The sequence below is a fragment of the Aedes aegypti genome, chromosome 3 (genome assembly GCF_002204515.2).
Source record: "Aedes aegypti strain LVP_AGWG chromosome 3, AaegL5.0 Primary Assembly, whole genome shotgun sequence".
Lineage (NCBI taxonomy): Eukaryota > Metazoa > Arthropoda > Insecta > Diptera > Culicidae > Aedes > Aedes aegypti.
In genome coordinates this window covers 133,299,786-133,443,964 of record NC_035109.1, presented here as the reverse complement: position 1 = coordinate 133,443,964, position 144,179 = coordinate 133,299,786, and the positions used below count along the sequence as shown (strand labels likewise).

The 144,179-nt window shown below is 34.4% G+C and overlaps 6 protein-coding genes and 1 long non-coding RNA gene across 21 annotated transcripts; 3 read left to right on the top strand and 4 right to left on the bottom strand.

Moving 5' to 3' along the window:
* Window positions 1-53,293: 53,293 nt before the first annotated feature.
* Window positions 53,294-62,769, bottom strand: LOC5571059 (UPF0183 protein CG7083). The gene is made up of 5 exons (XM_001659445.2): window positions 62,566-62,769; window positions 55,120-55,202; window positions 54,449-55,056; window positions 54,153-54,386; window positions 53,294-54,023 (listed from the first exon to the last, which is right to left on the bottom strand). The coding sequence occupies exons 1-5, from the start codon at window positions 62,627-62,629 to the stop codon at window positions 53,678-53,680; spliced, it is 1,335 nt and encodes a 444-aa protein (XP_001659495.1). The 5' UTR covers window positions 62,630-62,769; the 3' UTR covers window positions 53,294-53,677.
* Window positions 58,326-79,478, top strand: LOC5571061. Of its 5 annotated transcripts, XR_002502641.1 has the most exons (6): window positions 62,890-63,090; window positions 64,479-64,548; window positions 64,604-64,668; window positions 64,745-64,913; window positions 78,845-79,125; window positions 79,181-79,478. XR_002502641.1 is itself a non-coding variant. In XM_021854880.1 (5 exons), exons 4-5 carry the CDS (start codon window positions 78,849-78,851, stop codon window positions 79,408-79,410), a joined length of 507 nt encoding a protein of 168 aa, XP_021710572.1. In that variant the 5' UTR covers window positions 62,891-63,090; window positions 64,479-64,548; window positions 64,604-64,668; window positions 78,845-78,848; the 3' UTR covers window positions 79,411-79,478. The 5 variants fall into 5 exon arrangements, 4 of the variants coding, with proteins under 4 accessions (XP_021710574.1, XP_021710572.1, XP_021710571.1 ...); XM_021854880.1 differs by lacking the exon at window positions 64,745-64,913 and having other exon boundaries at window positions 62,891-63,090; XM_021854879.1 differs by lacking the exons at window positions 64,479-64,548; window positions 64,604-64,668; window positions 64,745-64,913 and having other exon boundaries at window positions 62,901-62,926; window positions 63,022-63,090.
* On the top strand, window positions 64,920-67,785 carry LOC110679611. Its single transcript, XM_021854878.1, has 2 exons — window positions 64,920-65,948; window positions 66,013-67,785. The coding sequence occupies exon 2, from the start codon at window positions 66,115-66,117 to the stop codon at window positions 67,291-67,293; it is 1,179 nt and encodes a 392-aa protein (XP_021710570.1). The 5' UTR covers window positions 64,920-65,948; window positions 66,013-66,114; the 3' UTR covers window positions 67,294-67,785.
* LOC110679612 lies at window positions 72,312-73,708 on the bottom strand. Its single transcript, XR_002502642.1, has 2 exons — window positions 73,353-73,708; window positions 72,312-72,713 (listed from the first exon to the last, which is right to left on the bottom strand). It is a non-coding gene; the product is annotated as an uncharacterized LOC110679612 (long non-coding RNA).
* LOC5571057 (NADH dehydrogenase [ubiquinone] 1 alpha subcomplex assembly factor 3) lies at window positions 79,412-80,265 on the bottom strand. The gene is made up of 2 exons (XM_001659447.2): window positions 80,060-80,265; window positions 79,412-79,994 (listed from the first exon to the last, which is right to left on the bottom strand). Exons 1-2 carry the CDS (start codon window positions 80,116-80,118, stop codon window positions 79,484-79,486), a joined length of 570 nt encoding a protein of 189 aa, XP_001659497.1. The 5' UTR covers window positions 80,119-80,265; the 3' UTR covers window positions 79,412-79,483.
* Window positions 80,266-84,608: 4,343 nt separating this feature from the next.
* On the top strand, window positions 84,609-127,241 carry LOC5571056 (USP6 N-terminal-like protein). 11 transcript variants are annotated; one of them, XM_021852822.1, is made up of 12 exons: window positions 84,609-84,676; window positions 95,190-95,535; window positions 114,250-114,667; window positions 114,733-114,865; window positions 114,926-115,071; window positions 115,140-115,289; window positions 115,377-115,547; window positions 115,603-115,667; window positions 115,728-115,810; window positions 117,020-117,227; window positions 117,542-117,601; window positions 124,680-127,241. In XM_021852822.1, exons 2-12 carry the CDS (start codon window positions 95,393-95,395, stop codon window positions 126,445-126,447), a joined length of 3,345 nt encoding a protein of 1,114 aa, XP_021708514.1. In that variant the 5' UTR covers window positions 84,609-84,676; window positions 95,190-95,392; the 3' UTR covers window positions 126,448-127,241. The 11 variants fall into 11 exon arrangements, with proteins under 11 accessions (XP_021708514.1, XP_021708511.1, XP_021708517.1 ...); XM_021852819.1 differs by lacking the exon at window positions 84,609-84,676 and adding an exon at window positions 84,683-84,767; XM_021852825.1 differs by lacking the exon at window positions 84,609-84,676 and adding an exon at window positions 84,690-85,106 and having other exon boundaries at window positions 117,525-117,601; window positions 124,680-124,829.
* A 4,300-nt stretch (window positions 127,242-131,541) lies between these two features.
* Window positions 131,542-142,829, bottom strand: LOC5571058 (IQ domain-containing protein G). The gene is made up of 6 exons (XM_001659450.2): window positions 142,517-142,829; window positions 141,995-142,456; window positions 140,645-140,918; window positions 140,132-140,384; window positions 132,913-133,084; window positions 131,542-132,847 (listed from the first exon to the last, which is right to left on the bottom strand). Exons 2-6 carry the CDS (start codon window positions 142,068-142,070, stop codon window positions 132,477-132,479), a joined length of 1,146 nt encoding a protein of 381 aa, XP_001659500.2. The 5' UTR covers window positions 142,071-142,456; window positions 142,517-142,829; the 3' UTR covers window positions 131,542-132,476.
* Between the last annotated feature and the right edge of the window lie 1,350 nt (window positions 142,830-144,179).

Sequence of the window (144,179 nt, the reverse complement as noted above, 5' to 3'; positions counted from 1 at the left end):
AACACCCATATATAGAGGTTTCAGCCAAAATTGTTTAAGTACGTTGCATAATTCTTACTTAAATGTACTTAAGTCACCTGAAAATCATTTATAGGTTTGTAAACTACATTCCCACTGTACTCACATTGAACGTACCTCGATATATTTCATATTTTATAAATAATTTGTATGCATATGAAGAAACACCCATATATAGAGGTTTCAGCCAAAATTGTTTAAGTACGTTGCATAATTCTTACTTAAATGTACTTAAGTCACCTGAAAATCATTTATAGGATTGTAAACTACATTCCCACTGTACTCACATTGAACGTACCTCGATATATTTCATATTTTATAAATAATTTGTATGCATATGAAGAAACACCCATATATAGAGGTTTCAGCCAAAATTGTTTAAGTACGTTGCATAATTCTTACTTAAATGTACTTAAGTCACCTGAAAATCATTTATAGGTTTGTAAACTACATTCCCACTGTACTCACATTCAACGTACCTCGATATATTTCATATTTTATAAATAATTTGTATGCATATGAAGAAACACCCATATATAGAGGTTTCAGCCAAAATTGTTTAAGTACGTTGCATAATTCTTACTTAAATGTACTTAAGTCACCTGAAAATCATTTATAGGTTTGTAAACTACATTCCCACTGTACTCACATTGAACGTACCTCGATATATTTCATATTTTATAAATAATTTGTATGCATATGAAGAAACACCCATATATAGAGGTTTCAGCCAAAATTGTTTAAGTACGTTGCATAATTCTTACTTAAATGTACTTAAGTCACCTGAAAATCATTATAGGTTTGTAAACTACATTCCCACTGTACTCACATTGAACGTACCTCGATATATTTCATATTTTATAAATAATTTGTATGCATATGAAGAAACACCCATATATAGAGGTTTCAGCCAAAATTGTTTAAGTACGTTGCATAATTCTTACTTAAATGTACTTAAGTCACCTGAAAATCATTTATAGGTTTGTAAACTACATTCCCACTGTACTCACATTGAACGTACCTCGATATATTTCATATTTTATAAATAATTTGTATGCATATGAAGAAACACCCATATATAGAGGTTTCAGCCAAAATTGTTTAAGTACGTTGCATAATTCTTACTTAAATGTACTTAAGTCACCTGAAAATCATTTATAGGTTTGTAAACTACATTCCCACTGTACTCACATTCAACGTACCTCGATATATTTCATATTTTATAAATAATTTGTATGCATATGAAGAAACACCCATATATAGAGGTTTCAGCCAAAATTGTTTAAGTACGTTGCATAATTCTTACTTAAATGTACTTAAGTCACCTGAAAATCATTTATAGGTTGTAAACTACATTCCCACTGTACTCACATTGAACGTACCTCGATATATTTCATATTTTATAAATAATTTGTATGCATATGAAGAAACACCCATATATAGAGGTTTCAGCCAAAATTGTTTAAGTACGTTGCATAATTCTTACTTAAATGTACTTAAGTCACCTGAAAATCATTTATAGGTTTGTAAACTACATTCCCACTGTACTCACATTCAACGTACCTCGATATATTTCATATTTTATAAATAATTTGTATGCATATGAAGAAACACCCATATATAGAGGTTTCAGCCAAAATTGTTTAAGTACGTTGCATAATTCTTACTTAAATGTACTTAAGTCACCTGAAAATCATTTATAGGTTTGTAAACTACATTCCCACTGTACTCACATTCAACGTACCTCGATATATTTCATATTTTATAAATAATTTGTATGCATATGAAGAAACACCCATATATAGAGGTTTCAGCCAAAATTGTTTAAGTACGTTGCATAATTCTTACTTAAATGTACTTAAGTCACCTGAAAATCATTTATAGGTTTGTAAACTACATTCCCACTGTACTCACATTCAACGTACCTCGGTATATTTCATATTTTATAAATAATTTGTATGCATATGAAGAAACACCCATATATAGAGGTTTCAGCCAAAATTGTTTAAGTACGTTGCATAATTCTTACTTAAATGTACTTAAGTCACCTGAAAATCATTTATAGGTTTGTAAACTACATTCCCACTGTACTCACATTCAACGTACCTCGTATATTTCATATTTTATAAATAATTTGTATGCATATGAAGAAACACCCATATATAGAGGTTTCAGCCAAAATTGTTTAAGTACGTTGCATAATTCTTACTTAAATGTACTTAAGTCACCTGAAAATCATTTATAGGATTGTAAACTACATTCCCACTGTACTCACATTCAACGTACCTCGATATATTTCATATTTTATAAATAATTTGTATGCATATGAAGAAACACCCATATATAGAGGTTTCAGCCAAAATTGTTTAAGTACGTTGCATAATTCTTACTTAAATGTACTTAAGTCACCTGAAAATCATTTATAGGTTGTAAACTACATTCCCACTGTACTCACATTGAACGTACCTCGATATATTTCATATTTTATAAATAATTTGTATGCATATGAAGAAACACCCATATATAGAGGTTTCAGCCAAAATTGTTTAAGTACGTTGCATAATTCTTACTTAAATGTACTTAAGTCACCTGAAAATCATTTATAGGATTGTAAACTACATTCCCACTGTACTCACATTCAACGTACCTCGGTATATTTCATATTTTATAAATAATTTGTATGCATATGAAGAAACACCCATATATAGAGGTTTCAGCCAAAATTGTTTAAGTACGTTGCATAATTCTTACTTAAATGTACTTAAGTCACCTGAAAATCATTTATAGGTTTGTAAACTACATTCCCACTGTACTCACATTCAACGTACCTCGATATATTTCATATTTTATAAATAATTTGTATGCATATGAAGAAACACCCATATATAGAGGTTTCAGCCAAAATTGTTTAAGTACGTTGCATAATTCTTACTTAAATGTACTTAAGTCACCTGAAAATCATTTATAGGATTGTAAACTACATTCCCACTGTACTCACATTCAACGTACCTCGGTATATTTCATATTTTATAAATAATTTGTATGCATATGAAGAAACACCCATATATAGAGGTTTCAGCCAAAATTGTTTAAGTACGTTGCATAATTCTTACTTAAATGTACTTAAGTCACCTGAAAATCATTTATAGGTTTGTAAACTACATTCCCACTGTACTCACATTCAACGTACCTCGATATATTTCATATTTTATAAATAATTTGTATGTATATGAAGAAACACCCATATATAGAGGTTTCAGCCAAAATTGTTTAAGTACGTTGCATAATTCTTACTTAAATGTACTTAAGTCACCTGAAAATCATTTATAGGATTGTAAACTACATTCCCACTGTACTCACATTCAACGTACCTCGGTATATTTCATATTTTATAAATAATTTGTATGCATATGAAGAAACACCCATATATAGAGGTTTCAGCCAAAATTGTTTAAGTACGTTGCATAATTCTTACTTAAATGTACTTAAGTCACCTGAAAATCATTTATAGGTTTGTAAACTACATTCCCACTGTACTCACATTCAACGTACCTCGATATATTTCATATTTTATAAATAATTTGTATGCATATGAAGAAACACCCATATATAGAGGTTTCAGCCAAAATTGTTTAAGTACGTTGCATAATTCTTACTTAAATGTACTTAAGTCACCTGAAAATCATTTATAGGATTGTAAACTACATTCCCACTGTACTCACATTCAACGTACCTCGGTATATTTCATATTTTATAAATAATTTGTATGCATATGAAGAAACACCCATATATAGAGGTTTCAGCCAAAATTGTTTAAGTACGTTGCATAATTCTTACTTAAATGTACTTAAGTCACCTGAAAATCATTTATAGGATTGTAAACTACATTCCCACTGTACTCACATTCAACGTACCTCGATATATTTCATATTTTATAAATAATTTGTATGCATATGAAGAAACACCCATATATAGAGGTTTCAGCCAAAATTGTTTAAGTACGTTGCATAATTCTTACTTAAATGTACTTAAGTCACCTGAAAATCATTTATAGGTTTGTAAACTACATTCCCACTGTACTCACATTCAACGTACCTCGGTATATTTCATATTTTATAAATAATTTGTATGCATATGAAGAAACACCCATATATAGAGGTTTCAGCCAAAATTGTTTAAGTACGTTGCATAATTCTTACTTAAATGTACTTAAGTCACCTGAAAATCATTTATAGGATTGTAAACTACATTCCCACTGTACTCACATTCAACGTACCTCGGTATATTTCATATTTTATAAATAATTTGTATGCATATGAAGAAACACCCATATATAGAGGTTTCAGCCAAAATTGTTTAAGTACGTTGCATAATTCTTACTTAAATGTACTTAAGTCACCTGAAAATCATTTATAGGTTTGTAAACTACATTCCCACTGTACTCACATTCAACGTACCTCGGTATATTTCATATTTTATAAATAATTTGTATGCATATGAAGAAACACCCATATATAGAGGTTTCAGCCAAAATTGTTTAAGTACGTTGCATAATTCTTACTTAAATGTACTTAAGTCACCTGAAAATCATTTATAGGATTGTAAACTACATTCCCACTGTACTCACATTCAACGTACCTCGGTATATTTCATATTTTATAAATAATTTGTATGCATATGAAGAAACACCCATATATAGAGGTTTCAGCCAAAATTGTTTAAGTACGTTGCATAATTCTTACTTAAATGTACTTAAGTCACCTGAAAATCATTTATAGGATTGTAAACTACATTCCCACTGTACTCACATTCAACGTACCTCGGTATATTTCATATTTTATAAATAATTTGTATGCATATGAAGAAACACCCATATATAGAGGTTTCAGCCAAAATTGTTTAAGTACGTTGCATAATTCTTACTTAAATGTACTTAAGTCACCTGAAAATCATTTATAGGATTGTAAACTACATTCCCACTGTACTCACATTCAACGTACCTCGGTATATTTCATATTTTATAAATAATTTGTATGCATATGAAGAAACACCCATATATAGAGGTTTCAGCCAAAATTGTTTAAGTACGTTGCATAATTCTTACTTAAATGTACTTAAGTCACCTGAAAATCATTTATAGGATTGTAAACTACATTCCCACTGTACTCACATTCAACGTACCTCGGTATATTTCATATTTTATAAATAATTTGTATGCATATGAAGAAACACCCATATATAGAGGTTTCAGCCAAAATTGTTTAAGTACGTTGCATAATTCTTACTTAAATGTACTTAAGTCACCTGAAAATCATTTATAGGATTGTAAACTACATTCCCACTGTACTCACATTCAACGTACCTCGGTATATTTCATATTTTATAAATAATTTGTATGCATATGAAGAAACACCCATATATAGAGGTTTCAGCCAAAATTGTTTAAGTACGTTGCATAATTCTTACTTAAATGTACTTAAGTCACCTGAAAATCATTTATAGGTTTGTAAACTACATTCCCACTGTACTCACATTCAACGTACCTCGGTATATTTCATATTTTATAAATAATTTGTATGCATATGAAGAAACACCCATATATAGAGGTTTCAGCCAAAATTGTTTAAGTACGTTGCATAATTCTTACTTAAATGTACTTAAGTCACCTGAAAATCATTTATAGGTTTGTAAACTACATTCCCACTGTACTCACATTCAACGTACCTCGGTATATTTCATATTTTATAAATAATTTGTATGCATATGAAGAAACACCCATATATAGAGGTTTCAGCCAAAATTGTTTAAGTACGTTGCATAATTCTTACTTAAATGTACTTAAGTCACCTGAAAATCATTTATAGGATTGTAAACTACATTCCCACTGTACTCACATTCAACGTACCTCGGTATATTTCATATTTTATAAATAATTTGTATGCATATGAAGAAACACCCATATATAGAGGTTTCAGCCAAAATTGTTTAAGTACGTTGCATAATTCTTACTTAAATGTACTTAAGTCACCTGAAAATCATTTATAGGATTGTAAACTACATTCCCACTGTACTCACATTCAACGTACCTCGGTATATTTCATATTTTATAAATAATTTGTATGCATATGAAGAAACACCCATATATAGAGGTTTCAGCCAAAATTGTTTAAGTACGTTGCATAATTCTTACTTAAATGTACTTAAGTCACCTGAAAATCATTTATAGGTTGTAAACTACATTCCCACTGTACTCACATTCAACGTACCTCGGTATATTTCATATTTTATAAATAATTTGTATGCATATGAAGAAACACCCATATATAGAGGTTTCAGCCAAAATTGTTTAAGTACGTTGCATAATTCTTACTTAAATGTACTTAAGTCACCTGAAAATCATTTATAGGATTGTAAACTACATTCCCACTGTACTCACATTCAACGTACCTCGGTATATTTCATATTTTATAAATAATTTGTATGCATATGAAGAAACACCCATATATAGAGGTTTCAGCCAAAATTGTTTAAGTACGTTGCATAATTCTTACTTAAATGTACTTAAGTCACCTGAAAATCATTTATAGGTTTGTAAACTACATTCCCACTGTACTCACATTCAACGTACCTCGGTATATTTCATATTTTATAAATAATTTGTATGCATATGAAGAAACACCCATATATAGAGGTTTCAGCCAAAATTGTTTAAGTACGTTGCATAATTCTTACTTAAATGTACTTAAGTCACCTGAAAATCATTTATAGGATTGTAAACTACATTCCCACTGTACTCACATTCAACGTACCTCGGTATATTTCATATTTTATAAATAATTTGTATGCATATGAAGAAACACCCATATATAGAGGTTTCAGCCAAAATTGTTTAAGTACGTTGCATAATTCTTACTTAAATGTACTTAAGTCACCTGAAAATCATTTATAGGATTGTAAACTACATTCCCACTGTACTCACATTCAACGTACCTCGGTATATTTCATATTTTATAAATAATTTGTATGCATATGAAGAAACACCCATATATAGAGGTTTCAGCCAAAATTGTTTAAGTACGTTGCATAATTCTTACTTAAATGTACTTAAGTCACCTGAAAATCATTTATAGGATTGTAAACTACATTCCCACTGTACTCACATTCAACGTACCTCGGTATATTTCATATTTTATAAATAATTTGTATGCATATGAAGAAACACCCATATATAGAGGTTTCAGCCAAAATTGTTTAAGTACGTTGCATAATTCTTACTTAAATGTACTTAAGTCACCTGAAAATCATTTATAGGATTGTAAACTACATTCCCACTGTACTCACATTCAACGTACCTCGGTATATTTCATATTTTATAAATAATTTGTATGCATATGAAGAAACACCCATATATAGAGGTTTCAGCCAAAATTGTTTAAGTACGTTGCATAATTCTTACTTAAATGTACTTAAGTCACCTGAAAATCATTTATAGGTTGTAAACTACATTCCCACTGTACTCACATTCAACGTACCTCGGTATATTTCATATTTTATAAATAATTTGTATGCATATGAAGAAACACCCATATATAGAGGTTTCAGCCAAAATTGTTTAAGTACGTTGCATAATTCTTACTTAAATGTACTTAAGTCACCTGAAAATCATTTATAGGATTGTAAACTACATTCCCACTGTACTCACATTCAACGTACCTCGGTATATTTCATATTTTATAAATAATTTGTATGCATATGAAGAAACACCCATATATAGAGGTTTCAGCCAAAATTGTTTAAGTACGTTGCATAATTCTTACTTAAATGTACTTAAGTCACCTGAAAATCATTTATAGGATTGTAAACTACATTCCCACTGTACTCACATTCAACGTACCTCGGTATATTTCATATTTTATAAATAATTTGTATGCATATGAAGAAACACCCATATATAGAGGTTTCAGCCAAAATTGTTTAAGTACGTTGCATAATTCTTACTTAAATGTACTTAAGTCACCTGAAAATCATTTATAGGATTGTAAACTACATTCCCACTGTACTCACATTCAACGTACCTCGGTATATTTCATATTTTATAAATAATTTGTATGCATATGAAGAAACACCCATATATAGAGGTTTCAGCCAAAATTGTTTAAGTACGTTGCATAATTCTTACTTAAATGTACTTAAGTCACCTGAAAATCATTTATAGGATTGTAAACTACATTCCCACTGTACTCACATTCAACGTACCTCGGTATATTTCATATTTTATAAATAATTTGTATGCATATGAAGAAACACCCATATATAGAGGTTTCAGCCAAAATTGTTTAAGTACGTTGCATAATTCTTACTTAAATGTACTTAAGTCACCTGAAAATCATTTATAGGATTGTAAACTACATTCCCACTGTACTCACATTGAACGTACCTCGGTATATTTCATATTTTATAAATAATTTGTATGCATATGAAGAAACACCCATATATAGAGGTTTCAGCCAAAATTGTTTAAGTACGTTGCATAATTCTTACTTAAATGTACTTAAGTCACCTGAAAATCATTTATAGGATTGTAAACTACATTCCCACTGTACTCACATTCAACGTACCTCGGTATATTTCATATTTTATAAATAATTTGTATGCATATGAAGAAACACCCATATATAGAGGTTTCAGCCAAAATTGTTTAAGTACGTTGCATAATTCTTACTTAAATGTACTTAAGTCACCTGAAAATCATTTATAGGATTGTAAACTACATTCCCACTGTACTCACATTCAACGTACCTCGGTATATTTCATATTTTATAAATAATTTGTATGCATATGAAGAAACACCCATATATAGAGGTTTCAGCCAAAATTGTTTAAGTACGTTGCATAATTCTTACTTAAATGTACTTAAGTCACCTGAAAATCATTTATAGGATTGTAAACTACATTCCCACTGTACTCACATTCAACGTACCTCGGTATATTTCATATTTTATAAATAATTTGTATGCATATGAAGAAACACCCATATATAGAGGTTTCAGCCAAAATTGTTTAAGTACGTTGCATAATTCTTACTTAAATGTACTTAAGTCACCTGAAAATCATTTATAGGATTGTAAACTACATTCCCACTGTACTCACATTCAACGTACCTCGGTATATTTCATATTTTATAAATAATTTGTATGCATATGAAGAAACACCCATATATAGAGGTTTCAGCCAAAATTGTTTAAGTACGTTGCATAATTCTTACTTAAATGTACTTAAGTCACCTGAAAATCATTTATAGGATTGTAAACTACATTCCCACTGTACTCACATTCAACGTACCTCGGTATATTTCATATTTTATAAATAATTTGTATGCATATGAAGAAACACCCATATATAGAGGTTTCAGCCAAAATTGTTTAAGTACGTTGCATAATTCTTACTTAAATGTACTTAAGTCACCTGAAAATCATTTATAGGATTGTAAACTACATTCCCACTGTACTCACATTCAACGTACCTCGGTATATTTCATATTTTATAAATAATTTGTATGCATATGAAGAAACACCCATATATAGAGGTTTCAGCCAAAATTGTTTAAGTACGTTGCATAATTCTTACTTAAATGTACTTAAGTCACCTGAAAATCATTTATAGGATTGTAAACTACATTCCCACTGTACTCACATTCAACGTACCTCGGTATATTTCATATTTTATAAATAATTTGTATGCATATGAAGAAACACCCATATATAGAGGTTTCAGCCAAAATTGTTTAAGTACGTTGCATAATTCTTACTTAAATGTACTTAAGTCACCTGAAAATCATTTATAGGATTGTAAACTACATTCCCACTGTACTCACATTCAACGTACCTCGGTATATTTCATATTTTATAAATAATTTGTATGCATATGAAGAAACACCCATATATAGAGGTTTCAGCCAAAATTGTTTAAGTACGTTGCATAATTCTTACTTAAATGTACTTAAGTCACCTGAAAATCATTTATAGGATTGTAAACTACATTCCCACTGTACTCACATTCAACGTACCTCGGTATATTTCATATTTTATAAATAATTTGTATGCATATGAAGAAACACCCATATATAGAGGTTTCAGCCAAAATTGTTTAAGTACGTTGCATAATTCTTACTTAAATGTACTTAAGTCACCTGAAAATCATTTATAGGATTGTAAACTACATTCCCACTGTACTCACATTCAACGTACCTCGGTATATTTCATATTTTATAAATAATTTGTATGCATATGAAGAAACACCCATATATAGAGGTTTCAGCCAAAATTGTTTAAGTACGTTGCATAATTCTTACTTAAATGTACTTAAGTCACCTGAAAATCATTTATAGGATTGTAAACTACATTCCCACTGTACTCACATTCAACGTACCTCGGTATATTTCATATTTTATAAATAATTTGTATGCATATGAAGAAACACCCATATATAGAGGTTTCAGCCAAAATTGTTTAAGTACGTTGCATAATTCTTACTTAAATGTACTTAAGTCACCTGAAAATCATTTATAGGATTGTAAACTACATTCCCACTGTACTCACATTCAACGTACCTCGGTATATTTCATATTTTATAAATAATTTGTATGCATATGAAGAAACACCCATATATAGAGGTTTCAGCCAAAATTGTTTAAGTACGTTGCATAATTCTTACTTAAATGTACTTAAGTCACCTGAAAATCATTTATAGGATTGTAAACTACATTCCCACTGTACTCACATTCAACGTACCTCGGTATATTTCATATTTTATAAATAATTTGTATGCATATGAAGAAACACCCATATATAGAGGTTTCAGCCAAAATTGTTTAAGTACGTTGCATAATTCTTACTTAAATGTACTTAAGTCACCTGAAAATCATTTATAGGATTGTAAACTACATTCCCACTGTACTCACATTCAACGTACCTCGGTATATTTCATATTTTATAAATAATTTGTATGCATATGAAGAAACACCCATATATAGAGGTTTCAGCCAAAATTGTTTAAGTACGTTGCATAATTCTTACTTAAATGTACTTAAGTCACCTGAAAATCATTTATAGGATTGTAAACTACATTCCCACTGTACTCACATTCAACGTACCTCGGTATATTTCATATTTTATAAATAATTTGTATGCATATGAAGAAACACCCATATATAGAGGTTTCAGCCAAAATTGTTTAAGTACGTTGCATAATTCTTACTTAAATGTACTTAAGTCACCTGAAAATCATTTATAGGATTGTAAACTACATTCCCACTGTACTCACATTCAACGTACCTCGGTATATTTCATATTTTATAAATAATTTGTATGCATATGAAGAAACACCCATATATAGAGGTTTCAGCCAAAATTGTTTAAGTACGTTGCATAATTCTTACTTAAATGTACTTAAGTCACCTGAAAATCATTTATAGGATTGTAAACTACATTCCCACTGTACTCACATTCAACGTACCTCGGTATATTTCATATTTTATAAATAATTTGTATGCATATGAAGAAACACCCATATATAGAGGTTTCAGCCAAAATTGTTTAAGTACGTTGCATAATTCTTACTTAAATGTACTTAAGTCACCTGAAAATCATTTATAGGATTGTAAACTACATTCCCACTGTACTCACATTCAACGTACCTCGGTATATTTCATATTTTATAAATAATTTGTATGCATATGAAGAAACACCCATATATAGAGGTTTCAGCCAAAATTGTTTAAGTACGTTGCATAATTCTTACTTAAATGTACTTAAGTCACCTGAAAATCATTTATAGGATTGTAAACTACATTCCCACTGTACTCACATTCAACGTACCTCGGTATATTTCATATTTTATAAATAATTTGTATGCATATGAAGAAACACCCATATATAGAGGTTTCAGCCAAAATTGTTTAAGTACGTTGCATAATTCTTACTTAAATGTACTTAAGTCACCTGAAAATCATTTATAGGATTGTAAACTACATTCCCACTGTACTCACATTCAACGTACCTCGGTATATTTCATATTTTATAAATAATTTGTATGCATATGAAGAAACACCCATATATAGAGGTTTCAGCCAAAATTGTTTAAGTACGTTGCATAATTCTTACTTAAATGTACTTAAGTCACCTGAAAATCATTTATAGGATTGTAAACTACATTCCCACTGTACTCACATTCAACGTACCTCGGTATATTTCATATTTTATAAATAATTTGTATGCATATGAAGAAACACCCATATATAGAGGTTTCAGCCAAAATTGTTTAAGTACGTTGCATAATTCTTACTTAAATGTACTTAAGTCACCTGAAAATCATTTATAGGATTGTAAACTACATTCCCACTGTACTCACATTCAACGTACCTCGGTATATTTCATATTTTATAAATAATTTGTATGCATATGAAGAAACACCCATATATAGAGGTTTCAGCCAAAATTGTTTAAGTACGTTGCATAATTCTTACTTAAATGTACTTAAGTCACCTGAAAATCATTTATAGGATTGTAAACTACATTCCCACTGTACTCACATTCAACGTACCTCGGTATATTTCATATTTTATAAATAATTTGTATGCATATGAAGAAACACCCATATATAGAGGTTTCAGCCAAAATTGTTTAAGTACGTTGCATAATTCTTACTTAAATGTACTTAAGTCACCTGAAAATCATTTATAGGTTTGTAAACTACATTCCCACTGTACTCACATTCAACGTACCTCGGTATATTTCATATTTTATAAATAATTTGTATGCATATGAAGAAACACCCATATATAGAGGTTTCAGCCAAAATTGTTTAAGTACGTTGCATAATTCTTACTTAAATGTACTTAAGTCACCTGAAAATCATTTATAGGATTGTAAACTACATTCCCACTGTACTCACATTCAACGTACCTCGGTATATTTCATATTTTATAAATAATTTGTATGCATATGAAGAAACACCCATATATAGAGGTTTCAGCCAAAATTGTTTAAGTACGTTGCATAATTCTTACTTAAATGTACTTAAGTCACCTGAAAATCATTTATAGGTTTGTAAACTACATTCCCACTGTACTCACATTCAACGTACCTCGGTATATTTCATATTTTATAAATAATTTGTATGCATATGAAGAAACACCCATATATAGAGGTTTCAGCCAAAATTGTTTAAGTACGTTGCATAATTCTTACTTAAATGTACTTAAGTCACCTGAAAATCATTTATAGGATTGTAAACTACATTCCCACTGTACTCACATTCAACGTACCTCGGTATATTTCATATTTTATAAATAATTTGTATGCATATGAAGAAACACCCATATATAGAGGTTTCAGCCAAAATTGTTTAAGTACGTTGCATAATTCTTACTTAAATGTACTTAAGTCACCTGAAAATCATTTATAGGTTTGTAAACTACATTCCCACTGTACTCACATTCAACGTACCTCGATATATTTCATATTTTATAAATAATTTGTATGCATATGAAGAAACACCCATATATAGAGGTTTCAGCCAAAATTGTTTAAGTACGTTGCATAATTCTTACTTAAATGTACTTAAGTCACCTGAAAATCATTTATAGGATTGTAAACTACATTCCCACTGTACTCACATTCAACGTACCTCGGTATATTTCATATTTTATAAATAATTTGTATGCATATGAAGAAACACCCATATATAGAGGTTTCAGCCAAAATTGTTTAAGTACGTTGCATAATTCTTACTTAAATGTACTTAAGTCACCTGAAAATCATTTATAGGTTTGTAAACTACATTCCCACTGTACTCACATTCAACGTACCTCGATATATTTCATATTTTATAAATAATTTGTATGCATATGAAGAAACACCCATATATAGAGGTTTCAGCCAAAATTGTTTAAGTACGTTGCATAATTCTTACTTAAATGTACTTAAGTCACCTGAAAATCATTTATAGGATTGTAAACTACATTCCCACTGTACTCACATTCAACGTACCTCGGTATATTTCATATTTTATAAATAATTTGTATGCATATGAAGAAACACCCATATATAGAGGTTTCAGCCAAAATTGTTTAAGTACGTTGCATAATTCTTACTTAAATGTACTTAAGTCACCTGAAAATCATTTAATAGGTTTGTAAACTACATTCCCACTGTACTCACATTCAACGTACCTCGATATATTTCATATTTTATAAATAATTTGTATGTATATGAAGAAACACCCATATATAGAGGTTTCAGCCAAAATTGTTTAAGTACGTTGCATAATTCTTACTTAAATGTACTTAAGTCACCTGAAAATCATTTATAGGATTGTAAACTACATTCCCACTGTACTCACATTCAACGTACCTCGGTATATTTCATATTTTATAAATAATTTGTATGCATATGAAGAAACACCCATATATAGAGGTTTCAGCCAAAATTGTTTAAGTACGTTGCATAATTCTTACTTAAATGTACTTAAGTCACCTGAAAATCATTCTAGGTTTGTAAACTACATTCCCACTGTACTCACATTGAACGTACCTCGATATATTTCATATTTTATAAATAATTTGTATGCATATGAAGAAACACCCATATATAGAGGTTTCAGCCAAAATTGTTTAAGTACGTTGCATAATTCTTACTTAAATGTACTTAAGTCACCTGAAAATCATTAATAGGTTTGTAAACTACATTCCCACTGTACTCACATTCAACGTACCTCGGTATATTTCATATTTTATAAATAATTTGTATGCATATGAAGAAACACCCATATATAGAGGTTTCAGCCAAAATTGTTTAAGTACGTTGCATAATTCTTACTTAAATGTACTTAAGTCACCTGAAAATCATTCTAAGGTTTGTAAACTACATTCCCACTGTACTCACATTGAACGTACCTCGATATATTTCATATTTTATAAATAATTTGTATGCATATGAAGAAACACCCATATATAGAGGTTTCAGCCAAAATTGTTTAAGTACGTTGCATAATTCTTACTTAAATGTACTTAAGTCACCTGAAAATCATTTATAGGATTGTAAACTACATTCCCACTGTACTCACATTGAACGTACCTCGGTATATTTCATATTTTATAAATAATTTGTATGCATATGAAGAAACACCCATATATAGAGGTTTCAGCCAAAATTGTTTAAGTACGTTGCATAATTCTTACTTAAATGTACTTAAGTCACCTGAAAATCATTTATAGGATTGTAAACTACATTCCCACTGTACTCACATTCAACGTACCTCGATATATTTCATATTTTATAAATAATTTGTATGCATATGAAGAAACACCCATATATAGAGGTTTCAGCCAAAATTGTTTAAGTACGTTGCATAATTCTTACTTAAATGTACTTAAGTCACCTGAAAATCATTTATAGGATTTGTAAACTACATTCCCACTGTACTCACATTCAACGTACCTCGGTATATTTCATATTTTATAAATAATTTGTATGCATATGAAGAAACACCCATATATAGAGGTTTCAGCCAAAATTGTTTAAGTACGTTGCATAATTCTTACTTAAATGTACTTAAGTCACCTGAAAATCATTTAAGGTTTGTAAACTACATTCCCACTGTACTCACATTGAACGTACCTCGATATATTTCATATTTTATAAATAATTTGTATGCATATGAAGAAACACCCATATATAGAGGTTTCAGCCAAAATTGTTTAAGTACGTTGCATAATTCTTACTTAAATGTACTTAAGTCACCTGAAAATCATTTATAGGATTGTAAACTACATTCCCACTGTACTCACATTCAACGTACCTCGTATATTTCATATTTTATAAATAATTTGTATGCATATGAAGAAACACCCATATATAGAGGTTTCAGCCAAAATTGTTTAAGTACGTTGCATAATTCTTACTTAAATGTACTTAAGTCACCTGAAAATCATTTATAGGTTTGTAAACTACATTCCCACTGTACTCACATTGAACGTACCTCGATATATTTCATATTTTATAAATAATTTGTATGCATATGAAGAAACACCCATATATAGAGGTTTCAGCCAAAATTGTTTAAGTACGTTGCATAATTCTTACTTAAATGTACTTAAGTCACCTGAAAATCATTTATAGGATTGTAAACTACATTCCCACTGTACTCACATTCAACGTACCTCGGTATATTTCATATTTTATAAATAATTTGTATGCATATGAAGAAACACCCATATATAGAGGTTTCAGCCAAAATTGTTTAAGTACGTTGCATAATTCTTACTTAAATGTACTTAAGTCACCTGAAAATCATTTATAGGTTTGTAAACTACATTCCCACTGTACTCACATTCAACGTACCTCGATATATTTCATATTTTATAAATAATTTGTATGCATATGAAGAAACACCCATATATAGAGGTTTCAGCCAAAATTGTTTAAGTACGTTGCATAATTCTTACTTAAATGTACTTAAGTCACCTGAAAATCATTTATAGGTTTGTAAACTACATTCCCACTGTACTCACATTCAACGTACCTCGGTATATTTCATATTTTATAAATAATTTGTATGCATATGAAGAAACACCCATATATAGAGGTTTCAGCCAAAATTGTTTAAGTACGTTGCATAATTCTTACTTAAATGTACTTAAGTCACCTGAAAATCATTTAAGGTTTGTAAACTACATTCCCACTGTACTCACATTGAACGTACCTCGATATATTTCATATTTTATAAATAATTTGTATGCATATGAAGAAACACCCATATATAGAGGTTTCAGCCAAAATTGTTTAAGTACGTTGCATAATTCTTACTTAAATGTACTTAAGTCACCTGAAAATCATTTATAGGATTGTAAACTACATTCCCACTGTACTCACATTCAACGTACCTCGATATATTTCATATTTTATAAATAATTTGTATGCATATGAAGAAACACCCATATATAGAGGTTTCAGCCAAAATTGTTTAAGTACGTTGCATAATTCTTACTTAAATGTACTTAAGTCACCTGAAAATCATTTAAGGTTTGTAAACTACATTCCCACTGTACTCACATTCAACGTACCTCGGTATATTTCATATTTTATAAATAATTTGTATGCATATGAAGAAACACCCATATATAGAGGTTTCAGCCAAAATTGTTTAAGTACGTTGCATAATTCTTACTTAAATGTACTTAAGTCACCTGAAAATCATTTATAGGATTGTAAACTACATTCCCACTGTACTCACATTCAACGTACCTCGGTATATTTCATATTTTATAAATAATTTGTATGCATATGAAGAAACACCCATATATAGAGGTTTCAGCCAAAATTGTTTAAGTACGTTGCATAATTCTTACTTAAATGTACTTAAGTCACCTGAAAATCATTTATAGGTTTGTAAACTACATTCCCACTGTACTCACATTGAACGTACCTCGATATATTTCATATTTTATAAATAATTTGTATGCATATGAAGAAACACCCATATATAGAGGTTTCAGCCAAAATTGTTTAAGTACGTTGCATAATTCTTACTTAAATGTACTTAAGTCACCTGAAAATCATTTATAGGATTGTAAACTACATTCCCACTGTACTCACATTCAACGTACCTCGGTATATTTCATATTTTATAAATAATTTGTATGCATATGAAGAAACACCCATATATAGAGGTTTCAGCCAAAATTGTTTAAGTACGTTGCATAATTCTTACTTAAATGTACTTAAGTCACCTGAAAATCATTTATAGGTTTGTAAACTACATTCCCACTGTACTCACATTGAACGTACCTCGATATATTTCATATTTTATAAATAATTTGTATGCATATGAAGAAACACCCATATATAGAGGTTTCAGCCAAAATTGTTTAAGTACGTTGCATAATTCTTACTTAAATGTACTTAAGTCACCTGAAAATCATTTATAGGATTGTAAACTACATTCCACTGTACTCACATTCAACGTACCTCGGTATATTTCATATTTTATAAATAATTTGTATGCATATGAAGAAACACCCATATATAGAGGTTTCAGCCAAAATTGTTTAAGTACGTTGCATAATTCTTACTTAAATGTACTTAAGTCACCTGAAAATCATTTAAGGTTTGTAAACTACATTCCCACTGTACTCACATTGAACGTACCTCGATATATTTCATATTTTATAAATAATTTGTATGCATATGAAGAAACACCCATATATAGAGGTTTCAGCCAAAATTGTTTAAGTACGTTGCATAATTCTTACTTAAATGTACTTAAGTCACCTGAAATCATTTAAGGTTTGTAAACTACATTCCCACTGTACTCACATTGAACGTACCTCGATATATTTCATATTTTATAAATAATTTGTATGCATATGAAGAAACACCCATATATAGAGGTTTCAGCCAAAATTGTTTAAGTACGTTGCATAATTCTTACTTAAATGTACTTAAGTCACCTGAAAATCATTTAAAGGTTTGTAAACTACATTCCCACTGTACTCACATTCAACGTACCTCGTATATTTCATATTTTATAAATAATTTGTATGCATATGAAGAAACACCCATATATAGAGGTTTCAGCCAAAATTGTTTAAGTACGTTGCATAATTCTTACTTAAATGTACTTAAGTCACCTGAAAATCATTATAGGTTTGTAAACTACATTCCCACTGTACTCACATTGAACGTACCTCGATATATTTCATATTTTATAAATAATTTGTATGCATATGAAGAAACACCCATATATAGAGGTTTCAGCCAAAATTGTTTAAGTACGTTGCATAATTCTTACTTAAATGTACTTAAGTCACCTGAAAATCATTTATAGGTTTGTAAACTACATTCCCACTGTACTCACATTCAACGTACCTCGATATATTTCATATTTTATAAATAATTTGTATGCATATGAAGAAACACCCATATATAGAGGTTTCAGCCAAAATTGTTTAAGTACGTTGCATAATTCTTACTTAAATGTACTTAAGTCACCTGAAAATCATTTAAAGGTTTGTAAACTACATTCCCACTGTACTCACATTGAACGTACCTCGATATATTTCATATTTTATAAATAATTTGTATGCATATGAAGAAACACCCATATATAGAGGTTTCAGCCAAAATTGTTTAAGTACGTTGCATAATTCTTACTTAAATGTACTTAAGTCACCTGAAAATCATTTATAGGTTGTAAACTACATTCCCACTGTACTCACATTGAACGTACCTCGATATATTTCATATTTTATAAATAATTTGTATGCATATGAAGAAACACCCATATATAGAGGTTTCAGCCAAAATTGTTTAAGTACGTTGCATAATTCTTACTTAAATGTACTTAAGTCACCTGAAAATCATTTATAGGTTTGTAAACTACATTCCCACTGTACTCACATTGAACGTACCTCGATATATTTCATATTTTATAAATAATTTGTATGCATATGAAGAAACACCCATATATAGAGGTTTCAGCCAAAATTGTTTAAGTACGTTGCATAATTCTTACTTAAATGTACTTAAGTCACCTGAAAATCATTTATAGGTTTGTAAACTACATTCCCACTGTACTCACATTCAACGTACCTCGATATATTTCATATTTTATAAATAATTTGTATGCATATGAAGAAACACCCATATATAGAGGTTTCAGCCAAAATTGTTTAAGTACGTTGCATAATTCTTACTTAAATGTACTTAAGTCACCTGAAAATCATTTATAGGTTTGTAAACTACATTCCCACTGTACTCACATTGAACGTACCTCGATATATTTCATATTTTATAAATAATTTGTATGCATATGAAGAAACACCCATATATAGAGGTTTCAGCCAAAATTGTTTAAGTACGTTGCATAATTCTTACTTAAATGTACTTAAGTCACCTGAAAATCATTTAAGGTTTGTAAACTACATTCCCACTGTACTCACATTGAACGTACCTCGATATATTTCATATTTTATAAATAATTTGTATGCATATGAAGAAACACCCATATATAGAGGTTTCAGCCAAAATTGTTTAAGTACGTTGCATAATTCTTACTTAAATGTACTTAAGTCACCTGAAAATCATTTATAGGATTGTAAAACTACATTCCCACTGTACTCACATTCAACGTACCTCGATATATTTCATATTTTATAAATAATTTGTATGCATATGAAGAAACACCCATATATAGAGGTTTCAGCCAAAATTGTTTAAGTACGTTGCATAATTCTTACTTAAATGTACTTAAGTCACCTGAAAATCATTATAGGTTTGTAAACTACATTCCCACTGTACTCACATTGAACGTACCTCGATATATTTCATATTTTATGAATAATTTGTATGCATATGAAGAAACACCCATATATAGAGGTTTCAGCCAAAATTGTTTAAGTACGTTGCATAATTCTTACTTAATGTACTTAAGTCACCTGAAAATCATTTCTAGGTTTGTAAACTACATTCCCACTGTACTCACATTGAACGTACCTCGATATATTTCATATTTTATAAATAATTTGTATGCATATGAAGAAACACCCATATATAGAGGTTTCAGCCAAAATTGTTTAAGTACGTTGCATAATTTCTTACTTAAATGTACTTAAGTCACCTGAAAATCATTTAAAGGTTTGTAAACTACATTCCCACTGTACTCACATTGAACGTACCTCGATATATTTCATATTTTATAAATAATTGTATGCATATGAAGAAACACCCATATATAGAGGTTTCAGCCAAAATTGTTTAAGTACGTTGCATAATTCTTACTTAAATGTACTTAAGTCACCTGAAAATCATTATAGGTTTGTAAACTACATTCCCACTGTACTCACATTGAACGTACCTCGATATATTTCATATTTTATAAATAATTTGTATGCATATGAAGAAACACCCATATATAGAGGTTTCAGCCAAAATTGTTAAGTACGTTGCATAATTCTTACTTAAATGTACTTAAGTCACCTGAAAATCATTATAAGGTTTGTAAACTACATTCCCACTGTACTCACATTGAACGTACCTCGATATATTTCATATTTTATAAATAATTTGTATGCATATGAAGAAACACCCATATATAGAGGTTTCAGCCAAAATTGTTTAAGTACGTTGCATAATTCTTACTTAAATGTACTTAAGTCACCTGAAAATCATTTATAGGTTTGTAAACTACATTCCCACTGTACTCACATTGAACGTACCTCGATATATTTCATATTTTATAAATAATTTGTATGCATATGAAGAAACACCCATATATAGAGGTTTCAGCCAAAATTGTTTAAGTACGTTGCATAATTCTTACTTAAATGTACTTAAGTCACCTGAAAATCATTAATAGGTTTGTAAACTACATTCCCACTGTACTCACATTGAACGTACCTCGATATATTTCATATTTTATGAAATAATTTGTATGCATATGAAGAAACACCCATATATAGAGGTTTCAGCCAAAATTGTTTAAGTACGTTGCATAATTCTTACTTAAATGTACTTAAGTCACCTGAAAATCATTCCTAAGGTTTGTAAACTACATTCCCACTGTACTCACATTGAACGTACCTCGATATATTTCATATTTTATAAATAATTTGTATGCATATGAAGAAACACCCATATATAGAGGTTTCAGCCAAAATTGTTTAAGTACGTTGCATAATTCTTACTTAAATGTACTTAAGTCACCTGAAAATCATTATAGGTTTGTAAACTACATTCCCACTGTACTCACATTGAACGTACCTCGATATATTTCATATTTTATAAATAATTTGTATGCATATGAAGAAACACCCATATATAGAGGTTTCAGCCAAAATTGTTTAAGTACGTTGCATAATTCTTACTTAAATGTACTTAAGTCACCTGAAAATCATTCTAGGTTTGTAAACTACATTCCCACTGTACTCACATTGAACGTACCTCGATATATTTCATATTTTATAAATAATTTGTATGTATATGAAGAAACACCCATATATAGAGGTTTCAGCCAAAATTGTTTAAGTACGTTGCATAATTCTTACTTAAATGTACTTAAGTCACCTGAAAATCATTTATAGGATTGTAAACTACATTCCCACTGTACTCACATTGAACGTACCTCGATATATTTCATATTTTATGAATAATTTGTATGCATATGAAGAAACACCCATATATAGAGGTTTCAGCCAAAATTGTTTAAGTACGTTGCATAATTCTTACTTAAATGTACTTAAGTCACCTGAAAATCATTCCTAGGTTTGTAAACTACATTCCCACTGTACTCACATTGAACGTACCTCGATATATTTCATATTTTATGAATAATTTGTATGCATATGAAGAAACACCCATATATAGAGGTTTCAGCCAAAATTGTTTAAGTACGTTGCATAATTCTTACTTAAATGTACTTAAGTCACCTGAAAATCATTATAGGTTTGTAAACTACATTCCCACTGTACTCACATTGAACGTACCTCGATATATTTCATATTTTATAAATAATTTGTATGCATATGAAGAAACACCCATATATAGAGGTTTCAGCCAAAATTGTTTAAGTACGTTGCATAATTCTTACTTAAATGTACTTAAGTCACCTGAAAATCATTCCAAGGTTTGTAAACTACATTCCCACTGTACTCACATTGAACGTACCTCGATATATTTCATATTTTATAAATAATTTGTATGTATATGAAGAAACACCCATATATAGAGGTTTCAGCCAAAATTATTTAAGTACGTTGCATAATTCTTACTTAAATGTACTTAAGTCACCTGAAAATCATTATAGGTTTGTAAACTACATTCCCACTGTACTCACATTGAACGTACCTCGATATATTTCATATTTTATAAATAATTTGTATGCATATGAAGAAACACCCATATATAGAGGTTTCAGCCAAAATTGTTTAAGTACGTTGCATAATTCTTACTTAAATGTACTTAAGTCACCTGAAAATCATTCTAGGTTTGTAAACTACATTCCCACTGTACTCACATTGAACGTACCTCGATATATTTCATATTTTATAAATAATTTGTATGTATATGAAGAAACACCCATATATAGAGGTTTCAGCCAAAATTGTTTAAGTACGTTGCATAATTCTTACTTAAATGTACTTAAGTCACCTGAAAATCATTCATAGGTTTGTAAACTACATTCCCACTGTACTCACATTGAACGTACCTCGATATATTTCATATTTTATAATAATTTGTATGCATATGAAGAAACACCCATATATAGAGGTTTCAGCCAAAATTATTTAAGTACGTTGCATAATTCTTACTTAAATGTACTTAAGTCACCTGAAAATCATTTCCAAGGTTTGTAAACTACATTCCCACTGTACTCACATTGAACGTACCTCGATATATTTCATATTTTATAAATAATTTGTATGCATATGAAGAAACACCCATATATAGAGGTTTCAGCCAAAATTGTTTAAGTACGTTGCATAATTCTTACTTAAATGTACTTAAGTCACCTGAAAATCATTTATAGGTTTGTAAACTACATTCCCACTGTACTCACATTGAACGTACCTCGATATATTTCATATTTTATAAATAATTTGTATGCATATGAAGAAACACCCATATATAGAGGTTTCAGCCAAAATTATTTAAGTACGTTGCATAATTCTTACTTAAATGTACTTAAGTCACCTGAAAATCATTCCTAAGGTTTGTAAACTACATTCCCACTGTACTCACATTGAACGTACCTCGATATATTTCATATTTTATAAATAATTTGTATGCATATGAAGAAACACCCATATATAGAGGTTTCAGCCAAAATTATTTAAGTACGTTGCATAATTCTTACTTAAATGTACTTAAGTCACCTGAAATCATTCTAGGATTGTAAACTACATTCCCACTGTACTCACATTGAACGTACCTCGATATATTTCATATTTTATAAATAATTTGTATGCATATGAAGAAACACCCATATATAGAGGTTTCAGCCAAAATTGTTTAAGTACGTTGCATAATTCTTACTTAAATGTACTTAAGTCACCTGAAAATCATTAAAGGTTTGTAAACTACATTCCCACTGTACTCACATTGAACGTACCTCGATATATTTCATATTTTATAATAATTTGTATGCATATGAAGAAACACCCATATATAGAGGTTTCAGCCAAAATTGTTATAAGTACGTTGCATAATTCTTACTTAAATGTACTTAAGTCACCTGAAAATCATTCCTAGGTTTGTAAACTACATTCCCACTGTACTCACATTGAACGTACCTCGATATATTTCATATTTTATAAATAATTTGTATGCATATGAAGAAACACCCATATATAGAGGTTTCAGCCAAAATTATTTAAGTACGTTGCATAATTCTTACTTAAATGTACTTAAGTCACCTGAAAATCATTTAAGGTTTGTAAACTACATTCCCACTGTACTCACATTGAACGTACCTCGATATATTTCATATTTTATAATAATTTGTATGCATATGAAGAAACACCCATATATAGAGGTTTCAGCCAAAATTGTTTAAGTACGTTGCATAATTCTTACTTAAATGTACTTAAGTCACCTGAAAATCATTCCTAAGGTTTGTAAACTACATTCCCACTGTACTCACATTGAACGTACCTCGATATATTTCATATTTTATAAATAATTTGTATGCATATGAAGAAACACCCATATATAGAGGTTTCAGCCAAATTATATAAGTACGTTGCATAATTCTTACTTAAATGTACTTAAGTCACCTGAAAATCATTCCTAGGTTTGTAAACTACATTCCCACTGTACTCACATTGAACGTACCTCGATATATTTCATATTTTATAAATAATTTGTATGTATATGAAGAAACACCCATATATAGAGGTTTCAGCCAAAATTGTTTAAGTACGTTGCATAATTCTTACTTAAATGTACTTAAGTCACCTGAAATCATTCATAGGTTTGTAAACTACATTCCCACTGTACTCACATTGAACGTACCTCGATATATTTCATATTTTATAAATAATTTGTATGCATATGAAGAAACACCCATATATAGAGGTTTCAGCCAAAATTGTTTAAGTACGTTGCATAATTCTTACTTAAATGTACTTAAGTCACCTGAAAATCATTCTAGGTTTGTAAACTACATTCCCACTGTACTCACATTGAACGTACCTCGATATATTTCATATTTTATAATAATTTGTATGCATATGAAGAAACACCCATATATAGAGGTTTCAGCCAAAATTATATAAGTACGTTGCATAATTCTTACTTAAATGTACTTAAGTCACCTGAAAATCATTCTAAGGTTTGTAAACTACATTCCCACTGTACTCACATTGAACGTACCTCGATATATTTCATATTTTATAAATAATTTGTATGCATATGAAGAAACACCCATATATAGAGGTTTCAGCCAAAATTGTATAAGTACGTTGCATAATTCTTACTTAAATGTACTTAAGTCACCTGAAAATCATTCATAGGTTTGTAAACTACATTCCCACTGTACTCACATTGAACGTACCTCGATATATTTCATATTTTATAAATAATTTGTATGCATATGAAGAAACACCCATATATAGAGGTTTCAGCCAAAATTGTTTAAGTACGTTGCATAATTCTTACTTAAATGTACTTAAGTCACCTGAAAATCATTCAAGGTTTGTAAACTACATTCCCACTGTACTCACATTGAACGTACCTCGATATATTTCAATTTTATGAATAATTTGTATGCATATGAAGAAACACCCATATATAGAGGTTTCAGCCAAAATTATTTAAGTACGTTGCATAATTCTTACTTAAATGTACTTAAGTCACCTGAAAATCATTCCTAGGTTTGTAAACTACATTCCCACTGTACTCACATTGAACGTACCTCGATATATTTCATATTTTATGAATAATTTGTATGCATATGAAGAAACACCCATATATAGAGGTTTCAGCCAAAATTATTTAAGTACGTTGCATAATTCTTACTTAAATGTACTTAAGTCACCTGAAAATCATTCCTAAGGTTTGTAAACTACATTCCCACTGTACTCACATTGAACGTACCTCGATATATTTCAATATTTTATGAAATAATTTGTATGCATATGAAGAAACACCCATATATAGAGGTTTCAGCCAAAATTGTTTAAGTACGTTGCATAATTCTTACTTAAATGTACTTAAGTCACCTGAAAATCATTCCATAGGTTTGTAAACTACATTCCCACTGTACTCACATTGAACGTACCTCGATATATTTCATATTTTATAAATAATTTGTATGTATATGAAGAAACACCCATATATAGAGGTTTCAGCCAAAATTATTTAAGTACGTTGCATAATTCTTACTTAAATGTACTTAAGTCACCTGAAAATCATTTAAGGTTTGTAAACTACATTCCCACTGTACTCACATTGAACGTACCTCGATATATTTCATATTTTATGAATAATTTGTATGCATATGAAGAAACACCCATATATAGAGGTTTCAGCCAAAATTATATAAGTACGTTGCATAATTCTTACTTAAATGTACTTAAGTCACCTGAAAATCATTCCTAGGTTTGTAAACTACATTCCCACTGTACTCACATTGAACGTACCTCGATATATTTCATATTTTATAAATAATTTGTATGCATATGAAGAAACACCCATATATAGAGGTTTCAGCCAAAATTATTTAAGTACGTTGCATAATTCTTACTTAAATGTACTTAAGTCACCTGAAAATCATTCCTAGGTTTGTAAACTACATTCCCACTGTACTCACATTGAACGTACCTCGATATATTTCATATTTTATAAATAATTTGTATGCATATGAAGAAACACCCATATATAGAGGTTTCAGCCAAAATTATATAAGTACGTTGCATAATTCTTACTTAAATGTACTTAAGTCACCTGAAAATCATTCCTAGGTTTGTAAACTACATTCCCACTGTACTCACATTGAACGTACCTCGATATATTTCATATTTTGTAAATAATTTGTATGCATATGAAGAAACACCCATATATAGAGGTTTCAGCCAAAATTGTATTAAGTACGTTGCATAATTCTTACTTAAATGTACTTAAGTCACCTGAAAATCATTCCTAGGTTTGTAAACTACATTCCCACTGTACTCACATTGAACGTACCTCGATATATTTCATATTTTATGAATAATTTGTATGCATATGAAGAAACACCCATATATAGAGGTTTCAGCCAAAATTATTTAAGTACGTTGCATAATTCTTACTTAAATGTACTTAAGTCACCTGAAAATCATTCCTAGGTTTGTAAACTACATTCCCACTGTACTCACATTGAACGTACCTCGATATATTTCAATATTTTATAAATAATTTGTATGCATATGAAGAAACACCCATATATAGAGGTTTCAGCCAAAATTATATAAGTACGTTGCATAATTCTTACTTAAATGTACTTAAGTCACCTGAAAATCATTCCTAGGTTTGTAAACTACATTCCCACTGTACTCACATTGAACGTACCTCGATATATTTCATATTTTATAAATAATTTGTATGTATATGAAGAAACACCCATATATAGAGGTTTCAGCCAAAATTATTTAAGTACGTTGCATATTTCTTACTTAAATGTACTTAAGTCACCTGAAAATCATTCTAGGTTTGTAAACTACATTCCCACTGTACTCACATTGAACGTACCTCGATATATTTCATATTTTATAAATAATTTGTATGCATATGAAGAAACACCCATATATAGAGGTTTCAGCCAAAATTGTTTAAGTACGTTGCATAATTCTTACTTAAATGTACTTAAGTCACCTGAAAATCATTCCTAGGTTTGTAAACTACATTCCCACTGTACTCACATTGAACGTACCTCGATATATTTCATATTTTATAAATAATTTGTATGCATATGAAGAAACACCCATATATAGAGGTTTCAGCCAAAATTATATAAGTACGTTGCATAATTCTTACTTAAATGTACTTAAGTCACCTGAAAATCATTCCTAGGTTTGTAAACTACATTCCCACTGTACTCACATTGAACGTACCTCGATATATTTCATATTTTATAAATAATTTGTATGCATATGAAGAAACACCCATATATAGAGGTTTCAGCCAAAATTATATAAGTACGTTGCATATTCTTACTTAAATGTACTTAAGTCACCTGAAAATCATTCCTAGGTTTGTAAACTACATTCCCACTGTACTCACATTGAACGTACCTCGATATATTTCATATTTTATAAATAATTTGTATGCATATGAAGAAACACCCATATATAGAGGTTTCAGCCAAAATTATTTAAGTACGTTGCATAATTCTTACTTAAATGTACTTAAGTCACCTGAAAATCATTCCTAGGTTTGTAAACTACATTCCCACTGTACTCACATTGAACGTACCTCGATATATTTCATATTTTATAAATAATTTGTATGCATATGAAGAAACACCCATATATAGAGGTTTCAGCCAAAATTATATAAGTACGTTGCATAATTCTTACTTAAATGTACTTAAGTCACCTGAAAATCATTCCTAGGTTTGTAAACTACATTCCCACTGTACTCACATTGAACGTACCTCGATATATTTCATATTTTATAAATAATTTGTATGCATATGAAGAAACACCCATATATAGAGGTTTCAGCCAAAATTATATAAGTACGTTGCATAATTCTTACTTAAATGTACTTAAGTCACCTGAAAATCATTCCTAGGTTTGTAAACTACATTCCCACTGTACTCACATTGAACGTACCTCGATATATTTCAAATTTATGAATAATTTGTATGCATATGAAGAAACACCCATATATAGAGGTTTCAGCCAAAATTATTAAGTACGTTGCATAATTCTTACTTAAATGTACTTAAGTCACCTGAAAATCATTCCTAGGTTTGTAAACTACATTCCCACTGTACTCACATTGAACGTACCTCGATATATTTCATATTTTATAAATAATTTGTATGCATATGAAGAAACACCCATATATAGAGGTTTCAGCCAAAATTATATAAGTACGTTGCATAATTCTTACTTAAATGTACTTAAGTCACCTGAAAATCATTCCTAGGTTTGTAAACTACATTCCCACTGTACTCACATTGAACGTACCTCGATATATTTCATATTTTATAAATAATTTGTATGCATATGAAGAAACACCCATATATAGAGGTTTCAGCCAAAATTATATAAGTACGTTGCATAATTCTTACTTAAATGTACTTAAGTCACCTGAAAATCATTCCTAGGTTTGTAAACTACATTCCCACTGTACTCACATTGAACGTACCTCGATATATTTCATATTTTATAAATAATTTGTATGCATATGAAGAAACACCCATATATAGAGGTTTCAGCCAAAATTATATAAGTACGTTGCATAATTCTTACTTAAATGTACTTAAGTCACCTGAAAATCATTCCAAGGTTTGTAAACTACATTCCCACTGTACTCACATTGAACGTACCTCGATATATTTCATATTTTATAAATAATTTGTATGCATATGAAGAAACACCCATATATAGAGGTTTCAGCCAAAATTATTTAAGTACGTTGCATAATTCTTACTTAAATGTACTTAAGTCACCTGAAAATCATTCCTAGGTTTGTAAACTACATTCCCACTGTACTCACATTGAACGTACCTCGATATATTTCATATTTTATGAATAATTTGTATGCATATGAAGAAACACCCATATATAGAGGTTTCAGCCAAAATTATATAAGTACGTTGCATAATTCTTACTTAAATGTACTTAAGTCACCTGAAAATCATTCCAAGGTTTGTAAACTACATTCCCACTGTACTCACATTGAACGTACCTCGATATATTTCATATTTTATGAATAATTTGTATGCATATGAAGAAACACCCATATATAGAGGTTTCAGCCAAAATTATATAAGTACGTTGCATAATTCTTACTTAAATGTACTTAAGTCACCTGAAAATCATTCCAAGGTTTGTAAACTACATTCCCACTGTACTCACATTGAACGTACCTCGATATATTTCATATTTTATAATAATTTGTATGTATATGAAGAAACACCCATATATAGAGGTTTCAGCCAAAATTATATAAGTACGTTGCATAATTCTTACTTAAATGTACTTAAGTCACCTGAAAATCATTCCAAGGTTTGTAAACTACATTCCCACTGTACTCACATTGAACGTACCTCGATATATTTCATATTTTATAAATAATTTGTATGCATATGAAGAAACACCCATATATAGAGGTTTCAGCCAAAATTATATAAGTACGTTGCATAATTCTTACTTAAATGTACTTAAGTCACCTGAAAATCATTCTAGGTTTGTAAACTACATTCCCACTGTACTCACATTGAACGTACCTCGATATATTTCATATTTTATAAATAATTTGTATGTATATGAAGAAACACCCATATATAGAGGTTTCAGCCAAAATTATATAAGTACGTTGCATAATTCTTACTTAAATGTACTTAAGTCACCTGAAAATCATTCCTAGGTTTGTAAACTACATTCCCACTGTACTCACATTGAACGTACCTCGATATATTTCATATTTTATGAATAATTTGTATGCATATGAAGAAACACCCATATATAGAGGTTTCAGCCAAAATTATATAAGTACGTTGCATAATTCTTACTTAAATGTACTTAAGTCACCTGAAAATCATTCCAAGGTTTGTAAACTACATTCCCACTGTACTCACATTGAACGTACCTCGATATATTTCATATTTTATGAATAATTTGTATGCATATGAAGAAACACCCATATATAGAGGTTTCAGCCAAAATTATATAAGTACGTTGCATAATTCTTACTTAAATGTACTTAAGTCACCTGAAAATCATTAAGGTTTGTAAACTACATTCCCACTGTACTCACATTGAACGTACCTCGATATATTTCATATTTATGAATAATTTGTATGCATATGAAGAAACACCCATATATAGAGGTTTCAGCCAAAATTATATAAGTACGTTGCATAATTCTTACTTAAATGTACTTAAGTCACCTGAAAATCATTCCAAGGTTTGTAAACTACATTCCCACTGTACTCACATTGAACGTACCTCGATATATTTCATATTTTATAAATAATTTGTATGCATATGAAGAAACACCCATATATAGAGGTTTCAGCCAAAATTATATAAGTACGTTGCATAATTCTTACTTAAATGTACTTAAGTCACCTGAAAATCATTCCTAGGTTTGTAAACTACATTCCCACTGTACTCACATTGAACGTACCTCGATATATTTCATATTTTATAAATAATTTGTATGCATATGAAGAAACACCCATATATAGAGGTTTCAGCCAAAATTATATAAGTACGTTGCATAATTCTTACTTAAATGTACTTAAGTCACCTGAAAATCATTCCAAGGTTTGTAAACTACATTCCCACTGTACTCACATTGAACGTACCTCGATATATTTCATATTTTATAAATAATTTGTATGCATATGAAGAAACACCCATATATAGAGGTTTCAGCCAAAATTATATAAGTACGTTGCATAATTCTTACTTAAATGTACTTAAGTCACCTGAAAATCATTCCAAGGTTTGTAAACTACATTCCCACTGTACTCACATTGAACGTACCTCGATATATTTCATATTTTATGAATAATTTGTATGCATATGAAGAAACACCCATATATAGAGGTTTCAGCCAAAATTATATAAGTACGTTGCATAATTCTTACTTAAATGTACTTAAGTCACCTGAAAATTATTCCAAGGTTTGTAAACTACATTCCACTGTACTCACATTGAACGTACCTCGATATATTTCATATTTATGAATAATTTTGTATGTATATGAGAAACACCCATATATAGAGGTTTCAGCCAAAATTATATAAGTACGTTGCATAATTCTTACTTAAATGTACTTAAGTCACCTGAAAATTCATTCCAAGGTTTGTAAACTACATTCCCACTGTACTCACATTGAACGTACCTCGATATATTTCAAATTTTATGAATAATTTGTATGTATATGAAGAAACACCCATATATAGAGGTTTCAGCCAAAATTATATAAGTACGTTGCATAATTCTTACTTAAATGTACTTAAGTCACCTGAAAATCATTCCAAGGTTTGTAAACTACATTCCCACTGTACTCACATTGAACGTACCTCGATATATTTCATATTTTATGAATAATTTGTATGCATATGAAGAAACACCCATATATAGAGGTTTCAGCCAAAATTATATAAGTACGTTGCATAATTCTTACTTAAATGTACTTAAGTCACCTGAAAATTATTCCAAGGTTTGTAATCTACATTCCCACTGTACTCACATTGAACGTACCTCGATATATTTCATATTTTATGAATAATTTGTATGTATATGAAGAAACACCCATATATAGAGGTTTCAGCCAAAATTATATAAGTACGTTGCATAATTCTTACTTAAATGTACTTAAGTCACCTGAAAATCATTCCTAGGTTTGTAAACTACATTCCCACTGTACTCACATTGAACGTACCTCGATATATTTCATATTTTATAAATAATTTGTATGCATATGAAGAAACACCCATATATAGAGGTTTCAGCCAAAATTATATAAGTACGTTGCATAATTTCTTACTTAAATGTACTTAAGTCACCTGAAAATTATTCCTAGGTTTGTAAACTACATTCCCACTGTACTCACATTGAACGTACCTCGATATATTCAAATTTTATGAATAATTTGTATGTATATGAAGAAACACCCATATATAGAGGTTTCAGCCAAAATTATTTAAGTACGTTGCATAATTCTTACTTAAATGTACTTAAGTCACCTGAAAATCATTCAAAGGTTTGTAAACTACATTCCCACTGTACTCACATTGAACGTACCTCGATATATTTCATATTTTATGAATAATTTGTATGCATATGAAGAAACACCCATATATAGAGGTTTCAGCCAAAATTATATAAGTACGTTGCATAATTCTTACTTAAATGTACTTAAGTCACCTGAAAATCATTCCTAGGTTTGTAAACTACATTCCCACTGTACTCACATTGAACGTACCTCGATATATTTCATATTTTATGAATAATTTGTATGCATATGAAGAAACACCCATATATAGAGGTTTCAGCCAAAATTATATAAGTACGTTGCATAATTCTTACTTAAATGTACTTAAGTCACCTGAAAATCATTCCAAGGTTTGTAAACTACATTCCCACTGTACTCACATTGAACGTACCTCGATATATTTCATATTTTATGAATAATTTGTATGCATATGAAGAAACACCCATATATAGAGGTTTCAGCCAAAATTATATAAGTACGTTGCATAATTCTTACTTAAATGTACTTAAGTCACCTGAAAATTATTCCAAGGTTTGTAAACTACATTCCCACTGTACTCACATTGAACGTACCTCGATATATTTCATATTTTATGAATAATTTGTATGTATATGAAGAAACACCCATATATAGAGGTTTCAGCCAAAATTATATAAGTACGTTGCATAATTCTTACTTAAATGTACTTAAGTCACCTGAAAATTATTCCAAGGTTTGTAAACTACATTCCCACTGTACTCACATTGAACGTACCTCGATATATTTCATATTTTATGAATAATTTGTATGTATATGAAGAAACACCCATATATAGAGGTTTCAGCCAAAATTATATAAGTACGTTGCATAATTCTTACTTAAATGTACTTAAGTCACCTGAAAATCATTCCAAGGTTTGTAAACTACATTCCCACTGTACTCACATTGAACGTACCTCGATATATTTCATATTTTATGAATAATTTGTATGCATATGAAGAAACACCCATATATAGAGGTTTCAGCCAAAATTATATAAGTACGTTGCATAATTCTTACTTAAATGTACTTAAGTCACCTGAAAATCATTCCAAGGTTTGTAAACTACATTCCCACTGTACTCACATTGAACGTACCTCGATATATTTCATATTTTATGAATAATTTGTATGCATATGAAGAAACACCCATATATAGAGGTTTCAGCCAAAATTATATAAGTACGTTGCATAATTCTTACTTAAATGTACTTAAGTCACCTGAAAATCATTCCTAGGTTTGTAAACTACATTCCCACTGTACTCACATTGAACGTACCTCGATATATTTCATATTTTATAAATAATTTGTATGCATATGAAGAAACACCCATATATAGAGGTTTCAGCCAAAATTATATAAGTACGTTGCATAATTCTTACTTAAATGTACTTAAGTCACCTGAAAATCATTCCTAGGTTTGTAAACTACATTCCCACTGTACTCACATTGAACGTACCTCGATATATTTCAAATTTTATGAATAATTTGTATGCATATGAAGAAACACCCATATATAGAGGTTTCAGCCAAAATTATATAAGTACGTTGCATAATTCTTACTTAAATGTACTTAAGTCACCTGAAAATCATTCCAAGGTTTGTAAACTACATTCCCACTGTACTCACATTGAACGTACCTCGATATATTTCAAATTTTATGAATAATTTGTATGCATATGAAGAAACACCCATATATAGAGGTTTCAGCCAAAATTATATAAGTACGTTGCATAATTCTTACTTAAATGTACTTAAGTCACCTGAAAATCATTCCTAGGTTTGTAAACTACATTCCCACTGTACTCACATTGAACGTACCTCGATATATTTCATATTTTATGAATAATTTGTATGCATATGAAGAAACACCCATATATAGAGGTTTCAGCCAAAATTATATAAGTACGTTGCATAATTCTTACTTAAATGTACTTAAGTCACCTGAAAATCATTCCTAGGTTTGTAAACTACATTCCCACTGTACTCACATTGAACGTACCTCGATATATTTCATATTTTATGAATAATTTGTATGCATATGAAGAAACACCCATATATAGAGGTTTCAGCCAAAATTATATAAGTACGTTGCATAATTCTTACTTAAATGTACTTAAGTCACCTGAAAATCATTCCTAGGTTTGTAAACTACATTCCCACTGTACTCACATTGAACGTACCTCGATATATTTCATATTTTATGAATAATTTGTATGCATATGAAGAAACACCCATATATAGAGGTTTCAGCCAAAATTATATAAGTACGTTGCATAATTCTTACTTAAATGTACTTAAGTCACCTGAAAATCATTCCAAGGTTTGTAAACTACATTCCCACTGTACTCACATTGAACGTACCTCGATATATTTCATATTTTATAAATAATTTGTATGCATATGAAGAAACACCCATATATAGAGGTTTCAGCCAAAATTATATAAGTACGTTGCATAATTCTTACTTAAATGTACTTAAGTCACCTGAAAATCATTCCAAGGTTTGTAAACTACATTCCCACTGTACTCACATTGAACGTACCTCGATATATTTCATATTTTATGAATAATTTGTATGCATATGAAGAAACACCCATATATAGAGGTTTCAGCCAAAATTATATAAGTACGTTGCATAATTCTTACTTAAATGTACTTAAGTCACCTGAAAATTATTCCAAGGTTTGTAAACTACATTCCCACTGTACTCACATTGAACGTACCTCGATATATTTCATATTTTATAAATAATTTGTATGTATATGAAGAAACACCCATATATAGAGGTTTCAGCCAAAATTATATAAGTACGTTGCATAATTCTTACTTAAATGTACTTAAGTCACCTGAAAATTATTCCAAGGTTTGTAACTACATTCCCACTGTACTCACATTGAACGTACCTCGATATATTTCATATTTTATGAATAATTTGTATGCATATGAAGAAACACCCATATATAGAGGTTTCAGCCAAAATTATATAAGTACGTTGCATAATTCTTACTTAAATGTACTTAAGTCACCTGAAAATCATTCCAAGGTTTGTAAACTACATTCCCACTGTACTCACATTGAACGTACCTCGATATATTTCATATTTTATGAATAATTTGTATGTATATGAAGAAACACCCATATATAGAGGTTTCAGCCAAAATTATATAAGTACGTTGCATAATTCTTACTTAAATGTACTTAAGTCACCTGAAAATTCATTCCAAGGTTTGTAAACTACATTCCCACTGTACTCACATTGAACGTACCTCGATATATTTCATATTTTATGAATAATTTGTATGTATATGAAGAAACACCCATATATAGAGGTTTCAGCCAAAATTATATAAGTACGTTGCATAATTCTTACTTAAATGTACTTAAGTCACCTGAAAATCATTCCTAGGTTTGTAAACTACATTCCCACTGTACTCACATTGAACGTACCTCGATATATTTCATATTTTATGAATAATTTGTATGTATATGAAGAAACACCCATATATAGAGGTTTCAGCCAAAATTATATAAGTACGTTGCATAATTCTTACTTAAATGTACTTAAGTCACCTGAAAATTATTCCAAGGTTTGTAAACTACATTCCCACTGTACTCACATTGAACGTACCTCGATATATTTCATATTTTATGAATAATTTGTATGCATATGAAGAAACACCCATATATAGAGGTTTCAGCCAAAATTATATAAGTACGTTGCATAATTCTTACTTAAATGTACTTAAGTCACCTGAAAATCATTCCAAGGTTTGTAATCTACATTCCCACTGTACTCACATTGAACGTACCTCGATATATTTCATATTTTGTAAATAATTTGTATGTATATGAAGAAACACCCATATATAGAGGTTTCAGCCAAAATTATATAAGTACGTTGCATAATTCTTACTTAAATGTACTTAAGTCACCTGAAAATCATTCCTAGGTTTGTAAACTACATTCCCACTGTACTCACATTGAACGTACCTCGATATATTTCATATTTTATGAATAATTTGTATGCATATGAAGAAACACCCATATATAGAGGTTTCAGCCAAAATTATATAAGTACGTTGCATAATTCTTACTTAAATGTACTTAAGTCACCTGAAATTATTAATCGGTTTGTAAACTACATTCCACTGTACTCACATTGAACGTACCTCGATATATTTCATATTTTATGAATAATTTGTATGTATATGAAGAAACACCCATATATAGAGGTTTCAGCCAAAATTATTTAAGTACGTTGCATAATTCTTACTTAAATGTACTTAAGTCACCTGAAAATCATTCCTAGGTTTGTAAACTACATTCCCACTGTACTCACATTGAACGTACCTCGATATATTTCATATTTTATAAATAATTTGTATGTATATGAAGAAACACCCATATATAGAGGTTTCAGCCAAAATTATATAAGTACGTTGCATAATTCTTACTTAAATGTACTTAAGTCACCTGAAAATTATTCCAAGGTTTGTAAACTACATTCCCACTGTACTCACATTGAACGTACCTCGATATATTTCATATTTTATGAATAATTTGTATGTATATGAAGAAACACCCATATATAGAGGTTTCAGCCAAAATTATATAAGTACGTTGCATAATTCTTACTTAAATGTACTTAAGTCACCTGAAAATTATTCCAAGGTTTGTAAACTACATTCCCACTGTACTCACATTGAACGTACCTCGATATATTTCATATTTTATGAATAATTTGTATGTATATGAAGAAACACCCATATATAGAGGTTTCAGCCAAAATTATATAAGTATGTTGCATAATTCTTACTTAAATGTACTTAAGTCACCTGAAAATTATTCCAAGGTTTGTAAACTACATTCCCACTGTACTCACATTGAACGTACCTCGATATATTTCATATTTTATGAATAATTTGTATGTATATGAAGAAACACCCATATATAGAGGTTTCAGCCAAAATTATATAAGTACGTTGCATAATTCTTACTTAAATGTACTTAAGTCACCTGAAAATTATTCCAAGGTTTGTAAACTACATTCCCACTGTACTCACATTGAACGTACCTCGATATATTTCATATTTTGTAATAATTTGTATGTATATGAAGAAACACCCATATATAGAGGTTTCAGCCAAAATTATATAAGTACGTTGCATAATTCTTACTTAAATGTACTTAAGTCACCTGAAAATCATTCCAAGGTTTGTAAACTACATTCCCACTGTACTCACATTGAACGTACCTCGATATATTTCATATTTTATAAATAATTTGTATGTATATGAAGAAACACCCATATATAGAGGTTTCAGCCAAAATTATATAAGTACGTTGCATAATTCTTACTTAAATGTACTTAAGTCACCTGAAAATCATTCCAAGGTTTGTAAACTACATTCCCACTGTACTCACATTGAACGTACCTCGATATATTTCAAATTTTATGAATAATTTGTATGCATATGAAGAAACACCCATATATAGAGGTTTCAGCCAAAATTATATAAGTACGTTGCATAATTCTTACTTAAATGTACTTAAGTCACCTGAAAATTATTCTAGGTTTGTAAACTACATTCCCACTGTACTCACATTGAACGTACCTCGATATATTTCATATTTTATGAATAATTTGTATGCATATGAAGAAACACCCATATATAGAGGTTTCAGCCAAAATTATATAAGTACGTTGCATAATTCTTACTTAAATGTACTTAAGTCACCTGAAAATTATTCCTAGGTTTGTAAACTACATTCCCACTGTACTCACATTGAACGTACCTCGATATATTTCAAATTTTATGAATAATTTGTATGCATATGGAGAAACACCCATATATAGAGGTTTCAGCCAAAATTGTTTAAGTACGTTGCATAATTCTTACTTAAATGTACTTAAGTCACCTGAAAATCATTCCTAGGTTTGTAAACTACATTCCCACTGTACTCACATTGAACGTACCTCGATATATTTCAAATTTTATGAATAATTTGTATGCATATGAAGAAACACCCATATATAGAGGTTTCAGCCAAAATTATATAAGTACGTTGCATAATTCTTACTTAAATGTACTTAAGTCACCTGAAAATTATTCCTAGGTTTGTAAACTACATTCCCACTGTACTCACATTGAACGTACCTCGATATATTTCAAATTTTATGAATAATTTGTATGTATATGAAGAAACACCCATATATAGAGGTTTCAGCCAAAATTATTTAAGTACGTTGCATAATTCTTACTTAAATGTACTTAAGTCACCTGAAAATCATTCCTAGGTTTGTAAACTACATTCCCACTGTACTCACATTGAACGTACCTCGATATATTTCATATTTTATGAATAATTTGTATGCATATGAAGAAACACCCATATATAGAGGTTTCAGCCAAAATTATATAAGTACGTTGCATAATTCTTACTTAAATGTACTTAAGTCACCTGAAAATCATTCCAAGGTTTGTAAACTACATTCCCACTGTACTCACATTGAACGTACCTCGATATATTTCATATTTTATGAATAATTTGTATGCATATGAAGAAACACCCATATATAGAGGTTTCAGCCAAAATTATATAAGTACGTTGCATAATTCTTACTTAAATGTACTTAAGTCACCTGAAAATTATTCCAAGGTTTGTAAACTACATTCCCACTGTACTCACATTGAACGTACCTCGATATATTTCATATTTTGTAAATAATTTGTATGTATATGAAGAAACACCCATATATAGAGGTTTCAGCCAAAATTATATAAGTACGTTGCATAATTCTTACTTAAATGTACTTAAGTCACCTGAAAATCATTCCTAGGTTTGTAAACTACATTCCCACTGTACTCACATTGAACGTACCTCGATATATTTCATATTTTATGAATAATTTGTATGTATATGAAGAAACACCCATATATAGAGGTTTCAGCCAAAATTATATAAGTACGTTGCATAATTCTTACTTAAATGTACTTAAGTCACCTGAAAATTATTCCAAGGTTTGTAAACTACATTCCCACTGTACTCACATTGAACGTACCTCGATATATTTCATATTTTATGAATAATTTGTATGCATATGAAGAAACACCCATATATAGAGGTTTCAGCCAAAATTATATAAGTACGTTGCATAATTCTTACTTAAATGTACTTAAGTCACCTGAAAATCATTCCAAGGTTTGTAATCTACATTCCCACTGTACTCACATTGAACGTACCTCGATATATTTCATATTTTGTAAATAATTTGTATGTATATGAAGAAACACCCATATATAAAGGTTTCAGCCAAAATTATATAAGTACGTTGCATAATTCTTACTTAAATGTACTTAAGTCACCTGAAAATCATTCCTAGGTTTGTAAACTACATTCCCACTGTACTCACATTGAACGTACCTCGATATATTTCATATTTTATAAATAATTTGTATGCATATGAAGAAACACCCATATATAGAGGTTTCAGCCAAAATTATATAAGTACGTTGCATAATTCTTACTTAAATGTACTTAAGTCACCTGAAAATCATTCCTAGGTTTGTAAACTACATTCCCACTGTACTCACATTGAACGTACCTCGATATATTTCATATTTTATAAATAATTTGTATGCATATGAAGAAACACCCATATATAGAGGTTTCAGCCAAAATTATATAAGTACGTTGCATAATTCTTACTTAAATGTACTTAAGTCACCTGAAAATTATTCCTAGGTTTGTAAACTACATTCCCACTGTACTCACATTGAACGTACCTCGATATATTTCATATTTTATGAATAATTTGTATGCATATGAAGAAACACCCATATATAGAGGTTTCAGCCAAAATTATATAAGTACGTTGCATAATTCTTACTTAAATGTACTTAAGTCACCTGAAAATCATTCCTAGGTTTGTAAACTACATTCCCACTGTACTCACATTGAACGTACCTCGATATATTTCATATTTTATGAATAATTTGTATGCATATGAAGAAACACCCATATATAGAGGTTTCAGCCAAAATTATATAAGTATGTTGCATATTTCTTACTTAAATGTACTTAAGTCACCTGAAAATTATTCCAAGGTTTGTAAACTACATTCCCACTGTACTCACATTGAACGTACCTCGATATATTTCAAATTTTATGAATAATTTGTATGCATATGAAGAAACACCCATATATAGAGGTTTCAGCCAAAATTATATAAGTACGTTGCATAATTCTTACTTAAATGTACTTAAGTCACCTGAAAATCATTCCTAGGTTTGTAAACTACATTCCCACTGTACTCACATTGAACGTACCTCGATATATTTCAAATTTTATGAATAATTTGTATGTATATGAAGAAACACCCATATATAGAGGTTTCAGCCAAAATTATATAAGTACGTTGCATAATTCTTACTTAAATGTACTTAAGTCACCTGAAAATCATTCCAAGGTTTGTAAACTACATTCCCACTGTACTCACATTGAACGTACCTCGATATATTTCATATTTTATGAATAATTTGTATGCATATGAAGAAACACCCATATATAGAGGTTTCAGCCAAAATTATATAAGTATGTTGCATAATTCTTACTTAAATGTACTTAAGTCACCTGAAAATTATTCCAAGGTTTGTAATCTACATTCCCACTGTACTCACATTGAACGTACCTCGATATATTTCATATTTTATGAATAATTTGTATGTATATGAAGAAACACCCATATATAGAGGTTTCAGCCAAAATTATATAAGTACGTTGCATAATTCTTACTTAAATGTACTTAAGTCACCTGAAAATCATTCCAAGGTTTGTAAACTACATTCCCACTGTGCTCACATTGAACGTATCTCGATATATTTCATATTTTGTAAATAATTTGTATGTATATGAAGAAACACCCATATATAGAGGTTTCAGCCAAAATTATATAAGTACGTTGCATAATTCTTACTTAAATGTACTTAAGTCACCTGAAAATCATTCCAAGGTTTGTAAACTACATTCCCACTGTGCTCACATTGAACGTATCTCGATATATTTCATATTTTGTAAATAATTTGTATGTATATGAAGAAACACCCATATATAGAGGTTTCAGCCAAAATTATATAAGTACGTTGCATAATTCTTACTTAAATGTACTTAAGTCACCTGAAAATCATTCCAAGGTTTGTAATCTACATTCCCACTGTACTCACATTGAACGTACCTCGATATATTTCAAATTTTATGAATAATTTGTATGCATATGAAGAAACACCCATATATAGAGGTTTCAGCCAAAATTATATAAGTATGTTGCATATTTCTTACTTAAATGTACTTAAGTCACCTGAAAATTATTAGGAAGTTTGTAAACTACATTCCCACTGTACTCACATTGAACGTACCTCGATATATTTCAAATTTTATGAATAATTTGTATGCATATGAAGAAACACCCATATATAGAGGTTTCAGCCAAAATTATATAAGTATGTTGCATATTTCTTACTTAAATGTACTTAAGTCACCTGAAAATTATTCCTAGGTTTGTAAACTACATTCCCACTGTACTCACATTGAACGTACCTCGATATATATCAAATTTTATGAATAATTTGTATGTATATGGAAGAAACACCCATATATAGAGGTTTCAGCCAAAATTGTTTAAGTACGTTGCATAATTCTTACTTAAATGTACTTAAGTCACCTGAAAATCATTCCTAGGTTTGTAAACTACATTCCCACTGTACTCACATTGAACGTACCTCGATATATTTCAAATTTTATGAATAATTTGTATGCATATGAAGAAACACCCATATATAGAGGTTTCAGCCAAAATTATATAAGTATGTTGCATATTTCTTACTTAAATGTACTTAAGTCACCTGAAAATTATTCCTAGGTTTGTAAACTACATTCCCACTGTACTCACATTGAACGTACCTCGATATATATCAAATTTTATGAATAATTTGTATGTATATGGAGAAACACCCATATATAGAGGTTTCAGCCAAAATTATATAAGTACGTTGCATAATTCTTACTTAAATGTACTTAAGTCACCTGAAAATCATTCCAAGGTTTGTAAACTACATTCCCACTGTACTCACATTGAACGTACCTCGATATATTTCATATTTTGTAAATAATTTGTATGTATATGAAGAAACACCCATATATAGAGGTTTCAGCCAAAATTATATAAGTACGTTGCATAATTCTTACTTAAATGTACTTAAGTCACCTGAAAATCATTCCAAGGTTTGTAAACTACATTCCCACTGTACTCACATTGAACGTACCTCGATATATTTCATATTTTGTAAATAATTTGTATGTATATGAAGAAACACCCATATATAGAGGTTTCAGCCAAAATTATATAAGTACGTTGCATAATTCTTACTTAAATGTACTTAAGTCACCTGACAATTATTAATCGGTTTGTAAACTACATTACAACTGTACTCACATTGAACGTACCTCGATATATTTCATATTTTATAAATAATTTGTATGTATATGGAGAAACACCCATATATAGAGGTTTCAGCCAAAATTGTTTAAGTACGTTGCATAATTCTTACTTAAATGTACTTAAGTCACCTGAAAATCATTCCTAGGTTTGTAAACTACATTCCCACTGTACTCACATTGAACGTACCTCGATATATTTCATATTTTGTAAATAATTTCTATGTATATGAAGAAACACCCATATATAGAGGTTTCAGCCAAAATTATATAAGTACGTTGCATAATTCTTACTTAAATGTACTTAAATCACCTGAAAATCATTAAAAGGTTTGTAAACTACATTCCCACTGTACTCACATTGAACGTACCTCGATATATTTCATATTTTATGTATGCATATGAAGAAACACCCATATATAGAGGTTTCAGCCAAAATTATATAAGTACGTTGCATAATTCTTACTTAAATGTACTTAAGTCACCTGAAAATCATTCCAAGGTTTGTAAACTACATTCCCACTGTACTCACATTGAACGTACCTCGATATATTTCATATTTTGTAAATAATTTGTATGTATATGAAGAAACACCCATATATAAAGGTTTCAGCCAAAATTATATAAGTACGTTGCATAATTCTTACTTAAATGTACTTAAGTCACCTGAAAATCATTCCTAGGTTTGTAAACTACATTCCCACTGTACTCACATTGAACGTACCTCGATATATTTCATATTTTATAAATAATTTGTATGCATATGAAGAAACACCCATATATAGAGGTTTCAGCCAAAATTATATAAGTACGTTGCATAATTCTTACTTAAATGTGCTTAAGTCACCTGACAATTATTAATCGGTTTGTAAACTACATTACAACTGTACTCACATTGAACGTACCTCGATATATTTCATATTTTATAAATAATTTGTATGTATATGGAGAAACACCCATATATAGAGGTTTCAGCCAAAATTGTTTAAGTACGTTGCATAATTCTTACTTAAATGTACTTAAGTCACCTGAAAATCATTAAAAGGTTTGTAAACTACATTCCCACTGTACTCACATTGAACGTACCTCGATATATTTCAAATTTTATGAATAATTTGTATGCATATGAAGAAACACCCATATATAGAGGTTTCAGCCAAAATTATATAAGTATGTTGCATATTTCTTACTTAAATGTACTTAAGTCACCTGAAAATTATTCCAAGGTTTGTAATCGACATTCCCACTGTACTCACATTGAACGTATCTCGATATATTTCATATTTTGTAAATAATTTGTATGTATATGAAGAAACACCCATATATAGAGGTTTCAGCCAAAATTATATAAGTACGTTGCATAATTCTTACTTAAATGTACTTAAGTCACCTGAAAATCATTCCAAGGTTTGTAAACTACATTCCCACTGTGCTCACATTGAACGTATCTCGATATATTTCATATTTTGTAAATAATTTGTATGTATATGAAGAAACACCCATATATAGAGGTTTCAGCCAAAATTATATAAGTACGTTGCATAATTCTTACTTAAATGTACTTAAGTCACCTGAAAATCATTCCAAGGTTTGTAAACTACATTCCCACTGTGCTCACATTGAACGTATCTCGATATATTTCATATTTTGTAAATAATTTGTATGTATATGAAGAAACACCCATATATAGAGGTTTCAGCCAAAATTATATAAGTACGTTGCATAATTCTTACTTAAATGTACTTAAGTCACCTGAAAATCATTCCAAGGTTTGTAATCTACATTCCCACTGTACTCACATTGAACGTACCTCGATATATTTCATATTTTATGAATAATTTGTATGTATATGAAGAAACACCCATATATAGAGGTTTCAGCCAAAATTATATAAGTATGTTGCATAATTCTTACTTAAATGTACTTAAGTCACCTGAAAATCATTCCAAGGTTTGTAAACTACATTCCCACTGTGCTCACATTGAACGTATCTCGATATATTTCATATTTTGTAAATAATTTGTATGTATATGAAGAAACACCCATATATAGAGGTTTCAGCCAAAATTATATAAGTACGTTGCATAATTCTTACTTAAATGTACTTAAGTCACCTGAAAATCATTCCAAGGTTTGTAATCTACATTCCCACTGTACTCACATTGAACGTACCTCGATATATTTCATATTTTATGAATAATTTGTATGTATATGAAGAAACACCCATATATAGAGGTTTCAGCCAAAATTATATAAGTACGTTGCATAATTCTTACTCAAATGTACTTAAGTCACCTGAAAATTATTCCTAGGTTTGTAAACTACATTCCCACTGTACTCACATTGAACGTACCTCGATATATTTCAAATTTTATGAATAATTTGTATGCATATGAAGAAACACCCATATATAGAGGTTTCAGCCAAAATTATATAAGTACGTTGCATAATTCTTACTTAAATGTACTTAAGTCACCTGAAAATCATTCCAAGGTTTGTAAACTACATTCCCACTGTGCTCACATTGAACGTATCTCGATATATTTCATATTTTGTAAATAATTTGTATGTATATGAAGAAACACCCATATATAGAGGTTTCAGCCAAAATTATATAAGTACGTTGCATAATTCTTTCTTGAATGTACTTTAGTCACCTGAAAATCATTTATAGGTTTGTAAACTACATTCCCACTGTACTCACATTGAACGTACCTCGATATATTTCATATTTTATGAATAATTTGTATGCATATGAAGAAACACCCATATATAGAGGTATCAGCCAAAATTATATAAGTACGTTGCATAATTCTTACTTAAATGTACTTAAGTCACCTGAAAATCATTTATAGGTTTGTAATCTACATTCCCACTGTACTCACATTGAACGTACCTCGATATATTTCAAATTTTATGAATAATTTGTATGCATATGAAGAAACACCCATATATAGAGGTTTCAGCCAAAATTATATAAGTACGTTGCATAATTCTTACTTAAATGTACTTAAGTCACCTGAAAATTATTCCAAGGTTTGTAAACTACATTCCCACTGTGCTCACATTGAACGTATCTCGATATATTTCATATTTTGTAAATAATTTGTATGTATATGAAGAAACACCCATATATAGAGGTTTCAGCCAAAATTATATAAGTACGTTGCATAATTCTTTCTTGAATGTACTTAAGTCACCTGAAAATCATTTATAGGTTTGTAAACTACATTCCCACTGTACTCACATTGAACGTACCTCGATATATTTCAAATTTTATGAATAATTTGTATGCATATGAAGAAACACCCATATATAGAGGTATCAGCCAAAATTATATAAGTACGTTGCATAATTCTTACTTAAATGTACTTAAGTCACCTGAAAATCATTTATAGGTTTGTAATCTACATTCCCACTGTACTCACATTGAACGTACCTCGATATATTTCAAATTTTATGAATAATTTGTATGCATATGAAGAAACACCCATATATAGAGGTATCAGCCAAAATTATATAAGTACGTTGCATAATTCTTACTTAAATGTACTTAAGTCACCTGAAAATCATTTATAGGTTTGTAATCTACATTCCCACTGTACTCACATTGAACGTACCTCGATATATTTCAAATTTTATGAATAATTTGTATGCATATGAAGAAACACCCATATATAGAGGTTTCAGCCAAAATTATATAAGTACGTTGCATAATTCTTACTTAAATGTACTTAAGTCACCTGAAAATTATTCCAAGGTTTGTAATCTACATTCCCACTGTACTCACATTGAACGTACCTCGATATATTTCATATTTTATGAATAATTTGTATGTATATGAAGAAACACCCATATATAGAGGTTTCAGCCAAAATTATATAAGTACGTTGCATAATTCTTACTCAAATGTACTTAAGTCACCTGAAAATTATTCCTAGGTTTGTAAACTACATTCCCACTGTACTCACATTGAACGTACCTCGATATATTTCAAATTTTATGAATAATTTGTATGCATATGAAGAAACACCCATATATAGAGGTTTCAGCCAAAATTATATAAGTACGTTGCATAATTCTTACTTAAATGTACTTAAGTCACCTGAAAATCATTCCAAGGTTTGTAAACTACATTCCCACTGTGCTCACATTGAACGTATCTCGATATATTTCATATTTTGTAAATAATTTGTATGTATATGAAGAAACACCCATATATAGAGGTTTCAGCCAAAATTATATAAGTACGTTGCATAATTCTTACTTAAATGTACTTAAGTCACCTATAAATTAGTAGGAGGTTTGTAAACTACATTACAACTGTACTCAGAGTGAACGTACCTCGATATATTTCAAATTTTGTAAATAATTTGTATGTATATGAAGAAACACCCATATATAGAGGTTCAGCCAAAATTATATAAGTATGTTGCATAATTCTTACTTAAATGTACTTAAGTCACCTGAAAATCATTCCAAGGTTTGTAAACTACATTCCCACTGTACTCACATTGAACGTACCTCGATATATTTCATATTTTGTAAATAATTTATATGCATATGAAGAAACACCCATATATAGAGGATTCAGCCAAATTTATATAAGTACGTTGCATAATTTTTACTTAAATGTACTTAAGTCACCTATAAATTAGTAGGAGGTTTGTAAACTACATTACAACTGTACTCACATTGAACGTACCTCGATATATTTCATATTTTGTAAATAATTTGTATGCATATGAAGAAACACCCATATATAGAGGTTTCAGCCAAAATTATATAAGTACGTTGCATAATTCTTTCTTGAATGTACTTAAGTCACCTGAAAATCATTTATAGGTTTGTAAACTACATTCCCACTGTACTCACATTGAACGTACCGTAAAACGGGGTAACTTTGATAGTTTTTTCGAAGAAAACTTGAATATTTCTACATGCTTTTTCAAAGAATTACAATTTATATTTTTAAAACAAGTACTGACATCCTAGCTATCGATTGCACTTGATAGATTGCCAAAAGATTTATTCTGAATGGATATATAATTTTTCATATAATCGAAAGTCGGTTTTCTGTTTTGGGGTAACTTTGATAATGGAGTATAAATCGAACAAGATTGAATGAATTACGGAACATTTATAGGGCGTTGCATACCTCTAGGCGTTTAACGCTATATGGAAATTTCTGACAGAGATTACAAAAATGGTCCCAGTTTGTAAAAATGGTTTTCGCTAAGAGATTTGAGACCGAATTCATGTTCTACTATAACTAGGCTATCATGGGTAAGTGACGAACTCATTATGATTCTATCAAATAGTGGTCGTAGAACAGATTGTTTGTAAGCGTTGCAAAAATGCTAAAATCTTGTTAATTTTTAATATTTGCATAAAAATCCTCAAATGCACTTGATTCCAACGAAAATAGCTTTGACATGAAGTGTCATATTAATACTCTTTACTATAGCATTCGTTTTTCTTAACTAATTGACAGAAACTTCGTTATTTCGTTTAGTATGTGGGGGGTCTCGCACTATCAAAGTTACCCGCATTATCAAAGTTACCCCGTTTTACGGTACCTCGATATATTTCATATTTTGTAAATAATTTGTATGTATATGAAGGAACACCCATATATAGAGGTTTCAGCCAAAATTATATAATTACGTTGCATAATTCTTACTTAAATGTACTTAAGTCACCTGACAATTATTAATAGGTTTGTAAACTACATTCCTACTGTACTCACATTGAACGCACCTCGATATATTTCATATTTTATAAATAATTTGTATGTATATGAAGAAACACCCATATATAGAGGTTTCAGCCAAAATTATATAAGTACGTTGCATAATTCGTACTTAAATGTACTTAAGTCACCTAAAAATCATTTATATGATTGTAAATCACATTCCCACTGTACTCACACACACTGTACACCATGGCAAGTCGGGCGAATGCACTGAACGGAAATTCGCCCATCATCGTGACTTGCTACCAATGATCATCGGCGGCTAATATAAAAGGATTAGCTGAACGTCATCGCGCCCTCTTTGTTGTACCAGCAGATTCGCATCACGGATTAACGCCGTCATACTAGTGTTCGGGAGTCAGTACTAGTAGTCAGTGTACTAGAACTAGATTTGAATTTTACACGCTAAGAAGAAATTAGTGAAGTTATAAATTAGAAATAAAGTTAAGTGAAATTGAATTCGAAATAAATTAGAGTTAGTGGACATTTAGCAAGTAATTTAGTGAACTATTAATAAACCAAAAAGAAGAAGAACTTACCTGTAGTGTTGAACTGATTACTCACCTGTGACTGTGAAAAAGAAACCTTAAACGAAATTGTACCCGTGACAACCCTCCTGGCTTTACTGAGCATTCGGAATAGGTGTTTCTTCATATGCATACAAATTATTCATAAAATATGAAATATATCGAGGTACGTTCAATGTGAGTACAGTGGGAATGTAGTTTACAAACCTTTTAATGATTTTCAGGTGACTTAAGTACATTTAAGTAAGAATTATGCAACGTAATTATATAATTTTGGCTGAAACCTCTATATATGGGTGTTTCTTCATATGCATACAAATCATTCATAAAATTTGAAATATATCGAGGTACGTTCAATGTGAGTACAGTGGGAATGTTGTTTACAAACCTTCCTAATAATTTTCAGGTGACTTAAGTACATTTAAGTAAGAATAATGCAACGTACTTATATAATTTTGGCTGAAACCTCTATATATGGGTGTTTCTTCATATACATAAAAATTATTTATGAAACATGAAATATATCGAGGTACGTTCAATGTGAGTACAGTGGGAATGTAGATTACAAACCTTTTAATGATTTTCAGGTGACTTAAGTACATTTAAGTAACAATAATGCAACGCACTTAAACAATTTTGGCTGAAACCTCTATGTATGGGTGTTTTTTTTTATATACATAAAAATTATTTATAAAATATGAAATATATCGAGGTACGTTCAATGTGAGTACAGTGGGAATGTAGTTTACAAACCTATAAATGATTTTCAGGTAACTTAAGTACATTTGAGTAAGAATTATGCAACGTTCTTATATAATTTTGGCTGAAACCTCTATATATGGGTGTTTCTTCATATACATACAAATTATTTATAAAATATGAAATATATCGAGGTACGTTCAATGTGAGTACAGTGGGAATGTAGTTTACAAACCTATAATGATTTTCAGGTGACTTAAGTACATTTAAGTAAGAATTATGCAACGTTCTTATATAATTTTGGCTGAAACCTCTATATATGGGAGTTTCTTCATATACATACAAATTATTTATAAAATATGAAATATATCGAGGTACGTTCAATGTGAGTACAGTGGGAATGTAGTTTACAAACCTAGGAATGATTTTCAGGTGACTTAAGTACATTTAAGTAAGAAATATGCAACGTACTTAAACAATTTTGGCTGAAACCTCTATGTATGGGTGTTTCTTCATGTGCATACAAATTATTTATAAAATATGAAATATACCGAGGTACGTTGAATGTGAGTACAGTGGGAATGTAGTTTACAATCCTATAAATGATTTTCAGGTGACTTAAGTACATTTAAGTACGAATTATGCAACGTACTTAAACAATTTTGGCTGAAACCTCTATATATGGGTGTTTCTTCATATGCATACAAATTATTCATTAAATATGAAATATATCGAGGTACGTTCAATGTGAGTACAGTGGAAATGTAGTTTACAAACCAAGGAATGATTTTCAGGTGACTTAAGTACATTTAAGTAACAATTTTGCAACGTACTTAAACAATTTTGGCTGAAACCTCCGTATATAGGTGTTTCTTCATATGCATACAAATTATTCATAAAATATGAAATATATCGAGGTACTTTCAATGTGAGTACAGTGGAAATGTAGTTTACAAACCTAGGAAAGATTTTCAGATGATTTTAGTAAACTTTACTGCATTACATTAAACTTTCCTAATATATCATAGTTGCTACTTATGTATCCCTAAGTATCATTTATTTTCTATATGTTACATATTAAACCCGTTCACATCACGGCTAATATTTGATATGGGCTTCTATGTTTAATGTTGAGTGTTGCATACATCCAGGCAATTATATGAACACATCTTGTAGTATACATTAAGGGGTTTATTCGAAATCTCACATATAGCGTAATAAGATTACGTTTTTTGCCATAAAGTTGTCAAATTTCAACTTAAGTATAAAGTTTTTTACATGTTTTCGGGCTAAAATTTTACAAGGAATCTGATTCTGTGCAATTATTAAACATATAAAGCGATTTAAAAAAGTTTATATAAGAAAGTATGGAAAATTTTGAGGTACGTTTAAAACCGAGGTTAGATCCGGAAGGTACGTCGTTGGTACATGCATTTTCCGAAAAAATCGGAACGGTTTGCCTAGATTTTCAAAAAATCGACCATCTATTCAGCAGGATCATCGTTTTTGATGAAAACGTGAGGTACGTTCAAAATCCCGCGAGGTACGCTATGGTACGCAGTTGGTACACGCACGATACGGTATTAGTTTTCATTTTTGTGAAAAGTATCCTGCTGGATAGATTGACATGTTTTTGATGGACATCTTGCAAACTACGATATACTCAAATTGTTTTTGTAAATGTTGCAAATGCATTGAATTGGTAATTATATACTATTCCTAAAGTAAACACATTCAATGATGTTCAAATTTACAGAATTCGAGGCATTTCCAGATTGTGTCCGGTATTGGGTGCCACCTTTCAAGATCGATCAATTTGGTACTAAAATACATCATCAAAATGCAATGTCAAAATTCATACTTATATTTTCAAATTTATTTTTGTACACTATAAAAATGATAATATTTATCAGAAATGGGTAACACGAGCACATAAAACCAATATTTTTCGAATTATGAATTTAGTGGCTTAAGTGTCCGGTACTGGGGGATCTCCCCCTATTTCTAAATAATGGAAGCAGTAGTTAAAAGCCTCGGCAAGCGAGGAAAAAAAATGCCGCACTTGTTAGGGTTCAAGTTATACAAAAAAAAATCAAATAGGAAATTATTTTCACAATTAAGCTTGCTGGTGCCTGCTTTTCAAGGTGTTTGTGAAGTAGGATAACCAATATAATTTGGACCCTATATATTTTAAACTCTGTGGGTCATATTTTCCCAGTTTATATCAAAAGACCAACTTGTCTTGTCACAGTTATGGATAGCACACAGATATGGATCACAGTTGTGGTAAACGGAGAAAAGCTTATCAAATAGAATTGCAATTACGCAGAACACATGTTACCTACGTAGTAGGTACATCCGAAACGAAACCATAGCCTAGGAGTTCAAAATCTCCTGCCCGAATCCAGTAAATTCAGAAATACTGACTACTATTGGCAGATCCCGTTTGCTTTCTCACATGAATTGAAAAACCTTGACTAGAGATTGCTACGATTCGTAAGCGATTTTTTTTCCAATGAATCGAATTGCTCATAATTGTTATTATTATTATCCATTTTAATGAATAATGAGTGTCTCCCATCCCGATATGTAAGCGAACTATGTTAGCGCGATGGTAGTCCTGAAATATGATTTTTATAAGCTAGACTGTTCACTTATGACTAATTCAGGAAATTTCTTTCCAAGGAAGATTCTTTGTAGGATGTATTTTAAGTTTATTTAGTATATTTTTGCCTTCTTTTAAAAATAAAAAAATTTTGAATCACATTTATATTTTTTTTCGTCCACTACTGCCATATATGGCAATAAATTAAATACTTGTTTTTAACTTTTTTTTCGCATTTTGTTGTTTGAGAACTATGAATAAGTTACGATGGTTTTTGTTTCAATTGAAAAAATAGTACTACACATGCTATATGTATGAAACATTTTCCAATTTGAAACATTCTACTACTGTGTCTTACCATAATCGATCTTGACGGTCTAACTTAGAGATAAAATAGAAAAAAAACGGACTTACCAGATGAGGAAGGAGTAGTGAATACCTTCCCGCATAATCCCTCTAAGAATAATATGTTCATGCACGTTTTAGAAAGAATGCCAGTTCCGAACTAGTTAACACAGCTTAGATACCGTCCATCGAGAATCAGTTCATTGAAGCTGATGGCCGGTCATGCGCTAACGCGGATATTACTTTTGTTGCCGTCCTGCAGCAAATTGCGCGTACTGTTGCTAACGCTGCTGGCACTACTGCCGCTTCCGAAGGCATACTCGTTGGAATACGGCGACGGATGGTACAGCGTAACCGAAGCGATGTAGTTGTTAGGCATTACCTCGAAGATGATGTCCTGATAGCCGTAGCAGAAGGTCGATCCAAAAACGTTTGCCGTGTTGGTCGAGCCAGCCCGATGCAGCACAACGGGACGCTCGGCCGGAGCCAACCGAGATGAGATGGTGTCCCACTTGGAGTAGGCCGAAATATTTACCGGCGAATCCAGCGGGGTGTCTTCAGTGACCCTGCGACGAAATTGTAGAATGGTTTATTCGATGTCGGAGTGATACGGGGGATGGAATTTTAAAACTTTTTTTTTTTTAATTTGAATTGCCCTCATGAACATATTCTTGTTCTTGACGCGAAATACTCACTTGTCAGGTGCCAACTGAAGATTAAACTCACACCGGTGGTACATATTGAAATTGTAATGCCCCGGATAGTTGGTGTGCAATATTATCTTCTTCGCACGCTGCGTTCTGGCGTCGAAAAGGACATCGATCCCGAGCGTGAAATAATTGAAGAAGAAATCGCTTCGTTTCGACTGCACACGACGGTGAGCGCTTGGTGAATGTATTTTCATCTTATCTTCACTTTTGAAGAACACTCTGTAAAAGATACCATTTTTAATTCCATAATGAAAAATTCTACAATTATTCGAAAATCAAACCTGGAAGGTGCGCCGAGATTACTAGCAACATCCTGACAGCTATCACCAAAAATGACTTCCCGTGTCAAGCATTGCTTTCTTGGTTCCAACGCACGTGGAGAGCCCTCCGTATACAGCTGCAAACGGATACCCCGAGTGCCAGATGAGTTTCTCAGTACCGATGCCGACTCCAGATACAGCTGTTGATTGTAACAAGACAACGGCAACGGGGGAGGACGGCTCTCCGCGACACTTCCACCGCAATAGAGAGCCATCTTCGAAACGATCGGTGAAGCGCCACTAGGAAAGTGCAACGAACCCAATCCGTGAGCGTAACCGGGTTGCAGTTTACTATCTACCGGGAAGTAGAAGCTCAAGCCGCGAAAGTGCAGCGCAAACAACTGCTTGGAAGCGTCGTACACTCCCGGGTGCGTGGCGCCAAAGGAGTGTTCGATCTCCTCGATCGAGGGAACGACTTCGGGCGAGTTGAACGGAAGACCGTAGTACTTCAGCTTGACCAGCTTCATGTTGAATACTTCGATCGCTTTCAGCCGTTGCTGAACCGGATCGAAGATTAGGCGTATACCATCCTGGGGCAGGTTGATGATAATGTCGACGTTCAGAGGAGTCTGGAAGAAGAACATGGAATGTTTAGTAATGGTGTTGAACTATTCTCTAGGAAGTTGGCTCACCGTATCAGAGTACAACACTTGCACGCCCTTGATGATTCCCACCTGCGACTGAATGATTGCCACAGCTTGGGAAAAGTGCATGCCTGAAAATACGATGTTAGATAAGATTGGATTAGATTGCATGTTACGACTAGATTCATGTTTAAAGTCCGTATTTCAAGAATTCATTTATAATGTTTAAGAAATGGAATTAAGGTACCGTGGGGCAAGTGGGTAATGAATTTCGCATGGTTGGGATTCCTCAAATTCTAGAGACCTTAAAAACAAAAGGGGTCATGTATATTTTTTTAGCTTAACTCCCACCAAATATAAGCAGTATACTGAAATCGATTTTTATGTAAAATTGAAGAAAAAAGCACAGAAAAAGTTTTTGAAAAACGTCTCCTTACTTTTTACTTGCCCCAAATGTAGGGCAAGTGAAAAGTTTATCGTTTTTAACAAAAAATTCAAAACCTAACAGTTACATTCACGATTTATATTACCTTTAACATCTATTAAGGCGACCCAATGAACAATAACATAAGTAACATGAAAATTTTATTCTTGTAAATTTAATTTTCTTCTGTTCAGTTATGTTTCTTGAAATGATTCGACAACATTATAACTGAAACATTTCCAATGTTAGTTCTTACATCATGGGACAGCAATTGCATTTCTGCTCTGTAGAATTTCCACCGCTCGTTATTTGTTTTTAAGAAAATCGGATATGATGTCGGATAACTCTTCAAGAGAAATCAAACGGAATTGTTCAATAAAGTATTTAGAAACTTTTTTATTTCGATACACCTATACCCCATTTTTAATGTTTTGAACTTGCTTTACATAGACATTCCACTAGATTTCCGTGCGTTCTCTTATATTGGGACTTTTCAATCAACGTATTCCTTTTAATTGGCTGTCCGAAGTAAACATATTAATATCGTAATATTTGGCAACCTTTTTTCAGAGAAGTTCCATGATTTGGCTATGATAGGGGAAGGCGGGGCAGTATGGTCATACGGGGTAAAATGGGCCACCTTTTATTTGAGCTTAAAACACAGATTTTGATCTCAATAACCTTAGGACCTTATAAAGTATGCTTCAATTAGTCACCACCGTGGAAACTAGGCAAAAAACTGATTTGAAACTTCATATATCGATAAAAATCTGAAATGTTGATGCTACTACGAAAATCTTATAAGATTTTGGATGTAAAAATAAGCTTTGCATAAAGTTTTGTTTATTGACTTCAATTTTTTTCACAGCAGTTCGTTCTTCCATTATTCATAGGCATTATGTGCACAAAATTGTATAGATTCTAAAATAAATTTTCAATAAAATGTAATTTATATGAAACATCTAGGAGCGGGGCAATATGGTCATAGCCGGTCAAAGTTATCTTATCACAAAAATAGATAACCAAAAACGGCATGTCATTTTAGCAGTTTAATTGCAATATTGTTATCGCACGTGATTTCAATTAAAACTAGAATTTTTAACTGGTTAAACTTATTTGAACGACTATGTTTGAAAACTGAAGCTCTTAGAACCATGATTTATTGAACTGCCAGCAAAACATACCATTTCATGATTCAAATCAGACTTCAACCCAGTTTTTGTACTAAACTCTATCATACATTATTGTCTTCTTCTAAATTAAGCCTTGCAAATGATTTTCCAATTAAAATAATAAGATTTAGTATGGTGGCTCATATTGCCCCGTAGGGGGGACCATTTCGCCCCGTATAGTGTAGAGTCACACACAAAATAGTGTTTTTCAAAAATGTTCCCAAAAAAATTCTAAGTAATCTTTTTACCAAAATACAACTGTGGTATGAAAGGAGATGCTTCAAACTACAAATTAAGCTTATGGATCGATTAAATTGTATTGTTTTTCTATGCTTTTCAAGAACTTTTGCTTAGGTGGACCATACTGCCCCTATTGACCCTAATAGCATTTAACGCTTTGTGTATAGTGTTTCTTGAATTATCAGCACGTTCTGTTGTTCTATGATAATTGTGAACCTTTTATACTTATAGCTGCCTAAAGAGAAAACACAATTTCAATATCTAATGAGAAACTTTTCACTTGCACCACGTGATTAGAAAATTGACAGTATTTCAATTTAGTTATTTCTAGGTGTTACGTGAGAAATGTGTTGTGAACTCCTGTGCACTGTCATGTTTGTGTCTGTCATTCTTCGTGTGTTTTATGTACACGCTCGTTCAGATCTACTCAAAAGTGAGTAGATTTCGACTCACTTCGGAACAAAGTGGAACTGCTCAAAAGTGAGTTACACCATCGTTACTCACTTTAGAGTAACATTGTCAAATGTCAATATGGGAGTAACACTTACTCACTTCGTTTAATCTGAAATTTACGAAAGTGAGTAGATGTCACTCACTTCAGGAAATAATATTGTTGGAAATAAATGTATTATGTTATTCATGAAATCTGAAGAAATATACAACGAGCATAACATTTATTCACTATCTCTTACATAAGTATTTGAATAATACATGATAACAAGTAAAACATTGTGATATTTGTGTTGAAATTTTCGCTGCTCTGGAATGGATCCCCGGATGTTATAAATCTCTGGGGGATTGATGAAAGTCATGGAGGATGTAGTTTGACCGAGCCAGTAGCCTTCCCAGTAAAGACTGTAAAAAACTGATAATTAGTCCAATAAAAAGTACGGCGGTAAAACTTACTGTTTATATATGTTTTTTTTTTCTTGATCGAATAACCGATCAAAACCAGAACTTGGTCATTTTCACTCCGACCTCGTTTCATTTGATATCAGGATCATTGACTTCGCAGCACTAATCTGGAATTCGCCGGTTGGACTTCCAAAGCGAAGTTTCAATCAAACTAACTGTCATCACTCTGCCGGCTCAGCTTATGTCTCGACTGTTTTTGAAAACAGTCCGACATCACGCTGACGGAAAAAATTTCACCACAACGGAGGATTTGTCAGTTCGAGCGCGCGAAAATTTCACAAGTCTTTGACGTCTACAAAGTTAGTCAAATGTGTTTGTGTTTACTCAAAAGTGAGTAAGGTCGTTTTCTTTCATGGTTGAGTAAAAAGTTACTCACTTTGATAAAATAAAGTTACTCACTTTTGAAAGCTAACTTGAAACTTCAAAAGTGAGTCAAAGTTACTCTCTTTTGAGTAGATTTGAACGAGCGTGTATGCGCCCGTGCTGTCAAAATATGAATATCAAAACAAAGATTATGAAAACAAGATGCAGCACAGGCGCAAAGGAACCTCCTTTTGTTCCTATGTGTAAAACGTCCTAGTGTAAAACACCGAAGTTGTAAGTACTAATTAGACATTATTGTATATACTAAAACTAAAAGACAAATATATACTGCTTCGCGACTAAAAATGGGTGAACCAACGTGCGAAGTTCGATTTTTGACCAACTTCGCCGCGTCGCAGCTCGATTCTCAATAGTGCGCATAATGCACACGGCGGAGGGCATAGATGCGCTCTATAGCGAAGCGACTCGCGACGCGGCGAAGTTGGTCAAAAATCGAACTTCGCACGTTGGTTTACCCATTTTTAGTCGCGAAGCAGTATATTACAGCTTTACAGCATAGGCTAATAAAACTAAGTTCGCGTTTTATTACCTTGCTAAAAGGTCGGTGCTCAACGCTGGTGTTTTCAACACTAGGTGTATGTCGAATTAATTCTAAAACTTTTTTTATTGCAGTTTGAAACTATCAGAGGGGACTACTTAGAAGTGGTACAGAAAATTATTTTCCGCAACTTTTTTCCACTGAAAATATTTAAATAAGGTTGCACGCCGCCAACTTGTTACGGAGTGATAGTTGACAGGTTAACAATATTTCGCTCTATGGACCTATGCACGAGTTCACTATTTGACGTTTTAGCGGTGCTGTGTTATTTATGTGACCATGGAAACCAGTGAATTCGGCACCGCTCAAACGTCAAATTAATGAACTCGTGCATCGGTCCATTATGCAATAAAAGCTGAAAAATCTCAGAAATCTCTTATCTATCGTAATATTCTCAATTGCCTCAAAGGTTTACGCATGAGTTTGAAACGTTAATTCACATATTCAGTAAAATATACCAATTATTTTCACTTACCCCATTTACCCACTTGCCCCGTGGTACCTTAGTTCCAGATTCCTTGTGAGATATAAGTGGGCATCAACATATATTACCAAGTATACAGCATTTTCAATTCCTTCTTTAATATACTGACAGTACCTAATCATGGCGGAAACGACATAAACCTAGTCCAATAAAAAATCATTAAAACGCTTGTTCCAGCATCTTGGAAATTGTTTTAGGCCATACAAAGAACGTTTTAGTAGACACACTTCTCCTCTCGTATTTTCTATTCAAAAAATGCTGTCCTGACATTCATTCGAAAAACTTCCATGCTTCCATTTGCTATCGCAATGGACCAATGCACGAGTTCATCATTAGACGTTTCAGCGATGCCGTGTTATTTATGTGATCATGGAAACTAGTGAATTCGGCACCGCTCAAATGTCAAATTAGTGAACTCGTGCATTGATCCATGGACCGATGCACGAGTTCACTAATTTGACGTTTGAGCGGTGCTGAATTCACTCGTTGCCATGATCACGTAAATAACACGGCACCGCTCAAACGTCAAATAGTGAACTCGCGCATAGGTCCATCCTTATTGTTGCCAATTAAGGTGATTATAAAGCGAAGTCAAACTTTGAATTTTCAAGTGCATAAGACAGGATAATCTGACAACAGCTCGCGTTGAAAATCAATTAAAAACAACGATAAACCCTTAGTCGTCAAGCCATCACAACAAACTCCGATCCGCTAAAAATGAGCCGCTCGGGCTGTGAGCTGACGATCAATTGTTCGCGAATCAAAATCATATTTTTGGAGGATTTTTCTGATGGCACTACACGATTTGTCTCCTACCTTGTCGCTTTTAATGTGAAAGTCAATCGCGCATGGTATGTGAGAAAGTTTATCCGTGAATTTTAAATTAATTCGCATTAATCGCAACATGTTACAATATCCGACAAACTCTTTGTCCTACGACAAACAGTTTATCGGATGCTTGATATATCTATGATTAGCGCGCGTGATGAGGTGTTGGAATCATGTTGCTGCAAGAGCGACGGCCCTCTTGGACCATTCAAATACCGTGTTGTTTGTCGTTAGAGCTGATTTTTTTCCATCCTTGATTGTGATTGATGCAAAACTTACTGAAGTTAACGTACGGAGACAATTCAACTTAAATTAAAAGAAACATTTGTGGCTACATGTGTATAAAATTTTATCGTTTCATATTGTTGGTAGATTGTATCAAAGTGATACTTTGAACAGCTACTGTTTGTTCACGTTTGGACATGAAAAAGTCATAGTTTGTATACACTGCACTTGTTTTTCAGGATTCATGTAAGATTTCAACTAGAGATTTCTCTAATAATGCCTTCAGCAATTGCTCCAGAGATTTCTTCTAAGATTTCTACAGAAATTTATCCAGTAATTCTCTGAGATTTTCTCAAGTAAGTTTTGAACATTTTTTTCTCTGGATTTTTTCCAGAAATGTCTCCAGAAGAAATGTCAAGGAAATTTTTCTGAAAAAAAAAACAAATCCGTGAGGTGTTTCTAAAGAAAATCCTAGCGTAACGTTTAGTAAAACATGTCACCCTTACACGGATCTCTGAAATAACAAGACTATTGAGAAAGTTTTAGAAGATTTCTTAGATAATTTGCTGAGATAATCGAAAAATCAAGCGAATCTCAGGATAGTGTTTTGCAGGATTTTCTAAAGAAAATTCTCGAAAACCATTGGACAGAATCTCTATGGAAATTTATGTAGGAATGATAGGAATAATTATTGGAAAATTGCTATAGTATAAACTAGTGTGAAAACTTAAATACACTTTTGAAGATTGCATGGGAATCTTTTATAAACTTCTATTTAGATTTTGTAAAACTATGGGAGTAAGGCTTGGATGAAATACCAGAAAAAAAACATAAAAAAAATCAAAGTAATACCTGAGCAAATTACTAAACGTGAGTATTAGCTTTGGAGTTCTCAAGGATTACCAAGAGCAAATTCTGGAGAAATTCTTCTAAGCATCCTTTAAAAAATTTCTGGAGGAATTTCTGGGGGAATTTGTAGAGAAATCTCTAGAAGTATTTTTGGAGTTACCGTAAGAATAAATAAACAAATTACAAATTACAAAAAAAAGTCTGTTGAACCCGTTATAGTTTCTAAAGGTTTCTTTAGACTCTGTACAATTTCGCATCAGGATTCAATGCAAACAGAATAAGGAAAAAATAGATACTTCAAAGACCTTCCATTGAAAATAGAGACTTTTTAGAGACTTGGATTAAAATATAGACCATATTTTTATATAGAAGAATGCTCTGAAAGTCGTCAAGAGATTCAGCATTGCTTTGATAGATTTGAAAGAGATTGGCAGGTGATAGCTTTCTGCTGATCTTGTTTTTGTTTTTGATGAATCGTGGGTAGGACAATCCTTTGACTGTCCTTTTCAGGTGTTTTTATGCGTAGTACGTCCTACCCACTTCCCGCACCACTGGAAAGTATTTTTTTTTTTCGAAGTTCACACTATATTTCATACAAATAATGCACATTCCAGTGAGCATAGTATAGCAAATTCAATATATCATATATCATTTAGTAGTTTTTTACCAACTTGAACTGAAAAAGTGCCCTTTACGATTATGAGTTTGAATCACTGTAATCAATACCTAGAGGAATTCCTAGATGATCATGAAGAAATCTTTTCAGAAATCTCAAGATAAAATTCTGATAATTTCCCGATGGAATCCATGAGAGAATAATTCTTCAGAGAACTTCATGAATGATATTTACATGCAAAAATTTTGCTTTTGAAATCCGTTGCCTTTGCCGTTCTTGATAACACCCACTCCATACATCTAAAGATGTTTACTACTACCACTACCACCATGTTCCGTCGCAACAGCTGATTCTGTTTACAACGTAAACAAAAAGCGACTGATAGCTGCTTCTCTTGCGCTCTCATGCAAGAAAAAGACGCCGAGAGCGAACCGGACCAATAGTCATCTCGCTTGCACACAATCATATGATGCGCATCAGCAAAGCAAGCTCTGATGCAAAAGTGATAAACAAAGCTCTCCGTTTCTGGATGGCACAAAAAAACAGGAACCAGCTGCCAGCCAAAAGGGATCGCGTCATTGTGGAACTTTGTTACATGACGAAACAGAGAAGGAAACAAGGCAAAAAAAAAAGTTGACCACTCAAGGCCAAGTTGTATTTTTCACGGTTTGAGTCACCCTCTACTTGTTGGAAGTATCGAATCCTCGAAACACCAATCGAATGCTCCGCAAATAAGATTTTTATCGCGCAATAATTTTTTGCACAATATCGCTTCGCGAAGGACAAAAAATGGGCGACTGACAGAGCTTCGCTACCTACCGAGAATAAACTCCCAATTATCGCATCCGAGCGAACGTTCCGGAACCACCTCCAGGTCGAGCATGGTGGCCGTTGGCTTAAGCTTCCGTTTGAGACTACTTTCAACACTTTAGAGCACAATTTTCACCCGAAATATCCGTTTTTCACTGACACAAATTGGTTTTACGCAGTTCTTTGTTTTGGCTGGTCTGACGACGACTGTACGAATTCGATGAGGATGTGGTTTCTCGTTCTTGCATATAGGTCTCTTTCCACCTACACGTATATCTTGCTCGCTCGTTAATGACTAATAATGATCAATGATGACGCGAGTTGTTTGACGTTTTCTTTTCCAGTTTTCTTTGTTTATCGATCAGACAGGGTAAACAAAAATAAGTAGTTTTTTGTTCGAAAAATTATAAATTTATAAATTATTTGATAATTTATATCTTTTTAAAGTTTGCCTCAATTTATCAGTGATATTTCAGGAAAAATTGTATTTAAATAGGTTATACATAATACCACCGTCCAGACTAATAGCAACAGGTAATTAACAATCACAGTAATTTACGAATTTCTTGTACGGCTTGTACGCCATTGCCCTGGTAGGGGCCTTCCTCAGGGCTAGTAGCGAGCCACTTTTTCGTGCTTTAGTCACTATAAGGGGACACGGGAGACCGTGTTATTTTCCCTATCTTTTGTCTCACTCTAACAATTATCATCAAAACTTTGCCGAAGCAAATCTCGAGTTTTAGTGAACCGATGAAGCTGAAAATTTAATCGATTGTGCACCACATATATAGAATATAGTGATAAATTTTTCACATCCATATATGGAGTGGTACTTGAGATCTGCTTCTTCAAATGGATAGGATGATTATAATGACGTCCCGTGCGGCCATAAAGCAGGGCTGCCAAACGTACGGCCCGCGACTTCATTTTGTGCGACCCGCGGAAGGATTGAAGATTCTCATATTTGGCACGCTGACTATTCTACCAACTTAAAGTTTAAAAAAGGCTAACTGTTTAAATTTTCGATTTAGTTTCAAGCTTCATATTTGTTTAATGCTTGGTTGACTTCCTACAATGTTCGATATATGATACCTGAACGAAAGTAATTGTTAACAGGCTAAATTTTCGAACACAATTTCCAATTGATACATATATTGCAATCCTAGGTGAATTTATAATAGAATTATGATCAGGTTCAAGTGAGGATTTTGAAAAAAAAAATTAAGTGAGATTCTGAAGGAATCCTAAGCACTTACTTCTTCTTACTTCTGACCAAGATTTTCACACCTTCCGGGTAATGATTCTTAAAAAAAACCTATGTAGGATTTCGAATAACGCTTGGTACACAGGTTCTTAAATGGAGTAGATTGTTAAAAATATTCTTGGCAAGATTAATGCATCATTTCGAAAGTTACTTCCCCAAAATCCAGCAAGATGTTTTGTTATTCGATTTCTCTAATATAAATTTGCTTTATTTACTGACTTTTGTCAGGTTACTTGTCAATGCATTTAAAAACATGGCCCGCCACACAAAACCCTTTCAAGGATTTGGCTCGCGGTTTAAAAAGGTTGTGACTTGGTCACTATTTGCATCAAAAAAACCTCTTTTTTAGTGCAATGGTGATTGTACTGTAAATTTATTGGCAAAACAGTAACAAGTTCAAGGGGTAGATCACTTCTCCAATGTACATCAAATGTACATTTATTTGCATCAAATGCATTTTTTTCATTGGCGTAAATACGGGGGGCTAGGGGGGGCTTAGACCCCCCTAGAAAAGTTCAAGCCCCCCCTAGAATAATTTTACTCTCATGCTAAGCATACGCTTTACTTAAGGGATTTTTTCGATCAGAAGGGTCAAGCCCCCTCTAGATTTGAGTTCAAGTTACGCTAATGCATTTTTTCAACATTCCCATCAACTTAGCTTTGACGTGAACAACACCAACTTACCAACCTATCGTTCTATAGCAACGCGTAATTGTTTGTTGTAAATGGTTTGTTTTTTTTTTTTTCAAATTGAAATTCGTTGCTAATCATTATTTATTTCAGATTATCGAGCAAATCGTCCATAATGGAAACACCATTTCAATCCTCATTTGATGCTTGATCAACACGTAAATCTGATATTTGGGACATTGAGGAATTATATAATCATGCCCTTCAAGGGCCCTGTTTATTTTTTTTATTCAGCTAGTTCTTCTGTTCATTAGGCGGATTGAACATATTAAAACATTATGTCAGCGATGCGGTTTTCAGTCAGCTTTCAACTAGGTCGGAAGTCCGCGAATCCCCGGTTAGGAAACGTGCGCTGATTAGGGGGCGTCGGGGTAACTTCGCCAATGGGGTGAAATGGCCAACGGTTTGTTTGTACTGATAACTAGAAAAATAACATAATTCAAAGCCAATACTATTTAATTCTTTCCCTTATAACTCAATTTCAACAATAACCGATAAACAAAATAATTTAGAAAACAAATAATTTAGTGTTTAAAAATGCGTCGCAAAAAAGGCATTTTTTATATGAAATGAGGCATCATAAATAAGAATTTATTCATTTTGTTTTAGTTTATTTGTATTTTGCTATGTACTATGATGATGCTGAACATTTTTTGAATGTTTCAGTATATTCAGTCATTCAGAAATATTTATTTTTACATAAAATAACACAAATTAAAATTATCTGTTACGTCGGGGTAGAATGAGCAGCGTTTTGTGGGGTGTCATCGCCATGACAAATTGCACCATAACCTATAATGTTCAGTTTATTTACATTCGTACAAGCAAACGTGGCTCTATATTTTTGGAAGTTTTTCGCGAAAATTAAGTAGAAATAATGGTTTGGTGCTACAAAAGTGTCGGTAAAAAGAAACAGTGGTCGTTAACGAATCTTCGTGCGGCGGTAAACGCAGTTAATCAGCAAGGATTCTCGAAAAATAGAGCCGCTATTGAGTACGGTGTACCTCGCCAAACATTGAATCGATACTTGCGATGTCCGGAACACGATGTGCGTGAAAATACGATGCCAACCGGTACAGTATTTACCCGACAGCAAGAAGAGGACCTAATGCAGTACTTACTGGACATGGACAAACGCCTGTATGGCCTCTCTCTTTGAGATTTGAGGAGCGTTGCGTATCAATTGGCCGAGAAGAATCACATTAAGCATCGGTTCAGTCGCAAAACACAGCTTGCAGGATACGATTGGGCTTGCGGATTTCGCAAACGACATCCTAAATTGGCTTTACGATCCCCGGAACCAACGTCTGTTGCTAGAGCACAAGGGTTCAACAAGGTTGCTGTCAATGGATTCTTCGATATTTTGGAAGACATTTTCGACAACACTAGGTTCCCTCCGAGCAGGATATATAACATTGACGAAACGTCGATTCTAACCGTAAGTTTCTATTGACACCTTAACCTTATAAAACATTTAAAAATGATATTTTGTAAACTTCCAGGTTCAAACAAAAACGTCCAAAGTTATCTCCCTAAAAGGAAAGCGTCAGGTTGGATGTATTGCTTCGGCAGATAGAGGAGTCCTATCTACGGCTTGCATATGCATGTCTGCAGCAGGACACTTCATACCACCGATGCTTATTTTTCCTAGAGTACGACTGACGGTCCAATTGAAAAAGGGAGCACCACCGGAAACACTATTCAGCTGTAATACTACGGGCTGGATAACCATTGACGATTTTTCTGCGTGGTTTGATCACTTTTTGGCCCATACAAGACCTACAGCAGAAAGTCCAGTGATACTGCTACTGGATGGACATGCATCCCACACAAAGAACTTGGAGTTCCCGGATAAAGCCAAGCGTTCACATGTAACGGTGGTTTCCATGCCTCCCCACTGTAGCCACAGGCTTCAACCACTTGACGTCAGCTTCATGGGACCTCTTAAAACTAATATGTCTCAAGTAATTGAGAAGTATTTAAAAATGAATCCAGGAAAGGTCATCACACTGAATGAAATTAGTGCACTGTTTGGAAAAGCTTACCTTCGCTCAACATCAGCTTCTGTTGCAGTGAACGGATTCAACAAAACCGGCATCGCACCTTTCAACAGAGCAGTGTTTACGGACGATGACTTCGCACCAGCTGATGTGTCGGATATACCGTTGACATCGAACGGTGGATCTTCGAGTAATGAGACCACTACGGAGGATAAAAACCGACAACAGTTTCAGGGTGTTAATGATGGCCTCGCAACAATTGATCTAACGAAAACACTCCCAAACACTGTTGAAGGTTCCCAGTGTGACGTCCATTCCGACGACGAAGATGGGCCATTTCTAGGATTCGATGACGTTGACATCACTGCCAAGAAAATTACGGGGATTCCAACAAAGCGTTCGACACAGCTGAACAAGTCATTTTCCGTAGGACCAACAGCAATACGTCCATTTCCCAAAATGGAATTGAAGGAACGAAAGAGTGGTAGGAAGAAGGAAAAATCTAAAAAACTGACATCCAGCCCATACCGAAATGCTCTAAGATCACTGCAAGCTGCTAAGGAAATAATGCAACTGAAGGTATCAGAAAGAGGTTCAAAAAGGCGTCCTTATGGCGCACCTAAGCCAAGACGTCAACAAAAAGAAAACCGAATTGTACAAGATGTACTATGTGAAACTTGCGGTATCTGCTTCAGTTCGTCAGGAAATGGACGTGATTGGGAAAAGTGTAGCAAATGCCACATTTGGTTTCACAAACTTTGCGCAGAGTATGACTTGCCGTAAGTGAGTGCTTTGAATTCGTTATTCGTTCTATGCGAGAGCGAAAATGTTGTTTGTTTTTTTTTTCATTCAAACGTATGAATTATTTTACCTTTAAATCCTAAAAGGTTACTTAAATAAAAGGATTTGATTTATTTGTAAACGATGTTTTAATTTTATCATAAAAATGTATAAGAAAATCGCATAAAAAATAAAAATAAAAACTGCTCATATTACCCCGACAGGGTGCTCATATTACCCCGTCAGCACCTGAACACGCAAGAAAATCTACATTTTTTATAAGTGTAATATATAACTCATTTAAAACTTTATTCGATACTAGTTAACCAGAAATGAGCTCTTACATTGTAAATCATTGATTTCTTTGAAAAAAACAATGTAATTCATTATCACGTACGTCGTACGACATTATTTTCTTAAGGTGGCCAAACTGCCCCACTTTCCCCTATTTTATACTTGCTCCTGTGGGAAATACATACCTTGTACAGTTTTAAATCTAAAATATACAGTCATTTAGAACAGGCGGCATCAGGTGACTCTGAAATTAAGCATGGATGAAATCTGGAATAATACGGAGAATCACTTTATTTTTCAACGCAAACGCTCAATGTTCCTCTTCGAATGTAATTGGTTCAAATCAGATTTAGGACTTCGTTTCACAAGTACCTTTTTCAAATTCGATGCCCAAACGTCGATAATCTGGAAAAAAAATACGAAATATATTAATAATACTTGGAAAACGAAATAGCTCTTTCCAATTTTAGGAACAACAGCTTGATACTTTGACAAGGTCAACACCCAAACGTTTGAGCAAGCCATGATTTGCAAATTTTCTGAAAGTGTGCATTTAAATGCATTCGAATGCATCAAATCTGCTCAATACATCAAATGCATCAGGAGTGATCCACCCCTTGAACAAGTTAGTATTTCTAACTTTAAATCAAGGAACAACAATCACAAATGTTGAAATCGATTCATTATTTTGTTAACGAAAAAACGATAAATTCTGGTGTGACCTCTCAATTTCTGGGAAATAAATAAATTAAGCGAGTATTTTCCAAGATTTCCAACCAAAAATTGGCTTATTTAGATACATCACGTTTTTTACATATTCTGATTCTGCGTTAAAAAAACGCGTTTGAAGTTAAGGGGGCAGGATCCGTCATTGATTTCGGAATTTTTTAAAGCAGTTTTCTCCTTCAAAATTAAGAAAATTTACAGGAAAATGTGTTCACTGTATCCTATTCTCCAACCGAAACACAGTGAACATATTTTCATCGAATAATTCTTAGTTTTGAACAAAAAAACTGCTCTTGAAGTTTTGATCGTTAAGCTATGTATGCTGTTCCGTTCAAGAAAAGTAAAAATTTCTGCGCAAAAAATGGTCAACAAATTTTGTACTGTAATCGAAGAAAAATACTTTTCTTGAGCATTTCTTGCAAGAATTTGTCCACGCATCGAGATAGGCGATTGCTTTTCTGTTGAAGTGCATACTTCCCATTAGTATAAAAATCACTTTTGAATCACCCCGCGACATATTTTACTACGGAACGAGCTGTCATTTCGATCAAGCAACGAAAAACTGTAACTTTTTCATCACTAAACAATCCAATTATCCAAAGAATTCGTTAGAGGTCGCGCCAAGCATTCCACCAAAAATTAACTACGAATTCTGCAATAAATTCGTCTGATAATTTTGTAAGCAATGAAACTTGAAGGGATGGCATGTAATTACTTGTAAAATGATTCAGTAGCTCTATTATTTTTTACTGGGTACCCCCGTTGGTTTGACCACATTTAATCTGAACACTTTTTTAATTTGTACCCCGCTAATTTGCACATCGTTCAGATTAAAAATAGTTCAAACGTCATTTAGCTCATGGAGCCAATTGGTTTGTTTAGGGGTATCCTGTTTTTTACATATTTTGATTCTACGTTACAAACTGAGCCAGAATCCAAAGTTTCATAATTTTTCGTGCTCTGGAACTATTTTTAAAACACGTTTGAATTGGGTTGTTTAGTGATAAAAAATTCACAGTTTTTTGTAGCTTGATCGAAAGAGCACATTTTTCTAAGTGTAACACGATTTGATTGCGCTTTAATATCTTAATTTTGATATAGTAAATGATTAAAAAAGATTTCATTCTATCAACTCCATGACATTTCCATTTGCATAATGACAGCTCGTACCGAAGTAAAATTTGCCGAGGGGTGATTCAAACGCGATTTCCATACTAAATTCAAACGTGTTTTAAAAATAGTTCCAGGGCACGAAAAATTATGAAACTTTGGATTCTGACTCATTTTTTAACGTAGAATCAGAATATGTTAAAATCAGGATACCTCTAAACAAGCCAATTTAGTATGGAAATCGCGTTTGAATCACCCCTCGACAAATTTCACTTCGGGGCGAGCTGTCATTATGTAAATTGAAACGTCATTAAGTCGATGTAATGAAATATTTTTTAATCATTTACTATATCAAAATTAACATATTAAAGCGCAATAAAATCTGTTACACTTAGAAAAATGTACTCTTTCGATCGAGCTACAAAGAACTGTGAATTTTTCATCACTGAACAACCCAATTGCCATATTTGTTCTTCTGTTGAAGTTCTTATGCAGCGATGATCATGATATCCTTTTTGGGTCTCGCTAATCCATTCGAAAGGAATCTGGCTGAACAAGCAGATTTCATTTAGATGAATTATGTCTCACTTCTTGAATATTCTTTCAAAACCAACTGTCCGATCATGGACAGTAGTTGACGAGGTAAATCCTTTCGGATAAAGGATCCCTGCTTCGAAGGCCAAATCCTTTTCGGAATGCCAGGGTTGATCGGTCAATTCCATCTCCTGAAGGAATGTCTGGGGTGTCGATAGCTCAGACTGTGAATATGCTTTCTAGATAACAGTCGATTCAGCTTTGATTCGATTTTCGAACTAGACGGTTTATTAAGGGGACAGGATCCGTCATTGATTTCGGAATTTTTAAAAGCAGTTTGTACGGCTAGATATTGAATGAGTCGAGTACAGAATTTATATTTATAATGAATGAGTTCTTCCTGTTTCTGTTGACTGAATGATGATTGAAAAAGGGCGCCAACCAATCAGCGCACAACAGCTGGAGCAGCTTCATCGGGTGGCGTGATGATGGAAAGCTCAAGTTTGTCGGTCGGGTTGCGTGAAATTTGTTAGTGGTGGTAGCCGAAATACTCGCGGCGACTCGAGGTTAGTTTGGTGTTCGTTGCATGAATGGGAATTGGTGGGAAAGGGATTACATATAAACAATATCAACAGAAGGGAGAAAATGACTGCGCTAACCAGGATTGAAACGCACACCGTTCGTGTTATGCGCGAACACCAACCCTCTACATTTTCTGCATTTTAGGACGATTCTTAAAAACTTATCCATTTCTAAGATAATTTTCAAAGCAAACTTGTCAATAGAATCTGTCACCATTTCTTCTTCTTCTTTCTGGCATTACGTCCCCACTGGGACAGAGCCTGCACAGACAAACAGACGTCACACTCTCACCGATGTCCATCGACCACCTTTTTAACGGCCGATTCAAATATATGGTAGGTGGCCAATCCACCACCCGCAGCGCTCGCATCGTTTTTGTTCGCGTTTGACGTTTACACACTACCGCCATCTGTTGGTCCATCGGCCAAACACACCGATTTTAGCATTGGGCGTACATGACATCGTGACTATGATTTTGATCGGGATTTGTTCTAAGTGTTACGTCTGTTTGTCTGTGGAGCCTGCTTCTCAGCTTAGTGTTCTTATGAGCACTTCCACAGTTATTAACTGAGAGCTTACTGTGCCAATGACCATTTTTGCATGAGTATATCGTATGGCAGGTACGAAGATACTCTATGCCCTGGGAAGTCGAGAAAATTTCCAACCCGCAAAGATCCTCGACCGGTGGGATTCGAACCCACGACCCTCAGCTTGGTCTTGCTGAATAGCTGCGCGTTTACCGCTACGGCTATCTGGGCCCCTCTGTCACCATTTATAAGAGACCATTCATTTGAAGCGATGATGAAACTTGCTGAATTCAGTGTATTATAATACTATATTTTTTTAGTAATTCTGTCAAGATCTTTCCATGTTAAATGTCTGAAGAGATTCTTCTAAGGATTACTTGAATATACAATACTTACAATTCATCAAGCCATTTATGTTTGAAGGAAATCCTTTAGAGGCACTTCTACATTTTGTATGAAATTTTCCCAGGAGTTTTTTTTAAGGATTACAACAAATATTTCTTCAAGTATTCCTCCAATATATAATTCAACTGTTCGTCCACTCATTTGTCTGAAATTTCGCCTATGACACCTTCTTGACTCCTATTATGCATTCAACTCTTTCCATGTGATTTTTTTTTCTAGACATTTCGAACAGATTTCTTTGAGATTTGTTTTTTTTTTTTTTGTTAGTACACACTAAGTTGAGCTGTTTGCCGAACCTCGAAAAATGTATATGTATTAAGTTTACTCGAAAAAGATGTTTGCTGAGTGCTCGGTGGTGACAATCTCGGTAAAATTTTTTACAAATTTCGAAATCCGGCAAATAAAATTAAGTGTATAGTCTAAAAGATGCTTCTGAGAATTCCTCTGGTAATCTTTTCAGAATTATTTTTTAGAATATTCTAGTGGATTTTTTAATGAATTTAACTATGATTTCTTGAAGGAACTCTTTCTAGAACTCAGTCAGACTGTTTCTACGATGTCGCAGAAATTTCTTCAAAGATCGGTGTCCCCTTTAAAATTTATGAGAAAAGTATCTCCTATATATAAATCTGCTCGAAAATAATCACAATGAACTACAGTTGAACCTCTATGAGTCTGTTCCATAAATCGATATCGACTCAAAGAACCATACTAAATATTAAATCTCCTAGTTATTATATATCATGGACACTCAAAACAGCATTTCAAAGAATATCTGTACCATGACTCGATATATATCCACTGACTAAACTGACGTGGTGGCTAGAGCATTTTGCTTCATGAATAATAGCCAAATATTTGAATGAAAATACGTTGGAACACTAACTCCACCTGGTGGTTTTTGTAAAGAAACACTTTGACGGACAAATCTTTAGCACTCCTAGGAAAAACTACACATGTTCGGGTAAAAATACGAGGAATATATTTAATCATATTTGGGAAATAGAGAATACAAAAATCTAAGCTTTCCTTTACGAAATAAAATTTTCTTGACTCAAATATATTGCTTTAGAATCAGACTGACATGATTGTCGATAGTTTTGACAAAACTAAAATGCATCATACGAAATTGATTTAGTTTATTTTAGATTTAGTACTTTACTCATACCTTACTAGTTTGAAACCGGTGTGTATTGTTTGGTTTGACTGATGAAGATGCTCGTTGTATAAATGTCACCTTCGTACCTGAGACGAGACTCGCGAAGACGGTCTTCTTTTTCTGTGATTGAGTTTTTTTCTTATTCCACTTTGTGCATACCAATAGAAGAGTGCATGGTGACGTCACGAAAAATTCTCCTTCTCTGTCCCTCTTTCATCACGCTCAATTGACTGTCCTGCTCTTTGACACTCACTGCTGGAATTGTTTAGATTTTTTTTTATATGGAGTTGACATTCACTGCTGGAATTGTTGACATTTTTTTTTTATATGGAGTTTCGAGGTTAGGTCAAGCGTGCAACGATCTATTATGCGCATGCGCATACCAATTATGCGCATGCTGTTCAAATCCTCACATGAACCTCTCAGCAAAAAATGATTAAGTTTGCATCACATCGAATCATAAATAGCCATTTGAGTGAAATTTCATGCCAGCAAACGTAGAAGACATTAGAAATAATTAATCTTCTGCTTAGATTTATCAGCAACTTTGGAAAAAACTGCTCCGCCGACTGAGGTTTTTAATAACAGTTTACTTTGAACACAATACTTTTCACTTTTTCAGCCATAAAAACGGTGGGCTGCATTTGACGTTTCGTGAGAGGGGAATCTGGGCTGCATATGACGTTGATATTTTTCCTCTTCGCGAGTCTCTCTCAGCTTCGTACTATTGACGTTGCATCAGTTTGACATTTGCGACCGCTCATCATTTGAATTGACCGTTGAATATTTTCGGTTACCGTCTGCAATCGAGAGTCACGTCAGTTTAGTCAGTGATATATCTCCAGATGTCGATGCATGGTCCCTTCAATCGAATCATGGAGGTTTGTCTGTAAAGAAGTTCATGAATTACTACACATTGATTCTTCTAAAGATAGCTGAAAGATTTCACTAGATATTTCTCAAAGAATTCTCCTAGTATTCATCTATGTTATAGTTAGGGTCGATGAACCAATAGCCGCATAGCTAAGAACAAAAATTCGTATAAAATCAAAAAATAACGTTATCGTCATTATTTTTACATCATCTGAAAGCTCTTTATCTTGGTTTTTTTTTTTGAAAAATGTGAAAACTACGAAAACTCAAATGTTTGTATTTATTATCGCGTGTGCTATTATAGGAATACATGTGCCTATAGTAGCACTATTTCTAATTTCTGTTCCTATAGTAGCACTAGCAACACGGCGTTGGCAAAATACTTATCAAAACTGTATTTTTTATAAAACTTTTATATTTTCCCTACAAAGTGTGGATCAAAAGCTTTCGTTTGATGTAAAAAAAGTTCTTAATTCATCAATTATTTCGTAAAATAAAAAAAAAAAGTTTCTCTCAGTAGTGCTACTATAGGAACAATAGGTTTACTATAGGCGCAGGGAAGCTAAAATTTTAAGCCAAACTAATTATTTCGATCATTTTTTGAACAAAATCAAGCTGTGTATCAATGGTACTTAGATAAATAGCTCCTGACCTTCATGTAAAAAAATGTTTTGAAAAGATTTATAGCAAAACGGGCGTAAAAAGACACTAGTGCGACTATAGGGGACTGTCCACTAAGGGAACACCGACCCTACATACATATGAATTTATACACATCAGATTTAAACTAACGCTCAATTAACTGTTTCAATAGTAAAACTATTGATAAACAATATTTTTTCTACTGAAAAACAAGTGATTTGTTTTGGTTTGGTTTCGAATAATTTAGTCCATTGGCAACCCTATTTGTTCAAGCGATTTTTTATGAAAACACGTTTTTCGTAAGGAAATAGTCGATTAAAGTTATGGTTAATCAAAATTTTAATTTAAAGTTGTTTGAATTCCAGATTACTTTTCCAAAATTGTTTTCTTCGAAATCAGATATTTTTTAATAATTTCCAAAATTGTGCATGAAGCAATTCTGGTAGCGACTGAGTGTCTTGAAAATAGGGAATTAAGAAAAATCTTTCCTGAAAAAAAAAACTAAACAGGAACCAAAAACATACCGACACGAGACCAAACGGTAATCAAAAAAATTAAACCTCACACTAACCAGTACAAAAGAGTTTGATACGACCAAACATTTCTTAGAGAATATTTCTAAAACTTGTTTTGGAAATTTCTCTTGACGTTACGACAAATACGATATTAGATGAATAGATAGATAACTTTATTTGAGAGATTTTCTTGTTTCTTCAGAAGTTTATTCAGTGATTATTTCCCATGGAATCTCTCCTAGAATTTTCCTAAGAAATTTGTCAAAAGAACTGTTTTGTATATCTCTGAATAACCTGTTTTTTTTTTTCAAAAATTGCCACTAACAATACCTGAGGGATTCCAACAGGAATATATTAAATATTATATGGGGCCTTCCTTAACCGAGTGGTTAGAGTCCGCGGCTACAAAGCAAAGCCATGCTGAAGGTGTCTGCGTTCGATTCCCGGTTGGTCCAGGATATTTTCCTAATAGAAATTTTCTTGACTTCCCTGGGCATAGAGTATCATCGTACCTGCCACACGATATACGAATACGAAAATGGCAATTTAAGCAAAGAAAGCTCTCAGTTTCTGTGGAAGTGTTCATAAGAACACTAAGCTGAGAAGCAGGCTCTGTCTCAGTGAGGACGTTATTGTAAGAAGAAGACGTTTATATATTGTTTTTGGTACTCTTTCAAGAAATCACTTAGTCCATCAGGATATCTCGAAGGATTCTCAGGATTTTGTACAAAATAGTCCTTCGGAGTTTCTCCCTGCCCTTAGGTGATGGGATTGACGGTGATTTATCAAGTGATTGCATATTGTTGATATTGTGAAATATACTAATACTAATATATTGATCGCGAAAATAATCGTAATTATAACTTATAAAATGTAAGCTAGTCTAATAGTTTTAAATTAAATAATGACATGTGTTTCAATGCTTAAATATATTTTACACTTGATTTATCACACCTTCAGCATGAGTTTAGTCACTGTCGCATGATCTTACACCAGATAACTACGCGTAATGCTGGAGGGACCGGCAGGGCTCACTACCAGTCTCTACTAACACTCAAATCACTAACAAGACTGGGAAACCAACGATCACCTTCATCAGTAGCACTATTTCTAATAGTAGTATTAGTTCAATATACATAAATCTTTTTCAGTAGACCACGAGGCGCAAGAGTGGGTGCGGGTGGTCTCTGCGTCTCACAGGTCATTGAAAATAGACATTTATGTTAGGTTTACTAACAATGTAGTAATTATTACCTTAGTAATACCGTAAGGTGCCGTAATTCAGCGCATCGCCTAAATCCGCATATTTGGTCCAAAATTAATCGAAATTTAAGAAAAATTTTGAAATTTGTCCATACCGCTATTTGTATATGCTGGTAATGCATAATAATTCCAATTAAAATTGTCATTAACAATAATTTACGATTTTTGAGAAATATTCCAAAATGTTCTGAATTACGGCATTTTACAGTATTGCGTTATTTAGTAAGGTAGGTTGTAGCGGTGTTAGAGATAGTTTAGTAATGTTACTGATATATGTATAATAATTAGAAAACTGATGGCACTGCTGTTACTGAAATGTTTCATTTTGAAATATCTTTCATAATATAATATAATATTGTTGAACAAAATGCTGTAATTAATAACTTATTTAATCCTCTACGCATTTTTGCACTACTTTGCATTTATCACACCAACACTGGCGACAATAGCGTTCTTTGGGTAGTATTTCTGTTATGTAGTAGTAACCTCTATCGTTTTTATTCTAACGATCATAACATAATTATCGAGAGCGTAGTAGTGGAAATAACATAGAAGTAGCTTTTGTATTTGTAATTAAGGTATTATGGTATTAGTTCCCTGTCCTTTGGTTCAGAAAGGGGTATGGGCGCGTTCTGCCAACTCGGTCGAGGCAGATTTCTTGTGTGAACAAGTTACAACATGGACGTTCTAAAATTCCAGAATGAAGTGTTGTGCATTTGAAGATAGGATGGATTCGCGTTCGTGCTTTACTGCTGCTTATCTATAAAGTTATATGCAATAACCGACCCTTAGCTTAACTATTTAAATTAACAGTTGCAAATATAATAATCGTTTTGAGTTTACTAATATGTCGTCGCGTTAATTTTATCATAATGATCTTTTATCTACATCCGTCGAACCATTCTGAATGGCCGTTGTGAGAATATCACCAAGAACTTCTCACATGCAATAAAGCTGGATTGTCATACATTGAAACATCAAGGTTCTCGCTCTTTTGGATTCATTTTTTGTTGTTTATCATTAGTTTCAGGGATTGTTATCGTGGGAATCCAAAGAGCGAATTTTGTATGACTTCAATGTACGCCAATACTGCCATAAAGCATGTAATAATCACTAACATTCCTTCTCTCTTTATCCTTGTTTTCATATCTAACCCGCTTCGAGGAATAATTCATCGAAGAGGAAAGGCATCTCTTATCATGGCAGCGTAATGGCCGAGAAAACGTCGGTTTGCGGTCGCATCTCTTCATCCTCGGTTCTGCCCCACGCTCGCCAAATCGATACGCACTTGATCCGCCCACCTAGCTTGCTGCACTCCACGCCTTTGTTAAGTATAAAGTTTCTGTAATCATTGAATACTAATTGATAGGTAAATCAAATGAACTTATCATTTAACTAATAACAAATTTGTTCCACAGAGAGATTTACAAAACACCACACAAAATCCCTCCTTTCACATATCCTTAGGCAAAACACCTCACTACCGTTATATGTATGACTGATTCATGTTTTTTTTTTTTTTTTCTATCTTTATTAACGAGATTTTTAGCCCTGGGCTAGTTCATCTCGGGACCAACGGCTTTACTTCCCTTCCGAAGGAAGTCGCCACTGAAATTTTTAGTGACTATCTCGGGGATGGGATTCGATCCCAGGTCCTCGGCGTGAGAGGCGTGTGTTCTAACCACTACACCAGGTCCGTCCCCACTGATTGACTGATTCATGTTCTTTCGACCTTGAATCATTCATACGTGTAGGGGAAGTCTAGAGTAAAAGCAAAACTTAAAGAACCTTCTGGTCAAAGATGTTGCGTTGCCTACTTCCCAAACTCCAAAACCCCCGGTGTATTATGGAAGGTGTGAGTTTTTAAACTTATGCTGGAGACTTGGCCCCTGACCCCCTTGTACATCAATAAAATAAAATAAAATAAATTAAAAAAAAATAGTCCTTCGGAGTTTCTTTAAGATTTTTAACTATACATTTCTCTAAGGATACCTTCAAGAATTACTCCAGGGAATACTCCCAAGGTTTCTTTGGAAAGTCTTCCAGTAATTGTAAGATATTTCTAATTGAAGTTTTCAAAGTAATTTTCAAGCCATCTTCCAGTAGTTTTCCTTTTATATCTCCAAGAAAATGTGAAATACATTTTCGAAAGCTGATAAATTGCTGAAAAAAATGTATTCTCAAAGCAAATCTTAGGGTAACTTCTGTTAAAACATGTGTAAGTTCTTAAGTTACCCTTGATGAATAAGGATTTCTAGAAGAACTCACTCTAGAGACAATTTTACAAGGTTTTCTACATTATTGCTAAGATAATCGAAAAAAAAAATCAGTTGAATCTCTGGATAAAAAAAAATCCCGCAGGCTGGAAAAACATAGAAAGAAATCCTTAAAAAATGTGTAGGAATGATCGAAGAAAAAAAATGCTGAAGTATTAACTGGTGTGGAAACATAAATGAACTTTTGAATATTTCTTGTTGATTTTTTTTTAGTAATTCATTGAACAATGTTTGGAAAAACTCCTGCAATGCTTGGATGAAATGCTGAAAAAAATCTATGGAAACTCAATAATGATACATATATTGAATATAAGGAATAATTTGAAATGTTCTTAATAGATTGACTCGAATAATCGAGGATTTTTTATAGCAATTATTTGGAATAACCGTAGATGAAATGGCGTAGAAATTCTTGTCGTTTTTTTTTTACATTTTTCATGACCGATCGGAAAAGTTGAAATTTTGCGTGATATAATTTGTGTACCATCCCTAGAGAGTGCCAATTAGATGTGGACTAGACACTTTTGTATGTATTTGAGGGGGTGAATCCGAACTTTTGTACGGGAGTGTATAATATAATCATTGACTGTGAGGCACCGGCGAAATACTACTTAAATCACCTATTATTATATCCAATCCTATTCCCAGTAAAATGTCAGCCGAGACAGCAAATCCCACTAAGTCTTCCATTAAACCAATAATGTCTAAAATCCGCCTGAAGACAATCGGGATTCCATTCAAATGCTGTGCACCGGGATGTAACATGGACCGCAGCAAGATCTCGTACTCGCTTCACCCCTTCCCGAATGAGACTACGGAACCCGAACGTCACGAAATCTGGAAACGCTTGCTACTAATTGTCCAGCCAGTCACTCGGTCGAACGTCGTATGTGCGAGACACTTCCCGAAGCAAAGCTTCAAACATAATGGTAAGTTATAATCTGCAATTCTGAAGCCAATTAAAGCGTTAATTCTTCTTTCAAGCCGACGGAACGTCATCGATTTTCCTTAAACCGGACGCCTATCCCTATGCGACCAGTAAGCTGAAGCTACGATTGGAGCGACATCGTGCCGAACGAGAAAAGACCGCAGCATCTAACAAGAAACTCTGCAATGACAAAGAAACAAACCGCAACAACAGGTCTTCCGGCGACGACGACGACGACAACCCTCAATCCGACAGGGAAGTTCAGATAATTGAGGACCTACTGTAGCTTTTTAGCATTCAGTTTTAGTTTATAACATTCTCCTATTTATAATGTACAAAGGCTAAGTCAATTTACCGTTCTACTTTTCGTCCAATTCGAAAGGCCTACTGGAAGCAATGTGCGTCCGCATCAAGTCATCTTCATTGAAACGCAACGAAACCGGAGGAATCAGCGCCGCTGCCACAACACGGCTCTCCGCATTTAGAAAATTGAAGGTAGCGCACGCTTGTTCCGTGTTGAGCACCTCCACATTAATCCGGTATTTCTTCATGAATTCGATGATTTTCTTAGTGAACGCCGGTGTCGTCTGTTGATCCCCGATACCAATGACCAGAATATCGATCTTCGGTTCCAGCGCGGTAAAAAGGCTCAAACTTTCCTCGGTGATGTCCTCGTGACTTTCCACATTCCACGACAGGACGGACCGGGGGAAAATTGCCATCGGTCCGATCACCTTCATATCGTTGCTTAACCGGAAGCCAACTTGGCTGAATGAGTTTATGAGCAATCCAGCATCCGCTTCCCGGTTCAGAATAGAGACCGATGTTTTGCCGTCGCCCTCGTATGTCGATTGCCTAACGTGGCTGGTACTGAAAGTGGTTCGAGCAAAAGATGTGATGTTGAAAATTTTGGGTAAAATGTTCCTATCGCTTACCAGATATTCTTGGCTATCGTAGAGCGGAACGCCGTTCGAAGCCGCAGGACAGAATGCATCTTTACTTGGTTTATTGCGGTAATCTAAGTTATAACTTAAAATTAAGCCCAGATCAAATCTGGCGCACGGAACAAATTGAAAATTTTGTTTACATCACATCACGTTCATGTTCGGATCGAGCCGAGAGAAATGTCAAGGGATGAGGGATGTCTCAAATGAAACAACCTGCAAGAGAATCGATTCTCTTGCAGGCTGTTTCATTTGATATCAATCGATATCGATTGAATCTCGCGCAACAATGCAAGAGGGCCATACCAAAGACACATTAAAGACCCTTGCAGTTGCCCAAAATTTTATGGCTAATAAGGTAATCTAGAATGCCGTGAGAATGCACTACCGAGGGACCAATTGCAGTACTAGAAGTGGTACCCAATCTGAGCACGAGTGGGACGGACCTGGCCAAACCCAGATCGTTACGATTTTGAGTCCATTTTACGAGATGTTTATGAACAGCTGATCGCTTTTTTTATGAATGAAATTTTGACAGGAGGTGGTGTCGTAACGTGTGAAAGTGACAGCAATATCATCAGTGTTGCCGTTTCGTAAAATGGACTATTGACTTCGCAGCACCAATCTGGAGTGAGCCTCTGTACGTAAACTCAGAAACACGGGTAGTCACAGAGTAACAAAATTTTAGCAATAGATTATTTCCGTCAGATCTAACCCCCAGTTTTTGTATTTTTCTTCGAAAGGCAATCATTTTTAATTAATGTTAACGCTTTCAGATTTTGTTTATATGCACTCCTGATTTTCTTACAAATTTTTGAAAACATGGATACTCACCACATTTTGAAAAATAATTCGAGATGCGGCACAGTTTGTTCAACCCTATGGGAATCAGCGTGGTGATTTTGCAACAGTTTTTCGATTCCACCCCTGCATTGGGATGCTTGTTTACATTTGGAAACGTCAAATCAGGTGCGCGCTCAAACTGACCCTGATCCCGGTTAGGGCGCCATAAACAGGAGCGCCAACGAAACTAACTTGAAAGTACTCAAACAAACGTTTTCAAACCAGGTTGGAACTGGCGCAACCCGTTCTGAATCTTGTTCTGAATCAAAGTTTCAACTCCAACTCGATTCAGGTTTAGGAAAATATGTTTTCCTCCACATATTCAATATTCAAAACCACCCCCTAACAACAAATCTCTCATCCACCCAACAGTTACGGTACCACTAGTTCTGTAGAAGGCTATTTTTACTATTCATGCTGGCAAATGCCTAAATCTATCTGTTGGATGTTGATCCGGAAGATTTCCGCCTTGAGGCAGCAACAGCCGCGCAAGGAAATTTTGAGATGCCTGGTCTCTCTGTTTTCTGCCGACGTGGATTGAATAAGTAAGCCGGAAGATTCCCGCCTAGAGGCAGCAACAGCCGCTCAAAATTTCCTTGCGCGGCTGTTTCTGCCTCTAGGCGGGAATCTTCCGGCTTATTCAATCCTCGTCGGCAGAAAACAGAGAGATCAGGCATCTATCGTCTACATTCCTTGCGTTACAGAACCGTGTAGTGTCCGCCGGGTGCGGTCATATTCGGCCGAAGCGGTGAAGGTGGTTTCGGCGGTGATTCAGGAACCGTGAAGGAAGGGGGGAGCGAAACCAGCGGAGCCCATAGAGGTCCCCAAGCAAACTGCCACGAACACCAACGCACAATCAATCTTACACAAGTCGATTTCCTCAGAATGAAAAGGTATCGATGTTTGTTTGACGTTATTGAGCTTTCGGTCAACAGCAGGCCAACAAGGAAGAAGTTGTTTTGCAGCAATTCTGTTTATATTTGGATTCTGGTGAACTAACGTGCCGCAAGTTTTTCATCGGTTTCTAATAGTTAAAGGCTCCAAAACATATCGGTTCCTTAGGAAAGTTTGTTCAGTAAATTGCCAGAAATCATATAAACCAATAAAAAAATTTCACGGAAATGGTCTATTTATGACTATTTTCTATCTGCTTCTCTTTCAGTCTGCAGGAAAATTTATTCCTATTTGTCAATTCGCCTGGGTTGAAGCATCGCTAAGCTTCAACACAGGCGAAATTACATTTAGTGTAGAAATTCACAACAGAATGAAAGAGAGGCAGATAGAAAATAGTGATCAATGCATAAACTTTAGTAATTCAGTGACTTTTTTATTTATGAATTTCCATTTTTTTCCATAAATCTCGCATAACTTGTAATCCTGCCCTAAAAGCCATTGGTAACCAAGTGTGTAGCTTCTTGTTTCTAAGCAAATTAATGTATAGTAAGGGTTTCATTCGTTGGTGTCCGCTACATGGATTGACTCGATGGTTGGATGTTCGCTGGTTGGAAAAAAAATCCAACTAAAAAGCACTCGAATATCAAAAGATAAGGTGACCAGACGTGGTGAGAAATTAGATCATGATTTAGACTTAAAATGTTTTTAGAATATACATCCAAAACGAAAAATGTTTAATTGGGAACGAGATCCGACAGGATGTCCCGCGTTTCGCGGGACATATATGGTCGCTTTATCAAAAGAAGATGTCAAACTGATTACTCAGACGTCAAGAGTACCGTCGCATTAGAGTCTCCATATATACACACTTAAACGGTTTCGCCGAGAACCCAACAGCTGATATCTCGGTAATAATTTGACGATTCTCGGTAAAAATTTTACCGAGATCTCAGTAAACGTTTACCGAATCTCGGTAACATTCGCCGAGGTCTCGGCAAAAAATTCGGATTGCCGAAATCTCGGTAAAATAAGTACCGAGATTCGGCGTTGAAAATTACCGAATTCTCAGCTGTTGGGTTCTCGGCGAAAAGTTTTACTGAGGTCGGTGAAATAATTTAAGTGTGTAGAACAAATGTGTATGTGCATGTGCGTTTCGTAACGATTTGCTCTCCAGATGCGTTAGTCTGGAGCATTTTCACCAGCTGTCACTCGTTCCAACTAACGGGTCGGATTCGCTAGATTGAAGGCAGTCGTGTTCCAACCAGCGAATCCCCGCTGTACCAGGATGAAAACTATCACCACTGGGAGATATAGGAGGATCTTCTCTTCACCGTAGGGTTGATGAATAACGTGTAAATCCATTGGTTTGCTCGATAACAACAAGTTACACACTCGGTGTCTAATGGTTTTTAGAGCGAGGTCACAAATTATGCGAGAAATACTTTTGTTCTTTTGACTTTTACTGTGCGCCGTGTGTTGGTGTTGCCTCGCTCTCTCTCACGGGCAGTTTGAAAACACTGTGGACGGTAAAAGTCAATTGTTTTATAGCATGCATAGGCTTGTTCAGGGTTTGGATTTGGATTCAAATACGCCGAACAGGCGGCGTCCATTTATTACGTAACGCTAAAATTGGAAATTTTTGACCCCCTCCCCCCCCCTCCGTAACGCTTTTTGTATGAAAAATTTTAAATTTTTGTATGAGCCGTAACGCTTGAGCCTACTCCCCCCCTCCCCCTAGAGCGTTACGTAATTTGTGGATGCCGCTGTCAGCACTATGAACGATCCAGGGAAGGGGGTTGGTGGATCCCGAATAAAAAATACAATACAAAAACAATATAACGTATTGTAACAGTACCATTCAATATATTGGAAATACAATACAGTATATGTAAAATGACAATACAATTACAGTACAATATATTGTTTTGAACAGTTCACTGTATGGTATATGAGATTTTTGCAATATAATGTATGGGTGGTTAAGTATCGTAACAATACAAATATAGATATTTTCTCATACAAATATTTTGAAAATACAATACGATATAATGTTCTTGTATTGTCTTCATTAGCAATTCGTGTATTGTTGTACAATACAAAAACAATTCAACGAACTGTATCTTGGTTGCATTCGTCGTTACAGCTAATGTCAAGTGACTTCTAAAAAACTACTTATTTTAACTTTTTGAATGTTTTTCACCCAACATTTCTTGCTTTCTGAACTTGTTTTGTTTATTTCTTTCAGCAAAGCTACATAGAAAAAACCAACAGTTGTTTTATGCTAAAATAGGAATTTGACCAAAATTGTAAGGTATAAAACCAATTAAAAACAATACAATGTTCTGTTACAATATATTATATTGTTTTTGAATTGTATATCCAAACAAGAATAACATTGCTTCGACATTCAATTACAATACGCTGTATTGTATCCAATACGTTATATTGTACATTAATGGTTTATTCCATTCACTGAATGATACGTTTTTATCCGGGATGTCCTCGTACTGTTACGGATCATACAAAATTTGTAAAATATTCACACAAAAAGCGTTACGAGGGGGTGGGTGGGTGACATAAATGGCCATTTTTAGCGTTATGAAATTTGTGAACAATCCCTTGTAGTAACATGCTTTTTCGTATTATTGAATAAATAAAAACAAGATATTTTCATAAAAAAATTTAGGACCACGAGATTTCATTCGAGTTTTTGAATTATTTATTCACCCCTAGTGATTACTAGGCACCCCTAAATCAAAATTTCATCAAAACGATCACCACTTGGCTGCGTGCTTTCCGCATTTGACATCAAAACGTGCGAACTTTTCCTCCAGTCCGCGAGGAAAAGCAAAACGGAGAAAAAAAATCGAGGTGACACACAAAACGAAACAAAAAGGAAAAACGGAGACAGGCAAAGAAAAAAAAATCGTCTTCGTAGCAATCGATTCCGGATCGCGCTCGGGTACGATATTAGTTTTCCAAGTCCGGCCCTCAAATTGGATGGCTCAGAACTTTTCGAATCGGTTGAAATCGAATATCAGAATGTAGTTTACGAGTTCATGCAGTTGAATACGGTGAAAAAAGTGGTTCGAATCGGTGCAAAGGCCGCGATTTTTCAGTACAGAAATTCAAACGGTGTTTTCTCTCTTGTGTGCTGTTTACCCTGTGGAGAAGGACAAGCGCGGGCGGAACTGCTGGGGGAAGTGCCAGAAGAACAAGTGTCCACCGTTTGTCTTGTCGCCTTTCCTTGTGATCGCAGAGGAAAATAATGGAATACATCACTGGCCACTGAGTGAAAGGGGTAAAAATGATGATGGAGCCGTGTGCGACAAAGTAGTTGTTGATTCAATGTAGTGATCGATTATTTCGAGTTCTTGGCAATGATCCAGGATCAGAATTAACCCATGAAGAGGATCACCCGACAGTGCAGAAATCAAACATCAATCAGAAGAAGAAAGTGACCAGATTCAATTCCGTGAAAAGCGACAAAAAAGGCTTATTGAGTGATCTGACCAAACGAAAGAAATAAAAGTGCAGCCACTGAAGAGTGCTCCAGTTTCTGTTTCTTCCATACTTTCTACGCGGTATCTCCCCTTCTCGTCGCGTTGGAATCCGTGTTTTGTATGGCGAGAAGTACAGTGGCGGACAAAACTTGGATACCACCTCTCTCCTTAATTTTTCATAGTCGCTGAATTGTTACAGTTTTAGCATATTCTGTGGTTTGATTCAATTATACTGTTCACGAATAACACACATGCAGAACATAGCGCTAGCAAAAAGAGGTAAAAAGAATTTGTTCCTATGAACATGGGACAAGACCAATACTGGAAAAATAGAATTCTGTAACATTTTCCTGAAAACTAGTCCCGCCAGGGTGGTAGCAGACTTGTAGGCGAATGCCGGCGCGTATTTTCTTCGAAGAAAAGAAAATTTTCTTGCTGGTGGATTATGGAAGAAAATTTCTTCTCTTCGAAGAAAATGTGCGCCGGAATTCACCTATTGGTCTCTAATTTCAATGAAAATCTCGGAGAAGTCTCTATTTTTATTGTAATGTCTTTAAAGTAATTGTTTTACTCAAAAATGGTCTCAAAGTCACGGTTTTCCTTCTCCTTGTAGTGAATTCCGATTCGAAATATCCAAAATGCTCCAAATTCTCCTAAATTTTAGGATTAACTTCAGAGATTTTTTCACCGATATTTTTTTTTGTTTTTTTTTTTTTTTTTTCTAGTAGCTATTCTAGCAGATCTTCTTCTGATTCCTACATGAGTTTTTCCTAAAAAATCTTCATGGGTTTATTCCTTAATTATTTTTTTAAAGAAATCCGTTTAAGGTTATATTTTAGTAACTCTTATAATAATTCAATAATAAGTTCCTAATTTTTTTTCTGTTATTTATCCAACCATTTTTATATGAATTTATTCATGGGTTCAAATACGAGTTATGCCCAAAAATTGCTCCAAAGTTTTAACTATAGATCTAAAAATAAATAAATTCTACCAGTGATTCATCATCAAGTTCCTCCAGAAATTTCTCTAGAAATTTCAACGTTTTTCACGGAATAACTCCAGAAAATCCTGCAGAATTTTATCCCGGGATTCAACTGACTAGCTTTGATTGAGCTTCTATTGATTTTGCAATGATTACCTGACTTTTTTTCTGACGGATCTTTTGAAGTAATCTTCAGTGGCGTAGCTAGGATTTTCTTTCCCAGTGTGTCACGGACGTAATACCCGTCACAATAATCATGGTTTTAACTAGAGTGCCTATAAATAAGAGAGTGACGCCATGTTCTACGTTTGACAGATCGCCTGTTCGATTGGAACGCGGATTTGTATGGAAATGACAATTCGCCGAGGTTCCAATTTTGACATTGACTCCACCTTTATTTTAATCCACTCTGCTTTTAACGAATCTCGTAGTTTTCGTAGATTTTTAGTCATTGTTCTATTTTATGATTTCAGACTATGATTATTATGTCTTCAATCGCTTTCCCAACATACATTCCAATAATTCGAATATTTAATGTGAGTGCCGTCAAACGGTGCTTCTTTCGACATTATTTCAGCATACTTCAACTTTGAGGATGGATGTTTGAACTCTAAGAATTATGTATAGATTTCGATAATTCTTGCATACATTTAAGTTGTATATGTATTTAACAAATCTGAAAAATTTGAAGCAAATCCATCAGGAAATCAAAAAAATCTAGAATAGCAAAAACAATGTCCTTCGTGACCAAAAATGGGCTAGGGGCTTTGGATACTTTTTAAAATTCATACAAAATGATATCTTCCTCATAAAATTTTAACTGATTCTCTAGATAATCGTCAATTGTGATATTTGTGAACGTTTTCCCAGTCATTGACATACAGTGACCCCACGCAGTTGAATCACCCACAATTTATGAATCAGCTGATTTCAAAAGGCAAAATTATTATCAAACTTGTCACAAAACATCACAGAATTATTTTTACACATAGTTTCTTATCAATAAAAATAATTCTGCGATGTTTTTTTGACAAGTTTGATAATAATTTTGTCTTTTGAAGTCAGCTGATTCATAAATTGTGGGTGATTCAAATGCGTGGGGTGACTGTAATTTAGTGAATTGTAAAGTGTAAAAAACTACTCTTATGTAACAGTTTTAGCTAAACATGTTATTCATCTTCTTCCTCTTCTTGGCATTAACGTCCCCAGTGGGACAGAGCCTGCTTCTTCTAAAATGTAATTTGTATTGAAAGAGTAATCTATGAAGTATAAGAATAATAATTTTTAAAAAGACACCTACACGTTTAGTGCTTCCAGTGGACGATTAAGTCCTTTGAAGAAAGCACCACATTAGATAACGGACTACCATGCAACACACAGTGGCATAGTCGAAATACGTTCCTGACGAAAAGTTTTTCGGACTGAAGCGGGAATCGAACACACACTTCTTGACTCGATGCGGCTAAATGCTTGGTAACACTAACCGCACGGCAACGAAGCCCACAGCTAGATCGTAAACAAGTGAAACTTTGTTTTTGTAAGAAGATTTTCGATTCTCAGTAGTTTTGAGATAACGAAAGGGTAGATTCTTTTCAGCTGTATAAGAATGCAAATGTTTTTATTGAAGACTAGTGGTCCCGGCAAACTTCGTCTTGCCATCAAGTAGGCTGTTGAAAACCGCTATGAATCGTCCCATACAAAATGACAGTTCCGTTCATTCGTGTTTTTCCTGCTTTCTCGGTGAACATCCTGGAACTTTTATACATACACAAACACGTCGGAACCCCTGACGAACAAAATAGAGAAAGAATCAGCCAAATCCGTTGCCCCGTTCGTGAGCCATTTCGTGACATACAAACACCATTCCATTTTTATTTATATAGATTAATGTAGAATATGACTGAAAAATAAAGTTTTAGACATTAAGTTGTGAAATTGATGTTGATACGTTATTAAGTTGTGAAATAGTGAAATAATTATAATAAATTACAGCATTGAAGCTGCTACCACTAGAGCTGCTTTCAATATTTGGATTATTGCGCCAACGATGACGGTTCCCAACAATCTTCAATGATTTTGGTATACACTAAAACGGCCCAAAATGCGACCTCCCAACACTTCGAGTTTACTTTTCACTTCTCCTATTTGTACCAGTCAGTGTTGCCAGTTTCACATAAAATTCCGCCGCAACATACCCCCACCCGTGAAACTGGTAACAGGTCCGAACAATGATTGCTGTTTTCACATGGAATGGCGACGGAAACAACACAACGGCGATATTCTCGAGCCGCAGTCATTGTGCTGATGAGTGGAGAGCTATCATTCATTGTTCATCGATTGCTCATACAATTACCACCGGGATCAAACACAACGGCCACTGTTATCATTTTGGCATGATCGAATAAAAAAAAAAAAAAAAAAAAAAAAAAAAAAAAAAAAAAAAAAAAAAATGAAGATTGTTGGGAACCGTCATCGTTGGCGCAATAATCCAAATATTGAAAGCAGCTCTAGTGGTAGCAGCTTCAATGCTGTAATTTATTATAATTATTTCACTATTTCACAACTAATATTATACATACATTTTGGTGATTATCTCGATCTTCCCAAGATGTAGCCTCCCAACACTTCCGTCTTTACTTTCCACTTCTAATTTCAGTCTCTTTCCGTGTTGCCACTTTCACATATAATTCCACCACAACATACCCCCACCCGTGAAACTGGTAACCGGTCTGAACAGTGGTTGATGTATTCACATGGAATGACCATCATCTGGGAAACAACCGAAACATACGTATTGAAATAAACATGTTTTATTTTTATTTACTTTTCCCAATACTATTTTTAGTTTATTTTTTTTATGTTGTAAAATATACAAACCAACTCTTTACAGTAAAATAAGTCATAACATTCTTCGATCAAGTATCAAAAAAAAAAAAAAAAATTCAAACATAAAATGATTTGATAGTTTTGTGATGCTTTCAACAACTTTACACGATTTACAAAAAAAAATACAATGTTTTCATAGCAAATATTTTGTACCTTCGGAATATTTGCCCGGCTTTTTTTAATATTTTCTGATCTATCCTGTTATTGTCGATGTTGTTCCTAAAACTGTTCTTACCTGGTTGTAGAGCCCATGTTGATTAATAAAAGTGCTGAAGACACAAAATTGCCCAGATTGATAATTATGCTGCAAATAATCCAAAACCTGAGTGTCCAAAATAGTCCCTGGAATCAAAAGTAGACCCGTCTAACGGTAACATTAAATGTTGATCAGGTTCTTCAATGAATTTACTTCGGAGAATTCCTTGAAGGGAGACGATCCTGGTGGTTTGATGATACGCCTCTCACTCTGAGGACCTGGTATCGATTGATTCTCATCTCCAAGATAGTCTCTTAAAGTTATAGTGACGACTTCCTTCGGAAGAGAAGTAAAGAAGCTGAACTTCCCAAGATGAACTAGCCAAGAGCTAAAGATTTCGTTAGTAGATATATATATATATATATATATATATATATATATATATATATATATATATATATATATATATATATATATATATATATATATATATATATATATATATATATATATATATATATATATATATAAATCGTTCCTCCAGAAATTCCTTTGAAAACTCCACCAAGTATTCCTTCGACATACCTATCATTTATACATATCATAGTTTTCATTAATGCATTCATAAAGTCTCCCATGCTTCCCTTCAGAAATTATTTTATGCAATTCGAGGTTTCCTTTAAGAATTACTTCTAAGAATTTTCAGAAATTTCATCAGTATTCCTTTCAAACTTATCGTCATTAAAACCAGGATATTCCAGGGAAGGTCTCATGCAGGATTCTCCAAAAATGTTTGACCATCACGAATTATCCACAACCAGCTACAATCCACCTTAAAATTCTTCTAGCAACTACTCTAGTGATTCCTGCTGATATCTCAAGTGTTTCAATAATGTTTTCCCTAGAATTTCATTCTGAGATTCTTCTATAATTTCCATCATAGATCATAAAAGACTTTTCCAAGAAATTTATTGATTAACTTTCAGAATCGGAAATTCTACATTAAGCATAGCAAAAAAGCCACAGATCGTCCGGTGCTCCAGTTAGTGGAGTTGAAAATGGAAATGTTCGGAAAGTTCGATGTAGTTGAACATAGCTTCTGACGAATTGACTAACTTTATTAATATCGAATTCGAATGACGAAACCCGTTCTGAATAACAGTTTCAACCCCAACCCAAGGTTCGACCGAACTACATTTTGCTTGACGTTAATTAGTTTATGTGTTCCCAGTTACTAAAAACGAAATCGACATAAGTTTTTGTGGGATTTTAAAAAACCGAAGTATGTGCAACTTGAAAACAATACCGGTGTATAGGATGTGACGCAAGTGCAAAACGATCTGTCAAACCGATGCATCAAGCAAGGTGTATGTAACAGTCAAGGTATTTACGAAATCGACGAATTATCATGGTGTATGTGACAAGTAAACAGCTTGATTTGATAATTTTAACAGTTTTTCAATCTAATTAAAACAAATCTGCGTTGTTAAATAGTGATTAGAAACATCATTCCATTTTCCAATTTATAGTAGATTCAGAGCAATAGAAAAAATGCAAAACATTTTAAACAGGATTTAAAATGCTTTACAATGAATTGTATCGCTTTTCTCTCGAATCCTACCTTGTGTTAGATACGTGGTATTGATAAATTATGCTCGATTTCATCATTTAATAATTTTGATGCACTGTTCTGGAAATTCTGAAATTTGTCATCAGGGGATTTTTTTGTAAATTGTTTTAGGGATTTGTACAGGAAATTTGATAAAAGCGGAAATCAGATGTTTAAACATGTTTTGAAGATATTTGGAATATTCTACGGAATGTCTGGTCGGATATGTTTATGGTTAAGAACTTGAAGGCATATAGCTATATCTGACAAAATACCTTGTTTTTTTCAACAGGATTCCCAGAGTAACATAAGTTCCACATAAAGTTCCTAACGAAATTTCTTGGAAAAATATAGCTCGATTGTCTTAGGAAATATACTATAATACGAGGTATTTTTTTGCAAATTTCTGTGATCAAAGATTTTAAAAATAATTTTTCAAAGCTGTATTTATTGGCGATACATTGTGAAGAATTTTCAGCAAATTTCCAGATGATATGTCTTGCGCGACATTTGACAAAACTCTGCCAGGTTTTTGTGATAAAGGGAAGATTAAACTCTAAGAATTCGATATGCAATCAGCATATTTAAATTGTAAAGAAATTGCCACAAATTATATAAGAAATCTGATTTTTTTTTTTTGGTTATTGTGTCTCCTTTAGAAGTTCTATTAAATATTTCTGCAATAATTACATTTAAATTTACTATGTACGAAAAATAACGTTATTTATTACTTCTCGAATTCTGCCACAAAATCTTGGAGTTATGCCTGGAAGAATTCATTCAGATTCTCTACGAAATTCAAAGGGAAATATTAGAAGTATCTTCTGGAGAAATTCATTCAAATTATTTAGATAAAAATTGGATCCATTGCAAACGTTTTGAAACAACTATAGTGTGTATTTTTGTAGTAGTATTTCTTGAACAGGTTTCTGAAGAAAATCTTAGATGATTTTGACGGTGTTTCTCATAAGCAAAATGTTGGTGGAACTTCTGTCGGATTCCCTTGAATAATAACGTCAGAAACTATGAAAGCATTCCAAATACTGATGGAATTTCTAGTGAGATTTGTTAATATGTCTGAAAGAATACAAAATAAAAATATTTCCGATAGAACATATTGAATAATACATGTTGGAAATCCTAGGAAAAAAATGTAGTATAATCCCTGTTAGAATGGATATCTCTAAGAATTTTCTTGTAAACTCATAGAGAATATTTTCTAGTGGTTGTAAGAGAACTACCAGGAATAAAGCTTAAAAGATTTTTTTTCAATTCTTGAGACTTTTCTGGATTTCTGGAACAACTGCTGAAAGGTGTTTGTGGTGAACATTTATGAGAAAATTCCGGATCAAAATTATGGAAAAATAGAGTAGAAAGATGTGTTGATCCTCGTATGGAAATCCAAGTGGAGGTTTAATTGAATTTATAGAATTCCAGGATAAACTTGCGGTAGATTTTTACAAAGTTTCGATAGGTGCTGTAATTAAAAATAAGCAAAGAGTTGTTTGTGACTAATCAGATATCCCTGAAATATGCAGAATATTGACAAACAATCAAATGTCGGAATGATTTCTCTAAAATTATCTCACGAAAGGACTTTTCAAATAACCATAAATTCAATGGAAAAACCCAGTGGAATTTGATTCTAACTAATTTTTGAATTTGAAGAATATCACTGATTTGAGCGAGGCAAAGAATTCCAAGGACTGATTAATGGCGATTTGAAGCTACTTATTTGTTTTACTTAATTACTTAATTATTTATTTATTGGGCTCAAGCGATTTTAGGGATTACGGAGCCGAATTCGTTTGAATGTTTTAAAATTCATGATTATTTCTTAATGTTCTATGTTGGGAAACCGTTAAACACACGTTTGGTCGAGGTTAGGATTAACAATATGTTTTTGAGGTAGTGAGAGAATAAAGGAATCATTCCGTTAACATTGAGAAGCATTCAGTTGATATGTTAGCTTTGTTGGTGGTGGACAGTGCTTTTTTACAGTTGTAATTCAATCACATATTAATCCTTAGATTCCAGAATTAGTTTTTGGTTTGGAATTTAAGATTCTATTAGAAATTCCACCAGATCTTCAACCACTATTGCTTTCAATAATGTCGCCAAAATATTGTGTATAATCTTCTACACATTTTTCCGGTATTGAGTCAATTGGTTTTGCACCTCTACGACATTTGAAAAATCTCAATAAATTCCAGTAAGCTCATTGTTTCATTGTTCAGTTTACATTGAATCAAATTTGAAATAGTAGCCTATACGTAGCTTATATTTATATTGTAAAATATGAGAGGTTGGAGACCTCACCTGCACCATCTTATTGGTACAATTTCCCCCTTCATGATGCTTCTTATTTATTATAATAAGGCAACTCGATTTATAATTTCTAACCATTCTCGACAATCAAGTCTCATCTCAGATAAATTATGTTATAAAATATTCACAATAACTACACAGTTCACTACATTGTAAATTGTACATAATAAGCAGATTGGTTGATATCCAGGCATTTTCAGACTTTAGAAATGAAGTCTCTTTTTAGTCACTTTTTAATCATTTTGGTCATCAAAGTCACTATGAGTGCTTCGTGAAGCCCAAGCAGGATGGTTCGTTATTGCGTCATAGTATAGGTTTTGTTCTCGGTTTCGCGCGTTTTTTCGTTGACGGAGATTTTTTTCTGTTTCGAGCGTCTTGCTGGGTAGTGCTACGTGAAGCCCAAGCAGGATGGTTCGTTGTTGCGTCGTCGGATAGGTTTTGTTCTCGGTTTCGCGCGTGTTTTCGTCAACGGAGAACTTTTTTTTCCTTGTTTACGCGCGTCTTGCTGGGTAGGTATTTGGGAAAGCCCAAGCAAGACGGTTTGTTTTCGGGACGCCAAGAAGTTTTTCTGTTCGCACAGTGTGAGTGCGAAGAGATATTTGTGTTCAGTCGAGGATGGATTACCAACTGGTGAGTTCGTTTCATGCTTGTGATAACACATTTTTTTCTTGAAAGCGTAACTTTTTTGTAATATTAAATCAAACTTTGTATGGTTCGTCACTATAAGTATCGGCATTATGCTTGTTTTATACAATTTCAGAGATTTTTTTTCCTGGTTTGGAGCGTCGTCCGATAGATTTTGCTCGCGGTTTCGCGCGTGTTCTCGTCGCTGGAGATTTTTTTCCCTGTTTTGGAGCGTCTTGCTGGGTAGTGCTTCGTGAAGCCCAAGCAGGACAGTTCGATTTTGCGTCGTCAGATAGGTTTTGCTCACGGTTTCGCACGTGTTTTCATCGCCGGAGGTTTTTTTTTCCTGTTTTCGAGCGTCTTGCTGGGTAGTGCTTCGTGAAGCCCAAGCAGGACAGTTCGGTTTTGCGTCGTCCGATAGATTTTGCTCACGGTTTCGCGCGTGTTTTTGTCGCCGTATTTACGTGTCGTTATTTTACTATTGTTTTCTCTTTTGATTGCCGGCATTCAAAAGATTAAATTGAAAACACTTAAACAACAAATGTTTATGGTCTACCGCCAGCTTTCTAGGCGAATCCTGACAATATACCTTCCCCAACCTCCAACTCCGTAGCACTTATGAGGGTGTCGCTGAGTCGGTGGCCTCTCATTAAGTAAGTGCTACATCAACATTTCCTTCCCCTATCCCAAGTTACGGTAAAAATAGACGTGGCCGCGAATAGTGATATTCATGCTTTTAGTATTCTTGTTTATGATTTGAACAAGGTATATTCCCCTGCCTTGTTCCTGAAAGTAGTCAGGATGAGTTTATTTAAAAGAAACATGAATGTTGCTAGTATCCAATCTACGAAGTATACCGTAACTACACTAACGCTATTTTGGTCATCAAAGTCACTATTATTTATCTGTCTGACCACTACCAGCCATGGAGTTACACAGATTTTAAATGTTGTTAAATGGTAGACAGAATTTTTATGTGCATACGTTGCTACTATCTTTTCTTGCTCTTGTTTCTTCTGCAAATTTGTTATTTGAATATTTATAGTGAGGTGATCTTAAAGTTTTGTCCGCCACTGTAGGTTTCGGGTGTACGCTGCCTACAGTGCCGATGGTATATGGAAAGCGAAAAGTATGGTTGATAATGCCTTCGCAGCGTTGTAGTGAATGAGAAAATTGAAGAAGAAAATAGTGCATGAATGGTGCATCATACCCACTGTTGTTATCAATCAATGTTTTCTCTCCCCGAAAATCAGCTTATTTTCCGAGTTCCTGCTCAGTGCAACGCAGATTAGAAGTAAAAGCATAAAATGACGGATTCGAGCTTGGACAAGTTTGCAGGTCGACGTTCATTCCAATGAGACAAGAATCTTAATTAGGTCCGGTGAAGCTGTAGTGAGACCGATCCGTGAAATAGTGTCAAAACCACAGAAGAGGCAGCATCAACGAAAAACGAATCATGATGGATGAGGATGCTCTGATTGCTCGTGCCAAAGAGGAACGAGCCAAAATATTCCAGCGGTACGACCTAGGTCGTGAACAGGGCGCCGAAATCGATGCCTGGGAGGATCCTGCATTCGAAGTGTATCATCAAACCGATCGGTAAGTTTTAAATATTACAATCCATTTTCTCTTCTCTTATGCGAACTGTGAGTTATTTTGTGAGTAACGTAGGTGGGCAAATGTTCTGTAACGCAATCTTTTTCTACAACAAACCAATCAATGTGTGGGAATATGTTGTTGAACGCCCACCTCTGCTTGGGATTATTTGCTCGGCAAGCTCTTTTCTTCTGGTGGAGAGCGCCAATCCAAAACAATCCACCTACTTACTGACTGAGTACTTGCTTAGAGCGAGAGCTTGAAGCTCAAATTTGATTGGCGATTCAGTAAGCTTGATCGGTGGAGCTAAGCGACTAGCGCTACTGTTACTTATCCGGTTTTGCGATGTGGTGACATATATTACTGAAATTGGCTTGACTCATCACCGTTCTGCATGAAAATTATGATGCACTGGTTGAGCTGGTCGATGCTTTGCAGCTATTCGTCAACTAGTTTTGCTTTATCGATTATATTTTATACACTAACCTATTATCCTATCGATTCGCGACAGCATGTATTACTTTTTTTGATTTGTCATCGTAATAGGCTGTTTTTCATATCGCAAATCGGTCATGAAACAGCCTACTTTCTTGTATTAAATTATGCAGTGTCGTAATAGCCATTATACAGCTGAAATCTGTTGCGTAGTATCTAGTGTGTAGAACACTAGTTTTCAACCAAGCTTGTCACACAGAAGCTGAAGCATACTTTTATTGTCAGAACCCCATGTTTTGAATCGTTATTCAGACATGTCTTCAGGAGTTCCACTCGAAACTACACTATGAATTCCTTTGAATTGATAGCTACATTATTTCGTCACAATATTCTTCCAAGACATTCTATGGTAATGGTTCTTTTTCCGTTATTGGTCAAAATAATCGAAGCTGCGTAAGGCATCAATAGATAGTAGCTTGGGAGTATTTTTTTACAAGGAGGAAATCTGCAACCAAACCAGAAAGGATTTGGCGACTTTTAATAGATACCCGACAAAGCTTGAGATCATATTGAAAACTAATAACAAAGCTTGAGATCATATTGAAAACTAATTTTGATATTGTGATGTCACGGATTTTGATAACTCAGTTTGTTGTCATTTTGGTCGTTTTAACGGTTAAAATATCAAAACTGAGAGCAGAAAAATGTTCCCATGATATCAAATTGAAAACTCTTTTTGTTGTCAGTGAAAGCAAATTGAAAACAGTTTCTGCTATCATTTAGAGCAAATTGAGAACTCATTGAGATATACATATTTTTGATGGATATTGAAATGTGGCTGCGACTAGATAAATGCTTTATTTTTATATTCTCATAGTATTTAAACATGTAGCACGAATAAATTTATAATTAAATAAAAAAAATATATAAACAAAAATTTAAAATGATAGCAAAAGGAAAACAAAATATGATAAAGAATATTTCATTGATAAAATGATATCAAATTATGATATCAACTTGATGCTGAATACAATATATGTTTTCAACTTGCATTCATTTTGATGTTGGACTTTGCTCGGGTACTGATTTGGTTTTGTCGCTGCTGTCTTTTCGTATTGCAAAAAGCCTAAGGTGTCAGCCAGGGTAGACGCGTCACGCGAAGCGACGCGAAAATTGCCTGGGAAGGAATAACAATTATTAATAATGAAATGTCAAACTCCAAAGTATTTTGGCGTCGCTTCGCGTGACGCGTCTACCCTGGCCGACTCCTAATCCTGCCTAGTTTAGGTAGTGCCTGCGGTTAGGATAGCTCAGACAAATCTTCAGCATAAAACAACAGCAACGATCAATCTTGACAGACACATGCAAAATAATACAGTCCAAGTGGCGCTAGTTCATGAACCTTACTTTCGTAAGAGGAAATTCTATCTAGGTGGAACCAGTTTTCACCACTTTCAGTAAACATGAAATGGCGAACTCACGTGCCATGCCTCGTGCATACGTCCTCGCTAAAGTTACCAACCAGAGATTTATGGTGTTTATGTTGGTGACCTCAATAGGAAATACGTCTATTGTTCGGTTTTTGTTTGTCACATGATCAATCATCTCTAATGCAGCCCACAGACGCTCAGACACTTGAATTTGAGTTAGTCAAACCGATTTATGTTGATGCAACCGTTTGACCGACTGTCAAAGTTCGTTGCAGCAACACTATATTTCTTCGCATGTTTTGAATGATCTTGGAAAGTCTAGTGGATATGTGACTGTTGTTTTTCCAAATTCTGTGGCTGTGGGGGGAATATTTCTATATGGGCAATAATTGTAGCAAGAGAGAACGGAACTTTCAAAATTTAAGTATCGGTAGAAATGGATAATAAAATTATGAGGGGTCTCTGTGGAGGATTATTCTGAATAGTTATCGATATAAAAATGGCTATGAGAATTTCTCCAAACATTCTATCCAGAATCTTTTAATGGTTTCCTCTAGTTATTCTTTGGAGTTTTTCCAGGAATCCATGGGTTATACTAAGGATTTCATCAGAAATTTTACCTGGGATTGTACCAGGAATTTTATCTATAATTTCTCTAAAAAAATATCTACAGATTCAACCAGAAATTCCTCCGGGGTAAATCCTTCAAGCACACCTTCAGAAATTAATCCTGGCATTCTTCCAGAGATTCCTTTAAAAGTTTTCCACAAATTATTCAAGATTTCTGCTACTGATTCCTTCAACGATCACTCCAAAACAATCCTCAAGTGATTTCTTCAGTAATTCTTCAGGACTTACTCCAAGGCTGCCCCCAAGAATTTCTCCAGAGATTGATATAACAATTTCTCCAAATATTCCTTCAGGACTACCTCTAGAAGTTAGTTACAAGGATTCCATCAACCATTATACATGAATCATATCATTGTCAGGGCTTCCTCCTAGGATTCCTCCCTCAATTCCACCAAGAGTTCTATCAGAAATTCCACCCTAAGGGATTTCTTCCAATGCTTCCTTCAAGAATTTCACCAAAAAATCCTCCAAAGAATTCCTCCAGCGAAACTTTAGGAATTCCTAACCAGATTCCTACAGGATTCTTTTCCTGCAATTGCACCAGGAATTTTTCGGAAATTCTTAAAGAGTAATTCTTCTGCTCAAGGAATCCCTTCCAAGAAATTACTACAGGGATTCCATTAAAAATTCTACCAGGAATTCCTACTATCAAAAATCTTCCAGTGGTACTTCTAGTGTTTCCATAGGAATTCCTCAACAGTTTTCTCCAGAAAATTTTCATCGATTAATTCAAATATTCTTCCAGGAATTGCGTGCTGAAATTCCTACACGATTTTCTCTATAAATTTCTCCAAAATTCCTACAGAAATACATGCAGAGATTTACTACAGGAATTCTTACAGTGATTCTATCCAGAATCTCTCCAAGGATTCATCAAGAAATTTCATCAAGGATTCCACCAGAAAGCCTTCAGGGATTCCTCAAGAAATACTGCCAAAGAATTCACCAAAACTTCCTCCACATGATTCCATCGAAAATTTCTTTAGAGATTCCGCTTGTAATTTTTTGGAAGGTTCGCTCAGATTATCCTTCGGGGATTCTTCTAGGGAACCTTCATTTTTTCATATAGATTTCTCCAGTGTTTCCTTCAATGATTCTTAATGGTATCCCTGAAGATTAATTCGTCCAAGTTTTTTCAGGAATTACTTTAACAATCTACTAAAAATTCCTCCGAGGATTCCTAAAGATATTCATCCACCAATTCCTTCCAGTATTTCTTGCAAGATTTTTTTCCAAGGAATACTTTGGTCGATCCTCTGTGGAAATATCAGTGTAATCCCTGGATGAATAATCTTTTGGAATTCTGTAGAAGATTTCTGAAAAACTTAGAAGAATACCTAGAGTATAGAAAGGAAGAATTTCTATTTCTGTGCGGAATTCCTGGATTCTCTCACGGAAATATTAATGGTTTTTCAGAAAAAAAATATTGTGGTCTCTTTTAATTTTTTTTTTTTTGGTTAATTCCCTCGAGGAATTTTTGATAACTCTGAAAAATTCTAAGAAGAGAAATCCTAGTAAAATTTGTGAACCTTTTAACTATTTTTTTTGGTAGAACCTCTGACGAAACTCTGGAAGATTTTTCTGGTGGAAATTCTGGCGAAACTCTGGTTATGTTCCCAGTGTTGACCCTGGAAGAACTCCTAAGAAAATTCCTTAAAAAACTCCTCTCGGAAAATTACTGGTGAAACAATTAGATAAACTGGTGAAGTCTCTGAAGGAATTACTGATGGAATCTTTATGGGGAATTGTGGTCGAATGCCTTGGAAAATTCGTTATGGGATCCTTGAAGAACATCTTGGTGGAGCATTTTTCCCAGACTATTTTGGAAGAAACTCCTGAGATTTTTTTGAGTCCTCGGTAAAATTACCGCATTTTTTGCGGAATTTTTAGTGGAATCCCTATAAAAATTTCAGCTGAAATCCTTGGAGATAATCCTAATGAAAATCCTGGGGAATTACATGGGCGAGTTCCAGATGAAATTCATGCAGGAACCTGTTATAGAATCCTTAGAGAAATCAATGGAGGCTTTATGGGATTTTTAGTTGGAATCCTTAAAGAAAATCCTAATGGATTTTTTGAAGGAATTCCTGAAGGAATTCTTAAAGGAATTCCGTTTTTGAATCCCAGGACGAACTCTTGATAGAGTCACCGGAGGATATACTGATGGATTCCGTAATTACTAGCAAAATTGTTATGAGAAATTTCAGGTAAAATCCCTGGAGGAGTTCCTGGGGATACTCCGCGAGAAATTCCTTTAAAAAATCCCTGGAGGAGTTCCTGGGGATACTCCGCGAGAAATTCCTTTAAAAAATCCTGCAGGATTCCTTGAGGAATTCCGGGATTAATTCCTTAAGAAATTTCGGAAGGAATCTCTTGAAAATTTTCGGTGATCAAATCCTTATAAGAAATGTTTGGTAATATCCCTGGAGAAATTCTCAATAACCCTCGGGAATCATTGGAGATATTCCGGGAGGACTCCCTTGAAGAATTCCTGGAGGAATCTCTTGAAGAGTTCCCTTGAAAAGAACTTCTGATGGAATCCCAGATGGTGTTCTTGATGGAATTTAGGAGCTGATGGAATCCCTGCAGACATACCTAATGATCCCTACATGAATTTCCGATGAAATCCTTGAACGAATTTCTGATGGAATCCTTACGGAAACTCTTGATAAAGTTCCTGTAGTGGCATCCCTGGAGGAAAGCTTGATAAAATCTCTAAAAGAAATCCTGTTAGAATCCCTAGAGAAACTCCTGCTGTAATCCCTTGAATAAATTCTGATGTAATCCATGAAGGAATCCCTATGTGAACTCCTCATGAAATTCCTGGATTCCTGATAATATGCCTGACGGAACTCTTTATAAAATCCCATGAAGAAACCCTGATAGAATTCCTTGAGGGACCCCTCAAGAGGATCTGTAGGTGAAATTTCCGAAGGAACTCCTTATGGAAACCTCAGAGGAAGTTCTGGAAGAACCCCTGCAGAAATTCCAGGTGGAATTTCTGAAGAAACTCCTGATGGAATCCCTAGAAGAATTCCAGGTGGAATATCTAAAACAACTGCTAATGAAATCCCTGAAGGAACTCCTATTGACCTCCCTTAAACAACTCCTGATATAATCCTCAGAAGAACTTCTGATAATCCCTGAAGGAATTCCGGGTGGAGTCTTTGCAGGAACTTCTGATGTAATCTATAGAGGAACTCCTGATGAAACGTCTGTAAGAACTCCTATTGAAATTTCTGGAGTAATTCCTGATAAGATTCTTGATGGAATCTCAAGAGGAACTTCTTATGAAATCCCTAAAAGAAATCCTGAGGCATATCCTAGAAGAACTCCTAATATACTCTCTGGAGGAATTCCAGGTGGCATCTCTGAAGGGAACTCTTGATAGCATCCCCGAAGGAACTCCTGATGGAATCCATGGAGGAATTCCTAAATATATTCTTGAAGGAACTCCTGATGAAATCATTGGAGGAACTTCTTATGTAATCCCTAGAAAATCTCCTGATGAAATTTCTAGAGGAATTCCTGATAAAATCCCTGGAGGAATTTCAGGTGAAATCTCTGAAGGAAATCCTGATGGAATCTCGAGAGGAATTCCTAATAGAATCCTTTGGAGCAATATTTGAAGGAAATTATGATGCAAACCATAGAAAAACTTCAGATGTAATCCCTGGAGGAGTTCCAGGTAGAATCTCTGATGGAACTTCTGATGTAATCTCTATAGGAACTCCTGATGAAGTCATTGGAGGAATTCCTTATAAGATTGCTGATGGCACTTCTGATAGAATCCCTAAAGGAACTACTTATGATATGCCTAGAAGAAATCCTGATGGAATTCCTTGAGGAACTCCTGATGTGATCTCTTGAGCAACTCCTAATATAATCTTTGGGGGAATTCCAGATGGAATCTCTGAAGGAAATTTTGATGGAAATCCTGGAGTAACTCCTGATGAATTCCCCTGAATAACTCTGATAGAGGCCCCACAGGTCCTTTTGATAGAATCCCTATAGAAACTCATGATGGAATCCCTGGAGGAACTCCTGATGGAATTCTTAGAAGAATTCCAGGTGGAATATCTAAAAGATCTGCTAATGAAATCCCTGAAAGAACTCTTGATGACGACCTCCCTTAAAGAACTCCTGATATAATCCTCAGAAGAACTTCTGATATAATCCCTGAAGGAGTTCCAGGTGGAATCTTTGAAGGAACTTCTGATTGAATACCTACGGGAACTCCTTTTGAAATTTCTGGAGGAATTCCTGATGGAATCTCAAAAGGAATTTCTGATGAAAACCCTAAAAGAAATCCTGAGACATATCCTTGAAGAACTCCTGATATATTCTCTGGAAGAATTCCAGGTGGCATCTCTGAAGGGAACGCCTGATAGATTCCCTGGAGGAATTCCTGATGGAATCCTTGGAGGAATTCCTAAATATATTCTTGAAGGAACTCCTGATGCAATCATTGGAGGAATTCCTTATAAGATTGCTGATGGCACTTCTGATAGAATTCCTAGAGGAACTTCTGATGTGATCTCTTGAGTAACTCCTAATATAATCTGTGAGAGCATTCCAGGTGGAGTCTCTGAAGGAAATCCCCAGAAGAACTCTGATAGAAGCCCTACAGGTCCTCTTGATAGAATCCCTATAGAAAATTCTGATGGAATCCCTGGAGGAACTTCTAATGGAATCCTTGGAGGAATTTCTAAATATATTCTTGAAGGAACTCCGGATGGAATCACTGGAGGAACTCCTCATGTAATCCCTAGAGAATCTTCTGATGGAATCCCTAGAAAAACTCCTGATAAAATCCCTGGAATTCCAGGTGGAAACTCTAAAGGAACTCCTGATGAAATCCACAGAAAAACTCTGATGGAAACTCTATAGGAACTCCTGATGGAATCCCTGGAGGAACTCCATAAGGAATCCCTAGAAGATCGCATATTGAAATCCCTAGAGTAATTCATGGTGGAATCCCTGAAGGAACGTCTGATGAAATTCCCAGAGAAATTTTAGATGAAATCCCCGAAGGAACTCCTGATGGAATCCCTATAAGAACTTCTGGTGAAATCCACAGAAGAACTCTTGATGGAATCCTTAGAGAAACTTCCGATGGAATCCCAAGAGAAACTTCCGGTTTTGATAGAGTTCGTGGTGGAATCTTTGAAGAAATTCCTGGTGCAATCCTTACAATTACTTCTGATGGAATCTTTTGAAGCAGGAGAGCTATCCTGATGGAATCCCTGGAAGAACTTTTAAAGTAATCCCTAGAGGAGATCCCGATGGACTCAAGTGAGGAATTCAGGGTGAACTTACAAAAATTTCTAGTTAAATCACTGGACAAAATCTTGAATAAATTTCTGGAGAAAGGCCGGTGGAATCATGAAAGAATTACCAATGAAATCTATGAAAGAATTTTGGTAGAATTCCTGCAGCATTACCTAGAGTAATTCCTGGTCAAATTCCTGATGGAATTTCTCGTATAATCCCTGGAGGAATTCCATGTTGAACTGCTGGTGGATTTGCTAGAGAAATAGAATAAAGATTGTAGGAAAACGCTAGTGAAAAACAACTCAAGAGTGCACATTTGCTAGGACACCACGACGTCGTTTCCGAAGGAACTCCTTATGGAAACCCTAGAGGAAGCTCTGGAAGAACCCCTACAAGAATTCCAGGTTGAATCTCTGAAGAAACTCCTGATGGAATCCCTTAAGGAACTCCTGATGGAATTCCTAGAAGAATTCCAGGTGGAATATCTAAAAGAACTGCTAATGAAATCCCTGGAGGAACTCCTCACCTCCCTCAAACAACTCCTCACCTCCCTCAAACAACTCCTGATATAATCCTCAGAAGAACTTCGGATATAATCCCTGAAGGAGTTCCAGGTGGAATCTTTGAAGGAACTTCTGATGTAATCTATAGAGGAACTCCTGATGGAACATCTATAGGAACTTCTATTGAAATTTCTGGAGGAATTCCTGATAAGATTATTGATGGAATCTCAAGAGCAATTTCTTATGAAATCCTTAAAAGAAATCCTGAGACATATCCTTGAAGAACTCCTGATATATTCTCTGGAGGAATTCCAAGTGGCATCTCTGAATGGAACTCTTGATAGCATCCCTGAAGGAACTCCTGATGGAATCCTTGGAGGAATTCCTAAATATATTCTTGAAGGAACTCCTGATGCAATCATTGGAGGAATACCTTATAAGATTGCTGATGGAACTTCTGCTAGAATTCCTAGAGGAACTTCTGATGTGATCTCATGAGCAACTCCTAATATAATCTGTGGGAGAATTCCAGTTGGAATCTCTGAAGGAATTCCCCAGAAGAACCCTGATAGAAGCCCTACAGGTACTCTTGATAGAATCCCTATAGAAACTTCTGATGGAATCCCTGGAGGAACTCCTCATGTAATCCCTAGAGAATCTTCTGATGAAATCCCTAGAGAAACTCCTGATAAAATCTCTGGAATTCCAGGGGGAAACTCTAAAGGAACTCCTGATGAAATCAACAGAAAAACTCTGATGGAAACTCTATAGGATCTCCTGATGGAATCCCTGGAGGAACTCCTTATCTAATCCCTAGAAGATCGCCTAATGAAATCCCTAAAGTAATTCATGGTGGAATCCCTGAAGGAACGTCTTATGAAATTCCTGGAGGAATTTTAGATGAAATCCCGAAGGAACTCCTGATGGAATCCCTATAAGAACTTCTGGTGAAATCCACAGAAGAACTGTTGATGGAGTCCCTAAAGATGTTTCCGATGGAATCCCAAGAGGTACTTCCGGTTTTGATGGAATTCGTGGTTCGAAGAAATTCCTGATGCATTCCTTACAATTACTTATGATGGAAACTTTTGAAGCATGAGAGTTGTCCTGATGGAAACCCTGGAAAAACTTTTAAAGTAATCCCTAGAGGAGATCCTGATGGAATCCCGTGAGGAATTCGAGGTGAACTTACACAAATCCCTTAAATCCCTAGTTAAATCACTGGACAAAATCTTGAATAAATTTCTGGAGAAAGCCCGGTGGAATCATGAAAGAATTACCAATGAAATCCATGAAGGAATTTTGATAGAATTCCTGCAGCATTACCTAGAGTAATCCCTGGTCAAATTCCTGATGGAATTTCTGGTATAATCCCTGGAAGAATTCTATGCTGAACTGCTGGTGGATTTGCTAGAGAAATAGAATAAAGATTGTGGGAAAACGCTAGTGAAAAACAACTCAAGAGCGCACATTTGCTTGGACACCACGGCGTCGACGCTGCGTAAATTCAAACGGTCTGAGCGTCTGTGGGCTGCATTATAGAATACTTAAGTTACTTAATATAGGCAATCACCCAACATTCTTGGTATCTAGTAGACAAGAAGTGTTAGACATAACGCTCTGCTCAAATAGAATCACTCACGAGTTGACAAATTGACATGCATCAGATGACGGATCATTATCTGATCATTGCTTCATCTGCTTTGAACATCCAAATGTGACTTCGCAGACTTTGCGTTTTAGGAATCCCCGGTCTACAAACTGGGAACTCTACACTGAATTCGTTGTGACAAAATTCCATGAACACTCTCCGTCCATTGGAAATCCAAGTGATTTGGATGATGCCTTTGCTGTCCATAAAGGCATAACTGTCCCATATTGAAATAGTAGTTTTCTTCTCATACAAATGTTTATAATTTTCTAGTACATTTCTACATGCCATATTCATTTAACTCAATCGCACAGATAACTCATTTTGATTATATTGATCAGCAAAATATATAAACTTAAACACAATTCACGTTTTGCAGTTGCTTTAGAGTCAAAAGTTCATATAGAGACTGTTATGCCTTTAGTTTTCAATATGGGACTGCACCAACTTCATATTTTTCCACAACATTTTCAAACAGAGTGTGTTAATGTTCATATGCATAGTGAAGTGTATATTAAAACATGGATGTTGCGACGAAAAAAAGGTGTTGGTTCGAAAATCAATATGGGACAGTTATGTTTTCATAGGCAGTTTGATACTATAACATTTTACATTATGGAAGCTTTTGAAGAAGCATGTCCTCTGCGGGCTGTGAAGACTACAAGAGGGACCCCATGGTGGAATTCCGATCTGACTAGACTCAGGAAACAATGTAGAAGATGTTGGAACAGACGCCGTTCAGGTGGATCAGCATCGTTCAAGTTGGCTCGCAAGGCTTACAAGAAGACTCTTCGTTCTGCTGAACGATCCGGCTGGAAAAAAAATCTTTGTACAAGTGTTTTCAGTATTAGTGAAGTTAGTTGGCTGAACAAAATCCTTGCAAAATTTAAGACTTCCAAGTGAACAAATTCGCTTACCTTCACTTCCTCTGTTGAAGAAATTTTAGAATGTTTATTCAATACACATTTCCCCGGATGTGTGGACATAGCATGGATGAACCAAATGTCTTTTCATGTAGTTGTGAGTCTCTGTCTTCAACTCGCAGTATCGTAACTACTGAATCGATTCAATTCAATAGTTTTGCTCCTTTCAAATCTCCAGGAGCGGATGGGATTTATCCTTTTCTGCTCCAGAAAGGATTCGAGTTTACCAAACATATTTTGAAAAAAGCTCCTTGTAAGCAGTTTTGCTACCAGGTTTATTCCCAGATCCAGGGTGGCCACCGAACCGGGAAAAACGGGAAAAGCGGGAAAAAGACGGGAAAACCGGGAATTTGAGATGATCACCGGGAAAATAATTTCGAATGAAGATCTTTAAGCTCTAAATCAACAAAATCACCAAAATCAGTCGTAGAAAGTTGTTACGGAAAGTAGTTGATAGTGCCATTCAATTTCTTGTAGAAAAAATCTACTTTGCTACACTATACTTCTTACACACTTGGAAAAAAGTACCGACTTCGGTAATTCATTTACCGAAATCTCAACAGCTGAAAGGTCGGTAATGAGTTCGGTAATCAACAAAATTACCGGTCGATCAGTAATTTGGATCAGCAGGCACGGTGTCTTTGTGGAGTAACTTTATTACAAAAAAATAGGTAAGTCTGAAATTTCGAACTAAAAACAATAAGACTTTGCTCTTTTATTTGCGACCAAAATCAAAAAAATCGGTCGGGGGGTCCAGAACATTTTGTTTTTTATTTTGTGTGAAGTATTCAGGGATATGTGTTTTTGTACCGACACACATTGCGTTGAACATAGATACGGGGCAAACTGCAAGATCAAACCATTTGAACACCTTGGCTTGGAAGATAAAGTGGTTCTTGCTCAAAAGAGCTGTAATAAGCATATATGACATATGATATACGCATAATTGCAAAACTGTCTCAAACGTCATTTTAATTATTTTCCACGAAAAACCTTGAAAATCGTACTTAAATTGGTCATAATGATGTAAGAAGTTATAAGGAAATATTTTTAATAGGTGAAGATGCATCGATATCAAACCTCGAATTTTCAAGAGCTTGTTTGTAGATTTGTATCTTGAGAACCTGACAACCTTTTGCGTTGAACATTTTATTGATTAGTCGCCACCAGCGAGTGACCAGTGAGTTACCGGTTGTCTGCTTCTCTAGACTTGTGCTTTTGAAAATTCATTTGGCTTCTATGTATATTCACCCTTAAAACCATTGATAACCGAGTGTGTAGCTCGTTGTTATTAGGCAGATAAACGGTCCAAAATAAAAACTGTTACCGCTGGGAGACAGAGGAGGATCTTCTCTTCGTCGTAGCATTGTGAAATAAAGTGTAAATCCATTCGTTTGCTCAGTAATAACAAGCTATGGCTTTTAGGACGAGATCATAAATTATGCGAGATTTCTCTTTTTACTCGTAGGGGATGGTACACAAATTATGTCACGCTAAATTTCAATTTTTTCGACCCCCTCCCCCCCTTTGTCACACTTTCTGTATGAGTCCTCCGATAATTTTGTAAGGCTTGTCACGCATGGCTTAACCCCCCCTTTGGAGCGTGACGTAATTTGTGCATGACCCCTAGATACAAAAGTGACTTATCCGCCTTTCAAACAACACAATTTCAGTTATTCGAATTAACTAGTAGAGGGCTTTGCATGTGATAAACCTTGTTATAAGCCAAGGTACTTGTTTGCAATACTATAACCCCATATTAACCCCTCTACCGGTAGCTTCATTTTTTCAAAATATTCAAATCGCGATAACTTTTTTGTTTCTCAATATTTGTGAAAAAAAATTTCACAACCTCTCAAAAAAACTCTCTAATTTTCAGAATCTGTATCGGTTTTGAGCATTGGTCATCTATATTCGGAGATATTTCAAAAATCCTTGGGGGACCGACGCATAGCCATAACTCTCGTAATTATCTCTGGCTACAGTTTTTTTCTCATATTCGGTTATTCGCTTTTCAAAACTAAACTTTGATGAAAGTCTATTGTGAAGAAATTAAACAAATCGGTGTAACTGTTTTTGAGCAATGAGCTTTTATGTTTTTGGTATCACTCTAGCCGTAACGAGATCTTGAAAACTTATTAAAACATCATATTGCATTTTTATATGGGAAGTGTCGGTCCCCCAAGGAACACCAAAATATTTTTAAAATTAGTTGACCAATGGTCAATACCGACATAGATTCCAAAAGTAGAAGAGTTTTTTGAGAAGTTGTGAAAAAAATGGTGGAAAAATATAGAGAAACAAAAAAGTTATCGCGATTCAAATATATTTTTGTGCTGAAAAAATGAAGCTGCCGGTAGAGGGGTTAAGCAAAATAATAGCAAACAAACTCATCTCTTCTGCTATCTGTCGAATTGAATTTCTCTCTTCTGCAAATTTCTTTATTATGGTTTGAAGAATGAGCTTCTACAATGGGATAATAAGTTTGTACTTACACAACAGTACAAGCGTGTTTGGAACATACCTCAAAATTTCTTCATAGTAATTTCCATATAAACCTACATTGTCTTCGGGCCACCTTAAATCACCACCTAGAAAGCTGCGAATTTCACAGAACACTATTTAAAAAAAAAAAAAAAAAGACAATTTACACCGTCTTCAGCCAAAGGCTGCACAGACTGAACAATCACGAACATTAGGCAACGGACAACACAGAACACCCAGTAGTCCAGTGATGAATTTTTCGTTTGACGAAAAGTTTCCACCGACTGGAGTGGGAATCGAACCCACGCTTCGTGGCACAACACGCCTAAACGGCTGACGCCGCTAACCGCACGGCCACGAAGCCCACACATTTTTATAGTAAGGATAGTAAGGAACATATGTAAGATTTAATTCTCAAACATTTTTTAATTTTGAACCGCCCTAATGTACATAAGCACATAGATAGGCAAATTCAAACATATGTGCAAGTCTCTCGAAATCAAACAAAAAAAAAAAAAATACTCTGGACCCCCCGACCGATTATTTTGGTTTTAGCAGCAAATGAACGCGAGAAACCTAGACTTTATTGTGGAGAAGTTTCAGACTTACCTATTTTTTTGTAATAAACTTGTTCTACGAAACACACCGTGCAGGACCAACTGTCAAAATTGCTGATTGATCGGTAAATTTTACCGAATCAATTGAGCTTGGAATGTAATTCAATTTACCGAAAATCTGTAATTTTCAAATCAATATTGATCCCTGGAATTACAAAAAAAAATGTTTTTTTTCAAGCCACATAAATTTTTGTGATATTTTTAAATATATAGTCGATATAAGAAAGACATGATATTCTGTTGAGACGTCCAAATTTTTATTTTTCACTTAAAGATACGGTTCAATAAATTCACTTCGCACTTATTGGAAACGCGCATGCACAAATTTCGTTCAGCTTGTAGTCAATCTGTTGGTGCTTGTAAACCTGCGATGAACAAAAAGAAATCTTTGTCGGAGGGGTTTGACGGCACATTGAAGACATTGAAACATTGTACAAATATGCCAAATGCCTAACCAAACCCAGTTGCCACCTCCAACGGGAATAACTATCGGACCTCAGCAGACCGCACATCCAACAAATTTCCTCGCACTACTAGCGACGGGGGCTTCTTATGAATGCGATCATCCTCCTCTCGTACATATTTCAGCTCTTGCTCCATTTGAAATCCTCACTTTAAATTTTTGAAAATTACTTCCTCACTACAGGATTTGCAGTCAGTTGAAAAACTGATTATAGCGGATTTGACAGTTCGTGCTGCTACGTTACCGAATTCGGTAATCAGCGCTTTGTTTACCGAAAAGTCAGCTTTATATTTCACCGACTTCCGTGCTTTGACTCATTTACTGATTTGTCTGTGATACCGTATTCGTCAAATCTTAATAGAATCACCGAAAAACGGCAATTTTAGTCACAGCCTTCGGTAAACAGGCTGTTGTTTACCGAAACATCTGTATTTTACAAGATCACCGAATCAAATCTGTAAAAAAAATCACCGAACTCAGAGAGTCTGTTTAAGTGTGTAGAACTGTTTCACTTCACTCATTGGTTAGAAATGTTTTATAATGTTTTTCCTCTCACTATTGACTTGATTTTTCTCTAACTTATCCGTCTCGAAGTTTTAAATCAGAGTTTCAAAACTTCTTGCAGACAGTTCAAGCACTCGTTTTCTTTAGTTGCTTTAAATAAATCAATAAATCCAAAAGTTCTTGAAAACTTGTTCTTGAAAATCATTCATAAGAGCTTCTAATGTTTCATTCGTTATCTCATTGACCAAAAGTTGTATAAGTAAGGTGAGATACATGATTCAACACCGTTGGCTTTGTTTGCTTTATTTCATCCTTACCTCGAACTTATTGATTTTAGTAAACTCTTCATTTCTATGAAGATAAATAAATAAAAATAAATAAAACAATAGATTATGAATTGAAATACTTTTAAATATTGTAGTAAGGCGCACAAAAGGGGCATATCTATATAAATGAAAAATATAATGGTGTTTTTACGTCACGAGTTGGCTTAAGAACAAGACAATCGATTTGAACAATTCTTTCACTTTTGTTTTCCTCAAGGGCTCCGACGTGTTTGTGTGGAATAATATTTCTCAAAATCCTCCCAAAATCCTCCGAGAGAGTTGAGAAAACGAATAATATGAATTTGACACAAATTTAGGGTTTTTGTTAAAGGTATTTTTGAACGCCTGCTGTACGGCCTACTGGACAATACCACGTTTGCCTGGACAACTAGTTGTTGGTAAACATGGGCTTGGTAGCTTTTAAAATAAATCCCTGTCAAAGTGAATTAAAAGTGCCAAGAATAGAATAGCACAATTGAGCTAAAGTGACAGAAACCTAGTTTTGAGAAAATAGAATGTTAAGTTTTTTCATTAATTTTTCATTCTATACTAATTGTATAGAATCTAAAAACAAGCCAATCTTCTACGAATAATATTATTTTTCCGATTGGCCGTAAAAATCTCCTTAAAATGCCATTGAAAAGCTTGAAGTGGATTTTTTTTTCGATATGTTCACTTCAAAAACCGACCAAAGGGGCACCCGTTTACATTTGGGCCCCTCAATAAAAAAAACGGGAAAATATTGAAATTGGTACCGGGAAAATCGGTAAAAAGCGGGAATTTCAAAATGAATATTTGGTGGCCACCCTGCAGATCCTGGCGTGATATTACTGTGTAGTTTATACCGAAAGAATGACGTGCGGTGCGTCGTATGAAGAAGCGAAGAGTTTTAGACCAATTAGTCTGACCTCTTATCTTCCCTCCCCTTGGTTATGCGACCTTACCGCGATGGGAGGGCATAATCCATTAGCCCATATGATGGAAACCAAAGGCGTAACCTGTAGTGGTGGTATCACATTTTGGCACTTTTTGCTTAAAGCCGCGTCATAATTCATATGGCATAGACGCAATAATATCTCGGATGTGATCTAACGGACATTCTGCGTCATTGATAGAATTGATGCCCATTTCAAATAATTAATCTATTCGAAGTGGACATTAATACTATTGGTGACGTTCAGTTTGCCTTTTGCTAACCAGAATGATCCGTAGCCACTCTTACTATTAGCTAGTTAGATACATCGTTATCATATACGACGTAGGGAATACTTAGGAACTCTTAGGAAAATGACTAGTAGATTCACTGAGTAGAAATGAGTGGCGACAATCTTATTTTAATATGGTTTTTACATTGCCATAATAAGAAATACCTCTTTTGTAACAGCGGTATAAATAATCTAATTCCAGCTTCATTTTCGCAAAATTTACAAGTAGAAAGTAGGCGTTGTGAAGCATTGCATTTGCCACCGAAAAGTGAATCATGTAGGAGACTGTAATAGAAGCCTAAGGTAACTTTACTCTTCAATATTCACTATAAAATGACTATGGAAAGTAAGACGCTGAGATCGATCATTAGGGTACACTTGCTAGTTTCGAAAAATTGTTGAACAGACAAGGAAAGCGACTTTTTTCTTTTAGGATATATGAACGTAATGACCAATAAACACTTTTAACAACAAAAAATAAAATTAACTAGAACTACTACTAAACAGCCTAATTTTGTTAAAACTTGACGACAATTGACATTTAAGACTCTAATTTTACGTAAAAGACAGGAGTAATCAGAATAGCACTTGAATGACAAATTATTCAAAACCATTTCGACTAGACAGTATTAGTAATGCCACTACTACACAACTATTTCAAACAAGGGAATATGGGCACTTTTCAAAAACTGCCACGTCACAATACTAATAAAAAAACAGTGTTCATGTGGGCGCAATGCCTAGTCCGTCTGAGTATTGGTCCTGGTAGAGGGGAAACTTGGCAAAAGCCAGACCGAGGGTTCAGCCTTGACAAGTTAAGCTGTCAGGCAGCTCCAACTGAACACCATACAAAAAAAAAAAAAAAAAAAACAAAAAATTAGTCTGACCTCTTATCTTCTTAAATTTCTGGAACGTATTATCGATCGTCACATCCGTGATATTTATTTGGCAAACATGCCTCTTCTGAAAAGTCCACTGTGAATCTTTTACACAAAGTTGTATACGATATCGAGAAAGCATTCGCTCAGAAGCAATCCTGCTTGGGTGTTTTCTAAGGGTATTGAGGGTGCCTTTGATAACGTGTCTTTCGATGCCATATTGGAACCATGGCCACACGAAACCATGGGCTACCTACAATGATTACCAATTGGATTCATCAAACGCTCAAAAACTGACATCTCTTTTCGACATTGCGTCAAGCAGCGATTCGAAAATTGAGTGTTTGCGGATGTTCCCAAAGGGGGAGTCTTATCACCACTTTTGTGGAATCCGTAGCAGATACGCTAATTGCGGTTTTCCAACTTATGGATTTGCCGACGACTATCTAGCTTTGATAGTTGGTATGTGCATAAGCACCCTATTTGACCTGAGGCAAAGTGCTCTTCAGGTAGTCGAGAGTTGGTGTCGCCAATATGGCCTTTTGGTTAACCCGAATAAAACATCTATTGTTCTTTTTACGGAAAGATGAAACTGAGATGGAATCAGACCTTTGCGTCTTTTTAGTACTGAGATCAATGTGACTGACCATGCCAATTATGTCGAAGTCATTCTTGATTGAAAACTTTCTTAGACGCCTTACATTGTATTCAGAGTCAAGGAAGCTTGCATGTCCTACGGTCAGTGCCGGCGAACCTTTGGTGAAACTTGGGGCCTGACTTACACAACTGTTAATCGACCAATACTAGCGTATGGATGGCTAGTGTGGTGGCAAAAGGGCGAAGTGAAAACAATCCAATCAAAATTGGGCAGCCTGAATCTTCAGGACATTCTATTATACTGTTGTATTGAGCTATAGGCTCTCTTTACGCTCAAATATCAGTACATATTAGGCACGTTCCATATATAACGTAACGCTAAAATTAGACATTTTTGACCACCTCCCCCCCTCCGTAACACTTTCTGTATGAAAAATTTAAATTTTTTGTATGAGCGGTATCGCTTGAGCCGAGACCACCCCCCCCCCCCTTCCCCTAGAGCGTCACGTTATTTTTGGATTCCGCAATACCCAAATTCAATGATTTTTACCACACTACCAAATCTATAATATATACAATATACAATAAATAATATACCCCTAGGTTTTCAGCGAGAATTTCTGTAATTTAAAACAAGAATTTTACACATTGTTTTTGTGCATGAAATGTGTTTGGACGTGCAAAGGTTGTTTTCTCAATAAAACTATAATTGACATGAAATACTTGTATGTAATATAATATTCTTGTATACAAAATTCTAATGTTCTCCTCTTTTAATGTCGTCTATTTCCTGACAGGTATGGATTCATCCATGATAAACGATTACCACAGAAGCACGATCCACACGAGACCAAAGCCAACGAGATCGAAATGGAGCGGGTCAAAAAGTGGCTCAAGATGACCAAGAAAAAGGATCAATCCATATACGAGCAGCCGAAGTTGCACAAACGGGTCTACAAAGGCATTCCAGATAGTTTACGACACACGGTGTGGAGTAGGCTGCTGAATCTAGGGAAGGTCATGGAGGACGCCAAGAACCGCAACAAATATCAAGAAATGCTGACGTTGGCTCGGACCTGGAGCACCGAAGCAAGGCAAATCGATTCGGACGTTAATCGACAGTTCCGGGAGCACGTATTCTATCGGGAGAGGTACAGCGTGAAGCAGAAAAGTCTTTTCAACGTGCTGGTTGCGTATAGTATGTACAATACGGAGGTAAGTGCATGAAGAAGTGGTCGTCAATGGAAGATCTGTCATGAATTGATTTTTGTTTCCGACAGGTTGGGTACTGTCAGGGAATGTCCGGCCTTGCAGGATTGTTACTTATGTACATGGATGAAGAAGAGGCATTTTGGGCATTGAGCATACTGCTGTCAGATAGGAAGTATGCTATGCATGGTCTCTTCATAGAGGGTGAGTTAATTGAATGCAGTTTGTATCTTTTCATGTTTCTAATCAGATTTACTTTCTCAGGCTTCCCCAAGCTGACACGCTTTCTTGCACACCATGACAAAATCATAGCCAAATTTATACCAAAGCTGAAAAAACACTTTGACCAGTACAATCTGGACTCAATACTCTACTCGTTGAAATGGTTCTTTGTTGTGTTTATCGAAAGGGTTAGTATTGATTTTAACCACCCTGCCAATTGAAACAGTTCGAAAAACCTTTTGTTCTCTTATTGCAGATACCGTTTAGCCTATGTTTACGCGTTTGGGATGTGTATCTCCTGGACGGCGAGAAAGTTGTTACTGCCATGGCGTACACCATATTACGTTTGCATAAAACTAAGATCTTGAAGCTCAAAGACATGGATTTAATTGTGCAATATATACAGGTCAGTGCGTGTTGCCTTCGTTCGTACCTGTTCGTTCACATTTGAAATTCAAATTTTTGTTCATTGGCTTTTGCTTATTTGTTTCAGACTAAACTGCACCTTGATTTCGGTTACGACGATGACTTCGTCATCCAAACGTTGGAAAAGTGTATGGACGAGTTGCGAAAAGCGGGCTTGGAACTACCGCCGCCGGCCAGCGAAATAGAACTGCCCAAAAAGCCATTTGGAGTGTTTGAGGAACCAACTGTTGAGGCTAAGGTAAGGTCATGTGTCTTGTTTGAACTGTAGGTATGCAATATTTGTTGTTTCGCAGATTGGACGTCGGAAGAAAGAGTTTTCCGAAACGGAGAAAGAAGTCACAGAGACTGTGAAAACGAAGTAAGTGGGTTTGCAATTATGCATCTAGCGCAACAATATTAAAATACATTTTGCTCTTAGACGTGAAATTACTGCCCAAGAGGTTTCTGCCCTTAATCAAGCCACTGCAATAGGAAGTGGTTCCAATACTCCGCTCAATACCGGTAAGTTGTCTTTTTCGGAAAAGTATAATTACGGTTTTTGCTTCCCTAGTATCAAAAAATTGATAATTGCGCTTTCAATTTCTATATTATTTTCACTTCGGGGTCAAAATTATATATATTGCTTATTTAAAATCCTCATATAAACATCATCTCATCTAACATTATAGAAGACATGTCAATAGAGTGATGCGCTAATTTCCATCATATTAAGCTTTGATCAGTGAGAACTTGCGATTTTCCCAGTATTGCAGAGAATAATACTGATACAAACCGATGCCAAACTATTCTTTCTCTAGACGGCTTTCGCATTGTGCAATAATATTTTAATAAATCCTGATCGTTTATTAGAAATAATGCAATGAAATTATTACTTACAGTTGCCTACATTCGTCGTATCCATGTTTTGTACAGTTTTGATTAGTGGGTGCACCACTGCAACGTTACAATAAAATGTTTAACTAGATTATTTAGATCATCGGGCAACCCTCTACATCCCACAGCATGATGAAATATATGGATTTCCCTTGAAGTTCATTGGCCCCTTAAAAAAAGCAGCCGAAACATATAGGAGATTGGAATTTTTTACCGTGACATCTTCTAAAAGGAAGCGAGCACTGTCCTGTACAACTCACCCGAAGGCAGTATCTTTCTAACTGGTCGATGTCTTGAGATATCCGGCCGTAAAGTCAGCTCCGAAATAACCAAATTGCATGTAACAAGCAGGAGATGGCAAATCTTGCAGTCAGTCTTATCGGGCTAGATCTAGTTGATGGTTGCGTAGAAGATCGATGCACATAGTAAGCTGCTTAAGTTTACCAGGCCCCGCGCACTTATAGCTGCTAATTAGGTGCCATATTTCAACATTCAAATTAATCTGTGTTTGTAATTTTCAAATTTCTAGAGCATGAAATCGCACCCACGCTTTCCGTGTGACCATCCTATCATCGCTCATCAAAATTATGTTTTTTCTTCGTTTATAGTGCTGCCACGTGTTTGTATTTAGGACCTCGTTCCATTCAAGACCCTTGTTTATTCCGATTTTGATACAGAATTATCCGGTTCACAGTGTGAGGTGTGTAATACGCTTATAGTCGTCCGTGAACTTCGGATTGCACACTGCTTGCACACTTCCAGCACTATTGAGTTCACATTTCATGCAAATAACTTCCTATTAACCTTCGTTAATATTCTTGTTCAATCTGCTTATAGCTAATGTACCCGAATCGGAAGACGGTGGCTCGCTGCTGGGCAGCTCGAGAAAATCCTTGGCTGACACGTCGGTCACATCCACAGCCGATTTGAGTGTCCTTTCCGGTGGCCAGAGTCAACGTTCCCACAATGCATTCGAACTGTGCTATGAGGATCATCCCAAGATGATCGAAAGCACCGGTGATGGCGACGGAGAGAGCAGTCCTGGGTAAGTTCGCCGATGATCGACTTTCACAAAAATGTTACTTTTCATCTATGCATTACATTGCCGTTTAGCATTAGATTCGACACATATTTAGCTTCAATCGTATAGCACCATCTAGTGGTACCCAGTTGTCATCGATTCCATCGCCGTTCAAGTTAATCTTAGATGCTATTTCGAACGTTCACCCTTTTTGTTCCTTTCAGTTCGGTTAAATCAGCTTGCCTTCAGCAAGAAACTCTCGGCGTATGGGATGATTTGTTTATTAATAGGTTCTTGTCTTGAATTCCATTCTTCTCTAAGGCTTCATTTTATTTCAGATTACGGAAACGAGCGATTATTCTCTCGGCAAAACAGAAACCAACCGCCAAGGGCCCAACGTAAGTGTTGTGGTTAAGGTGCAGCCGTGTACTGCACTTGGTAGCGGTTTTTTTTTCTCAGTTGTTCGTTAGTACTTAACCTGTGTAAATATGTTCTGATGGGAGAAGACTATCAGCTCGATTTATGTATATTTGGTTTTTTTGTTTGTGTTTTAACTGATTTTTTGAGTTTGTATTATAATCAGGTTCTATTATTTGTACGCTACATGTCAATTCTAAGCTATTATTATATTCTGTAGTTTTTATGAGCTACTATATTCATCAACATATTACTCGAAAATCAACATGTGTGGATAAGGCTTATACAAATACTATTATATTTCTCATATACGTCATCTTATGAAATGGTAGAGTAATAGATTTAGAGTCACTATATTGCAAGGTGGTTCAAATTTCTAAATTATTTTTATATCTACCGGTCAAATAAAATGTTTCGGGTTTTGAGTCCAATATATCTTAGATCTTACATTTTGCTATTGTCATTGAAGTTTTAACTGCGGTTCAAAATTCAAAAAAAGGTCAAAAATCCAATCTCCGATATCCTTTTTACCATCCTTACTACAAAAATAGTGTTCCGTTAAATTTTCAGCTTTCTAAGTGGTGATTTAAAGGTAGCCCAAAGACAAAGTCGAGTCGTCTCTGAGTGATATACCGTCAACATACCAGTACCCGCTCATGTTCCAGTAGTCCGCTCACGAGTTTAAAAAGTTAGGTAATGTGAGTAAATACGCAAAAGATTGTGCACAGTATAATTCAATTTGTCGGTTTAAATCGTCTATTGACTATAGGTTTCATATTTACTTTGTTTAAGCCCATTTTTTTGTGTGAGCGGGCTACTGGAACATGAGTGGATACAGGTGCACTGATGGTAATTGTTTTCCATAATTCATTTATTGAAACGTTCAATTGAAGCCATATAAGTTTCTTTATACAAAACGTGCTTTATGCGAAACGTCCCGTCCTAGCCCCGAATGCCTCCATGTTTTATTATATTTTGCTTTAAAATATGTCTTTTACGGAACCGTTAATTGACGTGGAATTTCATGGAACCATTGACAATGTTGCATTTACGAGAGTGTGAAAATTACTCAATTGTTTACATGGGACATTGGTGAAGCCAACATGTGTTATGGAGACAACGTAGATAACAATTATTGTTACACATTAAGGCCAAACTCAAAGGAACAGTTTATGGTTCAAAGAAGGGAAGTAACCTTTCGAGGTGATAATCATTCAGGCTAATACTGCCCCTCTTTGCACAACAGTTACATGTTGAAAAACGACAAACTGAGAAAAAGACGATTGAAATGTGGAAGCAATTTCGCTCCATTTTGAGTCTCTATTTGGTCTGAAATGTGTTAAATTTCTACATACCACTGAACCACTTGAGTACACGAACAAACCTAATAAATTTCTTTTGCATTCAAGTTGCAAATTTGCCTTAAAATGCAGAAAAAACGTAGCGAGACTGTTATGCGATTATATACAATATAATATACCAATGTATTTGCATACCAGTCCCATCGTGTTCATCGGCTCGTTCGACAGCTACTAAAACACTCATTGTCATTAATGCACTGGTTGTTTCGTTTACTATTTATGTTCTTTGGCCGTAAAAATTTAGTTATTATAGAACAGTCAACTCTCCGTAACTCGATGTTAAGGCGACTATCGACTTAGCGAAATATCGTGTTAAAGAACACAAAATCAGGGTAACTTTGGTTAAAGGGACCATCGAGGTATCCATGAAAACCCACATTTACTACACGTTCTATAACTCGGTATCGAGATACGGAATAGCGAGTTACGGATAGTATACTGTCCATGGATGAATCACCAGATAAAAAAAAAACATCGGATTGAATGCTTTTCCAAAACACACGTCATGATGTGGAATGCGCTTACAGTCATGAGAGACCCAGATGATCAACTTTTGGATAATGTGGAAATGGAATCCGATGGAAATGATTCGAGATGTTCCAGAACAACCTGATTCAGGGCGAATATAGCTAGTCTGTTACATGGGAGATCCAGAATAACGAAACAAATTTTTCAGGCAACTTCTGTAAGCCTTGACTGCAGATCTAAAATACAGTGGCTCGTAGGATGTGCCGAGCCAAAGTCTTTCTGTATTTTCCCAATAAGCAGATGAAGAAGAGGATAATTGCTGATGTTTTTTATATGGAAATCTTGCTTTCGCGTTGAAATCTTTTTATTTTGTACACTTACAAGCAAGTACTCCTTAATTACCAGTTATCGAAAAACGCAAAAATAAGTTTTAGTTCGATATTCCTGAGCACCAGCAAAGAATCATTACAAAATTTAAAAAAAATGTAGAATGAATTTTATGTTATTTTATGTTTTGTTCCTCATTTATTTTTATTCCCCTCGTACCTCCCAAATGTTTAACTACGGACATAAAAGAAGATTAATATTTGTATAAGCCTTATCTAAAATGAAAATCAGTAATGCATCGTAATTGAAAATACATAATAATGTTTGATGTCTACTTATTTAAAAATATTTTCGAAACAAGGTGAATACATGACATTTGCATACCGTAAGCAAGTGTGTATTAAATACAGTCAAACCTCCATGAGTCGATATCTGAAGGGACCGTAGTCTCATGGAAACATCGAGTCATGGAACAGAAATGCTTTGGAAAGCTGTTTGAGCGAATAATCATAGTTACAGTTAACTCTCCATTACTCGATATTCCGTATCTCGATATCGAGTTAGAGAACCATAGCAAAATATGGTTTTCATGACTAACTCGATGGTCCCTTGAAACGCAGTTGCACTGCTTTTGTGTTCTGTAAGTCGATACCTCCCTAACTCGATGGTCCCTTCAATATCGAGTAAGGGAGAGATGACTGTACCATGAAATTTTGTTTAGGTATGGTTCCATGAGTCAATATTAAGACATAGAACATCGACTCATGGAGGTTTCACTGTATAATTGATTTCCCTTTACTTCGTTACACATCAGTGAATAACTAGTAGTACCGAGAGACCGTATGTAGTAAACTAGAAGTGGTACCCATTCTGAGCTCGACCACTATACGGACTTTGATGTGACTGTTATGCGAATATTTTCAAGATGGGACAACACAAGTGGGGTTTGTTTTTGTACAAGTTAGAAACAAAGGTTACTTTTTTAGCAGTTTTTGTCGATCTTCTGACGATGTTGAGTTGATTTATGCAAAAAACGCAAATCGGTCAAAAGTCGACATGGGACTGTTATGCGATTATGGGCAGTAGGTCTTTCGAGGTAATGGCCATTCGGGATAGTGACTATTCAGGGTAATCGTCTCCGGCGTTCCGAGAAGTGACAGTCGGCGTTGTGTCGTAGGATCTTGTTGAATAAGTTATACGATTGTTTCATTTTTCAACACAACATCTCCATCGGTAACTGCTAGTCTTGGTCGTGGATCTTAGAATAGTAGGTACAAAACTCAAAAATTGTGTGAAAAATGGATTCTTAATCTGCAGTAACAAGAGATTTGATCTTTACAACCGTTTTTTTCAAATCTTACACTAGTTCTTATTATTCTTCTTCTTGGAGTTAAAGAGTAGAAACCGTCATCAAGTTGAGAATTTACAAAAGCAGTTTTTTCGTTTAAAATTATGAAAGTTCACATTTTTTTTTTTTTCTATCTTTATTAACGAGATTTTTAACCCTGGGCTAGTTCATCTCGGGACCAACGGCTTTACTTCCCTTCCGAAGGAAGTCGTCACTGAAATTTTTTGGTGACTATCTCGGGGATGGGATTCGATCCCAGGTCCTCGGCGTGAGAGGCGTGTGTTCTAACCACTACACCAGGTCCGTCCCCCTCAAAAAGTTCACAATACTGAGCGGTGCGCTTCGCTTCAACTCATTCGTATTGGCCACCTAGATTTTTTTTATAGGCACTCTGTGCTCGTGGCCACTACTGTGCCGGAATCAGCTGATCTGTAGCTTCTTTACCGATACAGATCTATTTTCAACTTATCTATATTTACATCTACTTTCACTCTCTCCCACTCTTTTACTCTCACACCGAGCAAGTAGGAGAGAGCTTTGCTGTTAGTGAGGCTAGCTGCCTGCGAAGAGGGTCCGTTTTGTCTCAGTCACCATCTGATACTGACGGAGGATGAATGTGCTCCCCAAAGCACGATCCTCCGTGAGGCGTCTTCTGGTGGCTGGACGGGTTTTTTTTTTGGAGGGGCTGGGAATCTAACCCATGACCTTCCGCTTATGAAGCGAAAGCGTAACCTCAAGGCTACAGACCCCCCTACACCTAGAATTTAACACAACAAATTAATAGTGTGGTAAAGTACGTAGCTCTCAATCAGAAAGTTCTTGTTTAGAATCTCGTTCTGGCATATTTTGTTTTATTTCAATTTTATCGTCTTACCTGACAGGACTATAAACAGATCATTGATGGATGCGCGAGTCATAATTTTCGAGCATGCGATGTATGATGTACAGTATTGGACAAAACATTTGCAACTTTTTCGATTTTCCATACAAAATGACCAACTTTCGTAAGCCAGATCTCAGTTATTTATGAACCTATTCTAATGAAACTTTCACAGAACATCAGATATAACTTGAATTTTAACATATATTTTTAAATAATGTTTCCAAACACGAATTTATAAGTAATAACGGTTTGACTGAAGTGTAATTTACGACGAAAAATTCAAAACTCTTTATCTCAAAATCTGATAGCGCTACACAAAAACTGTCTTCAGCAAACTTATTCATCTCGTCAACTTTGCTGAAGATACCATGAAGCTATTCCTTCAATATTTTTAATTATATCAATTATAATAAATCGTCAAAAAATTCTTTTTAGTCAAATCGTTACTGCTTTTCAACTTGTGATTGGAAAAATCACTCAAAAATATATGTTAAAATTCAAGTTATGTCTGATATTCTGTGAAAATTTCATTCAAATCGGTCCAGAAATAACTGAGATATAGTTTATCAAAGTTGATCATTTTGTATGGAAAATCGAAATAGTTGCAAATGTTTTGTCCAATACTGTATATGTATATGATCAACTACAAAAATATGTTACGTTACGGCAATGAGTCCAAATTATGGTGTATTTTGATAAGATGAAAACATATTATGATATCAGGGTGAGTACCCGTGAGGGTAACCTATAAACTTTCAGTTTACGAATCCTAGAAGCGGTGCAGAGCAACTTTGTGAATAACATGCTTTTAGTTGTGATAGGAGAATTGATCAATTTGCCGTAATTTAATGCAACAACCAGTGACATGATCGGAAAAATCACAAGGAAAAAGTGTTCCAGTATGAAGCGGAAATCTAAGGGACACTCTGCAGAGAATGCTTTTAATGCCACAACACTAAACACATGTCCACGAAGGCTAAAACAGTTTGTCATAAAGAGCTCAGAAATTACTTAGTATATTTATTGTTCATTTAGGTAGTGCTTAAAAGGATCAATATCTCGGAAACCATTTCCAAACAAGATACCTAATCATTCCTGTTTCTAAATATTTTAGCAATGTGTTCCAACAATTTTGAAAATAATATCGAGGAAAAAATCCATATTCGCATTAATACGTTTTTGTCTGGATTTTTCTAGAATCCATAATACTCTATATTAAGGTGAAGATGAATCTGATATGTCACTTTTCGATGTTTCTGTGACTTGTTGAACTTGATAGGGAAGTTCAATACCGGGTACCCCCGTTGATTTGACCACATCTAATCTGAACACTTTTTAATTTGTACCCCGCTAATTTGCACATCGTTCAGATTTAAAATTATTCAAACGTCATTTAACTCATGGAACGGAGTAAAGTGAAATGGAACGATGTGAAACGGAGCGAAGAATCAACGTAAAACAGTGAAAGAGTTAACCAGAAGCACGATTCTATGATGGTTATATGTTCAAATTAAAAATGAACTCCGATGGTTTGCATGAGTTACCGTTCAGCGGGGGTGAAAATTAAATTCACTTCATGCGCCGTTGTATTCCAAAGATGGGGCACAAGTATTTCAACATTATATTCTAGTAAAGTATAATCTTTGTTTTAAGCGTCATTGTTCGCCTTCTGAAACGAGCAGATAAATTGGCCACACCCTATGATGTAGGAATAGCCCTGATTTGATTGAAAATAATAGAAACTGTTCAATCGCAACAAACTCACGTGAAGGAAAAAGCGGTTTCCACAAGGTATTTCAATCAATCAATACTTCATGGATGGGATCAAATCCTATTCCCAAGATAGTCACGGAACACAACGTATTCCGCTTCATGAACCTAATGTAAATATCGTAAATATCTACAATCACTTGTTCTCTGTTTGCCCATAATACGATTGTGCTGGACTCGTAGGAGATCAGATACGATTTTTTCATAAGTGATCCGATGTTCAACAACTTCAAATATATCCTCATTGAACACTAACTTGACTATATCACTAAGCCTTCCTCTATCTCTGCCTGCAACCATGAACTTCTTTGTTTTAGAAAAGATGATCAAGCCTCGATGTCGTACACATAGCCGGACATAGATGCGACCGCATGATGCAAATGCCGTTCTTCTGTACGTCAGGTTTTCTAGTGCAATATAGAACAGTAAATTCGGAAGTGCATCTTGTTCCTACATTCTGTTTAACAAAATTGACGCCTCGTCTGCACGTATCAGCGTCGCCGAAAAATCGATGACAATCGCTGTCGTTTGAGATCTGTGAAGAAATTCTAGCACTGGTTGGTTGGGGTTTCTTCTTTCAAACCACCATCGAAGTGTCATAAAAAAATGATTTCCTTTCTTACGCTCTACAAAATGCTATTCCTTATCCAATTCGAACCTATGATAAATTTCATTAGCGTTGCATTGTGTTTTTTTTTTATGTAACTTCAATGTAAGATAATTGTTCAATGTTGCGGTTCTAAGAATTCTGTAGAAATAGTACAAACATGCACCGTAGAAACACGCACGGGACGTAGGTACTCTTTTGTCTTAGGTTCTAAGGCCTAGTGATATGACGTGTAAAGAGCTATTGTCTAGATCCAGCGATCACTAACTACATTACCATCTTGTCTGTTTCGCAGGTCCGCCATCGGTTCAATGAGTGTGGTAGCTCGCAGCCCTTCGGCTCAACCAACGCCCCGGGCAATGTCGCCTCAGGACGTTGTACGCATTTACGTTCCGCCTGCTCCTCCGGAAGAACTGCAGAAAAATACATCCCATTCAGCGTCGACCAGCACGGTCGTGCCCTCAACAGTCGCAAAGAAGGATTCCTTCAGCAAAAATGCAAACCGTTACTCTAATGGATCAAACTATTCCGGTGCCGGTACGCCGATCGTGGTAAGTCGTATGAGTAATTACAACGATGAAGACGAGGATGATTCGAAAACTAGGCGCAATAGCGAAATTGAGTTGTATCAGCCGACATATAGTAGTGGTAGGTTCGAGTATGGAAGCGACTATGGAACTACGTCATCCATTCAGAATTATGCCGTTAATGGGAGGTCTACGTCCAGTTCACGGCGTGGGAGCATGTCGAGAAAATCTCCGGCGCCAATGCTGGATGGGGAGTTTATAATCGAGTGTAGTCACCTAAAAGGACGGAAATATGTTCCAGATCACCATACAAGTCATACTAGCTTGAATCAGACTAGTGGGGTACGGATGAGAAATGGATCTGAGAATAACATACATAGAATGACATCATTTGAGGAACTCGCTAAAAATAAGTGTTTAGGAGGTAGCAGTAGCAGTTTATTGAAAAATATCAATGATGATTACATTATTCGACAAATGGTACGAGCGAAAGGGAACAGAATGACGAAAAGTGAAATTTATGAAACAGTGGATAGCAGCGAAAGCGGAAGCAACGATCGATATGAAATGTATGCATCGATCAATTCACAAAAGATTTCTAGGGGGCATAAAAGCGATTATAACATACAGTATAAGAATCTATCGACTAGAAGCATTATTGGGGACGGACAAGGCCAAGACTACAACAGCATCGAGTATAAGACATTCAAAACTCGACAGAGTAGTCGAGAAAGTGGCAACGATAGCAGTCCGTTCGATTACGACTTGTTGCCTGATAACCGGCATGAAAATAACGCACTTAGAGATTACAATAGATTTTTCAACAATGAAGATGACGATGAAGACAAGTTATTGAATAAATCCTCAGATGAGTCTTCCACTAGTCCTCCGCCCAACAAGCAGGTGCAATACGTTCAAAATAACTCCTCGTTCGTGAATAGCCCAAGTAACGAAACTGCTCCACTTTTATCTCCGACCTCCACAGGCCGTAAAACGTCCGTCCCAAATCAAAACTCCTCCATCCCGGTGAGCAGTAATGCAAACCGCAACAAATATTCCACGGAATCATTCCGGCTCGATTTATCCTCTCCACTGACATCATCGAACCGAAGAAACACCAACGAATCAACTTCTTCTGCAGCCTCCTCGGCTATGGCCGCAAGACAACAATATCAACAGCAACAATCTCGCATTCCAATCATAAAATCTCCGACATCACCACCTACTTCTAATCAAGGTTCCTTGAGAAAACCTCAAAAGTCAAGAATTCCAACATCACACCAAGCGGTCACATCACCTCTATCCCCCACTGGATCCAGCAGCCATGCAAACGGTCGCAACATCGCCGGGAGTCGAATACCAGCTGGTCCATTCTCTCCCGTCCTTCCCGGACAACCGCAGCGAAGTCCGTACGATTTGAGCTTGGGACGTTCACGCATCGGATCATCCAGTTCTGCGCACCAAATTCAGCAGCCAACCGATTCGAACAAAATTCGAATCAAGGTAAACCAATCGCAGTCCTACAGCTCCGGTTAGGAAACAAAATCAACGCCAGTGACTGTAGCCTGCTTCTTGGTCGAATAATAACCGTGTATCTCAGACGCTTTCTCTTTCTCTCTAGATATCTTACATTCCAGCTTTTAGAGCTTAGAGATGATTTTAAACTGATTTATCTTTTGTCGAACGTCTAGAAGCAAAGCTTACAAAATTTCCACATCGTTCATCGAATATCAAATCTGTTCTAAATTAGACACACATGAATTACAAATTCGGTAATTTTAATACGTTTTAACAAACTAATTTGGGACTAAGTACCCGAATAATTCACATTAACGTGCATTTATGTTGCTTAGGGAGCAAAGCGCTAACAAAAAATACCGTATATGGCAATACAACCGTAGGTTAACCCGCGTAAAACTTGAATCTAATAGCTGCACTGGTACCAAGACCAGTAACATTACCTGAAGCAATCTCTAATATTGAAATTGATCTTGTTTGGTTATGACTATGGCTGCGGCGTTAGTGTAAGGTAGAGCATTCCGTAAATTTAAACACCAAACAAACCTGTTCACGTTGTTATACGCGACTAAGACATCGTTTCAATAATGGTATTATTCTAACAATCGCCCCTTGTTGTGCATAATCTGCTACTGCAGCAAGTAACAATCGGTAATCAGTTGAAACTAATACGTTTTTATTTCTACCAGAACCTACCACCGTAAAGTGCCGTGATTCAATGCAACTAATACTCAAATTTTGCACATTTTAATTTTTTTTAATAAATTTAAATTATAGTGCTACTTTTTAATTAAACTATGATTTATCATCATCATATACAGATAGCAAAATTAAAAAATGTCGATATTTTCTTAACATTTATGAAGCTTTGGACAAAATGTGCTGAACTAGGGCACTTTGCGGTACTCACTACATATCAAATGCAAGTAATTGTTCCAACAAATTCCAGACAAACATGAGTAAAAAAAAGGACAATTTTCTTGAAAATCCGTCTCCCTTACAGTTGGATGAATGCTCAAAATCGTGGAGTTTTTAAAATTACGCCAAAACTTTTTTGTATTAATATGGTTCTTTGGTTGAACAAAATCAAACAATTTGGTGCATCGGGTGACCAGAAAATTTAGCTGGAAAAATTTCGGGTCAGGTAGCGCGCAATTCAAACTTGTTATTTGACGATTCCCAAATATGGTGTCAGATAAAAAAATATAAGAGAAGCCCAAAATATCGTTTTATTCAAATATTTCCAAAATGTGATGTTTTCGATTATACATGGTATGTTCCACAAAGTTTTGTGAATAGTCAAAATTAGTCAATTTTTAAAGTGAATAAAGTTCTAAAATGCATACATGAAAAGTTATGTTAAATTTTTAAGTAAAAACTATAATTTTTCATGTTTTTTATTATTGATAAAGCCAATCGATACAGATTGTTAAAATTTTATGAAGTTGAAATTTACATTGCCACCTGTGACGGAATTTACAAATTTTACGGCCATTATGTAGAACATCTGCCTTCTTTTTTCTTTCACAGTAATTTCTTCCAACGATTTTTCCCTTCCTCTGAAGGTTCTCAATGAAATTCATAGAAGGGATTTATCAAACGTTCTTTCAGAGATACCTCTGAGAAAAAAATTAAAATGCTTTTGGTAGTTTCTACAGAAGTTCTTCATGGCATGACTTCTTGTTTTAAAATCAATAACTATACTAAAATCTAATAATTTATATCAGACCAGAGATTCGTAAAAGAATTTCTCCCCAAGTTTTTTAGAAAGTCTTTCAAAATATTAATAATAAATTTCGGAGGAGCTTTTCTCGGATTTCTTTTAAGTATACAGTTAACTCTACAGAACCACAGTAAAAAATGGTTTGTATGGCTACATCGATGGTCACTCGGATCGGATTCGAACTGGTTTTGTTTTCTATAACTCGATAATCGTTCAATATCGAGTTAGGGAGAAATGATTGTAATTTGAAAGAATTCCTTCTGAATTTCATCCAGGGATTCCTACATAAATTTTCTCAAAAAAAAAACTGTTTTTTTTTTTCATAATTCCTTCTATAAATAATGCAGAATATTTTTTCAGGAACTTCTTCAATGTTTCTTCAGGAACTTATCTAATATCCCTTTTAGAAACTTGTAGAATTTAAGACGCAATATGATGATTTCTGTTGAATATATGAATATATGATAGTGTAACCTGAAGCCAAGGCGTTCACGAAACTCACGTGGCTTTCCTAGTTAGAGTAGTTTGAAAGTGTGAATCTCATCAAGTAGATTTTATGAGGATGCATGCGTTTTTTTAAATCAGTAGTGTCATCACAGGCTGTAATCGCAAAAAAATAACATTTTTCTACAGTAATTTTGAGTTGCCTCTAGCAAAGTTGCTACTTTCAAGGCATTTTGCCTACAGCAGCGATGGGCGTGAATTTCACTAGCTTCGCTGACTGTGATTTGATTTGCTTGGCTACTGTAGCGTGAATCTCTTGACTTTTCCCAACTCTGCCTAAAATAAGTATTAGATGAAGTCCTGAAAACATTTCCGAAATTATTCCCAACTAATGCATTTCGGAAGAATTCTTATTTGAATTTGAAGCTTGAATAAAACCATTGGAGGAAAATCATGAAATTCCTGGACAAATTAATGCGTTTGTTTTTTAATTCATTACTGAATGAAATCAATGATATATCATTTGGGTCACTCCTGGTTTAATACTTTTTTTGTTTTTGAGGGATTTTTTAAAGAAATCCTAGATTAAATCTTCGATGGAATCCTAAAGATTTGCTTGGATAAATTTCTGCAGGAATCGTCGAACGATATTTTTACCACGACAATTTCAAAGAATAACCCTGCAAGCAATGTTCGAAAAAATAAACAGAGAAAGTTTCTAAACAAGTTCCTATTATCATGTGTTTCGAAAATTTCTTTGAAGATGCTTAATATTCCTGCAGAAACTCCTAAGATAGTATCCAACGTCTTTTTAAGGCAAATTACTTTTGAGAATCTGCTTTTGGAATCTTTGCCTAAGGTAATGCTTTGAGATGTTCCTAGTGAAATTCCTTATCGAATTCTTGATAAAATCCTGATATGATTAATGGAGGAATCCTTCGATAAACTAAATTTGTTGGTGGACTTGCTCTGAACAATCATAAAAAATGAGTTTGGTCCGAAATCTGTCAAAAGAAATCCAGAAGAAAATTAATCTTCATTTTATGTAAGGAAGAGTTCTTGGAGAAGTATCCCCTTCTGGTCACGTCCATGTGTATTGGTTAGAACAAATATCTCTCATGTCAAAATCCTGGCGATGAACTAGCGCGTGGCTTTGAAGCTGGTTTGAAAAGTTGAAATATGGCCACTTGATTTACAGTGAGAAATGGCTGTAGGGTTGAAAATCACTACAATTAGGATATCCCACGGGGTCAAAATGTACCACAACTTTTATGTACCTCGGATGCTTTTTCGATTTTTTTAGCATTTAGGCAAAGATTTCATAACACAGCGTAACAAAAATAACATTTTTGCGTGTCTGAACGATCAAATCATGTGTCTAAATGTGTAAATATGAGATTGCTGAATCGGATGCCGCCCTTAAGAAATGTTTCAGCACGTCATAATTTTTAACTATAGGTCGCAGAAGTTGTATTAAATACTGGTTTCATAAATGTTCACAAAGAATTTAAAATATAATTGATCAAACTTGTTAGTGATCTTGTCCACCAAGCATGCAGAATAGGACTCAGACTTGTATGTAGGCTGTAGTTTGGTTTAAATTACACAATTAAATTTCGATTGAATCATTTTTTTTTTTTCAACATGCCTACAGTCTTCATATAATATTCTTCTTTTTTATATGGATACAATATTAATGTACACTCAGAAACACAGATAGTCAAAATTACTAAATTTTAGTAATTTATGTTTATTTTCTATCTGCCTCTCTTTCATTCTGCAGAGAATTTTATTCCTATTTGTCAATTCGCTTGGGTTGAAGCATCGCTAAGCTTTACCCCAGTCGAAATGACAGTTAGTGCAAAAATTCACGGCAGAATGAAAGAGAGCAAGATTGAAAATAGTCATTAATGCACAAACTTTAGTAATTATTTGACTATTTTTATTTCTGAGTGTAAAGTATAAAAAAAAGTTTTGATACATATATAAAGTATTGTTAACTTTGTTGATAACTATTCTTTAACACATACAGTTTGAATTCTCTGATAAGTTGAGCTATTGGATCGCCATACAAGCTGATAAACTTGCATGCTAGTTGACTGAAATCGTCGCATCGCAGCGATACCTCAAAATTTCAAGAGCTAGTGGTGGCCAATCGATCCAATTTTCAGTTTGAATGGCTGTCTAGTTCTTAAGATTTGGCTTCGATTCTTATCCATATATACCTTTAAACTGGATTTGTAACAGTCAATATCTCAAAAACTAGAAATGCTATGACATTTTTGAAAACGGCAATGAATTCAGCAACCATAAATCAAGTAAATAGCGATATTTTGATGCCTGAGACAAAAAAAAATGTTTCGTAGTAATCGTAAGATCAAAACATTATTATGTGTTTCCCATACATTTTATATTTTAATGTTAAGTATTAAAGTGCTTCTTTTTGCTAACTTTCAGCCAATTTGACCGAGAAAAAAACCCTCTATGACAAATTGAATCTTGAAGGTTCTTAAATAGTTTTCAAGCATATTGGTCCTAGACAAAAAAAAAAAAATCTGAGATACTTTCATGCAACATTGATAATAATTGTAATGATGTCGCCGTGTTTATCTGGCCTTGTCTGTCGATGGATATACATAAACAGAAGACATAAGAACAGTTACTTCCTGGATAAATGGCTCATTGCAAAATCTCGCTTTACCTGCAGAATCCATTGGAGACGCTGGATAGTAATTTATAGTCAGTGAATTTTTCGTAGTGAATTTGGATTTTGGTGATGTATCCAACGCTTGCATTTGATGTATATAGTCAAGTAGGTACCTGGGTTATTATTCTATTGATGTACTTGCCAAACGCGACAAACATTACCCAAAAAAAAGCAGCCTCAATTTTAAGTGATATCTATGTTTCAGATAAACCTATTCTGTTAACTATTCACTCTCATATTCTAATAATATCACTCGAATAACTGATCGTTACAAACAACATAACCAAATATACACATAAATCCCCGATAAAGATACAGTCTAATACAAGAGGCCCAATCTTATGAACAAAATAATTCCAATCAAAGAAAATTCCAACTACAACAATTGTTATTGAACGACATTGTGATTCATACTATTTCAATACACCAGGCTTTAAGTACTAATTGTTCCGTCGACAGACGTATGGTTGATCGCTTGGGATAGAACCAGTCAATCGCCAGTTGAGTTTAGAATGTTATTTGCATCGTGACTAATCTAGGGTAGACCATACGTGATGAGTTATATTTGTTTTGGAATGCTCAGAAGAATAAAATGTGTCGGAAATCTGTTTCCTTAAGTGAAGAACGCATATCGAGAGACACCTCGCATGCTTTACAAGGAAACCTTTTCCTGGTGTGTAGTCCTTTACTGTAGATTCCTATCACCTTGATTCACCCAAGTCGAGTGATGTAACATCAGATATTTTGCCATTTGAAACTTATGCTATGTTCACTATTTCTTTCTTATCGAGAATTGAATGGCGATAAAATATTGGAAAGCAAAATATTTATTGATTTTTTTTCTACAACTATATAATGCAAAAAGATGAAACAAAGAAATTATTTATATTTGAAACAAAACTGTAGAAATTTACATTGATTTAATTGTAAAAAGAGCTACATATGTATTGTATATTGATAGCGTATTGTAATCGGAAAACGACAAGTGGACGCCGAACCCACAACATTCAGCTTGTCATCGTAGAGATCTGAAACTTTTATTCTATCAAAAAAATGTATTGACATGTGTTAGCGCTGCGTACACACTTTTTTAATAAAACAATATAAAATTCAATTTCGAGACGTGCAATCCGATAGAACGTGAAAGAAATCCTCTCACTCCCATCCTACGATCTATTTTCCTTTCTTCCCACCCTTTTTCGATGATTTGGGTGGTTTCGATTTCTTCTTCTTCTTGAATGGTCCCAGACCCTTACGCACCATGGTGCCACGCCACCAGGCTTGTATGACGATTGCCGACCGGTGCTGTTTGTTAGCGAACGCTTTCTGCTTCTCCCGCTCCTTGCGCGACTCCGCGCATATCTTTATTTCCTTTTCGCGATGTTTGTAAAGAATGACCATTTCCTCGTACTTTACCTTTAGCTCGGCAATGTTCTCCTTGTGACGGGTAATATCCCCATCAAAGGCCTTGATCTCCCTTTGGTATTTGTCCATCCAAAAGGAGATTTTATCATTTATTTGGTCGATGCAGTAGTTGATGTAAACTGTAATGATATTCATAATTGCATATTCCATATTTCGACATTGAGCTCATTATCGAAATACTAACCATCAATTTCACTTCGAAGTCGCAGTTCTCTGTCGATGTTGTCTCTTGCTTCTTTGGAAGTTTTGATCAGTGTATTTTCCTTCCCTTCAATGACTATTCTAGCTTGCTCGTGTCGAGTGTTCTCCCATTTCTGAACAAGCCTGATCTTTACATCGTTTTCCACCATGGTGTCCTGAAAGCGAATTCCGATTATTCCAAAACAAAATCGCTACATATTTCACCAGAACTCCGCATAAATACAACAGGATACTCTTACCAGAAAATTAAAACAAATGCCTCCCCTGTTTCTTACCTCCTGGTCTTAAGAGAATCTTCTTCTCCTTTGCACCGAAAACTCCTTAGTCAGTAGCAGACGTCCGCTAGGGCTAGTATATCGTTAGAACAATATTTGTATGACTTCTTGAAGGGTTAGCTAGTACTATCCCTGAACAATACATAAGGGTCATGGCTTCGAATCTCAGTGCTCTCGTCTTTTCCATATTGGAAAGCTCTCAGGTAATAACTGTGGAAGTTCTCATAGGAACTGAGAAGCAGACTTTATTCCAATTGGAACGTAATGCCAGAAAGATGAAAAATCAAACATTTTTTAGAGCGACCTGTAAGATAATTCTTTGACATAGAATTTTTAGGGATTTTCGAGGTATTCTTGGTGGGAATATTCGTATATTCATGACAGAATCCCAGAAAAATTATCAGACACTATTCCTCAAAAGGACAATGGTAATTCGCGATTTTGCGGAAGCCGCGAAATCTGCAAAATTTGGCCGTCGACGTGAATTTCAGGAAATCCCGCGAAATTCATTAAATTTTGACAGATTACATGAAAATATCGATAGATACAGTTTTTTTTGCTTAAGAAAATGCTTCATTTGTTTTGAAGTCAAGGTTCCACCAACAATTTTTTAATTATTTGGACTTTTCTGGGTTGGTTGTTTCGTTTTGATTTTTAATGTTTTGAATAAACTTTTTATCTTGATCTGAACAATAAAAATTACAGTTTTCAAAGCAGTGGTAGATTTACACTTCTTCTTCTTTCTGGCGTTACGTCCCAACTGGGACAAAGCCTGCTTCTCAGATTAGTGTTCTTATGAGCACTTCCACAGTTATTAACGGGTCTGGGTCATTTGGCATAAAGCCATTTGGCATAAGGTCATTTGGCATAACGCCATTTGGCATAAAGGACATTTGGCATAACAGCCATTTGGCATAACGGTCATTTGGCATAATTTTGAACAATGTGAAAATAAAGGGTCATTTGGCATAACGGACATTTGGCATAATATCAAGCCATATGTAAAGTAAGAATCAATTGGCATAATATCAAACCATATGTGAAGTAAAGGTCATTTGGCATGTCGGACATTTGGCATAATATCAAACCATCTGAAAAGTAAGGGTTATTTAGTATTTATGATTTATTGGTATTTTATATTTTATTCAGATACTCCTTCTTCTATGTGAAAAAACTGTTGTAATAAATATTACGCAAAAGAAAAAGTCATGTTAGAAAGAAGGGCAAATTCCTATATAATAAAATAACGCGTCGAATCGCTATAGCAATAACCCTCGAAAGAATACCTTATGTTTAAAAGAAGGGTAAATCTCTAGATAAATATCATGACTAAACAGGATAACAGAAGATGAACTAGGGTGTCAATCAGTGACGCAATATTTCTTAATTTGAAATTAAAAACGAACCCGATCAAGCACTGCACACAGGTTCAGGAAGCTAGTTTAGGCGGACATGAGGTTTTCGTCTCGATTTATTGATTTTAGAGCCATAGTTGCTTCTGATAATATGTTCAGCATTTTCGGTTCCGGGTCATTTGGCCGAATGCCGTTCGGCCGAAATTGAAAACAAAAGTGAACTACTGTTAGCATGGATTTATAATGAATTTCAAAGAACTTATTCAGCTTATTCATGAAGAAAGTTACACCATCATTGATATACACATAATTAGCTTTTGAGTAGTAGCTCAAGAAACAGTTCGTGCTGAAAAAAGTACATCCTAAATGTAAGCACTTATTCACTTCTCTGCTAGCGGTGATAGCCACCTACAGATGTTTGTAGTTAGATTTTGACAGTAACCAAAAAGGTTTAACACTTTTTCGTCCTTCTGCTAGATCGGGTTGCTTTGATCCCTCGGATCGTACTAAGTAATATATGTCATAGCTCTAGCAACCACAAGTCTTGGTTTCTTTGACTTAAATATTCCCCGAGTAGTTTATTGCTATACGCAAGCAACGATGCAGAGTTCAGTTCACAAGTTGCAATCTTAAACTTGGAGGAGAATGACATCTCACCCAAGTTGAGGAAAAAAAATTGAATAAGACGTAAGGCATTCTGGGGTAATATGCACTCTTGAGGCAAAACAACCCCACGGTGCCTTTTATGAATATTTGTAAAACAATTGGAAAAGATTCGTCAAGGGCGGATAGGAGTGACCCACAACCAGTGCCGTAGCGTGCGGTTGGCCAGGTTGGCACCCGCCAAGGGCGCCAGCCTTAAGGGGGCGCCAACACACGTGACACAAATGGTAAAGTTTGAAAATACATATTGAATTCAAACACAATCTCTATGAATCACAATATGGATCCTGAAAGAAATTTTCATGAAATACTGAGCATGAATCTAACATAGTATTTGACTGGATTCAACCAAAAAATTGTCGAGATTCTCAAATAATCAAGGTCTTCTATATAAACTATGTGTGGTTATGATAGAACGCTTTGCGGTTCACCGACACTTTTGAACTTTTTAAACCATCTTGATGACATATTCAATCCAGGGTGTGGTTTTCTAAGAATTTAACTCCGGCCAAATCCGCACAGCATTCTGCGAATTATTCTTCCCAAATCAGTGGTACATTTTTAATAACACTTAAAAATATTGTACGCTAGCTGATAGCCATTTGATTTTACAAAAAAAATGGAATCAGTAGGATTGATATACTCATTTTTGGTTTTCAGAAAGCTATAGATGACGTAACCCATCGTACCTTTCCTTAAAAATTCATTTAAAATTACTTTTTTAAATGATACTTTATGAAAATGTCTTGGCCAAGACAACGTGAATTGAAAAAAAATCTTTTTAGCACTATTTTTTTTTATGAAAAATGATTTTTTTTATTTACGTTTTTAACACTTCAGTAGTCGTGCTGTTCTATTTTGTACAACACTGTTAAGAAAAGCTCGCAAGCCTTATACGGCAGCAGTGTGGTGAAAAGTGTAACACATAAGCGTATGGTTTTGGTTTTTTTTCTAGGTTGTACTATTAGTGTCATATGATATAAATATCGGATAAAGAAGCTTTTATTTTTTTTAATCAATATTTTTAAAATGTTTAGAAGAATTTTTCTTCAAATAAACATTTTACTAAAATTGGCACCAAAAAATTGTTAGAACACCGATTTTCCATATTTGTTTCTTATTATATAAATTGTAATATTCTTGGGAATTTTTCAAATAACATTTAGGATAAATAGCAAAATATAGCATAGACTAAAAACACTCCAATTATTGCACATCCATAAGGAATACACGGGTTGTTCAATAATTGGCACGTTTTTAGTCTGCGTTTAGGCTCTGCCCACAACATGCGATTTTACAAATTCAACTTCCAGGAAAACGTCTAAATTTTTCTAAAATTTTCATAGAATCCCCAAAAAGTAGTTTTACTCCTGGGGTGCATATTACCCCTGATGCCCTTATTATAAGCTTTAACATCAATAACTATGAGAAATACTTCACTCTTGAAAGAACAGCCTATGATCAAAAGAAGGAAAAATCTCTTATGAAAATTTAGGCAAGTTTAATGCATATAATAGTTTTATCAGGACAACTACAAAGAACTTCCGATTATTTAAAGAAGGTAAAATTCCCAATTAAAATATAAGCTGAACTATTTTCAATAGTAATGAAACAAGTATAACTCGAATGAATAGTCTATGTGCAAAAGAAGGAAAAAATCTGATGAGATCAATAAAACACTTGAAACCTTATTATACCTTTGGTAATCCAGAGGCGAATTAACCGTCACCTCAGAGTCTTGACGCGATGTAAAGAGTTCACAACTTCGTCCTGAATTAACGGGTTGATTTTATCATTCTCTTAGAGCTCTTACAGAGCATATAAAATCAAATATAAAACGTGTATTTATATAGAAAGAAAAAGTGCATCGTTTTTTAGTTGTTTTTGATTAACTTGGAAGCTTCTGAAAGAAATTCACCATCTTTTTCTTTATCGGTATTTCGTCTATTAGTAAGCGATATCACCGGATTGGAAGTCAACATAAGTCGTATAAAATACATCTACAAAGTTTACAGTCCGATTGAATTCGGTGGTATGATTTAACCGGATTCTTCTGATGGATTCATATCGCACTTATTGGCTTCTTCGGCGGCTTGCCAGAGAAGAGAATAAATAAATTATTATAGAACAGATTCAGCTGTTACTAACATAAAACAGTAATAAAATGCTAAAATCTTCAATTTAAGTATGTACAGAAAATATATTGAAATTATGCCAAATGTCCGTTATGCCAAATGACCCTCATCTTTCACTTAGTTAAAAATTATGCCAAATGTCCGTTATGCCAAATGACCGTTATGCCAAATGTCCTTTATGCCAAATGGCGTTATGCCAAATGACCTTATGCCAAATGGCTTTATGCCAAATGGCCCGCTCCCGTTATTAACTGAGAGCTTTCTTTGCCGATTGACCATTTTGTATGTGTATGTATATCGTGTGGCAGGTACGAAGATACTCTTATGCCCTGGGAATCGAGAAAATTTCCTTTACGAAAAGATCCTCGACCAGCGGGATTCGAACCCACGACCCTCAGCATGGTCATGCTGAATAGCTGCGCGTTTACCGCTACGGCTATCTGGGACCCCTTTGTTTCTAACCTCCTCATTTCCTTGCCAATCGTTACCATAAGGCTAAGAAAGCTATTCGTCCTTATAAGGCTGGTAGCAACTGAGTGCCTTATAAATAGGAAATTAGAGATTTCTTGCCAGAAAAAAGACAGCGAAAAAGACCTAAAAGGAACAAATATAGGTCGAGAATGGACCAAACAGAAACCAAGAAAATAAAACGAAACCTTATGAAAGCCAGGATAGCATCAGAGCAGAATTTCGTGACATTATGACAAGTATTACTAAATGTATTTTTTATGATTTTCTAGAGTAATTTCATCACAAATTTATTCATGTATTTGCCCATATGTTCAGATATTCCTCCATAAATTCCTAAAAGAGTTTATTTAGTGAATGAATTTTTCCACGAATTTTCCTAGGGAATTTCTCCAAGAAATTTTTTTAAGGATACCTCAAAATTCAGCCAGGATTTTCTCAAGGAGAACCACAGAAACGATTTTTTTCCAAAAATTCAGTGAAAAATTTCAAGAAAGTCCTTATTTCTCCAAGATTGTATCCCATGATTCATCCACCGGTTTCCCTAGGACATCCTCCAAGATTTCCAGTGGAAATACCTTCTAAAATTCAATCAATAACTTACGCAGAAGTTTCTAAAAATTTACTTTAGAATTGTCTTTGAGCATTTATATGAGATTTCAGCTATGGATTTCTCCACCTTCAGCAATTGCTCTAGACATTCTTTCTAAAATTTCTACAGAAATTCCTCCAGTAATTCTTTGAGATTTTCTCAAGTAAGTCCTGAAAGTTTTTTTTTTCAGGAATGTCTCCTGAGAAATGTCAAGGAACTTTTTCTGAAAAGTTACTCCAGGAGTTATTTCTAAAGAAAATCCTAGAGTAACCTCTGATAAACCTTGTGAAAGTTTCTTAGTCACCCTTAATGAACAAAGATCTCTGAAATAACTCGTGGACTCTTGAGAAAGTTTAAGATGATTTTCTAGATAATTTGCTAAGATAACAAAAAAAAAATCAATCGAATCTAAGGATAGTAATCCGCAGGGTTTTGTAAAGAAATCTCTATAGAAATTTGCGTAGGAATGATCTTTAGGGCGATCATAAATTATGCGAGAAATCTTCAAATAATCCCTGAAAGGATTGTGTGGGGCATAATTCTTGGATAAGTTAGGGAGATTAGGGGCATAATGGACACATTAAGCAAATTGGAAGTATTTTTCAGTTACCCTCGGCAGGTTTCCAAGTTCGTAATTAGTACGACGCGCGGCATTCATTCATGGTAAGAAAAATTATATGAAATGTCAGAAAACAAGTAAGAAAATTGGGTCAAATACAAGGTTGGTAAAAAGGTATCACACTAGAAAGGTTAGGTATTTTGCTTAAAACTTAGATTCTTCCACCGCCTTGCTGTGAAAATATTAAAGTCAAATTTCTGAGGATAATTGAAGCAAAACAGAAACTTGTATACCGTCAAACAATTCATATACAATACAGATTTCATACAGTGTATACAATTTTAATTAAATATACATATCTATATCTTCTATACCCGGAGAAAATGAAGTACTGAAAAGTGAGTTCTTTCCACTCAATTCGGGATGTTCGTGGTTCCTAATTTTAAGTTGATGGGGTAGAAGCTGTTTTCATTTGCAGCCATGCGAAAAAATACCTACTAGCCAAGTTCTTTTCACTTAACCGGCAGATCAAATAACTTAACTTCAAGTATTATGCCACTTACTCAAATTTGAGGTAATGCACTAAGGTTCGGTTTTTTGGGGTCGTTGCTTATCGCTCTCAGACCACAAAAGAAGGAACGAATGAAATAGGGAGAGAAATAAACTCGAAAATAAGTTAAAAAATACTCAAATATGGGTATTTCGTTTTCTCTGTGTACAAATAAAAATGGAGTGGTGTTTGTATGTCATGAAATGGCTTGAGAATTAATGAACGTATTGACGAAAGTTTTTCACTATTGCACTCGACTTCTTAGGCAAATACTTGTAGGAATCCTCTTGGTAAACATTCAAGATGTTATTATTTGTGTTGGTAAGGAGATTAATTCAAGTTTTCATAGAACAATTTTCTGAGGAGTCTTTGAACATAGAAAATCCATCTTAATTTTTTGAGGAATTCAGGGATTAACTACTGCATGAATTCTTAGAGCGATTCCTAAGAAAAACCTTGGAGCAAGCGCTGAAATTTCGGGAACGAAGATATCTTACGGGTACATGTAGAGAATATCATGAAGCAAACACCCATGCCAAAGTGAATAATGAAGATGCCCAAACAGTTCCTTACCCTATTGAAAAAAAAAATATAATAAAACAAACCTGAGCTCTTGTTTCCAAATCGAATATTTCGTCGTTCAGCTGCTTGAGCATGGATTTTCTTTCTCTCGTTTCACCGTCCAGCTGCGATTGTAAGGCTTTCAGCTTCTTCTCGTTCAAAATGCTGTCTCGAATGAGTTGGTGTTCCTCCTTCTCGCTCTGAATGTCGTTGTCCATGAACGTCTGCAGGGTTTCGAAGGAGCCGTACTCAGCCATTTCAACGTGCGTGTCGGACAACAGTTTCCTCAAGTTAGAACTAAAAAATGATATGCGTTATTTTTGTAATAATTCATGAACATGAAATCACACTTTGATGATTACGGTAATTTTACCGACGTTTAAACCGTTGATTGTCAGGTTTTTCTACTGAAATTTGGTAAAACTTCTTCGAACATTTGTAAAACTGTACTGAAATTCGATGGTTTTGCAGTAGTACCGTAGTACGGTTAAATCTTGGTAAAACATACCGAAGTCGGTGGAATTATCAAAGTGTGATAGTATAGTAGAAGCATTTACATATCATTCTTCAACTTCACCAGTATCATCATTCCCATAGCTACATCAACTGCTTGATTTTCGTTGACCATCCTGCTCTTGTAGGACGGATCGAATCGCACGTGCATCGGTGGTTTCTTCACTATGGGATTGCTTCCCTGGTCTTCTTCCATATTGACGATGATTAGCTTGAAGATGGTTTCCTCCAGCACGGAATTGATCATGGCGCTTTCGATTTCGTTGAATTTCGGCTTAGGTTTGCTGCTGGCCAGACTAAACGAGTCGTTGGTGGACGCTGGGAAAGGTTCAAAGTACATGGTTAAATTCGGAAAACGATCTGGGTAGACTTGGTACCCGGGGAAAATTGATCCCTCCCAATTTTTCGGAATCTTAAACAGTTTTATTCTAAGTAATTTTATGTATTTTGGACTGGGTGTTAGGCGTAGGGGAAAGTGGGGCAGTTTGGCCACCTCAAGAAAAAGTGAATAAAAGTGCTGATAGTATTATTCAAACTTCGGGTTTTTGCGTGATTTCCAACAATTCTTAGATTAATACACAAGATCTGTATGATTTCCGTTGTCCTATAAAATTTTCGAATGAATGAGAGATTTTTCAAAATTTGTCATTTTTTGGGTCGAATTTTTACCGATGGGGTGAAATGACCACCCTATTTTTTAATTTGTAAAACTATCTCATGTAATCTAAAAATTTAATTATTTTTTCACTACACTTGAAAGTTATTAGTGTTCTTATGAGCACTTCCACAGTTATTCACTGAGAGCTTACTATGCCAATGACCGCCAAAATGCGTATATCGTGTGACAGGTACGATGATACTTTATGCCCTGGGAAGTCGAGAAACTTTCCAACCCGAAAAGATCCTCGACTGGTGAGATTCGAACCCACGACCCTCAGCATGGTCATGCAGAATAGCTGCGCGTTTACCGTCACGGCTATCTGGGCCCCATTTATTACAATTCCTTTACTAGTATAATTTCAAACATTACATAATCTTATATCTATGTGTTTTTTTGTGTTAGGCAACACTACGATCCTAATTTGGTGAAAATAAATTAAGCTTTCATCAACATTTTGTTAATAACATATTGCATTTTATAGCGGTAGCAGTTCACAATTTTACAGGTGAGTTGAATTCACCTGCTTTCAAGAGGACAAAAAGAGCTTTCAATTGACTTAACTTCAGTACACAACGCTTTCATGGTAACAATAGCAGATTGCGATAATTTTTGTCTGAAATTATGAATAGTTTTATTCGACATTTGTTTCAATGTTTCAACATTGCATATTCGGTGAAATAATTAAATGTGTAGCTTATGAATGTGACTGTATGATGTTCGATTTTTGACTTACCGATAGTATATTCGCTACTTTCATCACTTTCAGTAGATTCAGATGATCTTCGACTGACTTCTAAGCTTTTAGACATTTTTTGTTAAAATTTTATTCTCAATAAAACAAGAATCATAAAGCAGATGATCTTCGGTTGACTTCTAATCTTTTAGACATCCTGTGTTAACATTTTATTCTTAATAAATCAACCGATAAACATGTAACGCGTTTCCAGGGACTCGGTGAAATTTTTGCGCATGATCGATTGCAGGAAGTAAAAACTATTACATGTTTAACAGCATATTTTTATCAGAGAAACTTTCAGCAAAGAAATTTATTTTAATAAAAATGATAAACTTCTTAATTTAATTAGGGTTTTATACATTTATTACATTTTTATACATGTTTAACACTAGCTTTTTATCTTCTTTCGGGGCTCATCCTTCGTCGGTTCCTCTCCTTCGGTGTCATCCGTATCATTATCTAAAAATGTAATTTAGGCATTAATAAAGCTAACTAATTTGATTACACGCTAATTCGAACCCTTCTCTGCTTTTCGGGTATTCTTGATAGTTTCCTCTTGTAGTAGCTTTGTGAGGGTGTTATTGGAGGATTCTTTCATTGCTTTGAGGGATTTGATCAAATCGCTTATTTTGTTGCCATCCACGTTTTCTTGCAATTGAGTAACCTGGCCATTTCTGGACACTTCAAACGATATTTGAAGCATCTTTGGGTATGTTTTATGCCGGAGGAATTTTTGAAAACCAAAAATATGCTGAAAAATGTGAACACAACAGTGGTGAATAAAAAGTTGTTGTCACCGGTGATCGGTAAACAAAAACATTGTCTTTTCTTTCGAAAGGGCGTGTCTGAACAAAAATGCCCCATTAAACATTTGACAGTTCAACAGCCGACTAAATTGGTTGAAAAATTGGTCGATTGTTGCACCGACGCTTATGTAAGTTTAACACAGCGACCAACTAACTAGTCGCTAGATTAAATCGGGTGACCGAGGAAATCTGATGTTTAGTAGGTCAACTTGCTTGGATTTTACTTAAAATACCGATTTATCAACCTATTTAGTAGGATTGCGTCGGCCCACCCTAATAAATCGGGTGATATTCGGTTGATCCCTGTGTTCATCTTCCATAAGCGTCGGTGCAACAATCGACCGATTTTTCAACCAATTTAGTCGGCTTTTGAACTGTCAAATGTTTAATGGGGTGTATACACTGAAACAAAGATTATTGTTTATTATGAGTAAAAACTCCATTCGAATGGTACGTTACAAAAACTGCTGTGGGAACACTACCGGTATGTCACAAAATATCACTTCAATTGACTAATTTAGAATTATGCAAAAATGGTTTAAAAATCCATTTTTAAAAGATGAAATCACATCAATGTTAATCAGAGGATCTTATGGTGATGAACTATCCCAAGTAACCACGAAGCTATATATGAATACTTTATGTTTGCTCTATAGTGTGCTATCAGATTTTGTTTTAAAGTGACATAACCTTTAAGAGCTTTATAAAGCATAATTAAAGTGGGAAAGAGCCCCACACGCTTAAAAAAATATATGCTAAATAGCGTACAAGTCATACTAAAACCATATTTGGTCCATTCACCCCATGCGATGAATTTACATGTAATATGCTTTGCTAGTATAAACGTCTTTTATAGTAGCGCATGCATATTTCGCCATTATTATTCCAATGCATTATTAATGCTTATCATTTAAATTGCTTAAAACTATAAGTTATTTTTGTTTTTATAAAAAAAGAAAAATATTTTCTACAATGATTTAATATTTATTTATAATCTATATTTCAAATCAGGGTTAGAATAAGTATCTTTTTCTTGAACGAGAAATTGAAATAGCTGCAGACCGAACACCAAATCTTGCAGGTAATTGATAGACGCTTACTGGTTGTTTGCCATCATGAACGGGCATCTTTTCCACTGTACCTAAACACCGGCTCCAAGTTTGGGTCTGCCGGTTTTCTTGTGCAGTTTGGTGGTTCACTGAGTCCCTTTTCGTTGCATCATAGCGGCATGCAGAAACCGATTTACCCAGCAGAATGTCCATGAAATAGTGCTTATGATTCGATTCCTGCAGATCATCTTTGGCCGACCACAACTCCTGCTGCCATGACCTAATTCCATTTCATCTGCTGAAAAATATGAAATGTATTAAAACATT

Excerpts from the sequence above, each read along its gene's own strand:
- LOC5571059 (XM_001659445.2), bottom strand. The coding sequence starts at position 62,629 with ATGCTCGACCTGGAGGTGGTTCCGGAACGTTCGCTCGGATGCGATAAT. Across the intron at positions 55,057-55,119 it reads AAGTGTTGTACTCTGATACG|ACTCCTCTGAACGTCGACAT; the intron begins GTGAGCCAACTT and ends TTCTTCTTCCAG. Across the intron at positions 54,024-54,152 it reads CTTCAGTTGGCACCTGACAA|GGTCACTGAAGACACCCCGC; the intron begins GTGAGTATTTCG and ends ATTTCGTCGCAG.
- LOC110679611 (XM_021854878.1), top strand. The coding sequence starts at position 66,115 with ATGTCTGCAGCAGGACACTTCATACCACCGATGCTTATTTTTCCTAGA.
- LOC5571061 (XM_021854882.1), top strand. The coding sequence starts at position 78,849 with ATGTCAGCCGAGACAGCAAATCCCACTAAGTCTTCCATTAAACCAATA. Across the intron at positions 79,126-79,180 it reads GCAAAGCTTCAAACATAATG|CCGACGGAACGTCATCGATT; the intron begins GTAAGTTATAAT and ends TCTTCTTTCAAG.
- LOC5571057 (XM_001659447.2), bottom strand. The coding sequence starts at position 80,118 with ATGCATTCTGTCCTGCGGCTTCGAACGGCGTTCCGCTCTACGATAGCC. Across the intron at positions 79,995-80,059 it reads ACGATAGCCAAGAATATCTG|TACCAGCCACGTTAGGCAAT; the intron begins GTAAGCGATAGG and ends AACCACTTTCAG.
- LOC5571056 (XM_021852822.1), top strand. The coding sequence starts at position 95,393 with ATGATGGATGAGGATGCTCTGATTGCTCGTGCCAAAGAGGAACGAGCC. Across the intron at positions 114,668-114,732 it reads ATAGTATGTACAATACGGAG|GTTGGGTACTGTCAGGGAAT; the intron begins GTAAGTGCATGA and ends TGTTTCCGACAG. Across the intron at positions 115,072-115,139 it reads TTGTTGTGTTTATCGAAAGG|ATACCGTTTAGCCTATGTTT; the intron begins GTTAGTATTGAT and ends CTCTTATTGCAG.
- LOC5571058 (XM_001659450.2), bottom strand. The coding sequence starts at position 142,070 with ATGTCTAAAAGCTTAGAAGTCAGTCGAAGATCATCTGAATCTACTGAA. Across the intron at positions 133,085-140,131 it reads ATTTGGAAACAAGAGCTCAG|GACACCATGGTGGAAAACGA; the intron begins GTTTGTTTTATT and ends ATTCGCTTTCAG. Across the intron at positions 132,848-132,912 it reads ACTTCGAAGTGAAATTGATG|TTTACATCAACTACTGCATC; the intron begins GTTAGTATTTCG and ends ATATCATTACAG.